This window comes from Muntiacus reevesi, chromosome 9 (assembly GCF_963930625.1).
Source record: "Muntiacus reevesi chromosome 9, mMunRee1.1, whole genome shotgun sequence".
Classification (NCBI taxonomy): domain Eukaryota; kingdom Metazoa; phylum Chordata; class Mammalia; order Artiodactyla; family Cervidae; genus Muntiacus; species Muntiacus reevesi.
Window position 1 is genome coordinate 30,742,926 of NC_089257.1, and position 144,179 is coordinate 30,887,104.

Genomic DNA, 144,179 nt, shown 5'->3' on the forward strand with positions numbered 1-144,179 from the left:
CATTACTATTGGAAGATAGATTTTAGTTTTTGGATAGTTTACCTAATATTAACTGGACTTTTGATAAGAAAATAGAGACTGTGAGTTCTACATTATTTTATTAGCTTCAAAAGTATCTCTGATTAAATACTTTTAGAAATTAATTTGAGATTTGGAGATTGCAGTATCTATTTAGAGCCATTTATTTGGAGGGAGAATTATCCTATCAATAATGATTCATTTATTCAGATTTTGTGAGAGGATAATGTTTTACTTCCCTTTATTGTGTCTTTTCCACACTTTATTTAAATTTATGATTATATTTAAATTGGTGGATATAAATGTTTATCTTCCAGCAGACCAGGTGAAATGGTTATGAGTGACTAGAGAATGACAAGAATGTTTGATGATCTGTTTCGCAGCTTTGGCTATTAAGTGATCTAGAAACTGATTTCAGTATATTTGAAACATGACATAGGGAAGTGTATATATAACATAATACCATCTAGATGACAGAGAAGAAGTGCTAGGAATAAATTTTCCTTCTGGGTTTAGAAATCTCAGAGTTCTTGACCTGTTTCTTCCAGATCTGATGCAGCCAATGAGAAGCTAATAAACTGCTTTTTTTTTTTTTTTTTTCTTGCAGTAGCAGCAGGATATAAGAAGGATGGGAACGAAGTGGGGGTTAAGGGAGTGAGAGGGAGGAGGGCAAGGGACGAAGAGTTATGCCTAAATGAAGTCATTAATTGGATGGCAAAAATAGCTAGGTCAGTCTAAACATCACTTTGTTTGATAGTGTTGCCTACTAATGTGTGTTAGCCCAAGACATACAGAAAAGTGAATTTATCACTTGGTATTGGTACCAGACTTAGTAGGCATGTGTTTGTATAGGTCACAATACCCTAATTCCCTTTGCTCCTAGTCTTTGAGAGCACTCACATTCAAAACCATAAATCTGTTGCTGAGAATTAAAGCTATCTGTCTTATTAAAGATTAAACTCACCTTTCCCTTCAGAGCAAGGGATTCTTTCACGTCCTCAGACGATTACCACTTGGGCAATTACTATATTTCACAGGGAATAATTCCCTCCTCTCACCTCACTCCCTCATCCTAATACAGAATGTTATTGTGGTAGGGTATTAAAACCAGTATGGAATTAAGCAACCAATTGAAGCCCTGGGAGTGAATGTCACTAATACAGGGCTGAATGATGTGTTTATGTTGGTTATTGCCGGTGTGCAATTCTTAGAGGAATGAAAAAAAAAATCATAAAATCTGTGCAGCAACAAAATTAGAACTCCTTGCTGCTGTCATATGCTCCTTGCTGATTTAGCTGCTGCTCATCCTCAGAGAAGAGGTGTTATTTCACTACTAGAATTCACATACTTCACAAGCTGCAAGGCAGTGTGACAAACAGTGGAGAAAGGGTTAGATTAGACAGATGAAGATGAAGTAATGTACAGTATTTTAAGGTGAGAATCGTCTTGTGTCACCAGAGTATATTTACGCACTCAAGGGACTAAATTGACTTTTTGGAGGGGAAAGCTTGCTTAGGAATTACCATTTCTTTTTTGTTTGTCCATGGTATCACTGTTGGAGATCAGTCTAGCATGGGATAAATCCTGCTGTCATTGCTAAAATAAGCTGAAAATAACATGCTGGAAACACTTTTTTTGTTGTTTGTTTCTGTTATGAAAAGCTGTAGTTATGTTATAAGCTTTGCAAGAGAGATTAGAAAGTCATTCAACTTTCAAAAATTTTACTGCATCCCCAAAGAATTTGAAAAAGAAATAGAAGATTCTAATATAAGTTCCAACCAAGTATAAACTGGTTCTGGATAAAGTGTTCAAAGCTTTCCTTTTTAGTTTCCTCTTTGAGTTTTCCCCCTCAGTTATTAGGCCTGTTGCTTTTAAACAGCAGAGATCGACATGTAAAATGCTTGCCACCCCCACTCACTTTTGCTTCAACAAAAGCCCAAATTGGGAATGCTTCTGCCATCCCAGGTTCACAGATTTCTCAGGGAAAGCTTTTTTTGTGTGTGATCCAGGTAGATGTCTTCCCATTTTATAAATCAGGTCATGCCAGTGCATACCCAGAAAGCTTCTATGATCACCTGCAATGTGAGACTATTAGGTTCAGTTATTATGGTAGGTTATTTTCTGCCTATTACTGAACAGCTGGGATTTTAGAAACAGCTGGATGATTAGTTGTGTATTTTTCTTTTTTTTTCACCCAGATGCTTTATTACTGTGTAGAAACAGCCCCAGTGTGGAATGAGCTGGGAGTATAATAGCAAAAATCTTGCTTTGATGCCACTGTTGTTATTAGGAACATAATGAAGAAAATTAAGGGCAAACAGTTTTGACTGTTGTTTACTTTAAAAGCTTGTTAGAGGCAATGCACTCATTTCCATTTCTGGACAAAGCAACTGATTTACCAACTTTTTAAATGGCTCTGGCGATAGTCCTCAGGCTACTGAAGCTCTGCTTTGGCTGTTACATTTACTTGCTTAAGGGGAAATGTCTAAACAGGAGGAGACATCACCTGAGTTTTCCATTCACTGTTGGCAAGGGGAGCTGACAGAGCAGGCAGGCTCCGGTCCTCTCACTCACCAGGGTCTATTTTTAGGTTGGTCCCTTTGTGACTAACTTCAGCCCTGACTAGAGGGGTTGAAATTCGAAGACAACGCAACGTTTTATTATGAACATTTGCAGGTTTATAAAACTGTTTCGAATTGTGAAAGGGACACATTTAATTCAGGCACTGTTTGTTGGTTCCTCATCCAGGGCTAAAATTAGAATAACTTCTTTTCTTTCACCAATTATTTTTTTTCAAAAGAGGTTTGTTAAGCTCGCATTAAGTGACTGGGCTGTGCTTGCATTCCAGTCTCTAAATGGACTAACGCTTCAGAGAATCACAGTCTACGAAGAAAGATTTTTGAATGATGGAAAGATTTATTCTTCTAAATAACAGGATCCTTGCTTATTATTACTATTACCCCCTCTCTTCCCGCTAGAATCTATATGCGTGACTGGGTCTGGTTTCTCTTTAGAAAATAAATTGCCAGGTATCATATTTTATTAATACTTTTTATAAATTATATCTAGTGTCTGTAAAGTGCTTCCATTTCTGTAATAGCTTCTGTTTAAACTGCATAGTAAATGGGACCAGATTCAACTTGCCAATTTTTCAGGATTCTTGCTCATACAATAATATTTTTCAGTGCTTTCAAACTGTAACCACCTCTACAAAGAGTATTTACTTCTTTTAATTCCCAGAATTTATATTTCTTCTATTTGATAACATGTGATTATTATAACTCAGGAGGAGAAAGACAAAGATTTGACAGAAATAGTAAACATCTATGAAACGGTAAACAATAATTGTATTTTTTAAATTCCAAAGTAGATTTTTTTTCTAGGACCATGGTTCTTTTGTTGCACAAAAAACACTTGTTAAGCACATCTGTATCTTCTTTTTTCCTTGGAAATAATATGAGTGTCACTGCTGGTGCATTTTCAAATTTTGACTTGAGTAAAGACCTGAGTTCTTTGAATAAATATAAAAAAGATTGTGCTTCTTGTGGACTAGCTACCTAGACAAGCCAGATGAGACTGCGTCAATTACATATCTAAGTCAGGGCAGTTGAGGCCGCTGTTCGGAATTTTTCTGAGATGCCTTCTGTCTGCATTGCTTAGATCATATAAGTGTTTGCTCAAATGTCTATTTGCTTTCAAGATGCTGTCTTGATTTCTTTCTCTTGGAATTAAGGCTGTCACTTTTGAAATCCGGTTGTAGTAACATGTTTAGCTTTCTATATCTAGCTTTAACTTCTTCAGAACAACTCAAACTTTTATGAGATTTATCTTCAGGAACATCATTTTTTATTTTCTGAGTGTTTCAGAACATACCGTAGAGACCCTGGATTTTAGTCTTCATTCAAGTCAAACAACCATTATCTTTAATTGAAGCTGCTTCTGATTTGAAGCCAAAACAACCGGTTGGGTCAGTGAAAGGAAGAAAAAAAAAAAGCCAAGTTGATGTCTGGCAATTGTGAAGTCACTGATTCAATTCTGCCTCTTAAAAGTCATTAGTATGAAATGCATCCTAGATTCTTTTTAAATTTGGGGAGTTTTCAAGTACACCCTTCACAATTTTTCCTGAAAGTATTTGCAAACTTTTAAAAGGTATAGTTTAGCCTAAATTAACAAATACATAGCTAATATTTGATGATTTTTAGCCAAATAGCTGAGTTGCTCATTATTTACTGTGAAGAAGGAGAGGACTCTTACAATTTATTTTAAACACATTAGGTATTGGAAATGAAAATACATATATTTATTTATAATTTCTGAAAGAGACGGAAGGTAACAGCAAAATGTTTTTTCTGGTTCATTCAGAAGTCCTTAAACAGAAGCCAATTGCACTGAAAATATATCAGATTTATCTATACCTAACTAGAGAATGTAAATTAGAAATGTGATATTACATTAAGTGGATTGTATTTCTGAAATTTTAAAATAAATTCATATTATATAACATTACCTATATTTAGGGCCTTTGAAAACACACACTAAATAGTCTTAATGGGTGTGTGTGAAAGTTCTCAGAATAGAGTTTGACAATTTAAAAGCCTATTTCCCTGGAAGAGCTATATGTTTGCAGAAGAAAAGTTGCTTTATGTACACATTTGAATATAAATATATGACTCTAATTTTAACTTTTATTTTAGATCTTTATCTTAAATTTGGTTTCATTTTTTCAGGTATCAACTGGCTGGTTTCTGTGACATTAAATGATCATTAATTATTTGTTTCTATTAGAATAAAACTTTATCTTAAAAATAAGAGGGACTAATAATTTGTACAGATTGACCCCTAGAGAATTAGTACATAAAACAAACATTTCTTTTTTCACTGCTCATGTAGAGCCATTTCTCAGTAATTGTGTTTTTCTGCTTTTAAAAAATTTCAGACTCACATTATTTAACGAAGTATTTATTGCAATCTACTCATGCTCTTTATCAAAACCTGACTATTTGCCATAGGAGAAATAAACCTCTTGGCCCCCATAGAGTAGTTTTAAAAGCATCTTGTAGTGAAACTCTCACCAGAAAGATGGTTCCACGGTAGATATTCAAGGACAGTATTATAGGCAGCTCTAAGGTCATTTAATGGAAAGTACAACTTAAGTGATTCAGTTTCGCTTAAAAAAAAAAAAAAAAAGAAGCCTATATTCTTATCAAGTTGACTGTTACCATAGCTCCAATGTTTTAAATCAGTGGATGGTCAAGTGGAAAATTGGGGGTGAGGTATAGATAGTTTTGCTATTAAATGAAATAACATTTTAATTTTAGTTCCATTCTTACCTCTGAAAACAAATTCTAATTATAGGAGATGCTTAGTTTTCTAACTGGCAGATAACAAGAGCAAGAAGTTCAAGTAAGATTAATCAGAGTAAGCAGAATTTGCTTTTTGTGGTGTTTATGCTTCTGGCTATAATACAAACTGATTATCTTATAATATGTATCATTTGCATGTTAATATCATCATATTTTAATAACTTCCAGGGGAAGTTATAATTAATAATTTCCAGGGAAGCCTAGGTGGTAAATTTAGGCTGTGTGCATTGCAGCCAACTACCATTTAGCAGATGCATAGACACAGTCATAGAGTTTGCCACTGTCCACATCACTATTAGTACTGTAAACATATTTGTGCTGAAAGCTTATTTTTCATTTCTTCCTTAGGCTCTCAGAGAAGAGTGTTTGATTTTTATTTAATTTAAAAAAATTTTTATTGTTTTAGGAGAATGTATTGACTCTGTCCGTGAAATGGAGATCATGTGGCAATAGAGTGTGGGAGAAGTGGCTGTGTGTTTTTCATAGTCTTGGCCACTTAGGTTGTCTGTTCATTTCCAAATCAAAACTTACATGTTTTTCCTTGATTGGATAAAGTGGTTGATGTCTGCTTCTTATCCGTGTGAAGTGGTTTAAAAGAAAGTCATACACAGCCGAGAAAAGAGTCATCATTTGTGTTCATACTAGTAGAAGATAAACTTCATGCTTAAGCCTGGCTTGTGCTACCACTTAATGACATGGGAAACTCAAGGGGGTGTGGTGTGCCCCATGCAGTCCAGCAAATTGTAAGAGGTTCTGGAATCATTTGAATTGTGCCTTTATGTTGATGAGGTTGACCAAAGTATTTATTCATTGCTTTTGTAGAGGCTATGCAGATGCTTTCATGTATTTTTTAAAAGTACTATTGAAATCTGTTTATTTCATGCTTAGATTTCAGAGTATAATATGATGATCACATGTAACCATGAGGGCATATGATCAATAACAAAAAGAACAGTAGTTACATAGTTAAGGCCTAGGGCGTTATTTAAAATATTTTTTTAAACTAAAATAATATAACCCTGTTATATTCTCAGTATATAGAATAGAGAAAAGGTGAGGGGGGTATTTTGTTATTCTAACTCTAACTCCTTTTTTCCTATACATTGTTATCCTACCTCATTATAATTATAATATAATTATAATCTGAGTTGTGTTTTTTCCTGATCATAATACCATTACCTTTTCCTTAGTGTCACTACATAGTTTTTTAGTATTCTTTTATATTTTGCATGATTTTGTGTGTGCACCATAATCTGTCAAATCATTGTGCATAGTTTTCTTGTTCATTTCAGTATGATGGCTGTTTTTTAGATTGCTTTATTTATTTCATTTTAAATAAAACTAATATCTTCCTGGATATAATATTTTTTTAAAAATGTTGATATTTTTTAAAACTAGCCTCACAATAGTAGTTGTTTTTAAATAAAGACATTTTAATTTTAAATTCTATGGCAGTCTTTTCCAATATAATATGTTAATAATGAATCTAGTGGGGTAAGAAATTTTGAAAATAATTTATTTGCTGTTCTCTGCAGTTTAGCAAACATTAATCATTTAACTATTATCAATAATGTAATGACTATATACTGACCTTAGCTTTGCCTATTCATATAGCAAATTGTTTTAGATAGTAAATATTGTTGAGCAGCTCATGACAAAGTGGTGCACATTAGTTCTCTGCTCTCCTTTTGTAAGCAGACTCCTGTACCTTTTCATTTGGTTTTTGGTGATCAAGATAGTTATATATTTACCCCCTAGTATCCACGAGAGAGACTCATATCAGACACCAAATCCAAGAATTCTTAAGTCTCTTATATAAAATGGTGTAGTATTTGCATATAATCTACACACGCCCTCTTACATACTTTAAATCATTCCTTGATTACTTATAATACCTAATACAATGTAAATGTTGTGGACAGAGTTGTACATACAATATAAGTGCCATGTTAATAGTTGCCAGCATGTGGCAAATTCAAGCTTTGCTTTTTTGGAATTTCCTAGATTTTTTTTTCCCCCCAAATATTTTTGACCCATGATTGGTTGAATCCAAGGATGTGGAACCCATGGATATGGAGGCCCAGCTTTATCTCTTTCTCTCTGTTTATTACCTGAAGGGCTTGCCTTCAGCTTTCCAATCTCTCTTAACCCTACCATCACTCAAGCCTTTCATCTGTCCTTAAAACAACATACTCTCCTGAACTCCTGGTCTCTGTGGTTTGTGAATGATTTCGTGGTAATGTCATCATGGGATATTTAATAACAGGGGATGGGTTTTATCTCCAGCTTCATTTCTCTCTTTCTCTTCTCTTTTTTCTTCTTTTCATTCAATTCCTTTCTTCTCTCTCTTTCTTTCTCCATTGAATATCTAGCTTTTGAGATGAAAACAGTTTGAAAACTGTTGAGATTCAAGCCAACAGTCTGTCTCTGTAAGAGAATTAGGCTATGTAGACTATTGAATTTTACAGAGATTAAATGTTATATTCTTATGGTACTTGTCTCTGGAAATAATACAGGTTATTCCTGGGAATATTAATTCCTGCTCTTGAGGAATAATCTCTGTTTGCTGAACTTCTTGGACTCAGTATTTTAATGAAAAAAACTAGGGGTGAGGAAGAGGAATGGATAATTTTTTTTTTCTTCTTTTCCTTGGCAGTTAAAAGCACATTTTTAGCTACTTTTTCCAGGACTCCTAAATGGATTTATGAAAATTTTGAAAACCGCTGATTTTAAGCTCTGAGCTCATAACGCTTGTTTCTTATTATCTTCTTATCTTTGGAAATACTGGTTTTGAAGAATTGAGCTGTTTCCACTTATTCCTGGAGCCCCCTCTTGCTTTAGGAAGAAATAGTAGAAATAAGCAAGTTGTTTTTTTTTTAAAGTTTGAAACAACTTAGAGTATCCTGTGGACAGCTTGCTTACTACATTTCTTCTATTGTACCTTTCTTTTCGGAGAGAGAAGTCTTGGTATCTTAAACCATAACTATGGGGTTTAAGGGTCAGTTGTTCCAATAAAAAGGCAGTAAAGCCAGGAACCAAATCTCAGTTTCTAGAACAAACAAGTAAACAAAGAAATTAGAATATTTTAATTCACTAAGTGAAACAGTGAGATTGTGAATAATGCTTACATTTTTGAATATTTACTAGTTGTGTTTGGGGATAATTTCTGTGCACTGGCGTGGTTGTACCAGTTGTTTAAATGCTGAAATGTTATTTGTACTGATTGGTACCCAGCAGACTCTCTGGAGCTTACCAAGTGCCCCAAAGTCTTGGCTCCTCCCTTTAAATCTCTTCAAGATCCATGAATTAAACTCCTGGCAATTCAGGGGCCCTCTAAAACTCAGCCCCACTGCTAAGGCTATGATTTATCTTCATTGTTCATGCTTTAACAGTTCTAAGTATATTTTAAATATTATTCCTGATATGAGACCAGTCTTCAGATGATCCTGTAGTTCTAGCATTTCTAGATTTTGTTTCTAGTTCTGACACCAACTTTAGCTTCAGGTATTGTAGATCTACTTCTCCTATGCCTTAGTCTATCCATTTGCACCAGGGTCTGAGGAAACCAGACACATAGAAAGGATGGACAAATACCAGTTGGAATTTGTCTAGTGATCAGAGGTTTTAATTATACCTTGGTTTACATGTTAGTATGTAGATCAATTAGCATTTTCTGTGTATCTGGCCAAAACCTAGTGGCTTAAAACAACAGACAGTTATTAGGCATGATTTTGTAGGTCGACAATTTGGATTAGGTTCTGCTGGTTGGTTTTTATTTTGGTCTTACCAGAGATCCCACATATGAGTAGTTAGCTGAGTGGACTGCTTCTGGCTGATTGATCCCAGATGGCCTCAAACACATATTTTAAATTAATGGGGGTGATCAATCCATATGCCTCCAGCATTTATTAGTAGCAGGACAGTCTGTGCTTCTTCACATGGCAGCTGGGTTCCAAAAGCAGCAAAAGAGGGCAAACATGAGGTAAGCACTTCTCAAACCTCTGCTTACATCTTCTTTGCCAACATCCCATTAGCCAAACAAGATACATGGCCAAGCCCAGATTCAAGGGAGTGGAGAAACAGAGTTCTCTTTGTGATTAGAGAAGTTATAAAATATTTGTGGCCATTTTTCTGTTGATGACAACATGACAAAATTTCTTCTGATAGAGAATCTATCCCACATGGGAATTCCCTGGTGGTCCAGCTGTTAGGATTCCGTGCTTTCTCTCTGGGTTGTTGGTTCAATCCCTGGTTGGGGAACTAAGATCCCGCAAGCTATGTGGCACGGCCGCCCGCACCCCCCCAAAAGAAACAACAACAACAACAATTTATCCCAGAACAAAGAGATGTCCCTGTCTATAGAGAGAATGCATGGGAAAAAGAATATTTTAATTTAGCTCACTTTTAAAACTCTCTTCTGCCTAGTGTACTTTGGGACATTTATGGACTCTGGATCATATGTGCTTGTGAAGGAAGTAGTTATTTTTTATCTCTTACTTTTTAAAAAAATTTCTTTCCGAGAAAATTATAAGCTTCAAGAGAAAAAGAATTGACTGCTTCTTTTGGTATTCTTTCCCAGTCTAGTAGCCTACACATAACATTATTGTCTAATCCATAGTCTCCACTGACTAGACATAGACAAGAATTTCAAGTTAAGTGTAATTATCATTTTATTATGTTTACTTGTGGCTCAGTGCTTTTTAGCAGTTGTTTAAAAGAATTATTTGAAAAATTAATTTTCGCATTAGCTTGAGCTACTTATTTGTGCCTTGAATTTTGAGCCAAGAACACTGGTTTCTACTGTGAATGTAAAGTTTATTTCTTGTGAAATCCAATAAGGAGTGTCCAACTTTGGATCTGTTCTACATGCAGCACACGTGAATTTCAATTCTGTCAGTTGCCAATGAAACATCTGGTATTAAAATGTGTTCAATTTGATATTTGTTGAGTGAAGCATTAATCTTGCAATAAGTTTCCAAGTGATTTCAGAGTATTCTTTCTGGCTATTTACTGATACCAGTAATAGTTCTGTTAAGCTTGGTACTTTTCTTGCCACATTATAGTAGATGTCTAGCAGCCACAAAACAAGGAAGCTAATATTTTTTCTAATGTACCTGTGAGAAAATGACTTAAAAATGACTATGTTTTTTCCCCCTTCCTATGGTATTAAGATGCTTTTCCAAATGTGTTTGATAGTCTTTCTATCAACAAATCATATAATGTTACAGAGACTTTGGAAAGTACTGTTGGTGGAAGAGATAAATCCATGTATTTGCAAAAGTTCTCATCACTACCCATAGTCATATAATAATCAGTTCAGTTCAGTTGCTCAGTGGTGTTCACTCTTTGTGACCCCATGGACTACAGCATGAGGAAGATCACAAAAATTATAAGTGTATATTTAATGAAAGAAGATAGTAGTAGTCCAATGATTAAAAAATTTCCTAAATTTATGTTGTTTCATTTTATAACATTTATCTTGCTTTTCATAAAAGGAACACATACTGTTTTTATAGGTCATTTTTTGTGTGTGCTCTTTGCCCAGTGATATGATGGCTAATATTTCAAAGTCAAAGAAAAACTATTCAGGATCCAGAGGTGGCAGGGACCAGGATCAAAAGATCTGGAAGAACTTTCAATTTGGCATATTTGTCAAAAATGGCTGGACAGACTTAGACTTCTGTATCCTTTAACATGCTGCTGGTACTTTCAGACATCTTTTAATATCACTGTAAAATGTGAAAAGTCACAATCCAAAAGCAAGAGTGGAGTAAGAAGCTGTTTTATTGGACCACATATTGCTGCAGTGCAGTCATCAATGCTGACTGTCCAATTCATGTCCATGCCTCAGTCTTTTCCCTCCTGATGGAGGAAACCATTGAATTTTGATCCTCTCACTTATCCAATAGTTGTGAAAGTGCTGAACCAATCAATAAGTGAAGCACTCAGGAAATAGTCCCCACCATGAAAATCCAACTCATTAATTCTGTTATGGCAAATGTTAAATGCTTGCTAACTTATCTTGGAAAATATGGCAAAATTAAACCCATATCTATTTTTTCTGTTATTTTTAAAAAATCATCTCTATTGAGGTATATATAACTTTTGTAAAATAAGTAGTGCCTACTTAAAAGAAGTCAATGAATTTTGACAAATGTATATACTCGTGAATCCACCACTACAATCAAGATGCAGACATCTGATCCTTGACTCCAGCACCAAGAAAATATGCATTTTGTCACTATAGATTAGTTTTGCAGTTTCTAGAATTTTGTAGAAATGGAATCATACACTACAGACTCTTGTTTTTGGCTACTTTTACTTAGCCTCATGTTTTTGATTCATCCATGTTGTTGCATGTATTAGTCAGCAGTTGGTTTCTTTTTATTGCTGAGTACAATTTCATTGTATGGACGTACCACATTTTGTTTAATCCATTCACCTCTTGAAGGATGTTTAGGTTTTTTAAACTGTGTTTTGTTGACTTTTTTCCACCAAGTCTTGTTCTTAGTGTCATCTGCTAATAGTTTCATGTCCTTAAACCTAAATTTATTCCTTTGTTATTTACTCTACTAATTGGATTTATATTTTACACACTATAAGAAACCAATCTATGATTTAAAAATTATATAATATGTAAGTGGAATTGCTTAATATTTTTAAAAAATTAGTTCTTAATGATTTCTTTCCTGAATGAATTTGCTTCTAATCAAGAAGGTATAGTCATTTTTTCCAGAGGTCACTTTTATCTCTGGGCCCTTTCTGTCACTTTGCTGGCAGCAATGGTGAGGATTTCCCTAGAAATAATATGCTGACATGTAAGTAGACCAGCAGTCTGCTGACAGATCCCTTCCTTGCTTCAAAGAAACAGTATATGACAATTAGAGTGATTTCAGTTATAAAAGTTGATAAATGAAATGTAGTGTTTTCTATATTCCCCACTTGAAATACAAATACAAACTCTGAGCTTTCCATAAGTTTTTTTTCTTTTTTTAAAGTAACAGCCTTCTTCTGGAAATTACACTCATAGAGGGAACTGTAGCCTCTCCACTAAGAATTTAAATTTTTAAATTCACATTTTAATTCCTATTCTCTCTTTCTTTCCAGTTCTCTTTCTTCTGTATTTTCCATCTGCACTTATAGTTCTCTCTTTTTCTTCCTTTTTCCCTTTAGCCACAGATTCTCCAAGGAAGGACTGAGCTCCACAAGAGAAACTCTGCTTTGTTTTGACCATTTGAAATTTTGCTTTCCTAATTCAGAATTCTCAAAGATGTTGCCAGAGTGAGCTCTGTATCTTATACCCTGGCAAAGCTCCTAGAACTGGTCGCAGTGGGATTTCTGTTTTAGAAACTGCCTTAAGATCTTTGTAGCATCATTCAGTTTGCTTTCCTAAAAGAATTTCAGCCAAATTCATTTCCTTGAAATGTTTTGCCAAAGTACATGACCGCTTCATCAGTGTACAGATTATGTATATAAAATGCAAATGTGTGTATGTATATACTTGAATATATATATACACTCACACAGCTCTAAACATATTATATCTAAACCACTAATTAAGCCACTGAAGCACCTTCCTCTTAAACCCCCAAAGCACTTTCTTTTCCCCACTCAGTTGCTTTGACAGCACTGACTATAAGGCTCCTGGGACTCTCATGACATTTCATGTTCAAATAATCATGTATTTTTTACCTTAGTCATAATGATATATTAGGCAGTTGTACTTCTTTTTTAAAAATTTTAATTTATTTTACTGAAGTATAGTTGATTTGCAGTGTTGTGTTCAAATGGAATATAATTGCTTTATGATATTGCATTAGTTTCTTCCATACAACAGGCAGCTGCACTTCTGATTCCAACGGCAGATCAGAACCGTGGTGAATCAGTTGGTTAAGTGGATGCAGGGGTGAATGGAGTGGTGGGAGAGGTATGGGAAAGATGTTCTTATAGGTTGAGGTGGATCGTCTATGAGCATTAATAAAAGAAAATTGCCAGTTTTAATTTGATTTACAACCATGTTAGCAATGGCTCTTACAGCAGGGAGAAAATACATCAGACTTTCCATGTGAACATTTAAGGGTCTTATAAAATTGTTATAATTTGACAAGTGTCACTGATTTTAAAATTTAAGAAGACCACTCATAGTGTATGGTATAATCGTTCATTAATCCAGTCGTCAGCTAATATTTAGTAAGCATTTACTATATGAAGACTCCTGTGCTGAGTCAGTGGCATGGATGAAACATACTCTTCTTCTTTGGTATTAAAAAAAGATGTATTCAGAAGTAGCACCACAACACTTGACTTTCTTCAAAAGGTCACATCTGACATCCATTTAAATCTTTGTTTTTCTCATCTTCTGCAAGTCTTTCTTTATTATTAATAGGCTGTGGCTTAAGTTTCAATGAGGCATACACTTGAATTCAGTATATATTCAGATCAAACTCTTTGTCATTAATTCGTTAATTTATCATTCAAAAAACTCTTAGTGAGTATCTATAGGCGCTCATTATTAGCCAACAAATATTTGATGTTCTGGAGATGCACAGAGATCAATAAGATACTCATTCTTACCCGTGAGCTTACAGTCATGTGAGAGAGACAGATTTGGGAACAAATCATGTTGGTCACTGTGACATGTAAATGGGAGTATATATTCAGTGCTGTGGAAATCTTAAATTCTTCATTGACTTTGTTGACTTGGCATTTCTTTTATACCAGATCTTTATGAAAACTAATGGGGGGAGGAAAACTGATTTTGTCAGCTAAACACAGTCTGCTGCTTTAGGAACATTTCTGTTCAGAGGAAAGCACAAACCTTGCTATTTTTATTTTAGGCTGTTGCATATATGTATTTGGATTTAATAATTTTAAAATTTTGTAGATTTAATATTTTTAAAATTTTGTAGCTTATTTTTGAAATAATGGTCCTATTGAAAAGAAGCATTTTATATTTCATGTTTAGAGAGATGATGGGAGAAATTGATTGGAATTAAGTGAAAACAGGGATATTCTCACATATGAGGAAATATTTTCTTTGCAGAAGATTCTAAAATTGGATATTGACATTTATAATTTTGGGGGAGGTCATCTTTTTCCATGATTTCTTCATGTCTCTCTAACTTGATATTTTGTTAGCTGATTATTATATTGCTTCTAGAGATATAACTTTGGTTGTCTCTCAGCATCTATTAGCATCTGTCTCTCGCAACAGTAGAATTTCACTTTACGGCCTTTTGCTCTTCTAAGTAATTGAATTAAATGAGAAGGCATCTAATCAATTGCTGTGTCTTATCTCCCTTCTCTCTTTCTCTCTTTCTCAAACCCACACCCACACACACATGCACAAAATATAATATGAGCTTCAGTCAAGTAATAGTAATACAATTCTTCTCGTAGGAAATATCTAGGTAAATGGATCAATTAAGCCTTTGTTTTTAAGTTGCTGCCCTTGGCTTCTGGGTGATGGCTTTAATACAAGGTATTGTCTGTTTGAGTCTCAAATGGAACAGAGGTTGATACATTGTAGACTGTGGCTGACTGCTCTAATGAGAAGGCTGACCTCATATTTCATGATCGTAGCATGAATTTGTCTCTGAATTAAATCAGAAAAATGGCCTCAGTTCCTCTTTCTGAAGAACAGTATGTAATACTAATCTTACCTTGCCTTCCTCCTCCATGGTTTCCCACCTTTGGGTCTTGTGGAAGAGGTAAGAGGGCAGAAGACAGTCAGTGAAATCAGAACACGCCACAAGATAACACACAGAAAGTGACTAAATGCTCAGTATTTGTTTATTGTTGTGATTATTATTCTCATTACTCCACTTTCTTGTACATGAACATCTCATGATTATAGAATTGACTAATTTAAGTATCGATACCATTCCTCATAATCATAAGCAATAGAAAAATTTTCATTTAATATATCAATTGACAAATGTAAGAAAGATAACATAGAATTTCCATATTTTTGTGGTATATCTGATATAAATGGTGCTGAAGCATATTCAGGTCTGTGTTAGTTTTCTATTGCCACAGATTTGTGTCTTGAAACACCACAAATTTATTATCTTATAATTATGGAGATCAGAGTTTCTAAAATCAAGAAATCAGCAGAGTTGCATTCCTTCTAAAGGCTCCAGTGGAGGACCTACTTGCTTGCCTCTTTCAGCTTTTAGGGGCTTCCCACATCCCTAGGCTCCTGGCCCTCTTCCATCTTCACAGCCAGCAGTTGCATCACTCCAGCCTCCACTTCACATCTTCTCTGACTCTGACCCTTTCAACTCACGCTTACATGGATCCTTGTGATTGCATTGAGTCCATCTGGATAATCTCCCATCTCAAAATCTTTTACAGCATCACATCCACAAAGTTTCTCACACATTCTGGGAATCAGGATGTGAATATATTGGGGGTTCATGATTGTCCCTGAGAGGCCTTCCCTGGTGGCTCAGGTGGTAAAGAATCTGCCTGCAATGCAGGAGACCCAAGTTCAGTCCATGGGTCGGGAAGATCCCCTGGAGAATGGACTGGCAACCCACTCTAGTATTGCCTGGAAAATTCCATGGACAGAGGAGCCTGGTGGGCTACAATCTGTGGAGTTGCAAAGAACCAGACATGACTGAGCGACTGACACTTCACACGCATTTTGCCTGATGGAAGTTCTGATGGAAACCATGACCATTACTTGTTGAGTGGAATCACAGGACTTCAGATCTAAAAGTGACATTAGATCAGTCATTTTAGAGATGAGGTAACTAAAACTTTGGAGAAGGCTATGGCAACCCACTCCAGTACTCTCACCTGGAAAATCCCATGGACGGAGGAGCCTGGTAGGCTGCAGTCCATGGGGTCGCTAAGAGTCGGACACGACAAAGCGGCTTCACATTCACTTTTCCTTTCATGCACTGGAGAAGGAAATGGCAACCCACTCCAGTGTTCTTGCCTGGAGAATCCCGGGGACAGGGGAGTCTGGTGGGCAGCCGTCTATGGGGTCACACAGAGTCGGACACGACTGAGGCGACTTAGCAGCAGCAGTAGCAGCAGCAGCAACTAAAACTTAGTAGATAAGGATTAAACTACCTGGGGCTAAACCTAGGTCTTATATCTCTAATCAGATGACTTTTCCAGTTTGTATGCAGCATTTCTTAGCACTGTGCCCATTGTCCAATTAATTACTTTTTTTAAATTAAGAAGCCATATTATAAAATTCCAAATAATATTTTTTTAGACTGAATTTGAAGCCACTTTCAAATCTGAAGGCAGTTTATCCTCTAGGACTTAACAAAAGAGCTGGCTATTTCAAAATTAGTGTAGTGACTTGTTTCTTAAAGGAAAAAATACTTAAGGCACTCCCAAGAAGCTTATAAAATTTATAACTGTGGTTCAAGCTGAAATTTTGAAACTCAGACTTCTTCCTCTTTAGAGGGGAAAAATATGATCTTTGTGAATGATTCTCCCCATTCAGATCACAATTAGGAAGCTTCCATATAACAAAAGGTAAACAATTGATTTTTATGAAAAGTGGGCCTGATTAGAGCAGTGCTATTGCTTGTTTTGATAGACTATTTAATGGACTGTTGAGAAAACTCCCAGTACCATTTAATTTCCTATGTTTCATCTGTGTAATGTGTCAGGATGCTATAGTCAATCAGAACAGTGTGTTCTTATGTACAACATATATGGTTTTTATGGAGCTCACCCAAGGATAAATTAGAAACTGGCTTGCTGCCTCTATTTCATTTTTCTATTTTACTCTTTTTGAAGTTTGAATTTTTACAGTCTACAGAGGATACATTTAGTCATTTTGATGCTATTTTATTTTCTGGGCAGGATTTTAGAAGATGACCTGAAAGATAGACAATTGATCTTGTCATTTGTATTCAGTAGACATTACCTAACCAAATAAGCAAGGGTGTATTGAGCATCTCCTATGTTCAGATAACCATGCTGGGGATATCAAGATGAATTAGACATAATTCTTTATAATGGGATAGCCATCAACTTCAGATTCAACCTAAGTTCCTATTTTCTATCTGTTGTTTAGACACTAAGTTGTGTCTGACTCTTGCGACCTCATGATCTGTAGCCCACCAGGCTTCTCTGTCCAGGGGATTTCTCAGGCAAGAATTCTGGAGTAGGTTACCATTTCCTGCTCTGGGGTATCTTCCCAACTCAGAGATCGAACCCACGTCTCTTGCTTGGCGGGCAGATTCTTTACCACTGATCCACCACAGCCCTTAGTAAAAGTCAGACTGTGAGCAAAGACTTCTTTGAACTTCCAGAAGTGGGAAAATGAGACCTATCTCCCAGGGGGGTTTGCAAGGATTAAATTGTGGTAATGCATGTGAAAACACCAAATACAGTACCTTGGGCAGAGCAAGTGATTTACCAAATGTTAGTTTCCATCTTCAAAGAGCTCACAGCCTAGTAGGAAAGATAAACTATCTATAAATAACTGTAATATAAGGCAGAAGTGAGAAGTGGCACGAGAGAGGTCCAGCCAGATAAGTTGCTGTTGGAGGTCAGACATGAATTTTGTTATGGGGATGAGAGAAGGTTTCTTGGAGTATTTTCATGGCATCTAAGCTAGCCCTTAAAAAGGGAAGAAAATTTAGACATGTCAAGATACAGGCCCTGTGATTTGTGCTTTTATCTCCTGGTTGATCTTCTACTAGCTTGCTTTCTGTGCATTATCCGGTGCTTGGGTTTTCTCTGATTTCTGGCTGTGCTCGTATATCATTCAGGATTAATATATTTTCCTGCAATGGCCCGCTGTCTGGTCTCATGCTTTTACACTTTTTAGAATTATATGTCATGTAAATAAAATAATTTTATCTGTTTCTAGGAGTCATTTTTTCCCCTGAAATAATTTCTGATAGCAAGATGGATCCAATTAGAGTAATTTCATGTTGTTGGTTGGCAAAGATCTATGCTAGTTTTGGGGGAAGCCCTTGAAGGGAATTATTCATGACCCTTGCAATTCAAGTTTCCTTTCAGAGAAAAAGCAAAGGTTAGATTTGTTTTTCTTTTCGGTGTGTGATTCAGGATATCCTTGCTATTGTTGCCCACACAACATGTATGATGCTGCGTCGTAGTCCCTCATTATAGCAGTGCAACCTCCATTGACCTCTGCACTTCACTGAAGACCTGATTTAGAAAATTGCATAAGCCGTGGATCAGCTGTTTGGAGTTACTCCTTTCTAGTGACTTACAAATTTGTACTAGATTAAGAGTCCCAGATGTGGCTTTTCCTTCTTATTTACCTCCAAAGTCATTTAGCCTTTACCAAATTGATTCAAGAGAGCTCGCATACCTTTACTCTTGTGAATGTTTGAGTGATCATATTTTCTGAATCAAAAGTTGCAATATATTATATAGAATCCAATTTAAGGGCCAATTTTATCATATGTGTGTGTGTGTGTGTGTCTGTGTGTGTGTGTGTGTGTGTGTGTGTGTGTTGTGTGCATAGCTCAAACCTGGTTTGTTGCTATACTTTTTTTTTTTACTATTAAGTGGACCCTTTTCAGATGTCAGTTAAAAAAAATTAACTTCCTTTAAATTGCAACACTGAATTTTGGCCCCAAAGTGGATAACTTTGATTAGAATATAAGGTATTAAGAGTTCTTAATTATTAATAGCTGTTAATAATAATCATGATATAAGAGGATGTATTTAGATTTGGGGGACTGTTCAGATAAGTGACTGTATGGTTGTTTATTCCTGGTTTGTAACAAGGCATATCTGAGGGCTGTATTCATTTTGATTTGGGATCAAACAATTGTTTGCTGATGGGCTTGGCCTTCCTTTCTTTTTTTTTATCCAGATGTCAATATTTATTTTTTTATTTCTACCTGTTTATTGCTACCAACCCATCTCCCTCCAACCCCTCATGCGAGCATGCTCTGGTCATGTGACCCCATGGACTGCAGCCCACCAGGCTCTTTTGTCCGTGGAATTTTCCAGGCAAGAATACTGGAGTGAGTTGCCATTTCCTTCTCCCTTGGCCTTCCTTTCTTGACTGGAGATCCTCTGCCTTTAAAAAGAATCACAGTCTCTGAGATCTTAGTGGTAAGGATTCAAAGGGGCAACATCTGCCTCCCCAGATGGGAGCCTGTCATATTTTGTTTTTCTCTTCACATTTGGGATCCAACAAGTAGGGTTTTGTGGAGAGAGAAGGGACTCTACCTTTAATCCTAACATCAGGTGTTGCTTAACTGAGTGAGCAGATTAGTGGTGTCTGGGTTATAGAGTAGGTTTTTCTGAAGGACCTGGCTGCTCTCAACTAATGGTTGAAATTTTGCCTTTGGCTAACCATCCAGAAGGTAAAAGTAAAAATCAGTGAAAGATTGGGGCTTTGTGAAATTTTAGAACCCACTTCAAGTGTCTTTTGGGAGAGACGGAAATTTGGAAACTTGCTAAGAAAATGTGTGAAGCCACATAACCAGGTTGTGACATGTTCGAGGGTGGAAGACTTGAGTGATGAGTACAAGGGCTGGAAGTGGTTTTCTTCATCCTTTTATCACCCTGCTTCCTCATTCAGGTGTTGTTTCACCCTGTCTCAAGTTCTGCTTTCCTTAAATATACAGATTTGGGTGGTACAGAATCGTTAGTCCATTTGAGTATTGGGTAGTACCCTACATTTGACTAGCTTTCTGATTACAGTTTTCAGGGAGCAATGATGATTTTATTGTGAACCTGCAAAGATACTCATAAAGATAAGGACAGAGTTCAGTATTTGTGAGTCATCTTGAGCAGTAAGATCACTCTGAGAACTAATTCTAAAGCATGGAGCAGAGAACATCAAAATCTTTTATTATTATGTTTTTAAGATGTGGTTACTTTTTTGACATGGTTCAGTTTCCAACTCTAGATCTTTATCTGTGCTTTGATTCCAGACAAATATATAGGAGCTTGTGAATACAGTTTTATATAGCAAAAATTCACTTTGATACGGGTTATTCTGGAGCCTTGGCCAAGATTTTCATTTTTCTATTATTTTAAGCTTTCAGATATACCAAAAGGACTTCACTATACCTTTGTCTTTGAATAATATAGATCCAAAGATGAAGTAGGCTCTCATGTGTTGCAGAGTTTTGTGGGCTGCAGGAAAGTAGTTTTTAGCAGTTTTCCCAAAGGGGCTCATAAACAGTTAATAATCATTTTTTGAAAGAGTAAGTTAAAGAGAAACTAGTTTCTTTGTGATGGTACTTTTTAGAGCCTACACCATGCTAATGCATATAGTGAATTTCCAAAAGGTTCATGTATCCACTTTCATGTTTTTAAACATAACTGTCCCCCTTTCTGTCTCTTCTTTTCAGATAATCTCATTGGATTTTTTTGTTCCACAGAGCAGAATTTGGTCTACACTGTTTGTAGAATCTAGAAAAGAAAATTTTTGAAAATTTGTATTAAAATTCTGTAACATCTCTCTTGGGTCTGGCCATCTGCAAGCCTAGATAAGTGCTTCTAAAACTTTAATGTCATGCAAATTTGTTCAATAGCCTGTTAATATGCAGAATTTGATTCAGTTGGTCTCAATGGGGGCAGTGATTTTTGCATTTCTAACAAGCTCCCAGGTGATGCTAATGTTACTGCTCTCTGAAACACACTTTGAGTGATTCAGGGCATTCCCAGGTGAAAAAAGTTGAAATGGTCTTTGCTACCTGGGGCTTCGGAGGTGAGCTGTTTAGAAAGGCATTTCCTCTATGGGATTGGAAGTTTGAACTAGGTAGTTATTGTGCAAGTCAGATAATGCACTTATATATGACTTACATGCTCTTTATTTTGTCTTATAATTTTTTTTTCTGGCTATGAGGGGATATACACATTCATAGATTTACAACGAAGTAGCAAGTAGCTCTGTGCTTTGACACTTGTTGCGTGTGTCCAAAGTACTCTATGGCATATTTGAGAAGTCCAGAGTGGGAGAGTTTGGGTCTCTGTTCTGTAAATAATAACTTTGAATGGTAAAGACACATCTAGAGTTCTTAGTTAGACCTACTCATGTAAACCCCATCCCATTTCGACACTTGTGCACCCTGCCTGGAACAGAGTTTATTGAGTCTCTGTATGAAAGCTTATCAGCAATTCAGAAAGGGTTATCATGATTTAATCTTAAGATGGAAGTAGCAAATAAGGTTCATCTCTTCGACTTACTCCGTTCTTTTCTTCTTCAACAGATGTCTATAGAGATTCCGAGACTATAGTCTGAGCTTGATGGAAAAGAGTGACACAATTGATTAGTGATGTATATTATGCTGGGCATGGGAAGGAAAATACCCTCACAGTAGTGGAGCTGATAAGGCATTGGGTTACTGTGGTCTGGTTAGCATTCACTGTCAAATACTTAAATACTGGTTAAAGCTATTATAAAAATGATTTGCCTCAAATGCCATTTTATTATTATTTTTCTAAGTACTAAAATTGATTTTTAGGCTTTGTATTCAAGCCTAAAACTGGGCTGTATTCAAGCCCAAAAAAACTGGGCTGAGATTCCAGCAAAATATCTAGATTGTGCTAAAAATAAATGCAATGTTGTTCCTTTAGTTCCCTTCTCAGTGCTTAGATTGACTTCTCCTCAAATTCCTTGCTAACAAATTCTTTGTAGTAGAGGGCCTGTTACAGTAAGTTATTTCAGATTTATTTGTAATTAGAAACTCCTATTTGCAAACAAGTGATGGAGTCACTAAAAGTTTTCAGTAGATTAGACATTTATTTTGCAGTTTTGATTACAAACACTTTATTCATGATTGTGACAAAGTTTATCTTTAGTCTACTCCTTAGTCATGTCAAAAGTTTTAAATTAATTGAATCTGAATCACAGTTTTATTCCTAGAATAATATATTATTTTATTATATTATTATATCTAATATATATTATATAATAAAGCACTAATAATAATAACAATCAAGATGCTTCTTTCATGTATTACTCTCAGTTTGTTGAAGCAGAAGAGATTCAACATAATATAGACGTCCACTGTGGGGAGAAAAAACAGATGCAAAATTATCTAGTGATTTATTCAACTATAAACTACAATTTTTAGAGTGACATAAAATATCCTGGGTACTTGTGCATTTTCTAAGACATATGTTCTTGTGTTGGTGGTAGTGTATATTATTGTTTTACTTTGTTTAGTTTTCTTGTTCCCCATATAAATCCAAATAAGAGCTTTTCTGACTTGGTAGTAGAAAGTCAGGATAGAGAGCTGGATGAGCTGTCTCCAATTTCTGAGTTGTATATAACCTGTTGGGCTACTCTGTGTCCACCTCTTTGAAAGTTTAGATGGCTGGCTCTGGCTGCTCTAAGAAGGTATGTATCATAGCTCTATAATATAAGAATGCAAAATTTATCATAGTTGTACTACTGTAAATTCAGTGCCTGTTGCTGTATGATTATCACACTGCTTTTGAAGAAAATAAAAAAAGCTAATTCAAATGTGTGTACAGAATATTGTTTTCTCATTTATATATTGCAAAAGATGAGAATGTAGGTTACCAGGCAGAAAAAATAGGGAAATTTATTTCATGTAACTTTATACAAAGCTTCCCTGATGGCTCAGATGGTAAAACATCTGCCTGCAATGCAGGAGACCAGGGTTCGATCCCTGGGTTGGGAAGATCCCCTGGAGAAGGAAATGGCAACCCACTCCAGTACTCTTGTCTGTAAAATCCCACAGACAGAGGAGCCTGGTAGGTTACAGTCCATGGGGATGCAAAGAGTCAGACATGACTGAGCAGCTTCATGTGGTCAGTGCATAGGGAAGAAGAGACCATTGCATGACGGATAATTTTCTTGGAGATCAGGACCATGTCTTTCATATTTCTCTTTCTGAATACCCCCCCACACGGGGCTCTCTGCAGAGCAAGTGTATTAATTGTGGAATCCCCAATCATGTCTGTTTTTCTTCAGGCTGTAAGGAGGCATAAAATCTGACAAAAGCCATAAGCAAAGTCTAGAACATAAAACAGTTCAAAGGACTATCTCAAAAAAAAAAAATTATATATGGGGAGGAGAGGGAGAAGAAAGAATCAAAAGCTTCAACTCAGTCAAAACAAGTTTCACATCAATTATTGAAATAAAGTGCTGGTTATTTGAGTTTGCTCAAATTTTTAAATCTTTTAAAATGTAAATACAATTCCATTCTTCTTTAATTTGTCAGATACAGATACATAATTTCCTTGACTATGTTTTCTCAGCAGCACTGAGAATGAAAGTTAAGACAGATGTATTATTCACATTTAGAAATCAGCTTTCAGTTATCCAGAAGCCATTACCACTCGTGAACAAGAGGGGAGTGATTTGCTTTAAAGAGAAGTAAAAATTTAAGTATCATTATATGATACTTTATATAAACAGGAAAATGTTTTCACAATACAACCTGATGCCAGGCAGTTTATCATGCACATGTAATTGGTGCCTGTGGTCAGCCCATAATATGATAGCCTTCTGTTTGTTGCAAGAGTATGATGGGAAAGTAGCGTTAGAGTATGGAACTGTAGCCATAATCTTAATTGAGTTTGTTAAAGTGCTAGTTTAAAAAAATGCTGTAGATTTGAAGCAGTGCCATTGTGTTAATTGAAACACAAAACTCAGTCATGTAAAAATCTTTTACCAAGGTCAGAGAAGGACTTGAACAAGTTAAAGTATGCTATGAATCCTCAGCAAGGATTATGTATTTTGCTCTACACACAAAATAAAGATAATGGATATTGTGAGTAAGTGTCATAAGATAGAGTCCTGGTCATTTACGATGGACCTAAATTCATCTAATGTAGATTTTTCTTCTTGGTTAGCCATTCAACTCCATTTTCTAGGGTGAGAAGTAAGGGTTTTAGGAGACATCATTAATTTGTTCCAACTCAGTGAGTGGATCCACATTCTGAATTCTGTGCTTGGATTAAGCTTCTCCTAATGTGTGGTCCTCAACTTCCTAAAAATAGTTTATGTATATTAGTGCTTATAATGCCAGACTCTGTCAAGCACTTTATGTACCTTACATCATTTTATTCTCAGAACAATATAATGAGGAATATATTATCATTACTGCATTTAAATAATATCATAGACTGAGGTTCAGAACTTAAGTTTATATGGGTGGGAAATGGTGAAGATGAGATATGACCCCAGTTATCTGGGCCTTCAGGGTCTTTTCTCCTAAGTGGTATGTTATACTTCCTCCAGTGTATTAATATGAAGCTAGTAAAAAAATTAGATGTTCTAAATGGAAACAAAAGTCTTCATTTCAACTGCATTGGGATTCAGTTCTTTCATAAAGTAATACATGGGACATAAAATAGAAAATATTGCATCTATTAGTATATTAGAGTAGACAATTTTTCAATTACTCTCAGTCCTGAAATCTATGAATTAGTAAAAACAGTTTAGTTGAAACTATTTCCTCTTAGAGCACATTTCAAAACACTTTTCACATAGAAAAGCAAATTCAGCTCCAAATTCAATTCATATCCAAATTTATCTTTTAAGAGCAATACCTAATTTTCTCTCCAAATGAGCTTATATAGAGTATATACTCAAAAGGAACAGACGCTGTCTTTTAAAAAATTTTCGTTATTTTCTCCTGAAGTCCTAAAAATGACTAAATTTGTGGGGTTTTTTCCCTCCATTTTCTTTTTCTTATGTAAGCAGAAGTCCTTGGTGGGCAAAGGGGGCCTAATTAATTTGGGAAAACATGCTGCAGCACATTTCCTGAGATGCTATCATAAGTAATTAAAACAAAATTGCTCTTGTCAAAATAAATGAATAAATTTGATGAGATATTTTCCTTTATTTTACAGATTTGTTCCACTTTATCACTAATTCATAAAATCCACAAAGGCTCTCTAGTCATCAGTGTGATTGGTTAAATTCTATTGTTGTTGCCCTGTTATGAATGGGAAGTAAAAGTCAGAAGTGTATACCAGGCTAAGTGAATGGAGTGAGAGCACATTCTTACAAATGAGAATATACAAGCCCATGGACCATCCCAGGCCAAGGCAGGAGTCGTCAACGATGTTCAACATTTGTGGGAACACACTGACTGTAATATTCTTCCCTGGTAGCTCAATCAGTAAAGAATCCGCCTGCAATGCTGGCGACCGGGGTTCGATCTCTCGGTTGGGAAGATCCCCTGGAGAAGGAAATGGCAACCCACTCCAGTATTCTCGCTTGAAAAATCCCATGGACAGGGGAGCCTGGCAGGCTGCAGTCTGTGGGATTGCAAGAGGCAGACATGACTTTGCAACTAAACCACTAACTGTAATGGAGGCTTCCCAGGTAGCGTGGTAGTAAAGAATCTGGCTGCCAATGCAAGAGGTACAAGAGATACAAATTCAACCCCTGGGTCAGGGAGATCCCCTGGTGCAGGAAATGGCAACCCATTCCAGTATTCTCGCTTGAAAAATTACATGGACAGAGGAGCTTGGCGGGCCACAGTTTATGAGGTTGCAAAGAGTAGATTGCAACTCAGTACACATAACAATGACTGTAATAGCGATTTTTCAACATAAGGGACATTCAGAAAGTACTGAAAATAATACTTTCATAATTGGGAGACAAAACTAAGTTATGTCATATAATATAAACTATAGAAATTAAAACTTAATCCTATGTTCTATTCTTGAGTATTGAGAGGTGTTAGAATACCATGGTGAGTGTTGAGTAAAGAAATATCATATTGCATGTGACATATCAGATTTGCACCTGTCAAAGAGGGCTTAGGTTAAGAATGATTGAGAAACACAGAAGTGATTCATCCAAAAATGATGTTCATGTTCCTGGATATGTAAAGCAAAGAAGGTAATTTTGGGAGAGGTCACACGGTAGCTTGGGTTTCTCTTAGACAGAGGAGCTGATGGGCTATAGTCCATGGGGTCACAAAGCGTGTGACAGGACTGAGCCACTAAGCATGGATGCATAAATACTGTAGCTAGAATTCCTGATTTAAGCCACTCAAAAAAAAGTTCTCAGTTTGTTGAGTACCTACTGTTTTCAAGACAGTTTTAGATAGTTTGAAAAAATAAAAGTGTAGTCGTTCAGTTGTGTCTGACTCTCTATGACTCCATGGACTGTAGCCCTCCAGGCTCTTTTGTCCATGAAATTCTCCAGGCAAGAATACTAGAGTGGGTAGCCATTCCTTTCTCCAGGGGATCTTCCCAATCCAGGGATCAAACCCAAGTCTCTTTCATTGCTGGCAAGTTCTTTACTGTCTCAGCCGCCAGGGAAGCCCCTTAGATAGTATGGGGGTACCAAAATGAAACATTCATGAGCCTACCTTATAGGATCTTGTATCCTCATATGGGAGAAAACAGATTTGAATAATTATAATAGCATAAAGCAATACATGTTGTGGGAGGTTAGAATAAGAAGAGTTTACCTCTGGCTTTGGGGATCAGGGTGGCACTAGGCTGGACCATGAGTAATTGTTAGGTTTTAGATATATGGACATATAACTATAGGCTGAGGGAATTATAAAAATCCAGAGGTGCAGAATCACTCCTAAGTTTGTGGGACATTATATTCTTTCTTTCATCTGAAGAATAGTTACAAGATAGAGTATAAAGTAGAATACAGGCTTAGAACATGAACCTGGAGGATCTTAGACCCAGGATAGGAATTCTAATTTGTAAGAGAGCTGGCAGGGAGAAGGGAGAGGTTGTTATTGAACAGACGAGGGACATTATAACTTTAGTACTTCAAAAAGAACAATTGGACAGTGAAATAAAATGCAGGAATTTAGAGTTGGGGAGAGTGGGGAAAAGCTATGACAATAGTTCAGGCAAAAAGCATTGAAGTTCTGAAATAAAGTAGTGAGATAAGAATGATGAGGTCGTGGGGTAGATGGGAGAGAGATCAGGAAACAAAATTGATAAGATTTTACATATGATTTATTGGGCCTGCTGGGTGAGGAATCGCATAGAATTTCAGATTCAAATCAGAATTATTAGGAGCACATTCAGGCTACTGGCTAGAGGAGGAAACTGGGGAAATATAATGTGTGAGGAGGAAGGAAGATGGTGAATGTCTTTTGAACATACTGAATTTGAGGTACGCGGGGATATTTGGTGGCTCAAACGGTAAAGAATCTGCTTGTAACGCAGGAGGTTCTATCCCTGGTTTGGGAAGATCTGCTAGAGAAGGAAATGGCAACCCACTCCAGTATTCTTGCCTAGAGAATTCCATGGACAGAGGATTCTGGCAGGCTACAGTTCATGGGACACGACTGAGTAACTAACGTTCACTTTGACTTTGGGTTTCCCAGGTGACCCAGCAGTTAAGAACCCTCCTGCCAATGCAGTAGACCTAAGAGATGCAGGTTTGATCCCTGGGTGGGGAAGATTCCCTGGAAGAGGAAATGGCAACTCACTTCAGTACTCTTGCCTGGAGAATCCCATGGACAGAGGAGTTGCAAAGAGTCAGACATGACTGAAATGACTTAGCACACAGTACTAGCATGATTGCAGCCCGTCAGGCTCCTCTGTCCATGGGATTATCCTGGCAAGAATACTGGAGTGGGTTGCACTCCCTTCTCCAGGGGATCTTTCCAACTCAGTGAATTGAATCTCCTGCATTGTCAGTCAGATTCTTTACCGCTGAGCCACCAGGGGAAGCCCTTCCTAGGTTTATACTCATCCATAAGAGGGCTGATAGCACCTATTCTACCTTCCCTGCAGGCTGGTTGGAAAGTTGAAGTCACATGATAGATGGCCATATGTGGCCTAAACTGTGAAGCAAAGATAAGGAGAGGTTGCTTTTATGCTTTCTAAGACTTTTAATCACAATTTGTTTTTTGCAGAGGTCATACATGTTAATGGTTAAAAATCCAAAACGCAAAAATATATACTAAAAGTATAAGGTTTTTTCCTCATCTATTCCAATTTAATTCCAATTCAGTTTCCCAGAGCTATCTACCATTAACATTCGGTGTGTGTTCCTTCAGGTTGTGCATGCAGGCATATGAGTTTGTGTTGTATGAGTGTGATTATGTGTATTTGTATGCATATGTGTGTGTATCATATTAAGCATTTGTTCTAAAATTTTCCTCACTAATATATTTTCTCCATTCCATGTTAGTGCCGCATGTCCACTTTATATTTTACATGGCTCCATACTATTCCGTAATATGAATGCTTTGTGATGTCTTTCACCAGTCTTCTATTAATGGATGTTTTGGATATTTCTGTTTTCTCATTATTATAAATAGTGCTCCAGCAAACATTCTTGCATGTAAGCTTTGAGAACGTGTTCAAACATTTCTGTTGGAAAGATTCTGAGGACTGGAATGGGTAGTCAAAGACTCTACCCAGTTAAAGTTTGATGAGTACTGTCAAATTATCCTCCAAAAGTGTTAGAATGATTTATTCACACTAAAAAAGTGTAAGAGTATATTTCCCTTTATAACTTCTCTAACACTAGATATCAATCTTTTAAAATTTTGCCTGTGTGAAAACTGAAAATCTTTTTTACACATTATTTTAATTCGCTTGAATCCCTTTTCACATCTATTAGTACTCTGTAGTTTTCTCACTGGGTGTTAGGAAAGAGACTTTGTCTTTATTTTTTTCTAGGGTTGCTGTCATTTTCATTGTTTGTTGATTGGGTACTTGGGAGCCCAATCAGCACGGAAACAGATCTTTGAATCTGGTGGCAATAACAAGTGATGCTATTTAGCAATAATAATTCCCTAGATAATAGTAGTGATTTCTGGCTGGTAGTTCCTTATGATGTTGTGTTAAAGTCTAGGTTCCACAATTTTTCTGGTGGAAAACCTTGGACAATAATAGCCTTAGCTTTTGAATATCAGTTTACTCATCTTTATTTTTGGAGAAGGCAGTGGCAACCCATTCCAGTACTCTTGCCTGGGAAATCCCATGGATGGAGGAGCCTGGTAGGCTGCAGTCCATGGGGTTGCGAAGAGTCAGACACGGCTGAGAGACTTCACTTTCACTTTTTGCTTTCATGCATTGGAGAAGGAAATGGCAACTCACTCCAGTGTTCTTTCCTTGAGAATCCCAGGGATGGGGGAGCCTGGTGGGCTGCCATCTATGGGGTCGCACAGAGTCGGACGCGACTGAAGTGACTTAGCAGCAGAAGCATCTTTGATTATTTTTCAACCATGCCACTTGGTATGTGGGATCTTAGTTCCTCCACCAAGGATTGAACCTGTGCCCCGTGTAGTGGAAGCACAGGGTCCTAACCACTGGACTGCCAGGGAATTTCCTCATCTTTAAAATAAAGATGATGCTCTAACCCTTGCAGAATTGTGAATAGTAAACTTCAACAACATAGAGCATCATATAAGTTTCTTATTAAATGTGTCAAGGCCATTAAGAATGACTGTCAAGCTGAAGGATGCTTTATGTTGAAATTATTTGAAATGGAACTTGAGACTTTCTATCAATGCCTTCATTGTGGCTTGCCGTGTTCCCTCTTACTTTCACCAACCTTCATGAATACAGGCCCAGTATAGTGATATCTCATGAATTCAGAGGCAATATTCTAGAATCATTTATCTCTGCTCATCACAAAGTCAAATGACCCTGGAATGATATGGCCAAAAAGATACAGGAAGTGCAAACAATTCACAAACCAGTAAACATCTGGAAGAATAGGTTCTTTGAAAAGAGGCTTGTGTTTCAAGGGGTCGCTAATCTTCCAAGCTAAACATAATTTATTTTCAAGTACAGAAACTCGTCCATCAGTTCTCGGGATGACTTGTTTCGGTTATCAGTCACAAGAAATCAGTCATTTTGATCTGGGTTCCTCATAGCCAATACAGTATTTTAGAAACCCCATCAAGTGATGTCTTTAAACTCTTTAGGTTTAAGCTTATAATGTGAGCATTAGGAAACATGAGAAAAACAAACATGGTGAAAACCCTGTATCATATACTGTGACTTAAGCAATTATTTATTCCATCAAGTCATAATTTTGAACACCCTGCTAGGTGGTAGGTGCACTGTTGAGTATTAGTAGTCTGAAGATAAAGAAGGCCACTCACTTTAGACCTAAGGAATAAGAAGACAAGTGATTAAACATAGTTGATAAGTGATAAAATAGAGGTGTTAAATATCATGGGAGCGCATGAAGCTTCCTGGAAGTTATGATAGTGATTTAGGTTTAATGGGCAGGCAGTTCACCAAGGAGCGAAGAAGGCAGTGGAGGGGTTCGGATGAAGGGCATAACTGATAAAAAGGCATGAGGAAGCCCAGCATGTTCAGGGAAAATTTTGAGATGCCTGGATTATAAGGCACATAAAGGTGGATAACAGAAATGAGAGAAGTGTTTTGAAGATAACTCTGTAATTAATCTCATCTCTGCTTCTCTTTCCAAACCACAATCATCATAGTTCAGATACTATTCTCTCCAAAAGACAATGTTATATAGAAGAGCATAAATAGTTTACTCCAAAAGCTGACACTATCTCAGTGAATATAAACTACTCTTTCCTTTTAACTTTCCTACAGTCAGTATTGATTTTAGTTTGGACCTATTTTCTTCTTCACTAGTGCCTAATGTCTGACTTGATAATTTGCTCAGGTCAAATGGTTGGTATGAGATGTGGAAGAGCAAATAAAAACAGCAAAAATACAGGATGAAGATTCAAGCTTCACATTTCATTCAGTGAGAATGGAGTGACTTTTTGGAATATTGTGTTGAGATGGCATTTTGGAATCATGCAGAATAAGTGGGGATGGACTCTAGTGATTAATTATGAAATTCTGCCTTGGACAAGGAAGGAGGGAAGGCCCTCCTGTGCTATTCTTTTCAACACTTCCCATCCCACCGCTTGCTCCCCACCAGGCTCCAGTAGATTTATGAGTCAGTGATTTTATGCCAGGTATATGCTGGAGACAATGACAGTGGTACACCATTGCCCATAAATTTAAGCATAAAATATTTACTGTAGCAATCAAAGCTTTCTAATTCCTGGCCCTTGTATACATTTCTGTCTCTTGTGTCATTTCTCATGTTAGCAACTATATTAGTTTTATCCTTCCCAAACCTATGAAAAGTCTTCTATCCTTCTATATGAACCCTATTTGCTACTTAATTTGGTGACCATCTCCAATCACCTAAATTGATCACTGATTCATATCTCCTATAAAGTTTACTGTCTGTATTATTATCATAGGATACAGTTTGATTGCCCTTTTAATGTTTATTTGTACATTTATTTCCCCTATCCCTAGTCCTCACTGTAAGTTCCTTGGGATCTTGAAATCCATGCAGCATGCATTTTGTATTTTGCCTTATTGTTGATCATAGTACTGACACATAGAAATGCTCAGGAGGTATTTGTTGATGAATGAATGCATGAATAATTTTTCATACTTTTGTTTCTTTTCATTATACATAAAATTTTAAGTTATGTCTGCTTCATTGACATCTTATATATTTTTTCTGTGTGGATAAAAGTTTTTTTTCTAAAAATTAAAATACCGGGGATATTTTTCTCAGAAAAAGTAATACTACTTTTTACTCATGATGTGAGAATTCCTGTCATATGATGATAATGAACTGAGTTATTCCTCCCTCATTTTAAAAGTTAGATTCTAATTAACCCAATTCATCTATTTGATCTTTTAAGAGCCTGATTTAATTTTAAAATATGCATTATATTTACTTTAAGATACTGGGTATATTTTAAATTTTAATATTTGTCTTCATTAATTCAACTATTTTTCAAAATCTTGATTTTCCCGGCAGCCTGTTAACAAAGAGAAATGTATTTCTGAAGGGATAATTCCAGCAGAGTTTTTAGGTTTTATGAACAGAAGTTCACAAAAAGGGAAGTTTTCTGAGCATAATCTGCCTCCTAGCAATTATTGATATTGTTGTCCATCTTCCTATATATATTTTCTATTTGGAGGAAATTTATCTTTCAATATTTAATACTTATCCCAGGTCACCATCACTATTATGATGATCATTTGGGTTTAAGCAATGTTTAACATTTTAATCCCACTACCTGTGCTCATTCTTCTAAGCCAGAGTCATTTATTCTCTTTTATTTTCCATTCTTGTCATTATGTCCATCATTAAAGAGAACTCTATTTCCTTCAAATGTAACTTTTCAATTACATTCTAAATCTGTTCCCATTTATATGCACTGTTTGGTCATCATAATAGAAACAATTATCCTTTACTTTTTACTCTAAGATATTACTACATATAATGTTGTAAAAATCCCAAACCTTACCATTTTATGGGGAAAAAAATCAGGCTTTTAGTAAGTATGTTTTGATTTATATAATAAAATAGGGATACATTGAAATTGTATATCCTGCTTTCAGCTTAGTCTCTTGTTTGCTCATTGTTTGTTGTTTAGTCACTAAGTCATGTTTAACTCCTTTGTGACCGCTTAAACTGTAGCCCGTCAGGCTCCTTCTGTCCACGGGATTTCCCCAAGCAAGAATATTGGAGTGGATTGCCATTTCCTACTTCAGGTGATCTTCCTGACCAAGAATTGAACCCGCATCTCCTGCATTGCAGCTGGATTCTTATGGTCTTATAATTAGATTAGAGTCCCTTTGAGGGCAGGGATGATGTTTTCATATTTTGTATAACTTTTCTCTGCCCATGCTGAGATGAAGTCCAAATAAATGCCAAATAAGCACTTATGAAATTGAGAATCACAAGTACTGAGGCCCTGAGATGATAGAACAGACTATGGGCTTCAACTCCTCCATTGTATGGGTGAGAAATCTGTCATTCTCATATTCTTCCCAAATATCCACAGCTTTCTGCTGAATGTAGAAACATGCCAGAATTAATTTTTTAATATGCCAACTTTATTTTTGGTGATGTTATATTGCATTTTTTTTCTAATTAAAGTGTTAGAAACAAAACACACCTCTCTTGGTGTTTAAGTTGAATTTGAATTCAGTTCTTTTTCACTCAGTTCTCTATTGACGCAAATATATTCCTGAATCTTTCTATCTCAACCCTACCACTACCACTTTAATTCCAGCTAGTAACTCCTCTTGCCTGTCAGCATTAATTTTAAATCCCCTACACTCAAAACACAATATTGTGATCTCCTATTATCTATCAAGGAAAGTTTTCAGAAAGCATAGTTCCTGGCAATCAATATCATGCCAAAACGTATTTTTTTTTCCTGTTTTTATTGAAGTTTAGTGGACTTGAAATATTATTTTAGTTTCAACATAACAATTTGATATTTTTATAGATTACATATGAAGTTATTATAAAATCTATGTGTAAGGCTTGAAACCATAAAACTTGTAGAAGAAAATATAGGCAGTATACCCTTTGACATCGGTTTTAGTAATATTTTTTGGATCTGTCTCCTTAGGCAAAGGAAACAAAAACAAAAATAAATAAATGGGACCTAATCAAACTTAAAAGTTTTGCACTGCAAAAGAAACCCTCAACAAAACGAAAAGGCAACCTATTGAATGGGAGAGGATATTTGCCAAACGGGGATATATCAGATAAGGGTTTAATATTAAAAATATATAAAGAACTCATATTAGTGTAAAAAAAAAAAAACAGTTTGATTAAAATATGGGCAGAGGGCCTGAATAGGCATTTCTCCAAAGAAGATATACAGATGGCTAACAGACATAGGAAAAGTTGCCCAACACCACTAATCATTAGACAAATGCAAATTAAAACTATGATGAGATATTACCTCATACCAGTCAAAATGGCTATCATCAAAAAGAAAAGAATAGCAAGTGTTGACCAGAATACTTGTTTTATGAGGCCTTTTCTTAAACCTGATGGCTGATCTCTAGGTTTGATATATCTCCAAGTTGTACATTTAGTCCCAACTCCTCCTTGGAGAGGTGAAGCATCTGCGATCATGTAAGAGAGAGAAGAGATCTTATCACCATCATAGAAGTAGTGAAGAGAAGGGGTCTGATTCTAGTGTCTTTGAGTCTGCCCCTTTCCTTTCCAGGCTATCATGGCTGTTTCTCAGGAATGACCCCCAGAGAGCATATCTGAGTCACACTGGTTACTTGGAATGTTGAAAAAGATATTTGAGAATCATCTATCATAACATTTCCAGAACTTGCCATCTTTACACTTTTCTCCATTGGAATAACTAAATCCATCAAATACTCATTTTATTCAATTGTAAAATGGGGCTGATACTAATCTATTGGGATTTTGTGAGGTTTAAAACTACACCTACACATGTCTAGACACAGCAAGTTGGTGTTCAAATAAGCTTCGGTGATTATTACGTATAAATTAGACTGCCACAAAATTTCATATGCTTTTGACTTGAAGGTCCTGGAGGTAAGATTGAAGAGATTTATAGGCTAGAGACAAAATAAAAGCTTTCTCCGGAGCTGCCATTCATTTATTCTTCAAATATTTATAGAATATTCATCATGTGGTTGCCACTGTAGGGCCCTAGGGATATACCTGTGACCAAAATTGAGATAGTTTTTGCTTTTACAGGACTCATATCCCAGTATAGTAGCTAAGCACAGAACAGACAAATTGGGGTATAAATAAAATGGATGCAACTGTAAAGTTCAAAAACACTAAGGTAACAAACATAAGGAACAGAGCTAAAAACTAACAGAAGGGACCTACTTTAAATCAAGTTTTCAGGGAAAGCCTTTATGTAAGCCTATTTCTAAAGGATGGGTAAGAACTACTCATGAGCTAGGTTGGGCAGCAGCATTCCAGACAGAGAGTAATGTGCAGGGGTCCTGAGGTAGAAAAGAGCTTGGAATATCCAAGGAACTGCCCAGAGACCAGGGGACTGCAGTGTGGTGAACAAGGGCAAGAGAGGCAAGGAGTTAGATGGGAGAAAGGCAGTGAGTTGGCCAGGTGGGATTTTGTTGTTCCTGATAAGGAGTTTGTTTTTCACTCTGCAAGTTTCATGGAAAGGCATTGGATGATTTCTAAACACCCTGACCTAATAAAGTGTGATATACAAGAGAATTTCTGTTCCGTGTTTCACAATACCTTCATATCCCTCCCCATTCTCTTCCTTTTGTCTCTGTTGACATCTTTTTTCTTCTTTGCTGGGAAGAATAGCTTCTTGAATAAAAGTTCTTCTCACAGGTTGCTTACAGAATATATCCCTGTATGACACAAAGAGAATGTTAAAATGTCCATCCAAGAGATATTTTAAAGTATTTTTCATTGTGAAATTATATTCATTTTTTTAACAATTTACAACTATCTACCTTATAATGCACATTTTCAGATTTAACTAAGATTTATTCCCTTGAGCAAAGAGGTATTTTGTTTCAGCATGTATTTTTTTTTCTTGCCTGTTGTAAATGTGACTCACTTCAGATGAGAGTTCTTTAAAAATGGCATTCAATGTGTTGGGCCATCCAGGCTTATGTTCTTAGATCCTCACAGACTTTTTCTATATTTTTCTTTTTCACTATATAGAGAAATATGGGCCTCTTCTCATGTGCTAAGTGATCATTTGGAAGTTGTTGACTATGCTGAGAAGGATCCAGTTAGTATCTGTTCTTAGCAAGAAAAAGAACCATTGGGTTAAGCAAGTGGGGTCCCCTGTATTGCCAAACATTCTTTAAAATGTTAAACTTTTCATAGGGTGAAGATGAACTGCACACGGCAGGTATATGAACTGAAATACTGTACTTAAGTATTTATTAAAAGACGGAGTCTCTATGCTAGCCTAGATTTATATTAAGAAAACATGATTAAAGTTGTCTGAGAAGTTAGAAATACTGCTGAATATTTGGAGGGGTCATTCTCAATTAAATTATAGAATGATCAGAGACAAGACATATGTTTGTGGTGTAATAGAGAAGAAATCATAGTCAGTGCTAACTTTGTCACCGAAGAGTTTATGGTTAAAAAAGAAAAACAACTCTGGAATGTGAAACACATTGCGATCAAGAACATAGATTTTGCCATCAGGTATCTGGAGAATTCTGTCTCTGCACCAGTTAACTGTGGCAGACAACTTCATTGGTCCCTTCAGATCCACTCTCTGCTCTTCTCCATTCTACTGCTTGCTCCAGGAGGCTAATCTAAATGGAATACATGGATAGGCCCTCTATTGTTTGATTTCTAGTTAGTTCAGCCACTGGTAGCCCTAGCAGGAGATCAGGAGGAAAGAAGAGAATGAAGATGGTATATATGTTCCTCTAGTTCTGTCCTCAAAGAGTTGCCTAAGGATAGCTGTGCCTTTCAAATATAGATTGCATCTCCTCTTAGGTGACCTTTTCTACGTGATTCTCTCCTTACAAGTTCATGTAACTATTTCCTCTCCTTCCCTTTTTAGGCCTAAATTACCAACTCCAGGAGACTGCAGTATCCCTAATTTGTTTAGAAACCCTGCCTGTACCTTTGTAAATTGTCCCTGTATTAACTCCTCTTTAATTATCCAAAGTTGGCTGTGCCATCTGTTTTCTAAAGGGACTCTGATGCACTGTCTGTATAATCTTTACAAGTGATTTTAGACTGTGCTTCAGTATCCTTATCTATAAAGTGGAGGTCAAGTCATTTCTCTTCTCATAGACCATTGTATATGTAAAATCAGGAAGTGGATTAGAATCATTGTATTCCAATACTACATTCTGAAGCTCTAAAGATTCTGCCTCAATTGCCTTCCATATGCTTTCCTCAGCAATAACTTTTACTTACTCAGTTATACTAAAAGTCTGAACAATTTTACTTGAAGCAAGGACTCCATGACTAAAACAGCTTGAACACGGCTGTCCTTAGATGATTGTAGGCTCTTTCCAGTTCTAAAAATCCACTACTTTTTTTTTTTTTTCTGGTGATTATTTTATGGAGAGAAACTACCATTTTTTGCATCACAGCCTCTGATTAGGGCTGGAAATTCAGTAGGCTGTAAGCTGTCTAGTCTCATGATTTACTATCTGGGCAGAGGGAAGAGTCCAGTTAATTCCCCAGGATCATATTCTCTTTTACAAAATGTTTTCATGGCTTAGGATAGAAAGCCGTGGGGGGCAATAAATAGAGAGTGAGTAGGAAATCAGAAAGCTCCTGCAGTGGTTTCATTGTGGCCTCCTTGGCACTCAGAGCCTCAGGCAGTAATTGCTTGGCTGTGTTCTGAGCACTGAACCCAACCTATAGTGGCTGTTAAACTTTGTAAGTTGTACAAGGCCAGGCATACTTTTGGAACACTCCATCCCTTGGTGTGTTGCTTTAAACCCCATCATTAACATTTTTGACTTCCTTTTCTGTGTAAAGGAGTAGAGGAAAGGTGTGAGCAATTTTCTTGGGAGTACTGTAAACTCGGCATGTCCAGAGATTTATTGCAGCAGTGACTGGGATGATGAAGTGCTCCGAAGCACTGCCAACACTTCCTGTCAAAGAAAAGCTCTAGAAAACTATTGATGACAATGAGATAGATTTGCTCTTCACAGCCATGTTAGTGCCTGTTTGTTCTTTTATTTAACATGTATTCAGCAAATATATCTGAGGACCTCCCAGGCGTGTGTTAGATATTGTGTAAGATGAAATGAATTTGATAAGGCCGCTGGGCTCAAGAAGCCTAAGTCTGGGACGTATTCAGATACCTGAGGTAGGACTGGCTGGCTAGAGGCAGCTTCCTAATCATCTTGTCCCCTAGAGCAGGGGTCCCCAACTCCTGTGAGGATCCAAGCTGCACAGAAGGAGGTGAGCAGTGGGTGAGCAAAGCTTAATCTGTCATTCCCTATCACTCCCGATTGGTCCCTGTTGTTCTCCATTGCTTGCATTGCTGCCTGAACCATCACATCTTTTCTCCATCCTCCTGGAGTGTGTGGAAAAATTGTCTTCCAAGGAAACAGTCACTGATGCAGAGAAGGTTGGAAACTGCTGCCCCATGGACTACAGCCCACAAAGCTCCTCTGTTCATGGGATTATCCTGGCAAGAATACTGGAGTGGGTTGCCATTTCTTCCTCCAGGGGGTCTTCCCAACCCAGAGATTTAACCAGTGTCTCCTGCACCTCCTGTATTGGCAGGGGGATTCTTTACCACTACACTACCTAGGAAGCCCTTCAGTACGCCCCTGGTTATATCTTAGGGCAGGGGTTTACCCTCGTGTGCCTTCTTTTTCCTGTACCTTTCATTGCTACAGTCCAGTTTATTTCACTTCAGGCAGCTTTGTTGTCACAATACACACATATCCTTTTTAGTGATTTTTCCTCAGCTGTCCATACCAAGACATCTTCTCTGGTCTTTCCCCCTTCTCCTTCCATTTGTGAGCCGATGAAAGACCCTAGTCCTAGACAAGTGTATATAAGGAAAGGAAAGTCAGTAAAATTAGTTAGAAGGAATCATAACTGCAACCACTTGGGCTCTTGTAAATCACCATCAGAACTTTGGCAAATTTATTTTCTGATTCTCTTACCTTCCTGAGCATGGACATTCAAGATGTTAAAACAAAAAGTGAAATATATATTTTTGATTTATTTATTAGGAATTTTCACTACAATTTTGGAGGTGGCACTCACCAAAAAGGGGAAGAAACATATCCAGATGATTATGAGCAAGATTTCATGAAGGAAATGGCATTTGAACTTGATTCTCTGGGATATATTGGTTTGGCCAAAAAGTTTGTTCGGGTTCTTCCGTACAGAAAAATCCAAATGAACTTTTTGGCCATCCAAAATAGTTATAGGAAAATGAAAGTATAGGTTGTGGGAGGCATATCAGCAAAAAGGCAAAACACAAAAAACCCACAATTATAGACTGAAAACTCAGAGCTTGTCTTGGTTCCCACTGTACTTTGACCAGCTTTAGTTAGGCAATCCATTTCCTTGACTGAAATCACTTGTTTGCATGTCTGTATGTCTAAGCTTCTTTAAGAAAATGGGGAGTCTCTTTCATGCTTGTATTTTCAGTGTTTAACACAATGTCAGGCACATAGGTACTCAGTAAGTGGTGAAGAATGAAGTATAAATGGCAAAGTGTATATTGAGGACAGGAAGTTACCTAGTTTGACAGGAGCAAGGATTTGTGAGAAAAGAAGTGAGATCTTATGTTAGAAAGGTATATTAGAACAGATGATGGGGGTTTTATGTACCAAGGCATTAAATAGACTGTGGGGAGCCACAGAAGGTTGTGGAGTGAGGTCAAAGCACAGAGCAATTAGTCTTCAGGAAGGTGAATATGGTGGCACTGAACAATATAGATTGGTGAAAGGAATAGGGAGACAGGAAATGTGGAGAACAGAGATGGTGAATACAGCAGAGCACGTGTCAGAGTGATCCAAAGGATATGAAAAAGTTACTTGATTGTTTAATCCCCTAAACAACTTGCTTCAGTCTTTTTCTCCCTCCAGAGTACTGTCAGTCCCCTCAGGCCTGAATCCTAGTCTGACACTTAGTGGTCACATGACCTTGATAAGTTACTTAAGTTCTTAAGCTCATTTCTCATGTGAATTTGCTATGTAGATCAATGAGGAAAAAAACACAAACTATGAAATATCTGGCATTGTGCTTGATAAATGGGAAATAGTCAATACATGATAATTATTAGTATTATTACCATTATTATTTGTGAAGACTTCAGGTAATAGTTTAATGCTGTAGGAGGGAATGAATCTTCTGTATGAGTTTTTTCCTTGTGCATTATAAGTAAAAAAATTATGATTCACAAGATTTGATTGATTTGATGAAAATGATTCCTTCCCTTTTGCCTGTTAGCAAAAGAAGAATAAGCTTTCAAGTAATTGGTACTCATGAAGGAATTATAGGTGACAGGGTGTCATGGAAAATTCTAGTCCAAAATTTGTCTCAGAGGAGCAATGTGACCTTGGGCAAGTCTCTTCATCAATCTGTATCTCCATTTTTCTAGCTAGAAAAATGAAGGGATTGGATTAAATGATCTTTAAGGTCCTTCCCAACTAAATATTAAATGATTTTTCAAGTTGCTCATTAAATTTTCAAGCTCCATCAAACAGCTCATTATGCCTACTTGCTCATTTGATGCCTTTGTATATATTTCACCCCATTTTTCAGTCTGGATTTCCATTTGGTACATTTTCCTTGATGCTACAGTTTTTAGAACAGTGTTTTCTATAGATATAGTTGTGTGAGTATGTATGAAGTTGTGTGCATGTGTTTTAGCTCATATTGCCTAGGTCTAGGGCTCAAATTGTATGTGAGATGATTGCTTTATCAGTTTTCTCAAACTGATTTGAGAAATATCTATTAACTTTCAGCTTGGAGGCTGTAAGGTGGGCAGCATCGCTTTTGCTTGAATTTATTTGCATCTATAAATTTACACGAGAGGGAAGAGCTTATAGAGAAGAGATTTGGCCTGGCTCCTCTTTCTTTAAGGCTGAAAGATATTGAAATATGGCTGATGGATTAGGATGACCTTGATAAAGGCCAAATTATGGGAAAGAGTGATGAAGTGCTTGAAAGGCAACTCATCCTGCAGGCCTAGAAAATCAAGGGAGCCTTTCTTTCATCAGTGGGTTAAGCTTTGGAGGAGAAGGAGTCCTGATTCCATGCCCAGGAATGAATATTCCATGCCCTTAATATCTTGGATATGCCTTGGGGAAAGCATTTGTATATGTTTGAACTGAAAGAACTCCTCTACTAAAACATGGAAACTCTTAGGCCTCAGGCAGCTTTTCTTTAACACTCTTGACTAAGTGTAGCTGAAAGCTAGCAACGTTATTCCTCTACCACACATCATGGAACCATCTTTGGGAAATCTGTGGAACTCTCTCTTAAAAGCATTGTGAGAATATATGCAGCACCACTACGATGAGGGATGGAAGCCCAGCCTCTTCACCAGACACTCAGTGACAGTGATGGTAATTAAAACTAACAAGGAGATCTGTAGGGGGCCAGCAAATATCAATGCTAATTTCAGTGGATATCAAGTTTAATATTATCAGCTGTGTTCTCTTTGGACAGGAAGCAGCAGAGAAGCAATGGCCCTTGGACCCATGAGCATGCCTGAAGATCCTTAGAGATCTTTGGGTGAGGATACTTGTAGAATGTTTTAGAATTACTACTCAAAGAGTAAGTTAGAATGCAGTGCAACTGAAAATACTGTATAAAATATGTGACTACTTCATTCGACTACAGACCCATATTATATTAATATACATGCACTCACCAAGCATAGAGAAATGTTTTGAGAGTGAGGTATACTTATTAATGTAAAATAGAAACAGGGCAATCAGTCAATCCTAAAGGAATTCAACCCTGAATATTCATTGGAAAGGCTGATGCTGAAGATTAAGCTCCAATACTTTGACCACCTGGTATGAATAGCCGAGTCATTGGAAAATACTCTGATGCTGGGAATGATTTAGGGCTGGAGGAGAAGTGGGTGACAGAGGATGAGATGGTTGAATAGCATCATCGACTCAATGGACATGAGTTTGAGCAAACTCCAGGAGATTGTGAAGGACAGGGAAGCCTGGCATGGCATGCTGCAGTCCGTTTGGCCGCGAAGGTCTGACATGATTTAGCGACTGAAAAACAACAAATCTGGAATTACTAATGGTTAATATGAGGCCACAAGGGATAGATCCCCTTTTAGTATACTAACAGGCCAGATTTTTAGAATAGACTTTTGAGTAAGGCTGAGCAAATTACCTTACAGATTTGTCCAAGTGGCTAGCCTATCTGTATCAGGTGATACCCCAAATCCCTGTATACTTTTTATCTTTTATCGTGTATCAATGGTCATCTAAAAATCTTTATGAGTTGGAAGTATATGTAATATTATTTTTAAATGGACTTGAACAAGTGCTCAGTAAAGACCTAGAGTTTGCCCAAAGTCACCTTGGGATTAATGGTGGAATGTGGACTCAAATTTGATCTTCAGACTCTAAGCACTATGTTTTTGATCTCATCATCTTCCAGCCTGAAGCCTGGAAGTACAGGTGAAAAGTGTGGAGCGAAGTCTCTTTTCTCATTGGAAAAGGGGCAGTAATTTTAGACACATTGTTGAAACTAGAGTTAAGTCTTTAAAAGAAATCCCCTTTTTTCGTCATCCTGGAAGTCTGGTTTTGTGTGTGTGTGTGTTGGGATGGGCAAGGGATTCTGGGATTGTTTCTATGATTAACTCACTGTATTTTACAAGTAGCTCTGGCAAGCATGGTGGGATAATGATAATTTGTCCCATGTTGATTTCAGTCACAAAGGAGAATTAATGAAAGTCTGGGTCATTTGGTTTTCTTCTGAAGCTTGGAAATTTAATTATCTTATTTTTTCCCTTTCTGTTTTAATCCAAGTAATCCAAGTAGTTTATTATTAATTTTCCAATGTATTTACTTTTTTCTCTTTGCAACATTTTTGGGTTACATATGAATTTAACCATCAGACTGGAATCAAATTATGGCTGAATTTGGATGTTCTCTGCCCAATTCCTGAGAAACAATATTTGGATCAACATCTTTGACAATAAGAAATGTAGAATTTCTCTCTCTCTCTCTCTCTCTCTCACACACACACACACACACACACATACACACACACACACACACCTGTGTCTTCTTAAATTTCACTTATTTTAATGAGTCTTTTTGTGGTTAAGGGAGTATATGCTTGTTTGACTTCCTGTTGAAAATAAATACCCCAGAGAAGGAAAATGCATGGATTTTCTATCAGTCTTGTATTCCACGGGACTTGGCTTTTTGAATTAGTGATAATTTTAGGAGATTTTGAAGAATCAGACATAAAAAAACACATTTCCCTGGGCGGGGGTGGGGGAGTTAGATCCAGAATATAGGTAATACCTCAGGCAAGAGTCAGCATGGCAGATGAAAGTCAGCATGGCAGTGTGTGTTGAAGTCCAGAAAAACTGGGTTTAAATTGTAATGCTATATTACATACTGAATATTATACTTTGAATGATAGAATTAAATAATCTGAGCCTTCATTCTCTGTAAAGTGAGACTGATAGTATTTCTCCTCCCAACTTCAAAGAACTTTTCTGGAGTCAAGTAAAAGAAATGAATCTGAAATTGCTTTATAAAAGCTTGTATCATTTAGGATTCTTTGGATATAAGCAGCAGACTCTAACTTAAGTTAAAATATATATATATATTGTAAGGCCTTCATGTAAGGCACGGGCTCCCCAGGGTGGTGTTGGTGATAAAGAACCTGCCTGCCAATGCAAGAGACCTAAAAGACATGGGTTCGATCACTGGGTCAGGCAGATTCCCTGGAGGAGAGCATAGCAACCTACTCCAGCATTCCTGCTTGAGAATCCCATGGAAAGAGGAACTTGGAGGGCTACAGTCCATAGGGTTGCAAAGAGTCAGACACGACTGAGGCGGCTTAGCATGCACACAAAAGAGAAGTCACTAAGTGAAAAGACACAACTGGGGTACTAGGAGCAGCAGCACAGTACCCCTGGTGCTGGACCAGGGACCTAAACTACAGCAACTAATGGGTGGTCCTGCCAGGATACTTTCACCAGGATGAATCAGTTCTTTCTCTCTTTGAGTTCTTCTGCTCAAGATTTAGAATCTCTGGAGAGAGAGAGGGCAAGACCAAACATCCCCATCTTGGAATAGAAGCCTTCTACCTTGATTAGCTGGAGCAAGGCACCTTGATTAACAGACCATGAAGTCTGCCAACACTGAAGGACAGAAAATGCTATCAGGAAAAAGCCGGGAATAGAGGCTGGGTGGCAAAACCACTATAGTCACTGTCATGGCTATACAAGTATTTGTTCCAGTGGGAGGGCAGGATGCTGAGAGGATGCAATGATGACAGTAGGGCAAAGAGGTGGAAGGGGAGCTCTGGTTAGCTGAGGCCTCTCCTATAGGGGTGCTCACTTTGGTGAAAAGGAGGGTGAGTGGTTAAGGAAATAGAGGTGGGAGGACACTTTCACGTATACCGTTTGTTTGTGCCCAAGTGGATTTCATATAACATTACAAGGTAAACATAGACATCATCAGTTCAAGTTTTGGAGTTGGTTTTCCTAGTTTTTCAAAAGTGGAAAAGTGTATCTTGCATGCATCCTAGGGTTGTAGGAAGCAAAATGTCTGAGAGGACTCAGAAGGGGTATTTGGAATGGCTTGGCCCCTGCCACATGTCAGACAGAAATGCTTCTATTTATATCTTTTATGAATTGGGTTTTCATGTGTGAATCTCTTTAGGGTAGGGTAAAAAAAAAGAGTTCACTGCTAAAAATAGCACCAGAAAACCAGTGTGTGCCAAAGGAAAATATGAAGAATGTTTTTGAATAACCCGTTTAGGCTCTTCAAACTGTCTCAGTCTCTATTGACAGCTGGGCAGCTGGGTACACAAATACAATATTGCTTTATTGTTTGATTCATATCAATATTACCTCAGCATTGTTCATACAATTTATTTTGCAATAGCCAGAAAGAGCTGCAGTCTGCAGAAAATGTTTACCTGCCAAGAGGGTTTATTGAAATAAGCCTGAATTGTGCTTGATCTGTTTGGTCAACAGGGAAATTAATAGGTTCAGACAGATTGGACTTCTTTGTTGAAAAAAATCTTCTTGCTTAGCATGTACCCAGGAAAGTTGGAGCTCAGCTGCCTTGGAATTCTCAGTCCTCCTTGAAATCTGGGAATTTTTTTTGCTCATTTATTTGTGCTCAATAGCCATTAGCACTTTGCAGAGTGAATGTATCTGTCTGGTGAACTAAGGTGAGTTTGATAAGTATGTACTGGAGGGGAGGATGGCTGACTTCAGGAAATGCATATTCTTAGCTTTGCCCCCAAGCAAAACAAATTGTGTGAATATTCTTAGATTGCTCAAAATAAACTGAGCAGAGAATTTCATGTAAGGTCAATCCAGTGACTCAAACAATGATACCTTAGACATACAACAACCTACCATTTGGCTTTCAAGATGTTACATAACATACTTTTGAATTGTACATTTCATTTACTTTAATTATATAACTACATCCTCAGGATCAGAGTGGAAGTAATGTTATATCTGTATATCTCCTTGACTATTATATCTACCTATCATAGCTGTCTACTATCTACCTACCTCTTTCCCAAATATACTACTATAATTGTTTTAGTCTGTTAGCCTTACAGAATTCTTTCTTTGAATTTTAACTAAGAATATCAAAATACAGTATATGGAGATGCCTCTGGAAGGGGGTTAAAAAAGTCTGTGCCTTATGATTTCTACTTCCTTGTTAGAAGTTGTCTAGTGGAGAAGAGGAGAGACCAAACAAATTAACAGAGGAGGATAATGAAAAAGGGAAGACTAGGAAAATTTTAGGATGAAGATTGTAGGATATAGAATACTACTTATATTAGATATTTTTCTTTTTTAGATATGTTAAATCTGAAATACATGCTCATTTTTGAAAATGTTGAAAATATTAAAAAACTTGAAAATATTAAAGGAGCAGAAAAACATAGCATGACTCCCACCAACCTCAACACAACTGATGGCATTTCTGTATATTTCTTTCCAGACTTTAATCTCTTTTTTCTTTATTTCACATAGTTGTGTTTATTCAACATATGCAGTTTTGTTGTTTGCTTTGTCCAGTAAATAATATAACATGGAGTCAGTGTCTTTGTGAATAAATATTTGTTTAGTATTTTAGATTATCTTGAAATCTAGATTTTTCAGTACTGAAGTTAATAGGTTAAATATATATGCATTTTTATTCTTAACCTCTAGAAGATTCTGCTAATTTACATTTCCATTTTATATTTCAATTTATACTCATTTGCAAGTTCTAAAGCCCCCAGTGGGACTTCGTGTCCTACTGCGTAGCATAATTGACTTTCATCAACACTGAATTGATCATTTTTATTTAATTTGTGAATTTAACATAAATTGATAAAAATTTATGCTTTACTTTTCAGTTTTGCATTTTTTTGATTATTTGTAATGCTTTTTTGCTTTTTGTGTGCTTATTGGCCATCAGTATTTTACTTTTGTGAATTATCTAAGCATATGTTTGCATCTTTTAATTCTCATATTTTAATATTTAAATTAATATATTTTAATTTTTTATGGATTATAAAGATTTTTACACTTTGTTAAATTAATTATATATATATTTTCAAAGTTTGTCACAGGTTTTTAAATTTTATTGTTAAAGCTTTATCATTATTTTTGTTTTTTAAGACTGATTTTATTGAAAAATAGTTGATTTATAATGTTGTAATGTGCTTTTTAATGCATGAGCATTTTAAGTTGCTGTGTGTTCACATGCATCTACTTATTCCTTTATGCTTTCTGCCTTTAATTTTATTCTTAAGAAGGTTTTCATCATTCCTGAATCAGATAATTCCCCATGTTGTCTTGTGTGTTTCATGCTTTATATTCAACCCTTTGATCTCTCGGGAACTTATCTGGGTGTAAGGCCATGATGCAGGGATTTGCTTTGATTTATTCCCCTCTGATCTCCTTGTCCTAGCCCTTAAGGCCTCACATGACCTGGCCCCCGCCTATCTCACTAAACTCCATCATCTCTGTCATGGTCTGGGTACAGGTTGGAAAATAATTTCCAGACATGAGACAGAATGAGAGGGAAATAAAGTTTATTAGAGTGGGAGATGCTGTTAGAACAGTGAGCCAGCTCAAGGGAGAACTGATGTTGAATAGGGGTCTTTAGTTCATTTTTATACCCAGGGTACAAGGAGTGGGATAGGAGTCTTGCGGGTCATTTGCTGATTGGATGAGGCATGTATACTGGGTGGGGGAAGAGTAGGCAAATACCTTCTCCCTATGGGGTAGGAGGGGAGACGGGTTATACTGGTCCATAAATAGTTACAACATGGGGGAGGGAAGGATGATAAGGGTCTAGTTTTTCTGTTCCTGCATTCCAAGACCCTTCTTGGTTTCATCTGCTCTTATGTCCTTGGGTCACCACATTCCTCCCTCTATTTTTAGGGCCAATTCTTTGGCCCCTTTTGATGCCCTACTTGATACCTCTACCTATTTCTCTTCTCAGGCATTTGGGAACCCAGTTTCAGGGGAAAAGGGGCGATGACCACTCTGGCTTCTTCAGGCTATACAGGGGTGTCATGGGGCTCTGGGTTTCCTTTGCCTGCTCTCTATCATGGTGCATTTATGGAGGGAGATGAGAGTCCATGGAATGATAAGGTGGCTTGTTTCAGCATTGTCTGGGTGTTGGCCAGGAAATATTCTTGTCAGATTATCACTTGGAGATTTGTTGTATTCTAGAAGAAACAAACTTAACAAGAAATTTAAAGATACCTGGCCCAAATATTAATAGAAGTAGAAAAGCTTCTGAGAAGATAGCCAGGAGAACCAGGACTAGACATTGGTTTGTGACCTTTGTGTCCCTCTAGGTACAAGAAGATGCAAGAATTTGGGCTCATTAAATCTTTACCTGAAAACATCTGACTATCTGAAGGCTAGTTCTTCTGTTTTTTTGTTTTTGTTTTTTTTCCCCCAGAGCACAGAGTGCCTTATTTCTGATCTGCACCCTAAACTCCTTTCAGGGAGTATTGAAGGTCAGCAGCTTTCAGTGGTCATGATGTAATCTTTGTAGAGGCAGCTGGCAAGCGCCAGCTTCCGATCAGCAGGGTCCCTTCACAGCCACATATCTGACCATGCTTTGGGGGCATTTCATGGCTGTTGTGTCCCATGGTGCTGGGAAGGCTCATTCCCAGGTCTAACGAAGATTCCATTGACAGGCCACTCGTGCTGTTACTAAACCAGACCTTGCAAGTAGCAAAAGTCTCTGGACCACCTGTCTTACTAGCCTCTTGGTCCAGGAAAATATTCCCTTTTGTTGCTTCTTCCCATATCTAGAGTTACATTATTACAATCACTGATTCCATATGGAACTGCATATCAGCATTTTATCACAGGCTCAGTCACACATTTAGTAATGTAGGAAACAATCTTCTGAAACAAGCAACATAGACAATAATATAGCTAGCAGTTATTAGTAAGGTCACAAGCAAGAATTTAAGTCAAGAATTTTCATTAGAGAAATAGCCCAGTATACCCAGGTCATCTGACTTAGTTAAATGATTATAGCCAGGTGTTAATCTCCTGGTCCTACATCATGGAGCATCTGACCTTTACCCAAAGATTGGTAACTGAGATAAGTTTTAGAAACAGACTTAGAGTGTCCTCTTTAATAACTTAATTAAATCTTTTAGCATTATAACATGACAACAAGGAACTATCTCAGAAGTGAGTCTTAGTAAACAGTAGACCTTAATTAACAAAACTAGAAACTTAGTTTAACAATTAACAAAACTTAATATTCAGTGAAACATAATTTTTTCATTATGAGGGCATTAACCCTGTAGCCAGGGAAGGCTTTAACCCATCAAAAAAAAAAAAAAAAAAAAATGAGGTTTGTCAGGGAGCTGGGAAAATCCAAGTGGCTGTCTTTGGATTTCCCATAGCCATGACTCTTTGATTTACAGCTATCATTCACCCATTTTTAATTCCCTGATTTAGAAGTAGACTTTTGCCACGTTTTAAGGACATCAGGATAGCAAAAGTCTAACCATGAGAGCTTACTTTTTATAGAAGCAGAATGAGCTGTGTCTACATGTACCATAATCTTAAATAATGTTTATTTACTTTACCAAAGTAACAAAGGATTTTAAAAAACAAATATAAATCATTTAAAGGCCAAGAAATTCATGATCTGTTATCAAAAGCTTTATTCTAAGAACGCTTTGTTCTCTTAACATAGAGGGTAGACTAAATTCCAGTCTGGTACCAGTTTACCAGATAGCAAACAAACAAAATTTGTTTATCAGTTAATTTTAGAAAAATCTTTTCCATAAATCTTGAACTAGCAGTATTTTTCTAGAGGCATGAGAGTGAAACCATAGAAGGCATGTTTAAAATCTAATTAGATTGCAGTTGACAAAGTAGCCTGGTCATTGCTGTGACTTGTAACACTTTAACATGATAACTAGAATTATAACTGACAACATTTTACCAGAACATATCAGATTTTCATGAATTTCACATAATTTCTAAGATATCTATATTAGTAACATCAACCATACAATTTAACCTGAGAAGATTCATCACTCCTCTAACAATATTTCCCATGTAATTTAACATGTTAAATGAACTCAGGTAGTTAAATAGCTCTTTGGGATGTCTCAGGGGTCCTCTGAAGCATCTGAAAGTTATCTAGAAGTCATTATTTAGGGAGTTTTGTTGATAAATATCAAAAGGGTTTATAACACTCAGTCAGATAGAATCATATAGGTCACTGTGAAACAATATATTCACTTAGCCAAAGTAACAAAGAAGATTTCAAAGGTAAACATTAGAACAGATCACTTCAGAGGTAAAGAAACTTAAAGTCCATTATCAAAGGCAGTTCAACATCTCAAGAAAACTTGTATTTATACACAAAACTCTTCAGTTGGGGTGCACTTTCCATCAAACCTTCTTATTACTTTTTGTACCCATTACTTTGTTCTCCCATCATGAAAGAGCCACCTTTCAGTTCAGTTCCGTTCAGCCGCTCAGTCGTGTCCAACTCTTTGCAACCCCATGAATTGCAGCACACCAGGTCTCCCTGTCCATCACCAACTCCCGAGGTCTACTCAAACCCATATCCATCGAGTCAATGATGCCATCCAACCATCTCATCCTCTGTCGTCCCCTTCTCCTCCTGACCCCAATCCCCCCAGCATCAGGGTCTTTTCCAATGAGTCAACTCTTCACATGAGGTGGCCAAAGTACTGGAGTTTCAGCTTCAACATCAGTCCTTCCAGTGAACACCTAGGACTGATCTTTAGGATGGACTGGTTGGATCTCCTTGCAGTCCAAGGGACTCTCAAGAGTCTTTTCCAATACCATAGTTCAAAAGCATCAATTTTTCGGTGCTCAGCGTTCTTCACAGTCCAACTCTCACATCCATACATGACCACTGGAAAAACCATAGCCTTGACCAGATAGACCTTTGTTGACAAAGTAATGTCTCTGCTTTTTAATATGCTCTCTAGGTTGGTCATAACTTTCCTTCCAAGGAGTAAGTGTCTTTTAATTTCATGGCTGCAATCACCATCTGTAGTGATTTTGGAACCCAGAAAAATAAAGTCAGTCACTGTTTCCACTGTTTCCCCATCTATTTCCCATGAAGTGATGGGACCAGATGCCATGATCTTAGTTTTCCGAATGTTGAGCTTGAAGCCAACTTTTTCACTCTTCTCTTTCACTTTCATCAAGAGGCTTTTTAGTTCCTCTTCACTTTCTGCCATAAGGTTGGTGTCATCTGCATATCTGAGATTATTGATACTTCTTCCGGCAATCTTGATTCCAGCTTGTGCTTCTTCCAGCCCAGCATTTCTCATGATGCACTCTGCATATAAGTTAAATAAGCAGGGTGACAATATACAGCCTTGACGTACTCCTTTTCCTATTTGGAACCAATCTGTTGTTCCATGTCCAGTTCTAACTGTTGCTTCCTGACCTGCATACAGGTTTCTCAAGAGGCAGATCAGGTGGTCTGGTATTCCCATTTCTTAAAGAATTTTCCAAAATTTATTGTGATCCACACAGTCAAAGCCTTTGGCATAATCAATAAAGCAAAAATAGATGCTTTTCTGGACCTCTCTTGCTTTTTCGATGATCCAGCAGATGTTAGCAATTTGATCTCTGGTTCCTCTGCCTTTTCTAAAACCAGCTTGAACATCTGGAAGTTCACGGTTCACATATTGCTGAAGCCTGGCTTGGAGAATTTTGAGCATTATTTTACTAGCGTGTGAGATGAGTGCAATTGTGTCATAGTTTGAGCATTCTTTGGGATTGCCTTTCTTAGGGATTGGAATGAAAACTGACCTTTTCCCATCCTGGGCCACTGCTGGGTTTTCCAAATTTGCTAGCATATTGAGTGCAGCACTTTCACAGCATCATCTTTCAGGATTTGAAATAACTCAAATGGAATTTCGTCACCTCCACGAAACATCCACTTCGTAGTGATGCTCTTCAAGGCCCACTTAACTTCACATTCCCGGATGACTGGCTCTAGGTGAGGGATCACACCATTGTGATTATCTGGGTCATGAAGATCTTTTTTGTACAGTTCTTCTGTGTATTCTCGTCACCTCTTCTTAATATCTTCTGCTTCTGTTAGGTCCATACCATTTCTGTCCTTTATCGCCCATCTTTGTGTGAAATGTTCCCTTGGTATCTCTAATTTTCTTGAAGAGATCTCTAGTCTTTCCCATTCTGTTGTTTTCCTCTATTTCTTTGCATTGATCACTGAGGAAGGCTTTCTTATCTCTCCTAGCTATTCTCTGGAACTCTGCATTCAAATGGGAATATCTTTCCTTTTCTTCTTTGCTTTTCTCTTCTTTTCATTTCACAGCTTTTTGTGAGGCCTCCTCAGACAACCATGTTGCTTTTCTGCATTTCTTTTCCACGGGGTTGGTCTTGATCCGTGTCTCCTGTACAATGTCACGGACCTCCGTCCATAATTCATCAGGCTCTCTGTCTATCAGATCTAGTCCCTTAAATCTATTTCTCACTTCCACTGTATAGTCATAAGGGATTTGATTTAGGTCATACCTGAATGGTCTAGTGGTTTTCCCTACTTTCTTCAATTTAAGTCTGAATTTGGCAATAAGGAGTTCATGATCTGAGCCACAGTCAGCTCCCAGTCTTGTTTTTGCTGACTATATAGAGCTTCTCCATCTTTGGCTGCAAAGAATATAATCAGTCTGATTTTGGTGTTGACAATCTGGTGGTGTCCATGTGTAGTGTTCTCTTGTGTTGTTGGAAGAGGGTGTTTGCTATGACCAGTGCGTTCTCTTGGCAAAACTCTATTAGCCTTTGCCCTGCTTCATTCCATACTCCAAGGCCAGTTTTGCCTGTTACTCCAGGTGTTTCTTGACTTCCTTCTTTTGCATTCCAGTCCCCTATAATAAAAAGGACATCTTTTTTCGGTGTTAGATCTAAAAGGTCTTGCAGGTCTTCATAGAACCGTTCAACTTCAGCTTCTTCAGTGTTACTGGTTGGGGCAAGGCTTGGATTACTGTGATATTGAATGGTTTTCATTGGAAACGAACAGAGATCATTCTGTCATTTTTGAGATAGTACCCAAGTACTGCATTTTGGACTCTTTTGTTGACCATGATGGCTACTACATTTCTTCTAAGGGATTCCTGCCCACAGTAGTAGATTTAGTAGTCATCTGAGTTAAATTCACCCATTCCAGTCCATTTTAGTTCGCTGATTCCTAGAATGTCGACATTCACTCTTGCCATCTCCTGTTTGACCACTTCCAATTTGCCTTGATTCATGGACCTAACATTCCAGGTTCCTATGCAATATTGCTCTTTACAGTATCGGACCTTGCTTCTATCACCAGTCCCATCCACAACTGGGTATTGTTCTTGCTTTGGCTCCATCCCTTCATTCTTTCTGGAGTTATTTCTCCACTGATCTCCAGTAGCATATTGGGCACCTACCGACCTGGGAGGTTCTTCTTTCAGTATCCTATCATTTTGCCTTTTCATACTGTTCATGGGGTTCTCAAGGCAAGAATACTGAAGTAGTTTGCCATTCCCTTCTCCAGTGGACCACATTCTGTCAGACCTCTCCACTATAAGTCAGACCTATTTCCTTTTCCTTTCATAAAATGTAATTTCATTTTTCATACCTTCTTTACTGAAAACACACATCCTACTTTCCTTAAGCAACCAAGAATAGACCTTTATATTAGCATTCTATAGATTGGTGAACATAAATACCAGTGATAATTTAAAAAAAATATTCTAGAGATCATCTCAGGATGGCACCAAACATTATTCATTAATAGTCCAAAATCTCTTTAGTTTCTGGGTAAGGGGAAGTTAGTGTTAAGTAGCAAATGTTTCAGAATCTTATTTTATTTGGAAATGACCTAGCTATTCAATAAACTTCTGTCACTTAGTTTAGCACAACACTAGAAATTCAGGTCACCAAAATCTAGAGAGACTGTTTTAGACAGACTTTTCTAAAGTATAATTATTCTTAATAATTTATCTTAAAGCTCTTGTCTCATTTATATTTTTCTTTTTTTTTTAAAGTTTCTTCACTTGAGTTACTTTCCTTGCTGACAAACTTGTACCAGATACAACAATATAACAATATCTAGGTTATAGTAAACCTAGGCACAATGAAAATATTATGCTTAATGTTAATGTCTCTTAGACATGTCTATATTAGATTAGCAAACAAACATTAATACTAGATATTTACTATTGATTATATCCCAGTTCATGTGAATCTGATATTCATTTAGGTTAATTTCTCTTGTATTTAGAATTGTCTGATTTGTAAGCACTTACTTTTCTTTAGGTCAATTAAATTAGAACTCATTTACAACTTCAACAATATTATCAAAAAGACTTAATGACATACACTGAGACATATATAAATTCAGACAGACAGAGATTTCATAGTTTTCCACTTGAGATTTAAAATGTCTCTTTGAATCACCCCCCCCCCCCTTTTTTTTTGGCTTGGAGTTCTAATTTGCCCAAGGCCGAGGTCTCAGACAAAGTGGGCTGTGTGTTTCAAGGACATGGAAAGGGTTAATTTCAAGTTTTCCCCTAGACAGGCCTTTAAACAAGCTAGTTGTTTTTTAATTGCATATACAAAAAGAACTGGTTTTGCAGTTTCCAAGAAAAAAAATTCATTTTAACCAGTTTTCTCTGGAGTCTAAAGAATATTATGGCCACCCTGTATCAAAAAGTCATCTTTCCTTTCTGTAGTTGTAGTTTTATAGCAAAAATATAGACCAAATAGTGCTCAAATTGACTCTGGTATCAGGGGCAGATCAGCTGATAAAAATCTTAGATTGTCCCTCTGGTGGGAAGGGAGTCTTTGTCCCATCAGAAGAATCTGAAGGGTTAAGGGAATTTGCAGGAATGGGGAAGCTTAGTCCTTCCCCACCATGAAAAACTGGAGTAGTTAGAAGGGAATTCTTTAGGATGTTCAGGAGAGAGGGAAACTTTGTTCCCTCTCCACTTGAGAGAGAAGCATATTTAGAAGGGGATTCTTCAGAATGTTCGGAGAGTTTTTGATCCTTCAGGCTTTGAATATCGGAGAAAGACTTGGACCAAAGGGGACCTCAGAATCCTTTCCTAGCGATCATGTGGATATGAAAGGTTGAGTAGGGGTCATCTAGGAAATCTGACGGAGTGAGACAGAGGGGGACAGGAGATAGGGAAGCAACAGAACATAAGGAAATTCTGAGTCTTCTCCCTGCTTTTGGCAAAAATTAGTGTGCCATTCAGAGGCCATTTTTTTGGGTCCCACAGTTTGTATTGTGGCCAGGCCTTTTGCAGGGTCAAAATTTTCCAGTTTCTGAAAATGCAGCCAAGGGGTGAGTCTGAGAGAGACTCCTGAGACATTTTGTTGCAGGAAGGGGGACCCCTTCCAGGACCCGAAACTGGGCTCTTGTCTAACACTCAGAAATGAATTGTCCGAGGAGAGGCATGTGCTGACAGAGCAAGAGATTTTATTGGGAAAGGGCACCCGGGTGGAGAGCAGGAGGGTAAGGGAACCCAGGAGAACTGCTCTGTCACATGGCTGGCGGTCTGGGTTTTATGGTGATGGGATTAGTTTCCGGGTTGTCTTTAGCCAGTCATCTGACTCAGAGTCCTTCCTGGTGGTACACCCTAGTTCATCCAAGATGGATGCCAGAGAGAAGGACTCTGGGAGGTGGGCAGATATGTGGTGTCTCCTTTTGACCTTTCCCAAACTCTTCTGGTTGGTGGAGTCTTATTAGCTCCGTGTTCCTTACCAGGACCTTCTGTCCTAAAACAACTCATGCAGATGGTTGCTATGGGGCCTGGCAGGGTGGGCGGTTTCAATCAGTGTGCTTCCCCTAATGATATCAGAGCCCATCCTTAGCCTGTGTGCTGGAGAATGGGGGTACCGAGAGTCATCAACTGGCAAAAAGTCGTCCCTTTTTGGTCTCAGTGGTGTCTCTGCGCAACTAATGGCACAAAATGGCCAACCGTCCCAGCAGTCGCGCCGACAGTGAGAGGTGACCCCTGAGAACTGTGCGGCTCAGGCACCTGTGACCCGGGCAGAGAAAGATGGAGATTCCTGGGAGCAGCCGGGCGACTCAGCTTTTGGCGATTCCCTGAAACGTGGAAGGCACTCTTGGGAGGGCTCAGAGGCAACATCTAGGCTCCTGTAAGTCAACCAAGAGCGAAAGGGAACGAAGTGAAAGTGACAGGGAAGAGGTCTGAGGAATCCGCCTTACTATTCTGTCGGGGAGGTGGTGGCAGGGATGATGGCATCTGGTTTGTTTCACCCACTCTGGGCCTGACACGGCGCACGGAAGTTGTCTTGCTGGGAGCGGATGCCCTTGTGGAATGATGCGTTCCATGTTCCCTTTATCCTCACACGGATGTCTTCATGTGGCAGGCGCCCTGATGGCTTTTAAGTGCCTGACCTGTTCCCGCACAATATTGTTGGCCTAATCCTCAGAGGGAAAGGAGAGAAAGCAGAGCCCCTCACCTGTCCGGGCGGCAGCTGCTGGGGCGCAGTGAGCAGTGGGGCCTTTGGAACACCCCAGAGGGAAAGCCGGGCCAGACCGCCTCAGTTGCTTCCACAGCACTTGCCTGTTCGCATAGGGTCCCTGTGAAAAAGGACAAGTGAGGAGATGGGGGAAGAGACCCCAAGTTCCCTGTATGGGCCACCAAAGATGTCGTGGTCTGGGCGCGGGTTGGAAAAGAATTTCCAGACATAAGACAGAATGAGAGGGAAATAAAATTTATTAGAGTGGGAGACACTGTTAGAACAGTCAGCCAGCTCAAGGGAGAACCGACGTTGAATAGGGCTCCTTTTATACCCAGGGGACAAGGCGTGGGATGGGGTCTTGCGGGTCATTTGCTGGTTGGATGAGGCATGTATACTGGGTGGGGAAGAGTAGGACAAATACCTTCTCCCTATTGGGTAGGAGGGGAGACAGGTTATACTGGTCCATTAATAGTTACCACATGGGGGAGGGAAGGATGATAAGGGTCTGGTTTTTCTGTTCCTGCGTTCCAAGACCCTCCTTGGTTTCACCTGCTCTTTTGCCCCTGGGTCACCACAATCTCCACTCTTCCCTGGTCACTTGTCTCCATCCGCTCTGTCCTTTTTACTCTTCCTTTACACCCCAAGTTGGTTCCTCCTTCAGTTTTGATCCGTTTGCTTCGAAAGCCCCTCCTGAGATCACTATATGGCTTTTTCCTCATCTGTTCAAAAAGCCCTACTGACCCCTATGCCTTTTTAAAAATGAGTTTTTATTGGAGTTATATAGTTATATGGTTGCTTTACAGTCTTGTGGTAGTTTCTACTGTAGAGCAAAATAAATCTGTTATATATATCCCCCCCCCCCTTTTTTAATTTCCTTCCTATTTACGTCACTACAGAGCCCTGAGTAGAGTTCTTGTGCCATACAGGTTCTCATTATTAGTTATTTATTTTATACATAGTATCAACAATGTAGGGCTTCCCTGGCAGCTCAGCTGGTAAAGACTCTGCCTGCAAAGCGGGAGACCTGGGTTCAATCGTTGGGTTAGGAAGATCCCCTGGTGAAGGGAAAGGCTACCCACTTCAGTATCCTGGCCTGGAGAATTCTGTAGACTGTGTAGTCCATGGGGTCGCAAAGAGTCGGAAATGACTGAGCGACTTTCACTTGACCACTTGACTTGACTTGATCAATAACGTGTATATGTCAATCCCAATGTCTCAGTTCATTCCATTCCCTCCTTTCCCCCTTGGTATTCATATGTTTGATCTCTACATCTGTGTCTCTATTTCTGCTTTGCAGATAAGATCATCTATACCATTTTTTCTAGATTCCACATATACAATATTTATTTTTATCAAAAAATATACAAACAATAAAACGCTGGACAGGATGTGGGAAAAAAAGGAATCCTTTTGCACTGTTGGTAGGAATGTAAATTGTTACAAACACTATGGAGAACAGTATGGAGATTCTTTAAAAAACTAAAAACAGAACTACCATATGACCCAGAAATCCATCTACGGGGCATATATTCAGAGAGAAACATAATTCAAAAAGATACATGCACCCCAATGTTCATTGACCACTCTGTCTTAAAGACTGCTCCCCTATCACTACTAGGCTTCCCTTGTGGCTCAGCTGGTAAAGTATCTGCCTGCAATGCGGGAGACCTGATTTGATCCCTGGGCTGGGAAGATCCCCTGGAGAAGGGAAAGGCTACCCACTCCAGTATTCTGACCTAGAGAATTCCATAGACTATAGTTCATGGGGTTGTAAAGAGTCAGACACAACTGAACGACTTTCACTTTCACTTTCTATTGCTACTGGGCCTGTGACTTTATTGTATTTTCTCCCCAGGACTTAGTCATGCCCAAAATTACTTGTCTGTTTGCTTTCTGAAATGAAAATATCTCCTGACATATTAATAAACAGGAAATGTCACAGCCATTAGCGATTTCTGGCCTTCAAATGTGAATGAAAGTGAAACTGTTAATAGCTCAGTCCGACTCCTTGCGACCCCATTGAATGTAGCCTGCCAGGCTCTTCTGTCCATGGGATTTTCCAGGCAAGAATTGTGAATGAGGGCTCCCAAAACTGATCCATTCAGTGGATGCTGCCACCCCCTGTGGTGGTTGCTGAGGTGCAGGGGGAATACAAGAAGCAGGATGAACAAAGAAATGGGATTGGCCCCAGATAAGTGAGGTGCATATGAAAGGAATGAATTCAGTGAGCCCAGAGGCTTGCATCTTTCCATACATAGAATGCTAAATTCCTTCACTTGGTAATTGATCTTTTGACTTCAGACTGCCTGCTCCCTTTGTTGCAAACTTGTGTACACCTTGACTTACCCCCTGCCTCCTTGGAGCAGTTTTCTCAGAGCTGCTGAGATGCTGTCTCCCTGGCTTGAAGTTCTAAACATTCCCACCAAATAAAATAACTCTCTACTTTTAGGTTGTGGCTATATATTTTAGTGGACAGTTTGTATACTTGTTAATTGTCTCCCACATAGAATGTAAGCTCTATGTAAGCCTTGCCTCTGCCTCACTTCCATTTCCCCAACATTTAGAATTAGATTGGGCTGGTATGCCCTACCTATTCAATTAACATTTTCCTTGGTCAAATGAATGAATAGATTTGGCATGTGTTATTAGCAACTATCATAATATAAAAATTATGACATTAGCAGCTAACATTTACTGAGTGCTTATTCTGTGATACTCAAACTGCTAAGTGCTTTACAAGTGTTATTTCACATAATCCACCAAATGTGCATGCTTGATAAATTGCTTTTTTTCAGTAGTGTCTGACTCTGTGCAACCCTTTGGACTGTAGCCTGCCAGGCTCCTCTGTCCATGAGATTCTCCAGGCAAGAATACTAGAGTGGGTCCTCCTCCAGGGGATCTTCCTGACCCAGGGATTGAACCTGTGTCTTTTAATCCTGATTGCATTGGCAGTCAGGTTCTTTACCAGTAGCGCCACCTGGAGAGCCCAATCCACCAAATAGAATTTACTTGTTGAGGACATATTGTGCTTTATTACTGCAAATAGCACTTAATAATAGTGGGTGCTATTATATCACCCACTTAGAGGTAAGAAAACCAGAGGCACTGAGAGTTTAAGTAAATGCAAGGGAGTATGTTGAAGCTTTTTATGTTGCCTATTTCTCTGCCCAGTTCCTCTGGGGAAATTTTAAAATTTTGTTTTTATTAGTTTATTCTGCCAGATGAACTCCTGGATCTTTCTTTTAGTCTATTTTACTGCTTTTTGGATAATCTTACTGGACTTTTGATTACAATTGCATGAAATCTCTTCATTAATTTGGAAAGAGGATAACGTTTCAAAATGAAGTCACTCTCTTTTAGGAACATTGTCTCTATCTCTATTATGTTATGCTGCTGCTGTTAAGTCGCTTCAGTCGTGTCCGACTCTGTGCAACCTCATAGACGGCAGCCCACCAGGCTCCCCCGTCCCTGGGATTCTCCAGGCAAGAACACTGGAGTGGGTTGCCATTTCCTTCTCCAATGCATGAAAGTGAAAAGTGAAAGTGAAGTCCTTCGGCCTACCAGGCTCCTCCATCCATGGGATTTTCCAGGCAAGAGTACTGGAGTGGGTTGCCATTGCCTTCTCCATTATGTTATGACCTTTAGGAAAAGAAAGTTTGGGATTTTTTTTTTTAACAGATCCTCCTTATTTAAAATTAAGTTTATAATTAGCCATTTATATTTTTGGTCACTCTTACAAATAGCATGTTTTACGTCACATTTTGAGTTATTTATTGTAAATTCTCGTCATTAAATGATTGTGCAAAGCCCTGTATTTGAAAGGACTGGGTATTTGTTTGAGTCATTGTGTGCTATGTTGGCATATTGGGAGAAAAATACTCACTGCCCTGACAGATGGGTAAAAACAAATATTAAAGTCAGAAAACTACCAATAGAATGACTGTTAAAAGTATGGGATTAGAGCAGGGCAGACCTGGGCTCAAGCCCTAGCTTTTGACTCTGAATATGTTACCTAGCCTCTCTAAACTTACTTTCATCTGTAAAGTAAGTGCAGTGATACCTTCCACCCACAAGACTGTTGTAATACTCTGTCAGAGGTTTAGCATGCTGAAAGATACACACTAAATGTTTACTAAGCATTGACTTATTGTTAACAGGGCTACCAGTTCTTAAGTGATTTCCAAAGCTTTTCCTCCAGATTAATTAAACTATGAAGGGCTCAGCATATTATGAAGTTTCACATTACCTGGTGGAAGATGATGCAGAGAAGCCTCATAAAAAAATCAGTGTTTCTAGATTCACTTTTACTGTGATGTCTTTGCTTGGAAAAATGAATGGAGATATAAGACTTCGTTTGCATTTTAAGCTCCTTCTGTGTTTATGACCATAAATATGTAGATACACATACATCATTCAACTATTTTTTTTGCTAAAATGTTGCATGGCAGAATTTTTTCATCTCATAAAATTTCTGTTGCTCCCTAGTGACCACTCACCTCTTCATGATGATTATCCACGTCTCCTTATGCTAACTCTGAGAAAGGTACCCAGTGCTACTCCACCCAAAAAAAGAAATAAGTAAGAAAGAGTGGGATATCAAAAAGTTTTCCTATTTAATTTGAATCTGACCCTGTTTCAACTCACTGGGTATGTCTTGGTTCTTTTCAAACCTCTATTACTGTGACCATAAGCACTTGCCTGTTGGTGGGGAGGGCTGTCTTGGGGTTTAGAATAAGGTTTACTTAGTCGGAACCAAAACTCCTTCCTCTGGTTTTGATCTTTTTTGTTGTAGCTTTCATTAGAATATTATTCTATTTTCTATATTAAATGGGTCAGTCTACCCTTTTCTCTGAATAAATAATATGTAGTGGCCATAATTTACTCTTGGAATGTTGAAGTCATTGCTATGCCTGGAAAGGTCCTCTCCAATATATACTATATATACATATATATTTGCTCCTCCAAGGGCTCATTTTTATTTTTTAAATTATTTATTTTAATTGGAGGCTAATTACTTTACCATATTGTAGTGGTTTTTGCCATACATGGACATGAATCAGCCATGGGAGTACATGTGTCCCCCATCCTGAACCCCCTCCCACCTCCCTCCCCATCCCATCCCTCCCCAAAGCGGTTGTCCCACTGCACCGGCTTTGAGTGCCCTGTTTCATGCATGGAACTTGGACTGCTGATCTATTTTACATATGGTAGTATGCATGTTTCAATGCTGTTCTCTCAAATCATCCCATCCTCACCTTCTCCCACAGAGTCCAAAAGTCTGTTCTTTATATCTGTGTCTCTTTCGCTGTCTCACATATAGGGTCATCGTTACCATCTTTCTAAATTCCATGTGATGGTGATCTAGTCGCTAAGTCATATCTGACTTTTGCAACCCCAAGGACTGTAACCTGCCAGGCTCCTCTGTCCTTGGGATTCTCCAGGCAAGAATACTGGAGTGGGTTGCCATTTCCTTCTTCAGGGAAATTCCATATATATGTGTTAATATACTGTATTGCTGTTTTTCTTTCTGACTTACTTCACTCTGTATAATAGGCTCCAGTTTCATCTACCTCATTAGAACTGATTCAAATGTGTTCTTTTTAACAGCTGAGTAATACTCCATTGTGTATGTGTACCAGAGATTTCTTATCCTTTCGTCTGCTGATGGGCATCTAGGTTGCTTCCATGTCCTGGCTATTATAAACAGTGCTGCGATGAACACTGGGGTGCACGTGTCTCTTTCAGATCTGGTTTCCTCGGTGTGTATGCCCAGCAGTGGGATTGCTGGGTCATATGGCAGTTCTATTTCCAGTTTTTTAAGGAATCTCCACACTGTTCTCCATAGTGGCTGTACTAGTTTGTATTCCCACCAACAGTGTAAGAGGGTTCCCTTTTCTCCACACCCTCTCCAGCATTTATTGTTTGTAGACTTTTGTAGCAGTCAATCTGACAGGCATGAGATGGTACCTCATTGTGGTTTTGATTTGCATTTCCCTGATAATGAGTGATGTTGAGCATCTTTTCATGTGTTTGTTAGCCATCTGTATGTCTTCTTTGGAGAAATGTCTGTTTAGTTCTTTGGTCCATTTTTTGATTTGGTCGTTTATTTTTCTGGTGTTGAGCTACATGAGCTGCTTGTATATTTTTGAGATTAATTCTTTGTCAGTTGCTTCATTTGCTATTATTTTCTCCCATTCTGAAGGCTGTCTTTTCACCTTGCTTATGGTTTCCTTCATTGTGCAAAAACTTTTAAGTTTCCCATTTGTTTATTTTTGCTTTTATTTCCAATATTCTGGGAGGTGGGTCCCATTTGTTTATTTTTGCTTTTATTTCCAATATTCTGGGAGGTGGGTCATAGAGCATCCTGCTGTGCCTTTTTGTTATGCAGACACAACTCAGACTCAGAGAAGCTGATAGGGTAGGACTGTACTATTTGTGATGACAAGTCCTTGGAGAGCCCTGCATTGAGGTGAAGTAGATTCTAGTAAATGGATGATCAGCTTAGCCCTGAGGAACAGAGTCAGACAGCCCTTGACAAAAATTCTGTCACTAGCACTTATCAGCTCTGTTATCTTAAGTAACTGAACCTTCCTAAGCTTTAATTTCTACAGCTACTATTTGGGAAAGAATAGTACTAACCCATGTGCTTGCCCTAGGGATTAAACAAGACCTTGCATGTAAATGTAAGTGCTTAGCACAGCACCTGACACTTGCAAAGTCAAAGACATCATGACACTGACAATTATCATACACATTCAGGTCAGGCACAGGGAAGGAAATAATCAGGGTCTGATGAAGAGATATAGTTTGGTAGTAAAATGTGCTCTGTAGTAGGACCATTTTCCTCAAACAGAGATGAATCTCTCCAAATTGTGAATCTACAGTGTGTGGAAAAGGCAAGGTGACTTTCAGCCTCCCTATATTTTGATAGCTTTGCTTATGAGTGGTGACTGGTAAATGTTTTCTAGAATTTGCTTTCACACTGACATTTGATGGTTTCTTAATAATTTTCCATTTCTTCATCGTGTTAAATCATAAACTATAGCTATTTTGTTGGTCCGTGGCAGGCCTATCTGTGATGTTGAGTAATTGCTTGGCACATAGGAAAGATTGCCTTCTATATTTAAACATGTTTATCAATCATGCCTTCCAGACACCATCTGCCCAAGGAGGGACACAAGAAGTGGAGGTCCAGAGAAGGATGACTTTGGGAGGAAGCCTTTCCCAGGAGCATAGAACAGAACCCGTCTGGCTCTAATGATTGTTCAAGGTGGATAAGGAGAGGGGAAGGGAATGTGCACTCAGATAAAACCCTTACTTGCTTATTAATCGAACAAGGCAGGTGCCAGGCTGCTTTGAATTCTGTTGGCAGGCTGCAAAATATGCCATTTTCCATGCTAATAAATCCTTCAACACAGGAGACATCTCTAGCAATCTTTACAGCAACCAATAAAGGAAAAATTCAATTAATATGAACCCTGAGGTTAACTTTAAAAATCTCATAGCCTGTTCTCCTATAGGGCAGAAGGCCGAAAGGAACGATAAGAAAAGGAAAGGAAAGGGAAAATGGAGCCCACTGTTATTGGGGGTTAATTCAAGAGCACATTGGCAAGATTTAGTCCAGATCCCTCTGCCTGGCCTTCAAGGTCACTTTTATGTCCATAGCACCCTACCTTGGCCACTGCCTCTGAAGTCTTGGTACCAAAGGCATCTGGGCCCTGAGAGTGATACTGGAGGAGGACAGAAGCTTACCTTCCATTTATTTTGTGACAGTTTCCACATTAATCCTCAGAGATTTTCTCATTTCTATTTATTAGCTAAGATTCAAAGAAAGTTTGGGGAACTTGCTCGAGGAATACAGGTGGTGAATGATTAAAGTGGGACTTAATTCTACTAACAACATTCACTATTTGCTTTCATGTCTTCTCCCTCCTGATTATCTGAAGGTTCCTTGAGGGCAAGGTTGATTATATAGCATTTTCAGTTTACTCTTTAATATTAATAATAATATATGGTCTACTCGGAAAACCTGGTAACAATGAAAAGCCAAAGAGAGTTAAGCACTTAAACTTGAATGGATTTTCATTAATAATTTGATTTGCATGCTTTCATTCATTCATCTGTGCGTGCATGTATGTGTAAGTGCTTGTACATAATGACACCATTTAGAAACCTGCATAATGGCTAAGAGTGAATAGAATAAATTCACACAAATCTGGACTGGAGTCTGAATCCTTTACTGTTGTATTACACTGGATAAATTTCATCACATTTTTGACCCTCAGTTTTCTCATCTGGGGAAAATAAAAGCCTTTCTAAATTTCCATTTCCTCATTTCTAAAGTGGGCATAATAACACCTACCTAATAAGTCCTTTCTGAGAATTAAACCACATTGTTTATGTTAAAGCACATAACATGGGGCTCATTTGATTAGTTATTGTTATAAAAACAGCACCAAAGATTACTGTGATTATTATAATTATTTACCAGGAATATTTTCTTTGTCAACAGATTTTCTTCCACAGTATCATTTCTTAAGCTTTGCTCCATTATGGTCCTGCGAAGAAGCTTTTTAAGACATTTCCCTTACAAATTTCTCCCCCTATATGATTTTAATACCACAGATGTACTGTATATCTGTTTATGTACTGTATATACACTTGTGTTTTATACATACAAAGAACAACAAGATTTTTTTCAGCCCTGCAAAGCAGCAGTTTTAAGCCCCACTGGAAATGCATACGTAGCTCTGTGCTGTGTGCTATGCTAAGCCACTCTGTTGTGTCCGACTCTTTGCAACACTTTGGACTGTAGCCCACCAGGTTCCTCTGTCCGAGGGATTTTCCAGTCAAGAATACTGGGGTGAGTTGCCGTTTCCTCCTCCAGGGGATCTTCCCGACCAGGGATCGAACTCTCATCTCTTGCATCTCCTGTATTGGTAGGCGAATCTTTATCACTGGGCCACCTGGGAAGCCCCTTATCATAGCACATCACATTCTATTACATTGATAAATTGTAATTCAGATCTTTAAGATGGTTAATAAATATTTTGGTTATTTTGAATGTGTTCATATTTTTAGTTGCATTATAATGAATACATTGTACATACATAGATCCTTGTATATACGAACATATCTTTCTGTGTATGTCTATATTTTTTCTCAGAATAAATACCTCACAATGAAATATCTTGACCAAAAGTTAAGGATTGCTAAAGTAATTTTGATATATTTTGTTGAGTGACTCTTCAGAAATCTTGATGCTATACTGTACCTTGAGTAGCAGTGTATGAATGCGCCTACCTTGCTAAATCGAACTAAATTGGGTATTAAAATGTAAAAGTCTTAAGGTTTAGTTTTGGGTCAGTTTTGCATTCCTACTACACCTAGGGCTGAGCCTAACTCCATGGCGTGTGGCACATGGCCCAACAGCTTCAGCTCCAGGCTTTCCCTTCAGCCTTTCTTTGCCTACCTCCTACATAATCCTCCATATCCCAGCATAATGAATGCTATGCAACTCTGAACAAATCTATATGTTTCTTTTCTTTCCTGTTCTTGTATATTTCACTCAGTAGTGGGTTGTCAACAAGGGTGAGGTTAAGTCAGACACTAAGAATTCTAACTGCTTCAATATAAGTATCCATGTTTCTGCACAATGGTGGAGAAGTTTTTAGTTTGGACTCTAATTCAGAAGCACTTCTTCCAGCTCTACTGAAAGTACATTAAGAGGTACAAACTAGGAAGACTATATAGATATAAAAATAAATTTGGGGAAAAGGATCTGGTTTGTTTTTTTTTGCGGGAAAGTATGTGGTTTGTTTACGGGCTTCTCTGGTGGCTCAGATGGTAAAGAATCTGCCTGCAAGGCAGGAGACCCAGGTTTGATCTGTGGGTCGAAAAATTTCCTAGAGAAGTGAATGGCTACCCACTCCAGTATTTTTGCCTATAGAATTGCATGGACAGAGCAGCCTGGCATTCTACAGTCTATGGAGTCGCAAAGAGTCAGACATGACTGAGCTGCTAACACACACTTACGGTTTGTTTATACATCAAATATTTATTGAGAACCTACTATGTGCCAAACACATTAAAGTTTTAGTTTCTGCAAGTATGACAGTGAAAAGACAAATGGTGTCACAGTCACAGAGATGGAAAGTATCTGGCAATAGTAGGAACAATCCCAGTTCAAGAAAGGAATATCACCTTAGTCTGGCAAACCAAAAGAACCATATGCAACAGAAAACGTGGAAAATGCAAGAAGAGAAGTCAAAACAGTGCTGAAACATTGGCCTGCTAAGGATTTTCATCAATTCCTTAGAGAGGAGAGAAGTGAAACTTCTTGGAATCACACTGTTAATCTTTCAGTTTGTTTTATTAGTTTTCCTAGTTCAGCTCTTGAGTGAAATGTAGGTCATTCTCATTTCACAGGGAGAGCTCACTCATTCTTAGAGAAACCTTTTGTGAATTTTATAAAGCTCTAAATTAAAGGCATTTTTTTTTTTGAGTTGAGGACTAACTTGAGAATCTGACTTTGAAAATTCTTGTGCTTCATGGGCCAGTTCAGGAAAGTATTTTCCCATGTATACATGGCTTTAGGAAGGCTTATTTAAGATTGAGGTTGTTATGTGTTGTATTTGCATATTCTTTGAATATCCTTGTATTTTGCCCGGGCTTGGTCTATCCATCACTGCTCACAAGACTATCCTCAGCCTCCCATTCTGATTCAGCAATAACTTAGAAAACACATGTCATAATCCTGATTTCCCAGTTCACAACTGATATTTTACTTCTCTCTTTTCTGCAGTAGACTATGACTGTGAGTTTCCTGAAGCATGAACTGTGTTTTACTTTCTTTACCACAAACACATGGCGTAGCCTAATCGCAGCATAGCTGTTCAATGTAGATCTGTTGTGGCAAAGAAGGAAGGAGGTAATGAGGGAAAGGAGAAAGAGCAGTAGTTCTGACTACATGTCCAGTCCAGTGTCTAATCCTTTGATACTTCTAGTTCTGTCTTGGTTTGATAACTCTGAGAAGTTGCTAGATCACAAATCACTACTTGCTAAGGCAGAAGAAGGAATGAAAAGATTTTAGAAATCTTTTCCATATTCTATTTGCTCACTTATTTCCTTTCAAAAAAATCAACATTTATTGAACACTTATTATGTACTAGGCACTAGACCCTAGATGCTATGATACCACCATCTCTGCTTAACTCATAGTAATTCTGTAAGATATTATCATCTTTGTTTTACCAAAGAAAAATTGGAGGTTTATAGAAAAGAAATAGGTAGCTTAAGTGCACATGGCTATTAAGTATTAGGGTAGAAATATAACAGCTGTCCTACTTTGAAAGTTCACTTAGACACTAAATGTGAGGCTCTATTTCTTTTCCCATAGACATTCCATTCAATCAGTGTTTCATGAGCTTTGCTCATGAAAAACAAGGGCTTTGGGAGCATCATACAGGTGTATGACTTCTAGACAAGCAGCTTTAGGTCTTGTCTCACCTTGAGACCTTTTGGGTAGCTGTATATGACTTTTATTCTTTGTTCTCAGGAAAAATAGATATTTGAAGTAAGTATGTAGTCTGTGTGTCTAAGACAGAGAAATGAAGGAGGGAGAAAGAGAAGGAGAGAAAGAGAGAGATGGAGGATGGGACATCTCACTTTTCTCTCTGGGAACATTTACCTAAAATGAGCTGTAAAAACTCCTTTCCTACATTTCCTCCTGCTACATTTATAGTAAATATAATGGATTATGGCTCTGAATAAATGAGTCAACAGTAGGAGTCCAGCCGGCGCTAGATGACTGCAGTAGAAGACCTTCTGGCCCCTAAGGGGAAGGCAGCCTCACTGTGGGAGTGTCTGTGCTCCATGTATTGTCTTATTATCATTGGGAATAATTCTGTCCTCAACATTTTCCTGCCTTATAAGGTCACAGACATGGGGGTCAGATATTTTAAAACCCTGTGTTCTACTCAAAGGTACTGTATTTTTCCTTTACTACCAAATTCCTTTGTGGATAGATACATTCTCTCTTGTACTTTTAATGGAAATTCTGCAGGCAAATGTAATGGAACATATTTAGCCTGCTTTTGGTTGGTACCCAGTGTATTATTTCATCATTTATAAGGGTGGTAAAATTGACTTAACCTTTCTGCCTTTCCCAGAAGCTACCTTGTATATATATTGTGTGTAGTTCTTCCAACTGGGAATTCAATCAATGAAGAAACAGAATTCTAAAATAGAAGTTTATGGCTTTTCTTCTTCCACTCTGGTTTTATGTATAGTTCTTTGTATGCAGAGTCCACATTCAAATTTGAATTTCTCGTACAATTTACAAGGTCCTTTCTCATAGTAGGTTCTCATATGTTTTTAAAAAATAATTTAGAATGATGATTTATTAAAAAATTTAAATGATGTGGTAATTAGAGAAAATGTATATATCTATTAGAAGGAAGGATGCCATGAAAGGAATTGTTTCATTTTATAGTATGTGATGTTTATTTCCTCCAAATTGAAATGATTTGGGCTTCTATAGCTAGCTCTAAGTTTTCTAGAATTTTATATTATGTATGTTTTTGTATAACATACTTTTTCTGTAATTACATAGAATATTCTTTAAATGGAGAAAAAAAAAGGATTTGCTGTCCTGCAAAGATTTAGCATTATAGCAATGTTAAGCCCTGAGTTTTTCTTTTGTCAGTAGAGAAAAGGGTGGAGAGTTTTACATGATCCAGCATTTTAGTATGTTGGCAAAGTGCTGTGATAAACTCTCCTGTGTTACCTGTGATGACACTGAAGCCTTGATGGGTACTTTCCTTGGCAGATGATGATCACATTGGGTAATAGGAAATAGAGCCACAGATAAAATCCTGTTTTAAAAAAAAGTTTTAGAACTGGGCTAACTGAACAATTAATTCAATTCAGAAAAGTGCATGAAAACAGCATTAGGAATATGAGTCAATCAAGTGAAGCTGAAGAAGGTCAAAGTATGACACACAATATCTGTGAAAGTAGAATTCCTCAGGTATCAGGAAGCATTTTTGTCAGTGAAAGACTTTCTGGGCTGGAGTGTGGCAGAGAATCAAATGATTAGCTTCAAGTCCCTGTTTTACTCCTTGGAAGAAATGCTATGACAAAACTAGATGGGGTATTAAAAGGTAGAGACATCACTTTGCTGACAAAGGTCCGTATAGTCAAAGCTATCATTTTTCCAATAGTCATGTACAGTTGTGAGTGTTGGACCATAAAGAAGGCTGAGAGCCGAAGAATTGATACTTTCAAATTGTGGTGCTGGAGAAGATTCTTGAAAGTCTCTTGGACAGCAAGGAGATCAAACCAGTCAATCCTAAGGAAATCAACCCTGAATATTCATTGGAAGGACTAATGCTGAAGCTGACACTACAATATTTTGGCCACCTGATATAAAGAGCCGATTCATTGGCAAAGACCCTGATGTTGGGAAAGATTGAGGGCAGGAAGAGAAGGGGGCAACAGAGGATGAAATGGTTAGATGGTATCACCGACTCAATGAATATGAATTTGAACAAACACCAGGAGATAGTGAAGGACAGGGGAACCTGGAGTGCTGCAGTCCATGGGGTTGCAAAGAGTTGGACATGACTTAGTGAACGAAAAACAACAGGTAACATTATTTTGGTGATTGATTTGAGACTCATTCTCCCTGCATCTTTTCTTTAGTAAAATTGTATGTATTTAGAGTGTACAACATGATGATTTAACACATATGTGTACTGAAATGGTTACTACTATAGTCAAACTAATTAACATAGCCATCTCCTTATGTAGTTATCTTTTTATTTTTTGTTTATGAGAGCAATCTAATCTCAACAAATTTCTAGTATTTAATAGTTTATTTATCATGCTGTGCATTATAGCTCTAGATTTATTTATTGTACATAACTTTAACTTTGTAACTTTTTGCCAACATCTCACTGTGCCCCATCCCACCTCCATTACCAAGGTTCTACTTTTTGCTTCTACACATTTGACTTTTTTAGATGTCACATATAAGTGAGATTGCATGCTCCTGTTTTGATTCAGAGTATTCTGTGTGTGTCTGTGTGTGTATATGTGTGTGTGAGACCTACAGATATTCAGGATCAGAGGTGTTTTCATATTTCATTTTTATTCTGACAGCTAAGTTGATGTGACAGTGAAGACTGCTTTAGTGAGGATAACATATAAAACTCAACTCACAGCAAAGGAGCCTTGAAATGAATTAAGAAAATGTGTCATTGAAATAATTCAAGAAGGAAACCCGGAATTCTAACCTAGAGGGTTTCTGTTTTGAAGTGCAGAATTTTATGTTTATATATTTCTCAAGAAGAGTACCATTGTGTTTCACTATTTGACTGGAAATGAAGGCTCTTTAATTCTTCTTCACTTTCTGCCATAAGAGTGGTGTCATCTGCATATCTGAGGTTATTGATATTTCTCCCTGCAATCTTAACTCCAGCTTGTGCTTCCTCCAGCCTAGCTGTGCTCATATATGTGTATACATTTTTGCAAGCTACACATCCTAGTAGATAGCAAAGCAAGCATTTGAACTCTAGTTAGACAATTTCCAAACTCTGTCAAAATGGAGATTATTGAATTAAGGACAAATAATTTTAGACTACATCATTTAAGTGCTGAATTACATCATAGAGGCAAAAGACTGAGATAAAGGAATGTGTATTTGGACTGGGATATTGATTTGAATGTTTCACAGAAGAGATTGCTTTTGGCAGGGTCTAGAAGGATGGTGGAGAAGGCAATGGCAACACACTCCAGTACTCTCGCCTGGAGAGTCCTGTGGGCAAAGGAGCCTGGTGGGCTGCCGTCTATGGTGTCGCACAGAGTTGGACACGACTGAAGCGACTTAGCAGCAGCAGCAGCAGAAAGATAGTAAAATTTCATTAGGCAGAGGGACAGAACAGAAGATTAATAGGCAAAACTGAGTTTGGCCAAGTAAGTGGACAGTAAGGTGATTAACTGGGTAGTGAAATGTAAAGTACACCCTATGAAACAGTAACTTAACTAGGAATGAAACCCAGAAGGACTCTGTGAGGCCTTCTTAGCTCACCAGAGATTTATGACTCAGATAATGTTCCAACCACAAGTGAGATCTGATAGCCTCTTGGAACTGTGTGATTGAGATAATCATCTCTCAAAATAGAAGATTACCTTCTCCCTAGCACATAGAACTTCCTCTTTTCCCTATACAACCTTTGAGCAAAACCTGGAGAGTTGAGTGTTGGTCTCCCCAGGATGACCAGTTTCTTTGAAAAAGCTATAATTCCTTTTGCGCAACACTTATCTCTCAGTATTGGATTCTTGAGGGAGGAGCCACCAAACCTGAGTTCTGTAACAGAAAGAGTGAATTCAAATTACATCAAATGTAAAATCCAGATACAAAAAGTTTAGATTTGATTTAGTAGGCAGTAAGAAATAATGGGCATGGGACAACAGACTGGTTCCAAATAGGAAAAGGAGTATGTCAAGGCTGTATATTGTCACCCTGCTTATTTAACTTATATGCAAAGTACATCATGAGAAACACTGGACTGGAAGAAGGACAAGCTGGAATCAAGATTGCTGGGAGAAATATCAATAACCTCAGATATGCAGATGACACCACGTTTATGGCAGAAAGTGAAGAGGAACTAAAAAGCCTCTTGATGAAAGTAAAAGAGGAGAGTGAAAAGTTGGCTTAAAGCTCAACATTCAGAAAACTAGCATCATGGCATCCAGTTCCATCACCTCATGGGAAATAGATGGGGAAACAGTGGAAACAGTGGGTGACTTTATTTTTTGGGGCTCCAAAATCACTGCGGATGGTGATTGCAGCCCTGAAATTAGAAGATGCTTACTCCTTGGAAGAAAAGTTATGACCAAACTAGATAGCATATTAAAAAGCAGAGACATTACTTTGCCAACAAATGTCCATCTAGTCAAGGCTATGGTTTTTCCAGTGGTCATGAATGCATGTGAGAGTTGGACTCTTAAGAAAGTTGAGTGCTGAAAAATTGATGCTTTTAAACTGTGGTGTTGGAGAAGACTCTTGAGCATCCCTTGGACTGCAAGGAGATCCAACCAGTCCATCCTAAAGGAGATCAGTCCTGGGTGTTCATTGGAAGGACTGATGCTGAAGCTGAAACTTCAATACTTTGGCCACCTCATGCAAAGGGCTGGCTCATTGGAAAAGACCCTGATGATGGGAGAGATTGGGGGCAGGAGGAGAAGGGGACAACAGAGGATGAGATGGCTGGATGGCATCACCGACTTGATGGACATGAGTTTGAGTAAACCCAAGAGTTGGTGATGGACAGGGAGGCCTGGCGTGCTGTGATTCATGGTGTTGCAAAGAGTCGGACACGACTGAGCGACTGAACTGAACTGAAGGAATAATGGATTTACTTGAGTTTTCATGAAAGATTTATGCTGTTCATTTCCAATAATAATTTTATTTTAAAATAGGGCTTATAGATTTCAAGAACCTCACTATTAAAGCTTGATCTTTCAGCAGTTTGTAGGAAAGACTGAAATCAGGGAAACTAAACTAAGACCATTGAGGTAATCTAACAGTGACATGGTGAAGACCCAAGTGAGGGTGATGTCAGTTCAAACTCAGGGGAAGTTTATAGATGTCATATCGAAAGGACAAACAACAGATAAATCAGAGATGAATCAGTGATATTGAGCCTAATTTCTTAGGCAAATAGTTGGGTCAGTGAAAATGTTACAGAGATGAAGGAAAGCCTGATGAATCATATTTGAAAATATTGAGTTTTTAATGAAAGCAAGACATGTGAATGAAAATGTTCACTAGGTTTCAAGATAAGACATTTTAAGACTCAGCTCAGAGGATATAAGTGGAAGTATCATTTGGAAGGTCATAGGTAAGCTGGCTTTTCAGGGGCAGGACTGTAAACAGATAAGGAATAGGATAATGTATTAAGTCTTAGGGAACACCACAGTTTAGATGTAGAAGAAGAAAGTGGAGTGATTCACAGAGGAGCTGATTAAGATCAAGAGTAGGAATCAGATTGTATGTGGCATAGACACCAAGAGTGAGGAGTTTCTTTCTCTCTTTTTTAAAAATTTTTTTTAAATTAATTCATTTTTCTTTTCAAAAACAATGGGTTAAGTAGTGTCGTCAACTATAGCAGAAGCTTCTTGACAAAGAGGTTTGAAAAAATACCACTGGACTTTGGGATTCTGTACAAATGGATTGAATAATATATGAAAAATTTGAGAAAATTAGTATATTTTTCACTTCACAGGTGAAACAAAGACAATTGTAACAGTAGTGAGAAAGGGTAGTAGAGGTCATCCCAAGGAGTCTCTCCCCTCCTTCTTTCTCCCCACCCTCTCTGTGTGTGTGTACTTGTGTGTATATATACATAAACATATGCATATGTATGTTGATATGTATTTGTCTGTGGGTGTTTGTGTGCACATATATATACATGAAGATATTCATATGTATATCTACACACACACATAAACACTCATAGATGTACATATACCAAGGAGCAGTTAGGGCTATAGGAGAAGTTGGAGAAGAGAGGTAACTGGAAATGAGGTTAAGTAACAGTAGAAATAGCCAACATGCCCACTGGAGCATGGGACTCCTTTGGAGAATGCATTCCTAAGAAACTTTCATGCTCCAGAAGGCAATCTGTTAGATTCGTCTCTCTCTCTCTCTTTCTTTTTCACTGCATTTCCTGGGGTTAGAGACTTAGTGTTGTAATTCTAGGGGTCTCCTGCAGTGCTTTGTACATTTAATGCTCATTAAAAATTAGTGATCTACATGAATAAGTGAATCCTATTTATTTCAAATATTGCTCCAAAGGGATAATAAAAACACATTTTCTGAAAAAGAAGAAAACCTTAACTGGTGCTCACATTGTTTTATAAAAGAACACTGAGAAGTCGGAGAGTGCTTTTAATTTAATGAAAAGACCCATGAACAGGCCAGGACTTCTCTAGTTGAAACATTGGATTTATTTCTCATCAAGACAAGAAACTTTGAGACTCATGATTCCTCTAAGCTTCTTTCTTTCCAATGTGAATTAACACAGAAATGACTTAAAAATATGTGTACCAGTCTCTAAAATATCAGGGAAAAAGAGTTGGGGTGAGTTTACAGTTGCATTTGTCAGAGGCTTTTTGGTGCTTGATAATTTTATCTAATTAAATCTTTAAGAATTTGTGTGTGTGTGTGTGTGTTATATAATGAAATTTACCATTTAAGCCATTTTGAGTATACAATTCAATGGTATTAGATATATTTGCAGTGTTATACAAGCATCACCATTATTCATTTCCAGAACTTTTCCATCACCCCAAACAAAACCTCTGTACCCACTAAACAAGAACGCCCCATGCAACACTCCCTCCCTCTTTCAGCCCCTGTTCTACTCTCTGACTCTATGGATCTGCCCATTCTAGGTACCTCATAAAAGTGGAATTGTACAATATTTGTCCTTTTGTGTTTGACTTATTTCACTTTGTATAATATTTTCAAGTTTCACTCAAGCTGTAACTTGTATCAGAATTTCATTCCTTTTATGGCTGAATAATATCTATTGTCTGTGTATATTACATTTTGTTAATCTGTTCATCTGTTGATAGATACTTGGCTTGTTTCCAGCTTCTGTTTATTTGAATTACCTTGCTATGAACAATATTGTACAAGTATCTGAATCCCTGCTTTAAATTCTTTTGGGTATAAGTCTAGAAATGGAATTTCTGGAAGCAAATGCTTTTATATCTATTTTTTTCTGATAAAAAATTGAGACTCAAAAATATTAATTTTCTCAAAGTCATATATAAGTGACTGAGCTGGGATTCCAACCTGACCAGGTATGTCTGATTCTAAAACCCATATGCTCTTTTTTTAATATCATGTTGACTTATGAGTTTTAATATACTTTCACTCTGATATTATGAAAAGCTTTTATTTTCCCATAGGGCACTTCTGCTTTTCAAATAACCCAGAATATGAAAAATGATTTTATTAAAGTGGTAGCTATTGACGTTATCATCATTGTTTTTATCCTATTTAGAAAGTATCATGTATTCCAAAAGTAGAAAGGAAATATAAAACTATGAAGAGCAACATTCCAGGAATCTGTTCTTTTAAGTTTTATGTAAATAAAAATTTAGGCTAGATTTATTCCCAACTCATTCAGATTTCATATTGTACTTTCCTGAGGGAGATTGCTTGACATTACTATTTTTCTGTACATATATAAATAATTAAATAGGATTACTTTTTAATCCTATAATTTGCATTTCTTAGTATTAATCACTGAATTATTTATATGTAAGAAGAAACTTAGACACGGAAAACAAATGCTGGTGAATAAAATGGAAAAGGACAAAAATGAATATTGCCCAGGAGACCAGTCAAACATCAAAGTATATTATCACATACAATGATACCTGCTCTCATGAAATGCATTTTTTTTTCAAATACTCCTACAGTCTTCCAACAGTGACAGTAAGTTGATGGGTGTCATGCTTGTACAGTACATGTACTAATGCTTAGAACAGAAAATGACATTCACTCCTACTATTCTGAATTACAAGAAGTCAAATTTGGAAACCTGCCCCCCCCTCCCATAAAGTAAACTTTCTCTCTGCTAATCCTGGGCTTAATTTCCTTCCATAAACTGCTAGAAAAACATATATTTATTTTCTGAATAACAACCCTCGTGGATTATGTATTTTCAAAATACAGATTAGATGAACCTAATCCAGGAAAATCCAGAAGATATGAACATAATGGAAAATTGAATTTTGATTGTGGAATTAGTATCCTATTATACATTATTCTTTTGTAAAGTAAAATAATTCTGACCAACTTTTGAATGGTTGTAACATTTTTATTTTATTGTTCCTATTATTTCCCAATAGACATAGGAAATTTAAGTGTCTTTGGCCGTGCATCGTATCACAGTTGGAGCTCAGAAATTGATAAAGCATAAGGGAGACTTATCTCCAGTCACAGCAACTTTGTTATAAGTAAAAACAGTTACTGGTCAGTCTGAGATGCTTCAGGGACAGTTGTCAGTACTTTCACACATTGTCAATAACTTCACATTTTCTTTTTGGCTTGATTTCAAGGCTTCTTGTTCCATATGGAGTGATTGGTGATAATATATTTTATCTGAGTGTTTTTGCCTAAATTTTGAGCAGCCTCATTTTTGCAACCTTTCTGTAGAAACACTAAAGATAAAGATTATCCTCAATTTAGCTGTGATTCTCTCTCTTTCATATTGTACTCAGAGAGGATACCAGCTGATTCTATTTTATTTAAACATATTTCTCACATCCTGGGATAAAGTTTTCTGGAATCCTTAAGTACACTTATATGAAAAAAGCATTTTATCTCTCCCTATGGGATGTGTCAAGCATCTTCACATGAAATATGAAATATATTCCTCTGTTTTCTTACTTAATTTAACTTCCCTGCAATAGTGGCTTGCATCTTCTATATTTTATATATCATAATATTTCTAATGCTTTCTATAGATTTTAGCTCACAAAATTCTTTGTTATGTATATTATATAAAATGGGTTTTATTTATGATTACTGTCTTTAAATGTTTATCACAGGACTATAGTAGGTGCCAGTCCACTCTCCTCCTAATTAAATATACTTGCTGAGCATCAAGATGATCAAAGGAAGTCTGTTCTATGAGTTTTTTGGGGAATGTACACATGACAAGGTAAGACAAATGTACTGTATTTAGGTCATTAGCATCACCCTTACATTCACATATACTGGGTTCCTTCTGTGTCTTGGTACCAGACTAAGTTACTAGTATCATCTTTTTCATTATTCCTCTTGCCAACAAAGTTGGCAAGAAATTTGTTACTATCCTGATTTTACAAATTAGAAAAAATGAGGCTTAGAAAAATTCAGTAACTTGCTCAAAGATCACACAGCTAATTACAGAAACAGGATCTGAAACTATATAACTGTATCTTTTTTTACTTCAAAGAATGATGTTAACCATTAGATTCCTCTCCCTAAAGTTCTGATGGACATTGAAAAATGTAGAATGGTTGGTCAGGTTAGAGCCCAGTGATTAGTCTCAGGACTGAGACATAAACATTTCAGGTTAAAAACTTCTGTGTTTGCATAATATACCAAGAAGGAGGGAAATGTTCTCTGCTAGAACAGAGTCCACTATCAGTAGGGACATAAGCTGGATTTTGAGATTGGAGGAAGATCATTTTGAGTATCTCTTTTAGAGTCTTACTGGCTTTGTCTTTGACCTCATTCATCAGGAAACATCCCTCTCTTCATGAGAGAAACAACTGAGAAATGACAAGGACAAAGCAATTAGCTAACTTGAAACACCAGGGACAGAATCTGAAAGATGGAAACTTTTTTGTTTGGGGTCTCATATGAATCACAGAAATGTTGGGGAAACCCTTTCCTTTCTCATGGAGATAAGAATTGGTTGCCTTGGGGATGATGACTTCAGTATCAGAACCACAGGAGCCATGGGTTTAGAGCAGGGGATGAAAGAAGAAGTAATACCTCGAGGGGACACAAAGCTCCCAAGTCCTGACAAGGGGCAACTGGTACCATAAAGAGAGAAGCACCGAGGTTGCTAACTCCCAAGATGTGTCTCAGTCTGCCCGGGGCTGCTCTAACAAAACACCATGTACCAGCTGACTAACAGACAATAGAAGTTTCTTTCTTGTGGTTCTGGAGGCTGGAAGCCTGAATTTAGGGTAGTGGTATGGTTGAGGGACAGCTTCCAAGGGGCACAGTAGTAAAGAATCTTCTTCCAGTGCAGGAGGTGCAAGAGATGTGAGTTCGATCCCTGGCTTGGGAAGATCCCCTGGAGTAGGAAATGGCAACCTGCTCCAATATTCTTGCCTGGAAAATTCCATGGACTGATGAGACTGGCTACAGTCCCTGGAGTAGCAAAGAGTCGGACTTGACTGAATGACTGAGCACATGTGTGGGCACGTACGCATGCGTGCACACACACACACACACACACACACACGATTGAGTGAAGGCCTGATTCTGGCTTGCAGACTTCTCATTGTGTTCTCACATACTATAAGAGGCTAGGAATCTCAGTGAAACCTCTTTAATAAGAGCATTAATCCCATTCAAGAGGGCTCCACTCTCATGATCTAATACCCTCCCAAATGCCCCACTTCCTAATACTATCATATTGTGTGCTAAGATTTAACATATGAATTTTTGGAGGAATAGGCATTCAGACAAGGAATGCAGGAATAGCCAGGAGGAATGCAAAGAGAGACAACTTCATCTCCAAAGGTCTACTTTATTAAGTTGTCTTGGGGTCCTATCAGGGGAAAGCCTGGACTTGAAAGAATTTGAGTTTAAAGAGTATCCTGCTGGAAAAAAGACAGAAACTGCTTTTAATTCTCTCTTGTTATAGCCAGATTATAATCATACATTGCAAATGTTAATATTATTATCCTGGTACATAACTCTAATATCTCCTTTTCTGTTTGATATGCATTATTCATCTTAATTTAAGAGTTAAACTTTTCCTCAATTTTGATACTTGATGGATTGTCATTTAGTGGGTGGAATTCATTAATTTCTTCAGTATCTCTCCAAGTTTTGCTTTCAAATTAACCGGGTCTGTTCTGGAACAAATCAAGTCAGAAATACTCATTGTACACCTTTCTCTGATGCCCACTGGACTACCTAATGGATATTTCTTGCTTATTTTATGATTTGAGTTGAAGTCACTTTTCTGAGTACTATCTAGGTGCAGATGCTTTTTGTATTCTTCATGACTCTGTTTATTTATGTCTTCCAAAGCTGGGTGATTTTAGCGCATAGTCTTACTTTGCCAAATTTTCTATTCTTTCCTTCGCCACCATCCCCCACCCCCTGCCCCATTACATTAAGTAACAAGTTTGTTCTGAGTCTCCTGTATTTACATATTGCTATTACCATTACCGCTCTTAATCCTTCATATTTCCTCCTTCAGCTCACACATAACCACAGAATGATCAACTGTTCATTGTAAATGCTCACACAGCTGCATTTTCCTTGATTAACCACTTAGTAAACCTCATACATGGCACTGTAACTTCTATTTTGATTATAAAATCTTGTGCTTAAAATCTGAGACTTCTGAGACCCAGGTTTCAGCAATGTTTTGATAAAAATTTCTTCAGATCACTCAGGAAAGAAATGACTATGATGGGTTCCTTCAGTCCTGATACAAGTAGCTGAAAAGAGACAGTTTAAAACATGAGTGTGCATGAATGTACAAGGGAACAATGCCAGGAAGGGGGATTGTCTGATTAACTTTAGTTTTCAGCATTCCAAATCTTATATCTCTCTTAGTCAACTCAGGACCTCACTACAAAATACCATACACTGAGCAGATTAAATGACAGAAACTTATTTTCTCACAATTCTGGAGGCTACAAGTCCAAGAGCAAGGTCAAGATCAAGACCAAGATCATAGTCAGTTTCTGGCAAGAGTTCTCTTCCTGGCTCTGCTTCCACCAGATGGCTGTCCATCTTCCATGGGGGACGGAGGGAGAGAAAACTGTTTGATGTCTCTTCATAAGGACATTAATCTCATCCTGAGGGTTCCACCTCATGATATCATCTAAACCTGACTGTCTTCCAAAGGCTCCATCTCAATTGCCAGCATATTGAGGTGTAGGGTTTCAACACATGAATTTTGGAGGTACACAGTTGAATCTATAGCACCTCTTTGCAGTAGCAAATGACTCAAAATGATCAGTAAATATTCACTGAAGGACTGAAATGAGCCCAGGACTATGCTGGGTTTTATGGGCACTGTAAAGAAGGAAGAAAAGGTTAAAATTTTGATTTAGGTTTTTATAAATTTGGGTATCTTTTAGTATGAAAACATAGAGACAGAGACAGAGCTTCTTTTCCAGGATTTTTTTTAAATAGCAGCATGCTTTTTAGCATTATTGATTGAGAAAGGAAACTTTGAGTATCAGATGTATAAGAAAACATGATGGGAAAATATAAGAGTTCTTCATGTAAGACATTTTCTTTACCATTGTTTAGAATGATCAGAACATGGGCCAGAGCAACTTTGAGAAGTATACCCATCTTTCTTTTACTCTGTGCTCTTTAAGATATTTACATAGCTGTATAGTTAGGGTTAGAATGCCTGGAATTTAAATTCATATGTTCTTGTCTAGTTCATATAGGACCATTGTTTAATCCATAACAATACAAAATTGTTTAAGTGAAGAGTTAGAGTAACTTAACCAGAAAGGAAACATATTTAGTTATTTTATGTCTGTAATGTGTTAGGCACTATACCTGATTTCATTTTCAAAACCACTCCTACAAGGTATTAATAGCTATTTTTATCCCTATTTTACATACAAAGACACTTTTTGCATTCCTCACAACTGAGACCCAGGGAGATGAAGTAATTTTCCTTAAACCAGTTTTATAAAGAAGCACTTGTTCTGTTAAAGTGGTAGAAATAGAATTTTAGTCATACCCTGTTCTCTCTGAAGCTCATAATCTTTTTATCATATCATACTATTTCCCAGAAGTAACTACACTGAATTTGTATTTGGTAACTGAATATCTGTCCAACTCTGTTTGTTTTCTCCGCAAACTCTTCTGCATACTGATAACATTTAATTTCTTCCATCATTCCTCTTCTCCAGTGATCGTGCTTAAATAAGATATTTAAGCATGTTGAAAAGGCTCAAAACATCCCTTCATCATCCTACCAATTGATCTAGATCAATAATTCTGTGCAAAGAAATAAGAATGGTGTTTATTGTGATGTACTGCTTGAAGGACCATGTTCTACAAGAAACATAATAGATACTGTATGAAGATAAGGATCTGTGGTAAAATAATTTGGAAAATTCTGGTTTAAGCAGATTTGTCCTTTGTAAGATTTTCTACATCATTAAATACTAATGTGCAGTATAGATTTCCAAGACAGTAAAATAAGTGGCTGTGTTTTCCTAAATTATTTGACCACAAAACCCTAATCTTATTGAATAACTATTAGTCTTACAGAACTTAGAATTCTCTAGAGCATAGTTTGAAGCACCGGCTTCTGGTAATGAATGACCCCTCTTTCATCGAAGTGGCTTTTCCCATGGTCTCTAGGAGAGGGTGCATTTGTCTTGTGAGTTAATATTCAGAAGCCCAAAATGCATATGTGGATAAGCTAGTTCTCCTCTTTCAATTGGTAAAGCAGTTTGGGGAAGATGATAAACAAACCACACAAATGCATGCACTGCATTCCACTTGTCTGTGTAGTTTAGAGCAAGGTGACTTTAAGATTTAATTGCACTGATGGAGTGTGACTGTGGGTAGGGCGGGGGTGTGGGTGGGTGGCATTCATTTTCAGCCGCCATTATAAAAGTAGAACTTGCTTTTACTATCAGCACAATGTGTGCCTTTGTAAACAGGACACAATCTGGAACCCGATTCCTGTATTAAATGCACTTTTCTGTAGTTCATTTTTAGAATATTGAGCTTAGCTTCCTCATGCTGCTATAGAGTAGACTTAATTTGTACCTACAGAAGGCTATTCTCTTGGAGTCTGGGGTTACTATGGGAAAATCATAAATGAATTGGCATTGGTGGGGACAGAGAAAAACTTACTGTCACAGATCACTCTTTTGAGTTTCCAACCATCTGGAGGATGGCATATGGAAGAAGGAAGAGTTCAGAGAGGACCAGCATTTAAACCAGAACCCACTTAGTCTCCATTGGACTAGATTTGATCATAAAGAACTGTCTCCCTTATGACTAGTGGTCTCACACAACACTAGGTTATAAAATAGTAGATTCATACTTTACTATCTGTATGCCTATTTTCAAATTATTTAATTTTTCTAAATATTATATTAATCATCAGTAACATGAGGCTACTACTCACTTAAAGAATCTTTTGTTATTTTCAATATTATTAATCAAAATAAAACCACCCATGTTTTACCTTACTCATAACTGATTAAAAAAAAAGAGTGCCATTTTCCTTTTGATCTCGTGGTTTTAGATAGGTTTGGAGAAGAGAAACTTGGTAATTGGGACAAGAAGTATCCAGGGAGAAGTAGAGGGAATATATGCTGATTCTTTCCTATATTTGACACTGCTTTTGTTTTAAGAAAGTTAGTCAGTTTTACCTCCTAGACAAGAAAAGATACATGCATTTAATTTCCAGGAACCTTTGTTTAATACTCATTCTACATTTCCTCTACAGCCCTTGATAATGGTGAATACTTTCTCTTTCTTGAATTTCTTCCTTTGGCTTCCACAAGACTCTACCATCTTAGTTTTTGCCTAATCATGTGACTGCATTATTTCCTCTAACTTTAGAAAAAAAAAAATGTGTTCTGGTTATCCATTGCCACAAAATAAACTACCTCCAAACTTCTTGGCTTAAAATGAGAAATATCATTTTATTTTTATTCCCTATGGTTCTGGACGTTGATTGCTTAATTGGTGCGTCTCACTTACGTTCTCTCATGCAGGTGGAATCAGGAATGCAGGGCTGGAATCTTCTGAGGACTTATTCAGGCATGTCTGGCTCCTGAGAAGAGAGGAGGAGATTTGAATAGTTGGGGGTGGGGCCGCAGCAGCTAGGGATCTTTGGACATCTCGCTGTATCTGTGTAAGTCCTATTCATAGTCTTTTTAGTGTACAGCTTGCAGGGTAACCATGCTTACATGGTTTCAAAGATATATTTCTGAGAAAGAGAGAAAGCAATCATGTTTCATGATCTCACCTCCAAAGTCATGAATTAACACTTCTGAAACATTTTGCCCATAAAGAAGATGTGGTAAACATACACGATGGACTATTACTCAGTCATAAAAAGGAACAGAATTGGGTAATTTGTAGTGATGTGGATGGATGAACCTAGAGCCTCTTATACAGAGTGAAGTCAGAAAGAGAAAAACAAATATCATATGTTAATGCATATGTATATATATGCCAAAAAATGGTACTGATGAGCCTATTTTCAGGACAGGGATAGAGATTCAGACATAGAGAATGGACTAGCGGACACAGGGGCCGGATAAATTGAGAGAGTAGTGTTGATGTATATACACTGCCATGTACAAAATATATAACTAGTGGGCAGCTGCTATGTAACACAGGGAGCTCAGCCCAGTACTCTGGGAAGACCGAAAGGAGGTAGGATGGGGAACCTGGGAGGCAGGCTCAAGAGGGAAGCAATACATGTATACTTATAGCTGATTCATGTTGTTGTAGGGCAGAAACTAACATAATTATACTCCAATTTTAAAAGTCCAAAAAAAAAAAAAAAAAAAAAAAGACAGTTACAAGGGCTTGTGTAAGTTTGAGGGCAGGAGAAATAGACTCCACTATCAATAGGATGAGATAAGATTCTGAAAGACCATGTGGAACCAGAAATATTTTTGTGGCCACTTTGGGAAGATGAAATGTACCACAGTCTATTCTCTGGTGCCGTGAGATGTCGCTGGGGCAAGGCAGGCACGCAGATTTAGCGCGAGGCTCTGGTGCTGGGGGCAGAGGTCCCACTCCACCAGTGGTCAGCCTGCAGTGATCCTCACAGGAGAGAGAGCGGTGAGAGTGGATCCTGCCTTCTCCCAGGGCCCTCTGGTCTTGGGGCCAGTGTGTGAGCTGGCGGCCGGGGCTAGCCTGAGGGCTCTGCCCTGCAGAGCTCCAGAGCCCTTGCCATGGCCGCCACTGCAAGCCCAGACCTTGAAGATCTCCTAATGGTCTCCAGGGTCGCAGTCCGTGGAGACCTCTCAGCAACTGGACTATATAGCCACTGACATTAAGGTAAGAGCTTCAACCAGCCTCAGTCTTTCTGTTCAAGTTTCACAAAATGGTCCAGGTGAGATCAGTTGTCTATCCCTAGGAGGTGGCAGGAGGTCAAGTTAAGTCACAGGGACGTTGCACAGCATTATTTCAGGTTCAGCTCTTTGGTTGAGGATGCTCTCAAGAGAGGGGCAATTGTAAGCTGGGGATTAACCTGACTGGCATTTCCTACAACATGTATTCCTCATGCTGCTATTGTTGTTCAGTTGCTGAGTTGTGTCTGACTCTTTGCAACCTCATGGACTGCAGCCTAGCAGGCTTACATGTCCTTCACTGTCTCCCAGAGTTTGGTCAGATTCTTTATCACTGAGTTGGCACTGCTATCTATTCCTTCTCTCCAGTTTAAATGAAAAGTGTGAGGGTGGTCTGGGTTCTGGTGCCTGGTTCCCTCAATGACGGTGGCCGGCAGGGTCTGGGGACCTGGGCCTGTGGGCACCTCCAGCTGAAATCTCCCTCTTCAGCTGGGGCGGGACAGTGGAAGGAGGAGCTAGGCTGGGTGCTGGATGAACGTTTGCTCCTGGGTTGGTTTACCCATCCTCTCAGGGATCCCCTCCTCTTAGTCAGGACCCAGACCTCAGAGGGCAAAAGTTGAGCCTTGGGATCTAACATTTGCTTTGGTGACAGTTTCCAAGAAAATTGTGACCTGACCTCAGGAAGCAATGATCTGACACCAAGAAGTTTGCAACAATTAACCATGTCCTTCGTTTCCCTTTCCTATAAAAGCGTTTTGCTGAAAACTTCCAGAGTGTTCAGATTTTTAAGGCATGAGCTGGTCTTCTTGCATGACCCTGCAGTAAACCGTCGTCTGCTCCAAACTGATTTCTTGCTAATGTTTGCTTTCCCTATGTATTGAGCACACGGACTTGTGTTTGATAACAAACCTCTTCTATGTGCAAAATAGCCTCACTCTGTCCATAAAACCACCTCCTCTCAAAGTTTCATTCCTTTGTGACAATGGGCCAGGATCTTAGCATGTATGTCAGTTGGATCTAGGTATGGATGAGCAGTGTGGATCCTTGGGAATAGGTTCTTGAGTATCTTTCTTTTTGATCTAAGACCTGTAAAGGAAAGTGACAAGCTGTCTACCTCTCCCCGCCACACCCAGCATACATGATGGGAGAGACTAAGAAAAGCCACAATAAATAATCCTATTTTATTATTTTTTTTTAATTAAAAAAATTTTTTTTATTAGTTGGAGGCTAATTACTTCACAACATTTCAGTGGGTTTTGTCATACATTGACATGAATCAGCCATAGAGTTACACGTATTCCCCATCCCGATCCCCCCTCCCACCTCCCTCCCCACCCGATTCCTCTGGGTCCTCCCAGCCCAACAGGCCCGAGCACTTGTCTCATGCATCCCACCTGGGCTGGTGATCTGTTTCACCATAGATAATACACATGCTGTTCTTTTGAAACATCCCACCCTTACCTTCTCCCACAGAGTTCAAAAGTCTGTTCTGTACTTCTGTGTCTCTTTTTCTGTTTTGCATATAGGGTTATCGTTACCATCTTTCTAAATTCCATATATATGTGTTAGTATGCTGTAATGTTCTTTATCTTTCTGGCTTACTTCACTCTGTATAATGGGCTCCAGTTTCATCCATCTCATTAGAACTGATTCAAATGAATTCTTTTTAATGGCTGAGTAATATTCCATGGTGTATATGTACCACAGCTTCCTTATCCATTCGTCTGCTGATGGGCATCTAGGTTCCTTCCATGTCCTGGCTATTATAAACAGTGCTGCGATGAACATTGGGGTGCATGTGTCTCTTTCAGATCTGGTTTCCTCAGTGTGTATGCCCAGAAGTGGTATTGCTGGGTCATAGGGCAGTTCTATTTCCAGTTTTTTAAGAAATCTCCACACTGTTTTCCATAGTGGCTATACTAGTTTGCATTCCCACCAACAGTGTAAGAGGGTTCCCTTTTCTCCACACCCTCTCCAGCATTTATTGCTTGTAGACTTTTGGATAGCAGCCATCCTGACTGGCGTGTAATGGTACCTCATTGTGGTTTTGATTTGCATTTCTCTAATAATGAGTGATGTTGAGCATCTTTTCATGTGTTTGTTAGCCATCTGTATGTCTTCTTTGGAGAAATGTCTGTTTAGTTCTTTGGCCCATTTTTTGATTGGGTCATTTATTTTTCTGGAATTGAGCTTCAGGAGTTGCTTGTATAATTTTTAGATTAATCCTTTGTCTGTTTCTTCATTTGCTATTATTTTCTCCCAATCTGAGGGCTGTCTTTTCACCTTACTTATAGTTTCCTTTGTAGTGCAGAAGCTTTTAAGTTTCATTAGGTCCCATTTGTTTATTTTTGCTTTTATTTCCATTATTCTGGAAGGTGGGTCATAGAGAATCCTGCTGTGATTTATGTTAGAGAGTGTTTTGCCTATGTTCTCCTCTAGGAGTTTTATAGTTTCTGGTCTTACCTTTAGATCTTTAATCCATTTTGAGTTTATTTTTGTGTATGGTGTTAGAAAGTGTTCTAGTTTCATTCTTTTACAAGTGGTTGACCAGTTTTCCAAGCACCACTTGTTAAAGAGGTTGTCTTTTTTCCATTGCATATCTTTGCCTCCTTTGTAAAAGATAAGGTGTCCATAGGTTCGTGGATTTATCTCTGGGCTTTCTATTCTGTTCTATTGATCTATATTTCTGTCTTTGTGCCAGTACCATACTGTCTTAATGACTGTGGCTTTGTAGTAGAGTCTGAAGTCAGGCAGGTTGATTCCTCCAGTTCCATTCTTCTTTCTCAAGATTACTTTGGCTATTCGAGGTTTCTTGTATTTCCATACAAATTGTGAAATTATTTGTTCTTGTTCTGTGAAAAATACCGTTGGTAGCTTGATAGGGATTGCATTGAATCTATAGATTGCTTTGGGTAGAATAGCCATTTTGACAATATTGATTCTTCCAATCCATGAACACGGGATATTTCTCCATCTGTTTGTGTCCTCTTTGATTTCTTTCATCAGTGTTTTATAGTTTTCTGTGTGAAACTCTCGCTGTTTGCAGATGACATGATCCTCTACATAGAAAACCCTAAAGACTCTTCCAGAAAATTACTAGAGCTAATCAATAAATATAGTAAAGTTGCAGGATATAAAATTAACACACAGAAATCCCTTGCATTCCTATATACTAACAATGAAAAAACAGAAAGAGAAATTAAGGAAGCAATACCATTCACCATTGCAACAAAAAGAATAAAATAATGAGGAGTATATCTACCTAAAGAAATAATCCTATTTTAAAAGGGGGAAACAGGAAGCACAAAAGTCATTGGTTCATAGCACTGAAAAAAAATACCCCAGCATATATTGCCAATTCCCTGATGAAGGTTTAATCATACTGTCTGGGAATGATTTTTCATAGCTCTCGGCTTTGCCTTTCCCATAAAATGCAAACTGTGTTTGCAGCTCAGTAATTTTTTCAGTCTGTTTCCTGCTAGTAGAAGCTCTATTTGGTATTTTTATTTGGTACTTTTTTTTGGGTACTTTATTTGGTACATTTTTATGTTTTGGTCCTTTTCAGTTTAAGCTGAAACAATTCCTTAAAAAAAACTCTGTATTTTAAAAAGTTTTCGTATTTCATATTGGTTGGTATATAGTTGATTTACAGTGTTGTATTAGTTTGAAGATACAGCACAGTGATTCAGTTATACATATACATCTATCTATTCTTTTTCAGATTCTTTTCTCACATAGGTTATTACAGAGTACTGAGTAGTTCTGTTTGCTGCACAATAGGTTCTTATTGACTATCTTGTTTATATATAGAGGTGTGTATATAAATTTTACATTTTTTAATGTACCAATCTCTAATCCATCACATTAGACAAAAGCCACACCCATGGATCTCTTCAGGGCAAACTCTGGGTTACACTGAGCTTCCTTTGAAATTGTTATGGGACAATGCACTTCCAATTCTTAGAAGCCCTATTGTGTAAAAGAATCAGTGAGACATACCTTAATATTCCTATAGGTTTTTTGTCTGTTTGAGGTACCTCTTAACATGGGTTTTTGCAGTCATACTCCTCGCTTTATCTTTAGACCATGTTTCCTGATTGTAGGCTAGACTTTGTCTCTATCCTGAAGTCATTTCTTAATTGTAAAATGATTTTTCTTTCAGGGAGGCTGGGAATAAAAATGGTTTATATATTCAGTGAATTCTGACTCCTTTATATTTGACAATTCTTTTGTTAGTTTTTCTCTCTCCTCTTGCTCTTTCCTACAGGCAGCTAGAAGGCAGGCAGCGACTTCAGTGCTCTGTCTGGAAATCTCCTTACTTATATCATCTGGTTTACTACGTACATTTTTCTTTTTATCCAGATTAGAGTAGGCAATAGTGTTGTTAACACTGCCTTCAGGACTGCAGGACTTTTTATCAGGCAATTCATGGAGCCAAGATACCTGTCTCAAGATAGAGTACCAGGCTTTTATGACTTTTCTTGGAAACCATATATTCATGCATTCACCTGAATGCAATGAATCTTGTCTGATCTCGGGAGTTAAACAGGGTTCAGCCTGGTTAGTACTTGGCTGGGAGGCCGCCTGGGAACACCAGGTGCTGTAGGCCTACTTGGGGGCCTCTTCTGGTGGCCCATCTGGTAAAGAATCTGCCTGCAATGCAGGAGACCTGGGTTTGATCCCTGGGCCAGGAAGATCCCCTTGAGAAGGGAATGGCTACCCACTCCAGTATTTTTGCCTGGAGAATCCATGGACAGAGGAGCCTGGCAGGCTACAGTCCTTGGGGTCACAAAGAGTCAGACACAACCGAGCAACTAATGCTTTCACTATTTTTTTTCTTCTCTCACTTCAACTGATCACAAAGACCTACTCAATTTGAGGAGGAAGGGGAATAGTCTCTACTTCTTAATGAGGGGCAGTGGTAAGGATCATACAAGCATGTAGGAGCAGAAATATTTTTATGGCCACTTATGTAGAATATAGCCTAACACATTCAGAATATAATTGTTTCCAAAGATTCTGTTCTTATCCCTCTCCATTTTTCTTTTATTAATTTTTCTTTTGTGATGTATTCTATACTCATGGCTTCAAATAACATATTATGTATATGACTCCCCCAAATTAGCTTCATCATTCTAGTCATCACTATCACCCAATAGCTAAAACATTTAAAACACCTATAGTGATCCCGATACTGTATTAAGGGTTTCATGTGAACTCTCTTATTAATATATAGTGCCTACATGATGCTATGATATTGTTTTTGTTTTATAGAGCAGTTTTGGGCCCCTATGTACTTAACCACAGGCATATAGCTCTTAGGCAGAGCAATGTATATTTTATTTAGTTTCTCAAGTCTGATGGTCTAAAAATGACAAATCAATATATTGTACTTAAAAGTCTGGTTTCAGGACATTTAATTTTTGCTTTGTATTAGGCAGGGAAACACATACGTAGTTTTCTTTGCCCTGAAGAAAAGTATTAAAATTTGAACATTGTGCCTTTTAAGCAAAATCAATACAGTTGTTAGAATATTTTACCCTTTCCCCTCAAAAACACTACTAGAACCTCGACACTTACAAATTAGAAAACTTCAAGGTGATAATTTTGCTAAGTATTAAATATATAAGAAATTGGGGCCCAGGAATTAGGTGGCCTCTAGAAGCTGTGCATTCTGTTCTGGGAGAAATGAAACTAGAGCCCAGAAGGTTTGAGGGAAGGGTGTATGTAGAGCTGATTTTTAAAAAAAATTTAATTATATTGAAATATAGTTGGTTTACAATATTGTGTTAGTTTCAGGTGTTCAACAAAGTGATTCAGTTATACATGTATGTATATGTGTGTGTGTGTGTAGATATATTCTTTTTTAGATCCTTTTCTTATGTAGGTTATCACAGAATTTTTTTTGATTTATTTTTAATTGGAGGATAGCTGTGTAGCAGTGCTGTGTTGGCTTCTGCTTACCGCAGTGTGGACCAACCACAGGTGTGCCTATATCTCCCCCTCCTGAGCCTCCATCGCATCTCCCCGTCCCACCTCTCTGGGTAGTCCCAGAGCACCAGACTGAGATCCCTGTGCTGCAGCGACTTCTTTCTACTAGCTAGCTATTTTATACACGGCAGTGCATCTGCGCTCCCGACTAGGCTATTGCTTATCTCTCTCTCATGTAGTAGTGTGTATATGTTCATCCCAAGTTCCTGATTTATCCCTCCCTGCTACATTTTCCCTTTGGTAGCCATAAGCTTGCTTTTGATATCTGTAGATCTGTTTCTGTTTTACAAATAAATTCATTTGTATCATTAAAAATGAATACTTTTTATATGAATGTAAATGAATGAATAATATATGATATGAATGTATGAATATATGTATGAATGATATGAATGTATGAATATGAATATATCATATGAATAATAGATGTTATTTGTCTTTCTTTGTTTGACTTACTTCACTTGGCATGATAATTTCTAGGTCTATCCATGTTGCTAAAATTTTGCATTTCATTATTTTTTATGACAGTAATATTCCACTGTATATGTGTACCACATCTTTATCTGTTCCTCTTAGGTTGCTTCCTTGTCCTGATTATTATAAATAGTGCTTCAATGAACACTGAGGTGCATGAATCATTTCAATTTATGATTTTCCTGCAGATATATGCCTAGGAATGGGATTGCTGGATAATATGGCAGCTCCATTTTTAGTGTTTCAAGAAACCCCTATACTGTTCTCCGTAGTGACTGTACCAATTTACATTCCAACCAATAGTGTTGGAGAGTTCCCTTTTCTCCACACTCTCTCCAGCACTTATTATTTATAGACATTTTGATTATGGGGTGAGGTGATACTTCTTTGATTTGTATTTATCTGATAATTATTCCAGCAAATTTGTAAAATTCAACAGTGGCCAAAGGACTGGAAAGGTCAGTTTTCATTCCAATCTCAAAGAAAGGCAATGTCAAAGAATGTTCAAACTACTGCACAATTGCACACATCTCACATGCTAGCAAAGTAATACTCAAAATTCTCCAAGCCTGGCTTCCACAGTACGTGAACTGTGAACTTCCAGATATTCAAGCTGGATTTAGAAAAGGGAGGGAAACAAGAGATCAAATTGCCAATGTTCGTTGGATCATTGAAAAAGCAAGAGAGTTCCAGAAAAACATGTACTTCTGCTTCATTGACTAGGATGAGATGGTTGGATGACATCACCGACTCAATGGACATATATTTGAGTAAGCTCCAGGAGTTGGTGATGGACAGGGAAGCCTGGCGTGCTGCAGTCCATGGGGTCACAGAGTCGGACACGACTGAGAGACTGAACTGAACTGAATGGAAACATCTTTTTATGTGCTTTTTGGCCATCTGTATGTCTATTTGGAGAAATGTCTATTTAGATTTTCTGCCCATTTTTTGGTTGACTGTGAGGTGATTTTTGATTGTAGCTCTTTTACCTCCAAAGTCCACTTAATTAACCACCAAATCAGGTTATCCACTAGGCTTATCTCTCTGGTTCTGAGTCCTTTTCCAAGATTGTCCAACTGCTTCCTGGTTAAAATCACCTTTTTGAATCTTCTCTCTGGAAAAGAAGATGGAGAAAGAAGGAGGCCTACAGATTTAGCTGGTGTGTATTGAACAGACAGTAGTGGAAGCAACACCCTTCACCTTTAGCTGTGAACTTCAAAGAAGAGGCAACATGAGACTCACTCTGGGAGCTGAGCAGAGGATACTGTGTTTTCTAAATTAGAGAAGCAGGAGAGAAGTAGGTTCCAATGTCTCATAAAATGAAAGTATTCTGGGACAGATTATCAGGAATGGCAGTCAAGCATTTGACTAGGGAATTATTGAGCTGGCAAATGGGAGAGAATCTCAGCAAAACATTGCTTATTTGTAAGTGGCCAAAGTGGCTTAATTTGTGTTTAGCCATGGAGTAGAGGGGCTTCCTTGGAGGTTCAGATGGTAAAGAATTGGCCTGCAATGTAGGAGACATGGGTTTGATCCCTGGGTTGGGAAGATCCCTTGTGTGGAGAATCCCCATGGACAGAGGAGGCTGGCAGGCTACAAGTCCATGGGGTTGCAAAGAGTTGGACATGACTGAGTGACGAAGCACACACACAGATGCTATTACATTTCTCATCATCCCCTTATTGTCTCAAATACATTATCTTCTCCATCAGTTCAGTTCAGTCGCTCAGTCTTGTCCGACTCTTTGTGACCCCGTGAACCGCAGCACACCAGGCCTCCCTGTCCATCACCAACTCCTGGAGTTTACCCAAATTCATGTCCATTGAGTTCGTGATGCCATCCAACCATCTCATCCTTTGTCGTCCCCTTCTCCTCCTGCCTTCAATCTTTCCCAACATCAGGGTCTTTTCAAATGAGTCAGCTGTTTGCATCAGGTGCCCAAAATATTGGAGTTTCAGCTTCAACATCAGCCCTTCCAATGAACACCCAGGACTGATTTCCTTTAGGATGGACTGGTTTGCTCTCCTTGCAGTCCAAGGGATTCTGAAGGGTCTTTTCCAACACCACAGTTCAAAAGCATCAATTCTTTGGTGCTAAGCTTTCTTTATAGTCCAACTCTCACATCTACACATGACTACTGGAAAAACAACAGCCTTGACTAGATGGACCTTTGCTGACAAAGTAATGTCTCTGCTTTTTAATATGCTGTCTAGGTTGGTCATAACTTTCCTTCCAAGTAGTAAGCGTCTTTTAATTTCATGGCTGCAGTCACCATCTGCAGTGATTTTGGAGCCCCCCAAAATAAAGTCAGCCACTGTTTCCACTGTTTCCCTATCTATCTTCTCCATATAAAGATGAAAAAAAGTTACTTTCAAAATTGAGAAGCTGTTTAAAAGCAATTTGTGCTTCCCAGGTGGCACAGTGTTAAAGAATCTGCCTGCCAGTGTAGAAGATGCAAGAGACTTGGGTTCAATCCCTGGGTTGAGAAGATCCCTGAGAGTAGGAAATAGCAACCTGCTTCAGTATTGTTGCCTGGAAAATTCCATGAACAAAGAGTCTGGCAGTTTATAGTTCATGGGTTCATAGTCAGACATGACTGAGCACACAGCAGCAATTTATGTGAAAAGAGTGTGGCGTTTTCATTGACTAATACCTCAGTATGAATCTCCATTGTCCTAACTTTTTTTTACTGCTGAGGTGAAAATAGGTTGCCTTCAAAGATTCTGCAGTGAAAGAAGTGATAATTCCATGCTGCTCTGAATATGTACAACCACTGCTAAAGCATATACTGTCTTTTGATCAAGGGGTTCTCTTGGAGAGATCAAATTCTAAAGGAAATCAATCCTGAATATTCATTGGAATGACTGATGCTGAAGCTCCAATACTTTGGCTACCTAATGTGAAAAGCCTACTCATTAGAAAAGGCCCTGATGCTGGGAAAGACTGAAGGCAGGAGGAGAAGGGGATGGCAGAGTACTAGATGGTTGATTGGCATCACTGACTCAATGAACGTGAGTTTGAGCAGGCTCCACTATTCCATGGGATCACAAAGGGTCAGACATGACTGAAATAACAACAAATTTTGCCTAAATATATAATCTAACTAGGTGGCTATATGCATAATTTTATATATTTTGTAACCACAATGCCATATGTAACTAAATAAAACTTTATGTATAAAATTATAGATGCACACACACATATACAATATAGAAGGGTGGTATGATTTTTATGCATTTGATTGGCCATATGCATCTGAATATCTTCAGTGAGCAAAAATAGAACCAGTGATTAGAAGAACCAGGAAGAAAGGATCATTTAGTTAGGGTTGTTTTTTTTTTTAATTTCTTGGTGCATACCATATTTTTCCTTTAGACTTTTATTAATCATCTTATAGGAAAGCATAATCCCATGGGAATATAAAGAATCAGAGTTGTGCCTTTAGGAAGTGGTAGAATTGGGATGTAAGCCTAGGGATGACTGGCTCTCTTTCTCTGAAAGCATCCAATTTTAGGGGGTGGGTTAACTCTACCTGCTGAATTTTGACTCAGCAGAAAGATGGTAAGATAGAATAAGTGTAAACTTTGAAGTCTTTGGAAGTAGTTCCTTCAGACATCAGCTGCTATTGTTGGAGGGACACAAGCACTGAACGGGGTGGTGTGTATGAGGTGGAGTTGAATAGAAATCAAATCTCTATTCTAGTATGAAATTCTATTAGGTATTGCTGGAATTTTATAATAATTTCCTAAGCAGTTTCCATTCACCATCTCTAGTTCTTATAAGAGACCTGAGATCATGGTACAAAATGGCTTAAGTTTAAATTCCAGCTTCTCTACTTCCTAACCCTGAAGCCATTGGGATACTGTGCATACTCTCTTAACTTTGGACTTCTCAACTGTAAGAGAGGCAAAACAATAATTCAAATTTTTAAAGGTGAAATGGAGATTAACTAATGCAAGTAAAAACCTCATTACAGTATCTGGGCATATGTAAACACAGCAATTTTTGTCAATTTTTATTGTTTCTGGGTTATTTTACATAAAATATGCATCTCTAAATCAGAGCTCCACCATGTGATTTTCCTAAACATTAAGCTTTAGTATGTGCATGCTGAGTCGCTTCAGTCATGTCTGACTCTTTGCGACCCTATGGACTACAACCTGCCAGTATCCTCTGTCCATGGGATTCTCTAGGCAAGAATACAGGAGTGGGTTGCCGTGCCTTCCTTTGTGGGATCTTCCCAACCCAGAAATCGAATGCTGCATCTCTTATGTTTCCTGCATTTCCAGGTGGCTTCTTGATACTAGTGCCACCTGGAAAGTTCCAACATTTAGTGCCCCTCACTCCAAGTACTTAAGGAATAAAAAGGCAAGAAGCCTCAGCCTCACCTGCAGGATCTTCTAGATATGTCTTCAACTAGCAAAATCTCCCCTTTGCTTTCAAACCCATACAGTCCAGACCTACTCATTTTCCTTGTACCTGAATATGTATTAATACATGCCACTGGTTTTCCTGTTTAATATCCTTCTGTCACAATTCACTTATTCTAGAATGCCCCTCAATCAGACTTCCAAAATCTAAACCATTCTTTAAGAATGAGCACAAAAATTGTCATCACCATGACTTTTCTGTCATCCCCAACAAGAAGTGAATTCTTTTTCCTGTTGTAAAGTTATTATATGTACATATATGTAAGGTGAGATTTTATATATGTATATAGTAGAGTAAGTATATATTTGCCTTATATTTCCTCTTATACATAATTTAGAACAGAGTCATATCTTAATTATTGTTTTATCCTTAATATGCTTTATATGTTTGGCTCAATGGCTACATAAAAAGTATATCCCAACAAATCTGAATAAATGAGTGAGTGAAAGAAATGAAAATTATTTATTTTTTAGTCTAATTTCCAGTTACAACATTTGTATATGACTTCCAGCACTGAAATCAATAATAATCATGAATTTTCACACTTGTGTTGGTTCTTCCTTTCAGGCAAAAATCCAATATGTGAAGTTTAATAAATCAATGGATATTAAGTTCCTAATATGTGGTCAATTGACTCCTTTGGCCTCTTATGTTGACAATCAGTGGGCCTGACAATTCTAAGACTTCGAAGGTTGATTGTGTAAACAAATTGTGTTGTAAAACATTCACATATAACAGAAGATGCAATAGTAAATGTTGTGGCATGATGGACTCAAGACCCAGAAAGACTGGGTTTGAGTCCTGGTTCTACTACTTACTTGCTGTGGATCTTGGGCAAGACTCTGTCCCTCTCTGATTCTCATTTTTTCACTTGTAAAACAATAATGATGATAATAATAAGATAATAATAATGAAAGCAGCAATAATATCTATCTCATGTAGTCATGAAGAATTAGAAAGAAATGGTTATGGCAAAAAGAAGTTAGTCACCCCCAAATCTCTCTCTCGCCCCATCTTGAGGTCAGTGCAAATAGGTTGTGCAGTCTAAATAAAATTAATCACTGCCTTATTATCAAACACACTTTCAAGAACCCTGGCACCACTACAAGTTATACTCTGACTTAATTGCCAATCATTATTCCCACATATAGAAATGCTTGATAACTTCAATAGACAGATTATGTATATAGTATCAATCAAGATGTCTAGTGCATGATGAATGTTTAGTGAATCCTCAGTGTGTTTCTTTCCCTGGCAAGAATCCAGGTTTATACTAAGCATCATAGAACATTAAAGGGGGAGAGAATGCAATGATACCAGGGGGATACTATCCAGTGATGCAGAATGTTTTACTTGTTGCTCTCTAGAAACTTTTTGAAAGAGGAGAGTGAAAAAGTTGGCTTAAAACTCATCATTCAGAAAACAAAGATTGTCGCATCCGGTCCCATCACTTCTTGGCAAATAGAAGGGGAAACAGTGGAAACAGTGAAAGACTTTATTTTTGGGGGCTCCAAAATCACTGCAGATGGTGACTGCAGTCATGAAATTAAAAGACGCTTACTCCTTGGAAGGAAAATTATAACCAACCTAGACAGCATATTAAAAAGCAGAGACATTGCTTTGACAACAAAGGTCCATCTAGTCAAAGTTATGGTTTTTCCAGTGGTCATGTATGGATGTGAGAGTTGGACTACAAAGAAAGCTGAGTGATGAAGAACTGATGCTTTTGAACTGTGGTGTTGGAGAAGACTCTTGAAGAGTCCCTTGGACTGCAAGGCGATCCAACCAGTTCATCCTAAAGGAAATCAGCAGTCCTGAATGTTCATTGGAAGGGCTGATGTTAAAGCTGAAACTCCAATACTTTGGCCACCTGATGCGAAAAGCTGACTCTTTTGAAAAGACCCTGATGCTGGGAAAGATTGAAGGTGGGAAAGGAAGGGGAAAACAGAAGATGAGATGGTTGGATGGCATCTCCAACTCAATGGACATGAGTTTGGGTAAACTCCAGGAGTGGGTGATGGACAGAGAGGCTTGGCATTCTCCAGTCCATGGGGTTGCAAAGAGTCAGACACAACTGAGTGACTGAACTGAACTGAACTGAACTGAGAAACTTGAGGTCTCCAGATAGATGTCTCATTTGAGACACTCCACCAAAACTTCAACCTGAACAAGTCTTTTGCTTGTTTTCAAGCGAGAATTCTTGTCCAGATTTTCTTTGGTGATAGGTAGCTTTGCTATTAGAAAAAATAATACATGGAAAAATCACAAATAATACCCTCCCTCTTTTAAAGATGAAGAAACTGAAACACAGAAAACTGACCTTCTCATAGGCACATACATAATAAGAAACAATAAGCAGCACCGTTATTAAAGCTCATATCTGATTTGTGTAGAGCTCATATGTGATTTGTGTCTCTTGGTACTGGATCATAATCTCCTGGCCTCACCAAATCAGGGTTCCGAGAACAGACTCCCAATTACCTGAATGGGCATGTCTTCGCATGCAGATTTTCAACTCAGAGGCTGCTCTGCCATCTTGAAAGTGCTGAGGAACTAATACCCCTCAAGTTTCAACAAATGAGTGACAGAAGTTGGTATATAAATACCTGAACTCTCTTGTTCCTCACAAGAGGTAAGTCTGAGGTATATGTTCTATATTGTTTTTCTAGGATTTGCCTTCTGGAATTAAGTTGTGGTTATCCATCGGATTTACTTGATGATATGCCCCTTATATAATATAATCGTTTCTTTCTTTATATAATGTACCCTCTTTAAGAGCTTCTTACTTTCACTGGAATGCTTGTCTCAGGATCTGTGTCTGGGAAACACATTGTCTGCTGATTCACCATACAGCGTTGGGACTTGAGTTAACCATGATAGATATATCAATTGTACAAAGACAAATTGAGTGAAGGACTGGATGGAAGGTGGAAAGTGAACAGCTCCGTTATTTCCTATAGATCATAGAGGACTCTGCCATGTTGGTGTGGGTGGTGGTGGCTTAGCCACTAAGTCTAGTCCAATTCTTGCAACTGTATGGACTATAGCCTGCCAGGCTACTGTGTCCATGGAATTCTCCAGGCAAGAATATTGGAATGGGTTGACATTTCCTTCTTCAACCACCTTGGTATAAGATCTTTCTAACCTGTGCAACCTTCTTTGCTAGCATCCGATTTAGACTCCTATTGCAGTTTATGTTCACTTAAGGGTCATAATTCCACATCAATAGTCTAACTGTGTTCTGTCTTCCCTGGTTGGTCATGACAGCCATAAAACCAGTGGCCTTTCATTCAAGGAACCTATTGTACAGTGTTTGGCACAGAGAGTTGACTTTATTCCTGGGAGCTGAGTGAATCCCCTTCCTCGTGTGTTGGTGAAATGGGTCAGAAGCTCATCAAACTGGAGAAACAAGTGGAAAATAAGATGCCTACATGGGATCAGAGAGAAGAGTTTAGCTGTGAAGTTGTAAGAACTCAGAAACTACAAAAGAGTTTTGAGTACAGGAGCAACCTTATAAAGTTCTATTTAAGGAAGAAATGATTTGAAGCTGCACTTAAAATAGATCAGATCAAGCAAGCTGAAAGTCAAGGAGGCTGACAAGAGACCTCTTCTGTAATCTGACAGTGAGGGAATAGTTTGGGGGTTGTAAGAGGAAGTCTGTGTCCAGGAGAATGGACAGAAAGAGACAGGCAAGAAGAAAAATACTATGCACAAAATTTCGACAGGAATTGCTAAATGTTTGTAGGTTAAAATATACTGTTATAACTATGCAGTTCTTTCTTTCTTTCTTTCTTTTTTTTATAATACTTGATTCAAAAGTTTGGAGCCCCTGGATATATGATGTTTTTATTGACAAAGGCAAGGATATTGAGGGCAGGGACTGCTGTTGGAGGAGGTTAACAAGTTCAGGTTAGTGACTTTAAATCTGTGGTGACAGCAAATTCTTCAGGTAGGAATATGCTATTCAAATTCAGAGGAAACCAGGACTCCTTAGCTACTGAAAGCTCTACTGGTTACTGTTTTAGAAACATATAGGGACTTTCCTGGAAGTTCAGTGGACTCCTTGCTTCCATTTTAGGGGGCATGAGTTCAATCCCTGGTCAGGGAACTAAGATCCCACAAGCTGCAAGGCAAAGAGAAAAGAGAAGCCAAATCCCACAAGCCAAAAGAGAAAAAAAGAAACATATAGATGTGTCAGCTAATTTTAATGAGGAAAACAAATATATAAAAATGACTATATTAAAATATTTCTTATTTTCTTTTTATAGTATTCATTAAAAATTCAGTAGTGCTATTATCAGTTTATCCAAAAGTAAGCTTTCTCATAAAATACTAATGTTTAAAATCCATGAAAATCATTTAAAAGTTATTGTCAACATTCCCAATTTTTACTTATCATATGAGGTAGCAAGCATATCATTGTAAAGTCTAGGTTGAAGGGTGAGATAAATTTTATGCTTTCATTTGACTTTATTGTATATTAGGCACTCACTGTGTACATTACTTTGGGGAAACACAAAATAAATAACATTTGTGCTCTCAACAAATTATGATCTAAAGCAGTTTTTGTTGAGACCAAGTGAAAGTGGTCACATTGAAGTGTCGAGTGTGCATACACAATATTGATGGGCTTGTAGAGTCTTGTGGGAGTGGAGGTTAATGAGAAGAGTCATTTGTATCTGAGTAGGCTCATCTGAAAAGACTTTGCTGGAAAGGTGGCATTTGAGCTGGTCCTGGGATGGCTGGGCTGTCAGTAGTCAGGAGAGGATGTTGCAGGTGGTGGGTAAGCTGGATTGTCTCACTATAGTAAAAAGTTCCAAGATGTCTTTGAGCGGAGCAGTGGGCATACGGGCATGGAGTCTGAAGGCACTTCAAACATCGGTGAACATCAGAGCTTGCAGGCTGCAGCACTGCGATGACTCAGACCCCAGAGTTTCACAGCTTCCCCTAGCACGCACCCATTCTGTTTCAGAGCAACGCGTGAGTCATCACAGCGAACAGTTGGCCGTGTTGTCACCAGTACACCCCACAGCAATTACAGAATAGTTATGCCTGTTAGCAAAGGCAGATCAGTTGTGGGGGCTCAACATCCACTCCTATGGAAAGGAATGAGCCTGAAGTCTGTCTGCCCCTTGAGCCTTTCTTACCAGGGAGGTAGCAAACTTGAGAGATGAGAACTGATGTAAGAATATTAACAGGCCATCAGTGCTTCCCTTTATGGAATGTCCGGTGCCCTTTTCAAAGAGTGGAGACATGTTGAATCATTGAAGGAAGACTTTCACAGCCACCCTGCTGTCAGGAGTCCCAGTTTATGGGTACGGGACAAAGACTTAGGAAGTTGAATTAGCCTTCCCGTGGTCATACAGCCCCATTATCAGTTGGGATTTGAATCTAGCTGTTCCTGACTCAAATTTCATTCTTGTTAAACGTCACTGCTTCTCATGAGTAGCCAAAAGCCGTAAGTATTCTTGTTCGTGGGTCAGGAAGAAATTGCTCATATTGGCACAGTTCTTTAGTTTTGTTAGTGTGCCAAAATTATTGTCATAATAGTGAGTTAAAAGAGCTTCTCCTGAATGCCAGGTTTGTTTCTTATAATAACCCTGTCAGGCTGGGTTGCAGTTAACATTTAGAGCAAGCAGTGGACACGACCAAGTATGCAAGGCAATCCTATGAGGTTATTGGTGTCTTGAGTCCTAAACAGATACTCAGTCTACAAGTGGTTTTCAAATTTTTCAAAACAAGAAAGCTACTCTTTCAAATGAAATATTATGGAGATGCCCAATATGTGATGAAACCAAAGAGAATGAGTCTGCTGAGGCTGAGTTTGGGTTTTAGAAACTTGGAAACCCTGCCTATACAGATTTATCCTCCTCGACTTACTGAGTACTCCAAGGTGCCTCTGCAGAAATCTAGGGCTCCTAAGGCTGAAGTTATAGATATCATGGGGCTTCCCTGGTAGCGGTAAACAATCTGCCATCAACATAGGAGACCCGAGTTCTGTCCCTGGGAGGGAAAAATCCCCTGGAGAAGAGAATGGCTACCCACTTCAGTATTCTTGCCTGGAGAATCCTATGGACAGAGGAGCCTGGCAAGCTATGGTCCATGAATCTCAAAGAGGTAGACATGATTGAGCGATTAGGCGCACACACATATAGATATCATATCAGGAGTGAGAACCTCTGTCTCTTTCCTAAGGGGATATAAGGCATCATTATCTTGCGTTTTAATTATTATTACCAAGAAGACACAGATTCTGGTATCATATTGTACAGGCTGAGATTCTAGCTTTTTTTTTTTTTTTTTTTTTTTTTACGGATTCTAGCTCTTTGAACAGACTCTGTATGACTTCAATAACTTTAGATAATGAAATTTTTGCACCTTGTTTTATGCCCCTGAATTTGTTCCAGTGTCTCCTATTTTATAGTCTATGGGAACTTGAATAGAATATATATCCTCCTGCTGTGTGGAAATTGTATAAATCTTAGTTATGTTGAATTGGCTCATAGTGATCTTCAGGTGTACTATGTCCTTCTACTTTTTGATGTATTCATTCTATTAATTTTTGAGAGTTCAATATTATAACTCCAACTGAAAATCTAAATTTATCTACTTAAAAATTAATTGTATTGTAGAACTATGTGTAATTTTGTTCTGTATTTTCCAAGTATCCTGAAAATGCATTATCATGATTTCATAATTAAGAAAAAAAGAAAGAAAGAAAGTTAAAAAGAAAAGATTCTAGTTCTTTAACTTAAGTTGAAAAATAACCTCCCTCTGTGTTAGCCTTTTTAGCCCTAAAATGGGGATAACAATGGTAACTGCCACTTTGGACTGCTTTGATAATTAAATTAATACTTCATATAGAGGACTAAGGACAGTGAATGACACATAAAAAGTGCTTGATAAATACTAGATAATATCATGCATTAAAAAGTCTGCGAGGTCATTTTTTTGTCTTAGTAATTGTGACTCAGTGGACACACACATACATGCCTGTTGATCTGATCTAAAACATTATATTAAAAATGAATCTTAGTCTTTCCTATTCAGGAGCAACCATGCTTGAGTATGGAGAGGAGTATTTGCTGCCCCACTTTAGGATGGTCATTGAAAAATTATAATGTATCTATAGAGGACATGATAATAGTATACTATGGGATAATGAGCAGGCTTCGGGACTGGAGTGAAAAACGTTTGAAATAGAATGATTGAACTGGAGAGGAGAGCAGATACTTAATTGGGGTTATCATGAAGCTTAAGTGACACCACCAATAGGTGGAGACTAGAAGGAAGGCAGAAAATACTTGTTTAGTACCCATGATATGTTAATGGAGTACGGAATGGCACCTCACTCCAATATTCTTGTCTGGAAAATCCCATAGACAGAAGAGCCTGGTAGACTGCAGCCCATATGTTCTCAGAGAGTTGGACATGAGTGAGAGACTGAGCATAATGTGTTAGGCATATGCTTTCACTTATGGCACTTAACTTTTATATCTAATAAGATAAGAATTATTGTCCTTATTTTACACAGAAGGGAAGCTGGAGTTAAGGACCATCACCTGTTCAAGTCAATCGAAGAAGCTACGATTTCAACCTAGGTCCCCTGGACTGCAAATTCCTTGTTTTCTCTGCTGTATCCTTTTCTATGAGTTGGAAATATCCAATAAGAGATAGGCTGCATATATGTCTTATTGTGTACACAGAATGTTGTGGGTAGGTTTCTTCTCTTGATTCTAATCCTCAGTACATGTCAAGACATTTCAGTGTCAGTTTTCTTTTAAGTTACATTTCATTGTCCATATTGATTTTTCTTCTACTTTTCTTTCTTGTTTTATTTGAGGTTTTCATTTTCAGGAAATCTGTCAGATTGCCATTGAGTTCCACTTAGATGTCTGTATTATTTCATTGCAGGGCAAATTTCAAGACAGGGCAGTTACTAAGAGTTTTGTCTTTCTAGACACTGACTTCACAGATGAGAATGAAACATTTGATGATGGCTTTGACCATTAGGGCAGCTATAATATATTGGTGGAAGTCCTCCAGGCCTTCTAGCAGGGAACAAAGACTACAAAATAAGCCCAGAATTTTGCCAGCTTTTCTAAGTGACCCATTCTGTATTTGTTTCTTTGTTACCTGAATCTGCAACTTGCCAAAACACCAGGGGCTTTCTCCTTCCTTCTGACTTCAATTTTCTCATCTATATGGTGAAGTCAAACTAAACATCCTTGAAAATTAATCCCCATAGCATTATTTGTGATCTGAGGACTAAACTAAAATGAATTTCCTGTGTTTCCTTTCTTCCCTCTTTTCCTGTTTTCTTTTTTCTTTGGTTCATTTATGTATTGACTTGGCAACTTATTTGATAAGACTTTAGTTTAAATTTAGAGGCTTAATTTTTTAGTTGATAACCTCCAAGTGTGGAGTTCCTAAAACAAGCTGATGCTCTACAAAGAAAAGAGACAATTCTCACTTAAGCAAAACAGCAAAGTTACAGATTGCAGCTATCATCACTAATTAGCTGTCCCAGATGGAGATCTGCCCTGCCCCAAAGTAAGAGCTGGATGGCTTTCTACAGATAACTGGGACATAAATAACTTGCTCCATTGTCTGACTATAAGAACTATACTGTAGTTCTTCTCTTGTGAGAGATGTACAGTTGGTTCATTTTGAAACTGAGGAAAAGAGACTTGTTTTGTAATTAGTTTAAATAGCATTTTTAGGTATAAAAATGTGTAGGTAGTTTTTAGGCATATGAATACTATTGTAGAATGTTTAGATGATGTAAAAGACACAAATAAGAAGTCATCTGCCATTCTACTATTCAACTATGACTACTGTTAATATATTGGTATATATCTTTCCACTCCTACTTTGATACCTCTATATGAAGTATAAGTTTACACTGTTCATACTGTTTTGCAAGGTTTTTAACTTAACACTCATCATAAAATTTTCTATGTCATTAATATTCTTTCACCATGTCATTTTTGACTGAAGGGTAGTATTCTGCTATATGGATATTTCTTATTTTAACCACCTTTAATTTTTTATTTTTAAGTTGTTTTCATTTTTCACTGTTATAAGCAATGTTATAATTTTCTTATAGGTAAATCTTAGTGTATATTCACAATTGTTTCTTTGGGATAAAAATCTTAGTTCTAAAGTTGCTGGGACAAAAGATAGGCAATTTTTAAGAACAAATCTCTTCAAAAAACAAGGAACACATTACATCCTCATGGATTATGAAATGTTGACATTTTCCTTACACCCTGGCCAACACTATATTGTTGTTTGTAAAAATTTTGCCAATATGCTTGGTAAAATATATATATACACACATATATATATACACACACATATACATGCACACAAACATATATACAACACATATAAAAATACATATACATATATATTAAAATCTCTTTACTCATTTAAGGGGAAATTTTGTACATGCTTTTATTTTGTATTGGAAAATAGCCATACATACACATGTATCCATTCTCCCCCAAACTCTCGTCCCATCCAGGCTGTCACATAACATTGAGGAGTATAATCTTTGCTATGTTTATTAGCTTTTACAATTCTGTCCTAAATTGCCTCTTGCCCACCTTTTTATCTCTATAAACTCAGACAAAATATAGTGAAAATATTGTCTCCCAATTTGTTATTGCCTTTTAATTATACCTATTATATACTTAGCATAGTATTTAAGAGCACAGACTCTATATTCAAACTGTCTGGGTGCAAGTCTGGAACCCAGCCCTTTTGGCTATATGACCTCAAGTGAGTTCCTGAATGCCTCAGGTCACTTGCCTATAAAGTGGAGGTTATAATTGTATGTACCTTATATGGGTGTAGAATTAAATGGGATGACACTTGAAGAGTGCTTAACACAATCTCTGGAAAGTCATGAGTACCAATAATTATGAAAAAAAAATATTGCCATTAGCCATATTTGTGTTATTGGTTAGTCGATCAAACTTGCATCTCTTATGTCTCCTGCATTGGCACTCAGGTTCTTTACCGCTAACACCAGCTGGGACGTCCATTGGTTAGTCAGGAGGGTACAGAATGAGACAGAAACTTCACTTTATGACTTTCTTGGATTGACACAGAGATTGAAAATCTCAAGTGGTTGGGAGGATGGATGTGTATCGCCAGAAAGCTCAGCAAGCTGTACTTGTATCCTTCTTAGCCTTAAGTCAGTGTTAAAAATCAGTGAAGCATACCTGTACTGTGTGTGTTCAGTTGTGTCCAGATCTTTTGCAATCCCATGGACTGTGGCCCCACGCTCCTCTGTCCATGGGATTTCCCAGGTAAGAATACTGGAGTGGGTTGCCATTTCCTTTCTCCAGGGGATCTTCCTAATCCAGGGATTAAACCCGTGTCTCTTGGGTCTCCTGCATTGACAGGTGGATTCTTTATCAACTGGGCCACCTGGGAGACTATGTGTTACTGCAAAAGACCCCTGCTGCAGAAGAGCTCAGAAAGGCTGTGAGATGAGGTCCTAGAGAAGCAGATGAATCTAACAAGTTCTTGGACTTCTCTATGCTGCCAACTGTTGAAGCTTAATCAGTTTGCATGTTTTATGATAAAAGATGTTGGCCCTGAGTGGAGAGACAGTCAACCAAGATTTGAAAATTATTGTGACAGTTAAAAGAGAAAAGTGGATTAGCAACAAAACAATAAATGGTCTAAACAGTAAAAAGTCACTGATGCGAGATATCAAGTCAAGGCAGGGCAATTCGATAAAAGTGAGAATTAGCACAACTTAGAGTGTGTTGCATAGAGTGGCATTTGAGTTTTCAGAGCATTTTAAAGTTCCCGGAGATGATAATGATACACCAGTAGGATTGCTTTTAAAAAGCCATGAAGTCTGAATTGTCTTTAATCAGGTTTAGGGATTAGATCACAAAAATGATCAAAATGGTTGAATTGTTAGGCTGAATAAAAGGCTAATTTATTCCTAGGAATGCCTATTGGTATTTGAAACTTGATTTAATAGTATTGGTTCCTTATATTTGAATAGCACCTGTATCTGAAAAACTCAGGGTCATAGTAATGCTAGTTTATGCTTCCACTCTATGCAAGGAGACAGTAAGTTCTTATTTCTTAAATAAAGCTGTAGGAATGCAAAAATTATGTCATTTAGATTTAGATAATGGATGTATCCATGGTGTTACCAGCAAGAACACCCACAATATTGCTTTAAACATAAAGAATTTGGCAGTAGCAGGTATGCTGGCTGGCTTTCTAACAATAGAACCAAACTAGTGTGGCAATATTTTTTTCTGGGAATCTTTTTATTAATAGAGTTGCCAGTAAAGACATGCACATTTCTTACAATGTGTAATGTACAGAGCACAGGAAGAATGATTTTTTTAGCTGGCTGGAAGGCAGATGCTATGTGAGTACAAAAAAATCCAAACTAGCTAGTTTTAAAAAATAATTAAAGAGCTCTTGTAAATCAGCTAAAAACATGAGTTTTCCAATTAAAATATGCACTAAGAATATGAGCAGTCAAATCGTAAATGAAGCAACATAAATGAATATAGTCATATGAAAAGGTGAACAGTCTCATTAATAATAAAATTATTTTAATATAAAATAAATTCCTTTTATAACTTTAAAAATTGGCATTAAAATGATACAGTTACCTTTTGGCAGGATCGTGATGAAAATAATGTAAATTTTAGAAAGTAAACCATTTAAAGAGGGCAGCATGGTAATATTATGTGAAAGATCTCAAAATAGATATTCCTTTTAATTTAGCAATTTCATTTCTTGGAGTCTATTCTAATTTTTTTTTTAATTATAGTTTGTTAGGTTCACACAGAAACAATCTCAAAGACAAAAATTCAAGTACAGTCATTTATAAGATAGCCAATAAAGGATATATTAGCTATAGTGAGCTGCTGGAGCTTTATCCTGTGGGGAAATTCTTGGAAATTGTATAATATATGCCTCAGAACTATCTCACCTAAGGGGAGAGGGAGTTGTATTTATAATACACCAACTCTCAAAAGTCATTGGCGGAGAGCTGCTTCTAAGAAAGTTAATTCCCTAGATTTCCAGCCTGCTGTGGACTTGAGTTGAATGCCTTCCATAGTTCTATAGAGAGCACTTATCCATATAATGCAGAGGGTAATGGTTGGAAACAGGTTATATCCTCCTTAAGATATGGACAAGCCAGTGATGATGTCTGTTATATTAAGAAAACAACCAAATGATTTGCAAATATATAGATGCAAGTCTATTTATTATTTGTTGTCGTTCAGTCTCTAAGTCACGTCTGACTCTTTGTGACCCCATGGACTGCAGCATGCCAGGCCTCCCTGTCCTTCACTATATCTTGGAGTTTGCTTTTAAATTTATGCCCATTGAATTGGTGATGTTTTCTAACCATCTCATCCTCTGCTGCCCCGCCACCTTCTCCTTTTGCCTTCAGTCTTTCCCAGCATGAGGGCTTTTTCCTATGGTTGGTCCTTCTTTATGGCTTTCATATCCGTACATGACTACTGGAAAAACCATAGCTTTGACTATATGGGCCTTTGTTAGAAAAGTGAGGTCTCTGCTTTTTAATATGCTATCTAAGTTTGTCATAACTTTCCTTCCAAGGAGCAAGTGTCTTTTAATGTCATGGCTGCAGTCATTTTGGAGCCCACGAAAATAAAATCTGTCACTGTTATTTATTATATAGACATATACTTAATCACTAAAACATATGTTGTAGAGCAGTTATTGACATGACAGTACTTTATTCAGGGAAGTAGACAGGTTACGAAGCAGCATTTATTGAATGAGCATATTTTAGTTTGAAAAAAGGACCCATCATTTAAAAAAAATTTGGAAGGATATGAAGTAAGACATTAATAGTAACTTTCTCTGGTTACTGTGATAGTGAATGTCTTTTCCCCATCTTCCTCTTCCTTTTTAAAAAATAATTGTACTATGAAACATATATTGCTTCTACAATAACAAAAGAATAACTTGTAAATTCCGAATCGGGTCACGAATAAATTTAAAAAAATGATGAAAAGCCCTTCACTAAGTCCAGAAAATTAAATTTTAAAGGAATTAATTACTGTTTACTTTCTTGAACTCAGTTAAGATTATTTCCACAAACATAATTATTTTTTCCTTTGCAGTTTGGCTGGTCATGCCTGTCAATTAACAAATATGGTGCATGAAAACAGGCTGGATTTCATCTTGTGCACTTCAAAATCAGCATTGCTTATTTAATTTATTATGTTGACAATACAAAATTTGAATTCTACTTACAGATGTTCAAATCTGGGCACAGAGAATAACATTAAAAAGCAAAAGCACTTTGACAAGAAATAACTAAGAATAAAAGATAATGTTGAGGAGTGAAAAATCTCTCATTGTACTTCAAAAGATAGAGGTGCTGGACTGTAACATTCTTTCCTGGGAGGAATTTATACCTTTCCAATTTTGAGGTACTAATAAGTAAGTTCTTATTTGCTCTTTACTACTAAGACTAGTTTACGGCACATTTTTCCTTTTTCTCAGCCTGAGAGTGCTAGTCGAGATGCTAGTATAAATCTAATTAAATGTCAAATAAGTCAACTGTCTGTGCTGTGCTGAGCTTAATTGCTCAGCCATGTCTGACTTTTTGCGAACCAAGGACTGTAGCCTGCTATGCACATCTGTCCAAGGGGATTCTCCAGGCAAGAATTCTGGAGTGGGTTGCCATGCCCTCCTCCAGGGGATCTTCCCACCTCAGGGATCGAACCCAGGTCTCCAGCATTGCAGGCAGATTCTTTACCATCTGAGCCACCAGGGAAAACCAATTGTCTAGCATACTGCTATATACACAGTAGGTCCTCAAGTACACTTATCTAATAAGCTAATATTAGTTTTGGAGAAGGAAATGGCAGTCCACTCCAGTATTCTTGCCTGGAGAATCCTATGGACAGAGGAGCCTGGTGGGCTTCTGTCTGTAGGGTCGCACAGGGTCGGACATGACTGAAGCGACTTAGCATGCATGCATGCGGTGGAGAAGGAAATGGCAACCCACTCCAGTATTCTTGCCTGGAGAATCCCAGGGACTGAGGAGCCTGGTGGGCTGCCGTCTATGGGGTCGCACAGAGTTAGACACGACTGAAGTGACTTAGCTGAATATTAGTTTTGGCAAAAGTCTGCCATAAATAGGATTTACTGATTTGTTGGATGGTTCATGTTAGTCAAAATTACCAGTTCATTTTTTTTTTTTTTTTTTTCATGTGCACCAGTTCATTTTTGTGTCAAAGTTTTTTTTTTTTTTTTTCCCCAGAAAGAGAGTGGGAGATTGTTCTAATCTCTTTTAAGAGCTCATCAATAATGCACCAGATCAAAATTTAGAACAGGCTGTGTTACGATTGGCATATGGGGGATGAAGAAAATTAATTTTGTACAAGAGAACAACCAGACAACTCTCCCTCAATATTCCTTCTACTTCTGTCAAGGGAAGATTTGGGAGGTGGTGAGAACTGGTAAGAAGCAGATTTTTAAAACCTGCCTAAATTTTTTAACCACATAAAGAGCAAACTGCTATAAATAAAATGTATGTTTTCCATCTTCCTCCATATTTATAGTGAATAAGGTGTTCTTGATGTCAGCCTTTCAATTTTACTAAATTTATCCTCTCTCCTCCATTTTGGTGACTCTCTCCTGTTCAGGTTTTCTTCATCTCTCTGTGGTTATCCAAGTGGACCGTATCAAGTGCCCCAGTCATTCCCTAATTCAAATCTATTTTTCTTAATATCATTGTCAAGTTAATCTGGAACAGCACAATTCTTCAGCCTATTGTTTGGGTAGCATTTCACATTTCATTTCGTATTGAAATCATTTGCAATCATTGTGTTCGCTCTATATTTCAGATATCAAGGCTAAATTTATGGGTGTCTGTGTTCAGAATATTAAGGACAATATTGGAAGGACAATGCCAGTACTGCAAAAACCCACGTTAACGAAGTGTCCAGTATCCTTTGGGCAGTACCTTAAAACATCAGGGCAAGTGAGATGAGATCTTTAAGGAAAAGCCCCACTGTTTTGTAGACTTTCTCTGGCTTGACCTGAAGTTTCACTATCAGTTCAGTTCAGTCGCTCAGCCACGTCCGATTCTTTGTGACTCCAAAGAATCACAAAGACTTTGATGACCGCAGCACATCAGGCTTTCCTGTCCATCACAGTATGACCATGCTAACTGCAGAGAGCCCTCAGGTACTGGTAACAGACTAAGAATCTTGGGTTTTACTACCAATCTCTTCACAGTAACCACAAGAGCTTGGAAGATGAAAGAATTCATTCAGCAGTTCATTCATCCTCGTGCTCAGGACTGAGCAACTAAGCACAGCGCAGTGCTCCTTAGTGTTAGTCACTCAGTCCTGCCTGCCTCTTTGCAACCCCATGGACTGAGGCCCAGCAGGCTTTGTCCTTGGAAGTCTCCAGACCAGAATACGGGAATGGGTAGCCATGCCTTTCTCCAGGGGATCTTTCCAGCCCAGGGATCAAACTCAGGTCTCCAGCGTTGCAGGCAGGTTCTTTACCCTCTGAGCCACCAGGGAAGCTTACATGTCTACTGAGTATCTCCCTGTTCTGGGAATCTTGTTAGTATTTAATAGACTCTTAACAAAGATTAAACAGAGAGTTTAAAGCTTATTTGTCCTCTTCCTTCATTTTAGGAGGAGATCAATTTTGTGAACTTATTAAGATCATATAACAACTACTAAAATAATTTTTATTTATGGAGAACATAGAAAGTTCCTTCAATTCTCTGTCATAGGACTATTGTAATTTGTGATTATCTCTCCTTTAGAGCCCTGTGCACACATATTTAGTTGCTCAGTCACGTCTGACTCTTTGTGACCCCGTGGACTATAGCCTGCCAGGCTCCTCTGTCCATGGGATTCTCCAGGTAAGAACACTGGAGTGGGTAGCCGTTTCCCTTCTGCAGGAACTAGAACTCCTGCATAACTTACTGTTCCATTTCAACACTGAAAAAATTAAGGTTCATAGAGATAAACTAATTTGTTCAAGATTATGCAGCTAGTAAGAAGCCTAGTTAGAATTTAAATTAAAATGTTTGGGGATTCAACACTCTATTAGTCCACTGAGGTTGCTATAACAAAATAACATAAGCTGCAATGTAAGCAACAGGCATTATTTCTCATAGTCCTGGAGGCTGGAGAGTCCAATATCAAGGTATCGGTCAGTGTGGTTCCTAGTGAGGACCCTCTTCCTGACTTGCAAGCGACTGTTTTGTAATGTGTTCTGATACAGTGGGGCAGGGTGGAGGGGTTGGGGAGAGAATGAATCTGTGTCTCTTATAATAGCTTCGATCCTTTCATGAAAGCTCCTTCTTATAAATTACTGCCCAATGACTCCATCTCCAGACACTGTCACATTTAAGGTTACGGCATTAACGTGAATTTTGGGGACGCACAAATCAATCCATAGCAAATGCCATGTTGTTTCTATGAGGTTATGTTGCCTTCTACGAGGTTAAGTTGCAGGAAAGAACACTCCTGCTTTAATATTTTGCCAAAACTAGGCCCTGGATGAACTACCTGTGAGTCTAGGCCTACCTGTGAGTCTACCTGTGAACTACTTGTGAGTCAGATTCATCCCCTTTAATTAAGTCAACTCCTAAAGTCTTTAGTTAAGACCTAGGAATTTTCTTTAGCATACTTCTGTGAAAGAAGTTTTGATAAAGTCTGAATGAGCCCTTTTACTTTCAGTTCTCTGAAAGGTTGTTCTAATGCATTTTTTCTTCTTCTAGCTAGTTATAACAGGAATATCTGAATGCCAAACTCCTCTATTGGAGTTTTTGGTACAACTTTTGTATATGATAATAAAAGCCAAGATTTATACTGTTGAATAGAGACATTCGGCTGTTGCCCCCATACATCAAATGGACCAAGGGGGCATTTTCTATTACATAAAGACTAAGTTGGTTACAATTTCCATCTCTTCCAAACAAAGATACAGGTCATAGATAATTTAGATTTTTTTAAAGCTCCTGATGAGAGAATCATGAGTCTAATCTATTCCCAAAATATTGATCATGAATCTAAGTAAGGGACTCAGTTTTTTAAAAGAAAAGTCACTTTTCCTCCCCAGATTTCCTTTGGAGGGCTTAGATTTCCCATTAATTTGTTTTAATTGTGAAAACACTTCTTTCTCTTAGGGCGTATGAAGATTATCTATCAGTACAGATAACATGAAGTGACAGTTCATTTGCAATTGAAACGTTTTTACCCACAAATTCTTGTAGCTTATGGCAGTGTGTATACACACACACACACACACACACACACACACATATATATATATTTACTTTCTAGTGGCATTTTAATTTATTTATTTTTGGCTGTGTTGGATCTTCATTGCTTTGCACAGGCTTTCTCCATCTGAGCTGAGCAGGGGCTGCTCTTCGTTGCGGTGCACCGGCTTCTCCTTGTGGTGGCTTCTCCTTGTGGTAGCCTCTCCTGTGGTCCAGCACAGGCTCTCGGCACACAGGCTTCAATAGCTGCAGGTCGCGGGCTCAGTAGTTGTGGCTCTCGGGCTCTAGAGTACTGGGTCAGTGCTGGTGCATGGGCTTATTTGCTCCACAGCATGTGGAATCTTCCCAGACCTGGGATCGTACCTGTGTCCCCTGAATTGGCAGATGGATTCTAATCCACTGTGCCATCAGGGAAGTCCTAGTGACTCTATTATTTTTATATTTTTTTAAAAAAATTTAGTTTCCATTGGAGTGTAGTTGATTAACAATGTTGTGTTGTACAGCAAAGCGATTCAGTTATACATATACATGTATCTATTCTTTTTCAAATTCTTTTCCCATTTAGATTATTATAAAATATTGAGCAGAGTACTATACAGTAGGTCCTTGTTGGTTATCTAGTTTAAATATAGCAATGTGTATATGTCAATTCCAAGCTCACATACATTAAAGTAAAGAAGCACATATTAAAATAAGTTTAAGGAAGCATCCCTTCCCCCCAAATTCTATTTTATTTGTCAGGGCACCTAGGATCCAATTGGGAAAAACTGTTACCTGTCTATGGATGTGCTAAGTCAGGCTTAAAAATTTATTTATTTTTTTTTTCAGAAAAATCAATTTATGTTGGGTAACATTCTGGAATCCATCATCAAAAGTCTAAATTTTCCAGGCCTTGAATGAGATAATGTTATACAGAATCCCACTGCTTATATAATATTATATTTGAGAATGCTGTCTTCTTGACCTGAAAAGATGAGTAGTATAAATTTTCACATGTGAGAATGTGGAGCCATTCAGGATTGTTAGAGTTAATGCATTGTTGGAAATAGTTGTCTTTGTTTTTGTGCCAATTTTAATTGCCTATTTGAGCAGAAATGCACTTTGAGTTATTTTTAGTCCTGTATGTCGGATTCAGAATTCAATGGATTTACTTTTCACCAACACAAATAAAAAGCCTGTAGTAGTGGCAGCAAGTAGAGGGTGCAACACTCTATTTTTAACCCTATAGATTCCTCAAAATGATTCATGGGGCTGATTTAAGAGCAACCAGTCAAGGAAACACAGTCTATGAAAGTACACTCCAGGGAAACACATTCCACTTCTTTAAGAAATCATCAGAACCCGGCACTGGTAAAATTTTAGCTTGATAAATGTTTTCATTGTTGTTAAATCTGGGGGGAGTTAAATACCTTTTTTGGAAAATGGCTATTGTCATTTTGCTAATCTCAATATTTCTTTGTATGATAAAGGCTTCCCCTCCTGTGGATGTCATAGTCTTTGCCTGTCAGATAGGTTTAGACAGTTGTGGGCTGCAGTTAAACACTGCCACCCTGCAGGATATTTTTTAGTACTTCATTTATATAATTCTCTTTTGTTTAAAAAAAAAAAAAGAAAATAACTTGTCAGAGCAGGTCTCTCCCAACTGCTTCAATTCAACATTTATGCTTCAAGGAATTCTATTTTGTTATTATTGTTGTGTTTGTTTGTTTTTGTTAAAAAAAAAAAAGCTTAGCTGCAAATCTTGGGCACCTGGGAAGTTACTATGAGCATGATTCAGTAATGTAGTTGAGTGGCTATACCATCACTATGCCATTGGCAAAGGTTGGATTTGATTACACATACGGAACAAATACCAAACGTTGTTGGAAATTTTTCTTCTGGAGTGGTACCATGAGGAGTTCCATGAACTTGCTCTCACACGAGACAACCACAACTGGTGAAAATTATTTTAAAGCAGCCACTTATTCAAGAAAATTTTTGTAGGGACAGTCATAGTCTGTGGCACTTGAGCCATGGCATGCTTCCTCTCACACATTCCCCCAGCTAAGATTGATGGCAGCTTCACTGGGAACAGATATGACCAAGGAGATGAGGCTAAGAGGTTGGAGACTCCCTTATTCCACCCAGTTCTTGTTCATAAGGCAGAGGTTCTAACCCATGGGGCAGGCTGACGATGCTAGAGCCCTGAGCACCTTTACCCAGCTTGCTTATAGAGCAGAGGTTCCACACTGGGAGAATCAATACAGAGGCTACTTTCTCCACCTAAAACTCTGTGGTAAAGCACAAAAGTCACTTAGGAGTAGGTGGCCATTGTTCCTGTTCCTAGCTCCAGAGCAATGGCTCAGAGATTTTGCCCAGTTTGAGACAAAGACTGTAAGAATAGACATCTAACTCTAAAACTCTCCCTGAAAGAGCTGACTTTATTTGGAACAGAAATTTGGGAAATACGGTGAAGGACAGGGAAGCCTGGCATGCTGCACTCCATGGGGTCACAAAGAGTCAGACACAACTGAGTGAGTTAACAACAAAGCCTAAAGCTACTCTAGAAAACAATGGATATTTTGATGATAAACGGTTAGAAAGTGGATGGTTTCACAAAAACAAAAAGCTAAACTGTGGTCCAACTAATTTATCAGAGAGAACTGAGAAGAGTTATAACTGCCTCAAAAACTGTGGCTGAAAAATGCTCCAAATTTAATCAGATTAGACTGTAGACCAAGTTATACCCAGGGCATTGTTGAAAGCTATAAAGTAATCGTTTGGCAACTAGCAGGGCCAAAGAGGTGGATAGGATGCCACTGGAGACAAACAGCTTCACAGAGAGAGGTCAGGAAAAGAGACAGTCAAAGAAGACTGTGATAAAACCACTGTTAACCTAGGACAACTGTACTCATGCTCAAGGCTGTGCTCTCTGAGCAGTGACAGGGAGTCTTCAAACTGTGGAGGAAATAGACATCACTCAATTAGCTAGGTCGTTATTTCCCTGGTGGCTCAGACAATAAAGTGTCTGCCTACAATGCAGGAGACCTGGGTTCGATCCCTGGGTCGGGCAGATCTCCTGGAGAAGGAAATGGCAACCCACTCCAGTACTCTTGCCTGGAAAATCCTATGGACAGAGGAGCCTGGTAGGCTACAGTCCATGGGGGTCATGAAGAGTCAGACACAACTGAATGACTTCACTTTCAATTAACTAGTTCAGTCAATTCATTAAATAAGAAATAAGAAAATAACAAATCCTGGAAGCATTTGCTTGTGTATGGGGATATATTCAGTTTGTGCAATATTACTTAAAATGTCCAATTGTTAACCAAAAATTATAAGACATGTAATGAAATAGGAATAAGAACAAAAGAAAACAAAAAGTAAAATGGCAGATGTAATTCCAACTATATCAATAACAACAATAATAGTGAATGGATTAAATAATACAATCATAAAAGCAAAGATGGTTAGACTTTGAAAAAATGATCAAATCATATCCTAGATAAGAGATATGTATCTGAAATAAAGAAATTTTACATCTCAATAGTAAAAGGATAATCCAATAAGAAATGAGCAAATAACATTTGTTCAGAGAAGATATTCAAGTGGCCAACAAGCACATGAAAAAATGCTCGACATCATTAATCATTGGGGAAATTCCAATCAAAAGCACAATAGGATATCATTTGACGTCCAGTGGGGTGACTATAATAAAAAAGATGGACAATAAGAAATGTTGGTGAAAATGTGGAGAAATTGTAACCCTTATACACTGCTGCTAGTCAGAATGTAAAGTAGTGTATTGACTTTGGAAAACAGTGCAGTGATTCTTTAAAAGGTTAAATATACAGTTGCCATATTACAATTCATATACATGATAGAGGCAATTTCATATATTTGATAGGCATAAGAAATTATGTGTATAGCAGCATTATTCATAATCAACTCATTTGTCAAGTCAGTGACTGGATGAGCAAACTGTGGTATATATGAACAATAGACAAATAATACAGCAATAAAACAAGGAAAGGAAGGAATGCTGCGAAATGGGTGAAATGGCAACAGTATTCCAAGAAATCATTCATGAAAGATCACATATTGCGTGATTCGGTTTGTATGAAATGTCTAGAGCAGGCAAGTGCTGTGCTGTGCTGAGTCGCTTCAGTTGTGTCTGACTCTTTGTGATCCTATGGACAGTAGCCCCACCAGGGAATTCTCCAGGCAAGAATACTGGGGTGGGTTGCCATGACTTCCTCCGAGGGATCTTCCCCACCCAGGGATGGAACCTGCATCTCCTGCTGCACTGCGCTTGCTTTGCAAGCAGATTCTTTTCCACTGAGCCACTTGGGAAGCCCAGAACAGGCAAGTATACAGACAATAAGAAGTAGATTATTGTTTCCCCAGACCTGAGGGGATTGAAAGTAATGGGAATGATCTCTAATTTGTCCAAATTTCTTTTCTGAAATTTTGAAAGCGTAAAATTGATTGTGTCTATGGTCGCACAACAGTGAATATTCTGAAAACCATTGAATACCTTAAGTGGGTGAATTGTATTGTATGTGAAATATATTTCAACAAAGCATACCATTTTATGGATTGGTTGGCCAAAAACTTCATTAAGGTTTTCCTATGACATCGCCTGAATGAACTTTTTGACCAACTCCGTATCTATATGTTTTGTATCACCTTTTGGTTTAAATTCACTTTCATACCCACAGATTTCCATAGAATAAAAAATTATATCTTATAAAGTATTTTATCCCCTTAGCCTAATTCCCAATAAACTATTTTTATTTTTTCTTTGTTTTAGTTGCTGATTCCAAAATTCTGCATGATAAAAAATTTAGTTTATAATTACTGATTTATTCCTCAAAGATGAATATGTTGAAGCTAAAATTCCCTAGTAGAACACATTAATTTCACATCTTTTATTAGCACTTCGAGGAAAGGGCTTAAATAATTTGTTAATTAAGTCAGTTGTTTAGTTTGTATAAAAGGCACATTTCATAATTGTTTCTTAATAATGATGGCAAGGTTATATTACTATAAACTTTACTTTCAAGATGTGGTATATTATTTTTATGGAGTTCTTCTCTCTCTTTCTCACTCTCTCTGTCTCACACACATGCACACACCCCATACATGTTGTTGGTAGCAATATTAGAACCCTAATATTTGAAGTCAGAATTGTCAAGATTCTTGAGCCCCAACTTTGTGGAATATTAGCTCAGTAGTTGGCCATTCAAGTAAGAGAGGTATAAGATTCCAGTTTCTAGATGAAATTCAATTTAGAAATACATTTGGAGAACAGGTCCAATTGCGTTACAGTAATTAAATCTGTTAAATGTTTGAAAAATGGCTTTGTACCATATGTATATCAAAGTTCCATTCAACCTACATGATAGACAAGCAATAGAAGTTTGAACTCCATCAGAAATATCATCAAGATTTGAGATATCAGCAACCTCATTTTTCAGAATGATAAGAGATTATTTCAGCTCAAGAATTATCTCTTAACATGAAATATTTGCAGTGTCACAAGTCCATATAGAGCCATTGGGAATGTCAGCATAGAAGGGATGTATTATTTCCATCAAAGGAAAGAAAGGAAAATTATACTTGTTAATAATGCTGTAATGGCTTGGAAGTTTCCTGTGCCTAGATTTTCTTTTCCTTTAGCTTTGTATTTTCTCTGAAAATCACCAGACTATGTGAAGTTTCTGTAAATAATAGTAGACAACTCAGGAACAATATGCAAATAATAGAAACTCTGTTAGCATATTCTTGAAACTAAGATATATCTTTTAAATATAGTGAACAACACTTGGGCAAAAGCAAATAAAACTGAAAATTACATCATGTAACAATTTCTTTTTGAAAAATGAGCTGACAAAACTTGTTTTTGTTTGTGTCTTATTCTTGTAACTACTGAGGTCCTACTAAGAGGCTAGCAAATTTTGATTTATAAGAACCTAGGGCAATCCCATTGATCATTCAGACCACATTTATATCTGTCACTTATAAAGATTACTGTCAATCAAAATGCATTTAAGGAATGAATTTTACATTAATACACATTAGAGTGTCATAAGTAAAATTGAAACACTGTTTGAATATATAGTCTCCAACTTAGTTATTTTCCACCAAATACCCACTTCTAAACACAGCTTTAATATTGCTAGCTTTTATTTCTTGATCCCTCTTTGAGTATAATGAGTTACATTGTAATGACTCCTGCTTAGCCTTGCTAATGTAGAGCACATAGTATTTAAAATCAGTCAGCAGTGATTTCACACTGGCAACAGAAGTGGTCCATTCTTCATGCTTGCCTTTTTTGACTTTGAAGATTGAAGACTGAAGACATTTAGTTTTGTTTTAGAGTCAAATAGAAAATGTAATGCTCAAGGCAGTAAGACAAAAAAGGGGAAATCAGTATTGGTTGTTTTGCAGAACATTTAGAATCATGGTAAAAGAATTAACCCAAATTGATTACTGCATCTATCATGAATATTTCTGAATGAGGCTTTAGGTATACCAGGAGTAATTTTTTATGCATTTCATTTATTTTCAATTGAAGGATAATTATAATGTTGTGTTCATTTCTGCCGTACATCAACATGGAACAGACATAGGTATACATATGTCCCCTTCCTCTTGAGACTCCCTCCCGCCTCCCACCCTACCCACCTCCTCTAGGTTGTCACAGATCCCTGAATCATGCAGCAATAGTTATAATTGAAACTCTGCACCAGCTCTTCAGAATAGTGACATCTATGGAAACTGCCTGTGCCACATGTGCAAAATACTTACAGCTGTATGGTGTCTTTTCTGATGATTTATACCTACAAAACTATCAGTTCAGTTCAGTGACTCAGTCGTGTCTGACTCTGTTATCCCACAGACAGCAGCACAACAGGCTTCCCTGTCCTTCACCAGCTCCTGGAACTTGCTCAAACTCATGTCCATTAAGTTGGTGATGCCATCCAAACATCTCATCCTCTGTTGTCCCCTTCTCTTGCCTTCAATCTTTCCCAGCATCAGGGTCTTTTCAAATGAGTTAGTTCTCATCAGGTGGCCAAAGTACCAAAGTATTGAGCTTCAGTTTCAACATCAGTCCTTCCAATGAGCATCCAGGACTGATTTCCTCTAGGATTGACTGGTTTGATCTCCTGACAGTGCAAGGGACTCTCAAGAGTCCAACATCACAGTTCAAAACATCACAGTTCAAAAGCATCAATCCTTCAGCACTGTTTTCTTTATGGTCCAACTCTCACATCCATACATGACTAATGGAAAAACCATAACTTTGACTAGATGGAACTTTGTTGTCAAAGTAATGTCTCTGCTTTTTAATATGCTGCCTAGGTTGGTCATAGTTTTTCTTCTAAGGAGCAGGAGTCTTTTGATATCATGGCTAAGAAGTTACCATCTGTTGTGATTGTGGAGCCCAAGAAAGAAAGTCTGTCATTGTTTCCATTGTTTCCCCATCTGTCTGTCATGAAGTGATGGGACCAGGTGCTACGATCTTCATTTTTTGACTGTTGAGTTTTAAGTCAGCTTTTTCACTCTCCTCTTTCACTTTCATCAAGAGACTCTTTAGTTCCTTTTCACATTCTGCCATAAGGGTGGTGTCATCTGCATATCTGAGATTATTGATATTTCTTCCATCAATCTTGATTCCAGGATGGGCTTCATCCAGCCTGGCATTTTGCTTGGTGTACTCTGCATATAAGTTAAATAAGCAGAGTAACAATATACAGCCTTGATGTACTTCTTTCCCAGTTTGGAATCAGGCCATTGTTCCAAAGCAACAGTTCTAACTGTTGCTTCTTGATCTGCATACAGATTTCTCAGGAGGCAGGTAAGGTGGTCTGATATTCCCATCTCTTTAAGAATTTTCCACAGTGTGTTGTGATCCACACAATCAAAGCCTTTGGCATAGTCAATGAAGCAGATGTTTTTCTGGAACTCTTTTGCTTTTTCGATGATCCAGTGGATGTTGGTAATTTGATTTCTGGTTCCTCTGCCTTTTCTAAATCAAGCTTGAACATTGAAAGTTCTTAGTTCACGGATTGTTCAAGCCTCGCTTGAAGAATTTTGAGCATTACTTTGCTACTGTGTGAGATGAGGGCAATTGTGTGGTAGTTGGAGTATTCTTTGGCATTGCCTTTCTTTGAGATTGAAATGAAAACTGACCCTTTCCAGTCCTGTGGCCACTGCTGAGTTTTCCAAATTTGCTGGCATATTGAATGCAACACTTTCACAGCATCATCCTTTAGGACTTGAAATAGCTCAACTGGAATTTCATTGAAATGCTAGGCTGGATGAAGCACAAGCTGGAATCAAGAATGTTGGGAGAAATATCAATAACCTCAGATATGCAGATGACACCAGCCTTATGGCAGAAAGTGAAGAAGAACTAAAAAGCCTCTTGATGAAAATGAAAGAGGAGAGTGTAAAAGTTGGCTTAAAGCTCAACATTCAAAAAACTAAGATCATGGCATCCAACCCCATCACCTTATGTCAAATAGATGCAGAAACAGTGTCAGACTTTATTTTTCTGGGCTCCAAAATCACTGCAGATGGTGACGGCAGCCATGAAATTAAAAGATGCTTACTCCTTGGGAGGAAAGTTATGACCAATCTAGACAGCATATTGAAAAGCAGAGACATTACTTTGCTAACAAAGGTCAGTCTAGTCAAGGCTATGGTTTTTCCAGTTGTCATGTATGGATGTAAGAGTTAGACTATAAAGAAAGCTGAGTGTTGAAGAATTGATACTTTTGAACAGTGGTTTTGGAGAAGACCCTTGAGAGTCTGCAAGGAGATCCAACCAGTCCATCCTAAAGGAAATCAGTCCTGAGTGTTCATTGGAAGGACTGATGCTGAAGCTGAAACTCCAATATATTGGTCACCTCATGTGAAGAGCTGACTCATTGGAAAAGACCCTGATGCTGGGAAAGATTGAAGGTGGGAAAGGAGGGGGATGACAGAAGATGAGAGGGTGGATGGCATCACCGACTCAATGGACATGAGTTTGGGTAAACTCCAGGAGTTGGTGATGGACAGGGAGGCCTGGCGTTCTCCAGTCCATGAATTCGCGAAGAGTCAGACATGACTGAGTGACTGAACTGAACTGAACTAGAATTCCATCACCTCTACTAACTTTGTTCATAGTGATGCTTCCTTCCTAAGGCCCACCTTACTTCGCATTCCAAGATTCTGGCTCTAGGTGAGTGACGACACCATTGTGGTTACCTGGGTCTTTAAGATCTTTTTTGTATAACTCAAGATTATACATTCTATTATGTAATTAACAATACTTATTACCTTTCCAGTTTATTTACAAAGCATAACTGCTTGTATAAACAAATGTTCTACAAACTGTTGTATATTAAAAATGATATTATAGGCAATTTCAGTGTCATTCTTTAAGCTTAGCAAACTTCTATAATGAAAACCATCAACTGTTCTTTCCTGCAGTAAAATTTGAGATTCTCAAAATGAAATATTTGAGTTTTGTATAGCTAGCTAACACCTTTTATGTTTTAATTTTAGTTATTTGGCTCAAAATATAAAGAATTCATTAAAATTAATTTGTCATTTACATGTGGATCATTAAAAATGAGACCAAAGAGCACCTATCTGAATGAAGTTTCTGAAGTAAAATGTGCTTACACAGAAACCAGAACATAATCTGTTATTTTTGCAAAGGAACATATATTCTATTTTCTTTTTTCCTTCTTTGAAATTTGTCTTGCAGACAAAGGGAAACTAATATTTATTGAATGCCTTCTTTATGCCAGTATTTCATAAGACACCCCAGAAAAACTTGATTATCAATCACATCCACTTTACTTAATAGTTACCAACATCTAAATGAGATTAAGTAAAAGCTAAATTGAATCTCCCAAAATTTCACATAAGATTAAATGGTTCTCACTACCATCAACCTATGTTTAAAATTACTTAATGGGTAAAAATTGAGACTACAAACCATGCGAAAAGGAGAAGGTGGTATTTTATAGGAAAATCATATTTGAACAAAAATCCTAGTAGAATTTCTAAAATGTAAACTTATTTAAATTTAAAATGTGAAGAATGGAAAATAAATTAATTAAAAGCAGTAAAAAAAGTGAAGAATGAATTACATAGTATATGACACGGTTGAAGATAGATTGATTATACCTTAAGAAAATGATGAAAAATGAAGTGACATAAATAAATGAAAATTATAAATTAATTGTTGAAAAATATTTAGCACTTATTACCTTCAAATTTATTTTTAAAAATTATTAAAACATTGTTCAAAATGAAGATTGAAAAAGTAAAATATGTTGAACAGGAGTTCTAGGAGAAGACAATAGAGAATGAAAGAGAAAATATGGGCAAAGACATCAGCTAATATTCTAAAACTATAAATACTTAGCCTCATAAATTACAATAATTTTTCACCAGTTACATTTTAGACACACTTCAAACACACTTAACAGCACTGAAGAAAAAAAAATCAAATAGTCCTGCAATTGCAGACCTTGCATTTCAGTGAGTGGAGGCAGAAAATAAATATATTTTAAGAAGTAACATATATTGTTATCTTCATTGGTGGTAAGTTCTCCAGAAAAAAAGAGTGATTGTAAGTGAAAGAGGTGTATGTACTATTAAAACTATAACTTTGGGTAATGTGATTAGGCAAGGTGTCAATACTGAGGTGACATTTAAGCAAACACATTTGTCTTGAAGTATTTTCTGATCTCCTCTTTGATTTCTTCGTTGACCCATTTGTTTTGTGTGTGTGTGACAAGTTGTATAGTCTCTGTATATTTGTATATTCATTTTTCTTTCTGTAATTAATTTCATTTTTATACTATTGTTGTCAAAAAGATTATTGATATAATTTCTGTCCTCTTAAATTAGTTGAGGCCTGTTTTATGGTCTAGCATGTGATGTATCCTATAGGATATTTCCTGAGCACTTGAGAAGAAAGTGTATTTTGCTCTTTGGGGATGGAAAGTCCTGTAGGTATCTGTTATGTCCAACTAGTCTAATGTGTCATTTAAAATCACTGTTTCTTTATTGATTTTCTGTCTGGACTATCTGTCCATTGATGGAAATGGGATGTTAGTGTTCCCCAGTAATTTTATATTATTGTCAATTTCTCTATGTCTGTTAGCATTCGCTTTATATATTTAGATGCTCCTATATTGGGTGCATATACCTTAATGAATTCTTTATCTGGTAAATTATTTATTTTTGTTTCATTAGTTTTTTTTTTTTCAGAAGGTGTCTTTTGTTCTGTCAATTGAAACAAATACTTGTTTTTTTTTTTTTTTAATTTTGCTTAACTCTCTCTGTCTCTATGAAATTAGGTAAAACAATGACATTTTGTGGTCTTGAAGGGATATTCTTGTGCAGAATCGTTCTTATACAGTCTGTCTGTGCTCAGTGGCTTTAGTGGGAAAGCTAGATATGATGTGGGCATGATTCATCTTTCCCCAGGATATCCTGGCAGCTAACACCTTGGTAGTAGGTGGGGCTAGAGATAGAGGGGCTAGAGCCAGAGCTAGGTGTGACCCGGGGCTTCTCCCTGCTCAGTGGCTTGCAGTGCTGTAGTGGGGGCAGGTCCCAGTTTGTTGGAGCAGAACAAATTGCATCAGGTCTGAGCTGGCTCCAGGACCTCTAACTGTGCACTTTCCCTCTCAGAGCACTGGCATCCTTGCCCCAGGGCTGTGACGGCTCTGGCCCCAGTCATAGTCCCAGACTGCTTCAGATGTGCTGCCTCTATAAGTGCTAGTGATGGCTGCCCCTGCCTTCATCAGATGCCATTCCAGGTCTGCACTGACTTTCTCCCTCACAACGAAGCACTGCCCTTGGCCTCAGCATCCCTTTCCTTAGTGTGGAGCTACATTGTGAAGTATCAGGGGCTTGAGTGGGTTTTCAGCTTGGGCTGAGACGCATGCTGGGGTGGCTGTAGGAAACTTGTCACAGTCCAGTGCAGTTTCGATCTGCTTTCTCTACCTTGTTTCAAGAATAATCAAGTATATGTGTGCTCTCCATGAGTAGAGTCTAGGTTTCTTATGGCATTCCTATAAGTCCCACTGGTTTTCCAAACAGCTAAGGGCACTTGTTTTCCCATTTTTGGACCCAGGGCTAGGGCAGTCAGTTCAGTTCAGTTCAGTTGCTCAGTCGTGTCCAACTTTCATGACCCCATGGACTGTAGTACACCAGGCCTCCCTGTCCATCACCAACTCCCAGAGTTTACTCAAACTCATGTCCACTGAGTCGGTGATGCCATCCAATCATCTCATCCTCTGTCATCCCCTTCTCCACCTGCCTTCAATCTTTCTCAGCATCAGGGTCTTTTCCAATGAGTCAGTTCTTCACATCAAGTGGCCAAAGATTTGGAGTTTCAGCTTCATAATTTGCCCTTCCAATGAATATTCAGGACTAATTTCCTTTAGGATGGACTGGATGGATATCCTTGCAATCCAAGGGACTCTCAAAACTCTTCTCCAACACCATAGTTCAAAAGCATCAATTTTTTGGTGCTCAGCTTTCTTAAGAGTTCAACTCTCACATCCATTCATGACTACTGGAAAAGCCACAGATTGGACTAGATGAACTTCGTTGTCAAAGTAATGTCTCTGTTTTTTAATGTGCTGTCTAGGTCATAACTTTTCTTCTAAGGGGCAAACATCTTTTAAATTCATGGCTGCAGTCACCATCTGCAGTGATTTTGGAGTGCCAAAAAATAAAGTCAGCCACTGTTTCCCCTGTTTCCCCATCTATTTGACATGAAGTGATGGGCTGAATGCCATGAACTTAGTTTTCTGAATTTGAGTTTTAAGACAGCTTTTCACTCTCCTCTTTCACTTTCATCAAGAGGCTCTTTAGTTCCTCTTCACTTTCTACCATAAGGGTAGTGTCATCTGCATATCTTAGGTTATTGGTATTTCTCCCAGCAATCTTGATTCCAGCTTGTGCTTCATCCAGCCCAGTGTTTCTCATGATGTACTCTGCATATAAGTTAAATAAGCAGGGTGACAATATACAGCCTTGACATACTCCTTTTATGACTTGGAACCTGTCTGTTGTTTCATATACAGTTCTAACTGTTGCTTCCTGACCTGCATACAGATTTCTGGGGAGGTGGCTCAGGTGGTCTGGTATTTCTGTCTCTTGAGTAATTTTCCACATTTTGTTGTAATCTGCAAAGTCAAAGGCTTTGGCATAGTCAATAAAGCCGAAGTAGATTTTTTCTGGAACTTTCTTGCTTTTTTGATGACCCAATGGAAGTTGGCAATTTGATCTCTGTCTTTTCTCAAACTAGCTTGAACATCTCGAAGTTTGTGGCTCACGTACTGTTAAAGCCTGGCTTGGAGAATTTTGAGCATCACTTTGAGTGAGCATCACACACTTTGAGTGTGTGAGATGAGTACAATTGTGCGGTAATTTGAGCATTCTTTGGCATTGCCTTTCTTTGGGATTGGATTGAAAACTGACCTTTTCCAGTCCTGTGGCCACTGCTGAGTTTTCCAAATTTTCTGGCATATTGAGTGCAGCACTTTCACAGGATCATCCTTTAGGATTTGAAATAGCTCAACTGGAATTCCATCACCTCCACTAGCTTTGTTCGTAGTGATGCTCTCCAAGGCCCACTTGACTTCACATTCCAGAATGTCTGGCTCTAGGTGAGTGATCACACCATTGTGATTATCTGGGTTGTGAAGATCTTTTTTGTATAGTTCATCTGTGTATTCTTGCCACCTTTTCTTAATACCATCTGCTTCTGTTAGATCCATACCATTTGTTTCCTTTACCGAACCCAACTTTGCAGGAAATGTTCCCTTGGTATCTCTAATTTTCTTGAAGAGATATCTGGTCTTTCCCTTTCTATGTTTTCCTCTATTTCTTTGCATTGATCACTGAGGAAGGCTTTCTTATCTCTCCTGGCTATTCTTTGGAACTCCGCATTCAAATGGGTATATCTTTCCTTTTCTCCTTTGCCTTTCATTTCTTTTCTTTTCATAACTATTTGTAAGGCCTCCTCAGACAACCATTTTGCCTTTTTGCATTTGTTTTTCTTGGGGATGGTCTTGATCACTGCCTCCTGTACAGTGTCACAAACCTCTGTCCATAGTGAATCAGGCACTCTGTCTCTCAGATCTAATCCCTTGAATCTCGTTGTCACTTGCACTGTATAATTGTAAGGGATTTGATTTATACCATACCTGAATGGTCTAGTGTTTTTCACTACTTTCTTTAATTTTGGTTGAATTTGGCAATAAGGAGTTCATGATTTGAGCCACAGTCAGCTATCAGTCTTGTTTTTGCTGACTGTGTAGAGCTTCTCCATCTTTGACTGCAAAGAATATAATCAGTCTGATTTCGGTATTGATCGTTTGGTAATGTCCATGTATAGAGTCTTCTCTTGTGTTGTTGGAAGAGGGTATTTGCTATTACCAGTGTGTTCTCTTGGCAAAAGTCTATCAGTCTTTGCCCTGCTTCATTCTGTAATTAAAGGCCAAATTTGCCAGTTACTCCAGGTATTTCTTGACTTCCTACTTTTGCCTTCCAGTCCCTTATGATGGAAAGGACATCTCTTTTGGGTGTTAGTTCTAGAGAGTCTTGTAGGTCTTCATAGAACCATTCAATTTCAGCTTCTTCAGCATTATTGGTTGAGATGTAGACTTGGATTATTGTGATACTGAATGATTTGCCTTGGAAATGAACAGAGATCATTCTGTCATTTTTAAGATTGCACCTAAGTACTGCATTTAGGACTCTTGTTGATTATGAGAGCTACTCCATTTCTCTTAAGGGATTCTTGCCCACAGTAGTACATATAATGCTCATCTGAGTTAAAATCAACCATTCCAGTCCATTTTAATTCGCTGATTCCTAGAATGTCCATGTTCACTCTTGCCATCTTCTGTTTGACCTCTTCCAATTTGCCTTGATTCAAGGACCTAACATTCCAGGTTCCTATGCAATATTGTTCTTTACAGCATCAGACTTTACTTCCATCACCAGTCACATCCACAATTAGGTGTTGATTTTGCTTTGGCTCCATCCTTGAATTCTTTCTGTAGTTAATTTTTCACTGCTCCAGTAGCATATTGGGCACCTACTGACCTGGGGAGTTCATCTTTCAGTGTCATCTCTTTTTGCTTTTTCATACTATTCATAGGGTTCTCAATGCAAGAATACTGACATGGTTTGCCATTCCCTTCTCCAGTGGACCATGTTTTGTCAGAACTCTCCACAATGACCTGTCTGTCTTAGGTGGCCCTACATGGCATGGCTCACAGTTTCATTGAGTTAGACAAGGCTGTGGTCCATGTGGTCAGATTGGTTAGTTTTCTCTGATTGTGGTTTTCAGTCTGTCTGCCTTCTGATGGAGAAGGATAAGAGGGTTATAGAAGCTTCCTGATGGGAGAGACTGGCTGAGGGGGAAACTGTGTCTCGTTTGATGGGCAGGGCCATACTCAGTAAATCTTTAATTCAATTTTCTGTTGATGTGCAGGGCTGTGTTCCCTCCCTGTTATTTAACTTAAGGCCAAACTATGGTGGAGTTAATGAAGATAATGGCGACCTCCTTCAAAAGGTCCCATGCATGCACCGCTACACTCAATGCCCCCAACCCTGCAGCAGGCCACTGCGAACCAACGCCTCTGCCAGAGACTCCTGGAGACTCCTGGGCAAGTCTGAGTCAGTCTCTTGTGGGGTCACTGCTCCTTTCTCCTGGGTCCTGGTGCACACAAGGTTCTGTTTCTGCCCTCCAAGAGTCTGTTTTCCCAGTCCTGTGTAAGTTCTGGCTGCTCTATGGTGGGGTTAATTGCGACCTTCTCCATGAGGGCTTATGCCATACCCAGGTCTGCTGCACCCAGAGCTGCCGCCTCTGCAGCATCCTGCTACTGACCTGTACCCCCTCAGGGCACTCAATATGTGGCTCAAATTGCTCAGTCCCAGGAAGGTCCTCTTTTTCTTTTGTGTACCCTCCCAGCAGTACAGGTCCTGACCCAATCACTTCTCTTCCCTTCCTACCCACTTCCATGAGTATCTTTTTCATAGCCTTGGTTGTATAAGAGTCTTTGCCAGTCTCTAGTTCATTTTCAGTGTGATGTATCACATGTAGATGTATTTTTGATGTGTTTGTGGGTAGAGGTGAGTTACACATCCTCCTACTCTGCCATCTTGATCTGAATCCTCAATTCAGTATTTTAAAATGCCTAATATAGGTTTGGTTTTTGTAACTGGACTCTAACTGATACACTCTAAATATGCAATACAGACCTATCACAGTATGAAACAACTATACTCTTTTTCATTGTTCTTAAAATTTGTCTTCAATTTTCCTACATTTGCTATTCACCAACAGACAGTTTGCATAAAGGGCACACGGCATTCTACACAAGTTGTATAAAAGCTGTTGGAGTATTTTGGGCCATAACGGAGTAACTATGTTGAAATAAGTAGAAACTTAAATTGAACTTTTACCTTTTTTTCTTCTTGTAAATTGTAGCATATGAACTGTCTTAACATAGGATAGGGCTCACATTTTCCCACTGACACACTAGGTATTTTTGAACAGTTCTCAAGAATTGAAATGCTACATGGTTTTATATTTAAATGTAGACTTCTGTGGGGGAAGGCATTGCTCCCTGCTGTAGAACTAAGCAACTGTTTTATTTCTCTGAGGATGATTAAACGTCCTTTCATTTAACCAAATCAGATGTTCTTTTCTATGCAAGTTTCAGGGAAAGTGTTCTTAAAGTTTCTATTAATCTACCTTCCCAAGTAATATGTCCCATTAAATCCTGATAATGAGGGAATTGTTCCTACTGAAAATGTTATCTCTCTGGATGATATACAAGTATGTAAATTATACTAATGACTGTTTTGGGCCCTTGTAGAAATATTGCATTAAACAAACAAAATCTCACAGTCTAGAGGGAATGTCTAAGGCTGAACAAGAGAGAAATTTGTAATAGATTTCCAAGTTAATTATAGATAGGACCTCACTAAAATCCTCCAGGTAGTGATCTAAACTGCTTTTAGCATCCTTTTATTACTCAGGATAATCTTACTTTTAATATTATAAAAATTGATCATGACTGAAAGAATTAATCCACTAAATTGTTTTTTCTCTTTCTGACATCAAATTTACCATTTCTTGTAGCTCTCAATGAATTAGCCCAATTAATTCAATGTTTTGTCATATAAACTCAGCCAAAAATCTAGATTTTGCTAATTTGACACATTCTATATATCATTTTCGAAAAGGAATTATGATCCTGTTTTAAATATCTCTGTGGCCTTCATCATCTTAAGTACATGGACGATAGTCTTTTTCTCACAGTCCTTACCCCTTATCTAAAGTTGGATACTTTAGATTCCCAGACATTGAAAACTACTTGGTTATAAGGATACAATTTAGTCACATTGGTTATAGCAGGTAGCTTCAGTTGCCTATTCAGCCATCATTCACACCATTTTCCTTGCTAACCACACCTGATTTTTATATATTTCTGGCAACAAAGTTGTCCACTGAAAACAGGTATATGAGGCAACACTTACAAGAATGTGAGCCCTGGAGATGTGGCAGTGATTTTGTGAGCATGAAGAGAACAAATCAACATGATGAGGGACGAAATTAACATGATGAGGCTTGTTGTGAATGGGAGAGTAGAAAGAAAAGGGGCTTTGACTTTGATGGTATTTCAGAGCCAATTATGGAATTCTTCTACCTTCAGAGCTTTTAGTATCTAAGGTAATTAATGGCTAATATTTAAACTGCTTTTCACTGGATCTTCTATGTTATAATCAACTCCTATAGATTTTGTAATTAATGGTCTGTCATCCACTGGTCACAGGGCTTAAATTAGGTTCCTGGACCCAATTCCAACATGTGTATGTGAAGGCATCCCCACATCAATGAACAATTCAGTCCCCACTATTCAACAAAATCATGACACTGTCTAGCTGGAGAGCTTCAGATCCCACAGATTAAGGGCTCAGTCCCACAAGACTATTACCCTGTTCCACTCCCCTCTTCAGATGTCAGCCATAAGTCCAGGTAGTCACTTGTACATCTGACACAGGCTGTTGATCAGAGATTCCCACCTCTTCCTTAGGCTCAACTGATTTTCTAGAGGAGCTCAGAAAACTCAGAGAAAATATATAGAGAGATATGTATATCCATATGTATACTTTTATGTGTAAGTTGGAAGCAGCCTGATGGAAGAGATGCATAGGGCCAGGCATGGGGAACGGATGAGGACTTTCCACACTCTGTTATTGGCATGCTGCTCCTCCAGCAACCCCATGTGTTCACCAAACCAGAAGCTCTCTGAACCCCATTCTCTGGGGATATTATGGAGGCTTCATTAATAGGCATGATTGATTACATCCTTGACTATTGGCGGCTGGTCAGCCTCCATCCTTTCTCTCCTCCCATGAGGTCAAGGTTTCCAATTCTCTAATCACTTGTTTTGCTCCAGCTCTCATTTGTAGGTGCTTCCCCAATGGTCACTTTATTTACCTAAGAAAATATGTATTTATCACTCTTAACATAGGAAATTCCCTGGATTTTGGAAGCTGTGAGCCAGGAACTGTGGAAAAAGACCAAATATATATGAGAAATATATGTTGGTCATCTGAATTACCAAATATGTGTTTCTTATAAATTACAACTTTGCAGGGCCAGAGTGTTCAAGTTGTTCACATCTTCTTTATGGTCCATACTTAAAAATCATTTTATAAATCGTTTAATAAATCCTCCAATCATCAATCTTAACATTTGTATTTTACTTCCTGCCCAGTAGAGAATGTCCTCCCCTGACAAATTTTCACCACTAGTAATAAGAAGGGCTCTGGACCAAGCTCTCCTTTTACTCTTTCTATTTCCTGACCAAACCTGATGCTTCTTCATGTGGCCCTTTATGATGTGCATACCTTCTCTTCTTAAACTGTAAGTAATAAACTCGTCTTTCAGTGTTATTGACCTCTGCAATTGAGACAGTGGTGCAATGGGCAGGGTGACTTGCTGTTTAATGAAGGTGCCCCTAGCTTGCTCTTGGTTTATTAATTGGATTCACCAGAAAATGCTCCTTGGGAAGGCATGGCTGATGCTTGTGCTTTAGTTGTAATGGCTTTATCTGTGCCATTTGTTGCATTAGTGTTCCAACCTAAATTGTGAGAGAATCTCTAAGGTATATGCCTCTATGATATACCTGGTTTAATTTAGATTTATAGAAGGACTAGGCACCTTCTGGGATATATAACTGGCTCCACTGGTACTGTTTGTTGCTTTAACCTGTGCCCGGGAAGGGGTGCTTAGGTTGATTGGCTAAACTGCAAGGCAAAAGGTCCTTGAAAGGAGTGAGGAGAGGCTTCTTCCAGAAGGACTGTGTTGGAGGCAAGTCTGATTCACTGACTCAATAACACTGAAATCAGTGGAAGAGTCAGATTAAGTTCTTTTCTCTGAGAAAGGGGCAAAAAAATTTGATAGTCATAAATTGCATGGAGAAAAATATGTGGAGTAAGGGACAGTGAGTGTTCTGAGGAAAGAAGTACTGCTGTAAATGGTGCTTTAAAAAGGTGCAACAACCATGTAAGTGAATGAAGTAAAGACAGGAGCTATACATTTATCTGGAAGAACATTCCAGGTCGAGGAATTAGCAGATGCAAAGTTCTGAAGATGTTTAGTTTGGCTGGGATCATGCAATGAGGGGGCAAGCCAGAGAAGAGGTAACTGATTGGTACAAGAATTAAGTGATAAATACAGAACACAGCACAGTGGTACGTAGGTAGTAAGCAATGAATAACTATTATTTATCCATTCCATTTTATTGCAATTCAGAATACACACAATCTTGGTATGTTTTTTAATCTACAACTTTGTTCCTTGGTTCACATTTTCTGTACAAGGTAGCTCATTATGGCCTAGAAACACAGTTGTCTTCAGTTCAATTCAGTTGCTCAGTCATGTCTGACTCTTTGCGACCTGATGAATCACAGCACGCCAGGCCTCTCTGTCCATCACCAACTCCCGGAGTTTACTCAAACTCATGTCCATCGAGTCGGTGATGCCATCCAGCCATCTCATCCTCTGTCGTCCCCTTCTCCTCCTGCCCCCAATCCCTCCCAGCATTAGGGTCTTTTCCAATGAGTCAGCTCTTTGCATGAGGTGGCCAAAGTATTGGAGTTTCAGCTTCAGCTTCAGTCCTTCCAATGAAGACCCAGGACTGATCTCCTTTAGGATGGACTGGTTGGATCTCCTTGCAGTCCAAGGGACTCTCAAGAGTCTTCTCCAACACCACAGTTCAAAAGCATCAATTTTTCGGCGCTCAGCTTTCTTCACAGTTGTCTTAGATTCAACTTTTTATAACTTTTTCCCCATGTCAATCATATGATAATCCTGACATTCACACTTAATGGCTGAGCTTTTAATCTCACCAATGACATTTATGGCACTCATGAAAAATGAAAAGCCCTGAAGTCTGCAGAATTTTCTATTGATTTCTCTTATTTATGAACCAGAGTGGTATATGTAATTTTGACATCCCAAAGCTATTATTATATTATGCCTAAAATTGTTGACCAAAAGTAATGTGAAATATGGAAAGTTATCAAAGACATGTTAATTGAAAAGGGCAGGTTGCAGAACCATAGGTAGAGTATCCATTACTTTAAAAACAAGTGATGTGTGTTTAGACATTCAAGAGGGATGCTAAAATGGTTTTGTCTTGAATGTTAACTGAGTTCTCAGAAATAAGGAGAATAGACGTTAAATTGTAAATACAACCACATCTTCATTGAAATGCTTGACTATCAATGTAGGATATGCATCAGGAGTGAAAAAAAAAAATTCCTCCCAGGATTAGCTTTTTGCCCATATCAAGGCTAGATTGTGTAATAGGCTCTCAGAGAGCTAAGAATTCTTGAGAGCAGTCAGAATGTGACTATTTTGGGAGAGACTTGTAAGTGTATGGAGTGATTCCTGCATCTCTTTGAGAAGGAGTGATAAATAGGCTTTCCTAACCTTGAAGCCAGGTGGAGGGCTCTTCAGCAGAATCATTTAGGTAGCCTAGCTTGTGTCCTCTGGGGTTTTATGGCTGTAAAGCCTGGCATGTGACTCCTGCCTGAAGTGATCTGTAGCAACAAAGAAAGAAATATTCCTGCACTTGCTGAGTTTGGTGGGAAATGGATGTGTAATTATGTAGACCCTAAAGGAAGCAAGAGGAGGGGCTTGTCCAAAGACACAGAATATGTGAATAGACCACAGAACAATGGGGCATTTGAAGCTGGGAAACAAGCAAAGATGTCATTCACATCTAGGAAACTGCAGTCAGAAATTCCTGATGAGGATCTTGGAGGATCCCTGGAATGTCTCAGTATAAAGCTTGCAATTGATCACATCTGAGAGCCCTGATACAGACAGTAGCCATATCAGTCAAGTAAAGTCTTTCCTGACCTTAACTTCTTCTCCCTTCCCTGCTTTACTTCTTGTGGAGCCAGAAAAGTCCTGGTGGATAAGGAGGTAGAATTGAGGAACAAGATAAGCAAATAATGAAGAGGCCATTATGCCCTCAACTCCTTCCCCACAGCCACTTTCTTAACCCGTGGCGGGTTCCAAGCAGGAGCAAAGGAGACGCTTTAGTGTATTAAAGAGGTACTGGGTTTTATAACACGTTAAAGGATGCTTTTAGAAAGGTAAGATTATGCTCTCATGCAAATGCAAAATGAACTTGTGCCTAAGATTATATTTAATTTATAAGTTAATGGGGGAAATAGTATAAGCAGGTGCACGTTTTGTTATTGTTTTTATCAATCACTAAGTCATGTCTGACTTTTTGTGATCCCATGGACTGTAGCCAACCAGACTCATCTATCCATGGGATTTCCCAGGCAAGAATACTGGAGTACATTGCCATTTCCTTCTACAGAGGATCTTCCTGACCCAGGGACTGAACCTATGTCCCTGATAGCTCAGTTGGTAAAGAATCTGCCTGTAATGCAGGAGATCCTCGTTGGATTCCCAGGTGAGAAAGATATGCTGGAGAAGGGATAGGGTACCCACTCCAGTATTCTTGGGCTTCCCTTGTGGCTCAGCTGGTAAAGAATCTACCTGCAATGTGGGAGACCTGGGTTCAATCCCTGGGTTAGGAAGATCCCTGGAGAAGGGAAAGGCTACCCACTCCAGTATTCTGGCCTGGAGAATTCCATGGACTATACAGTCCATGGGGTCACAAAGAGTCAGACATGACTGGAGACTTTCACTTTCACTTTTTCACTCCTACATTGGCAGGTGGATTCTTTATTGCTGAGCCGCTAGGGAAGCCCAGGTGCAAGTCTTAAGAATATATGTAACAAATGTTTCAGTGTAAAGCATCTGTCTTTGCCAGGTTAGTGTGCACACAGTAAGGGTCAGATGAAAGCTAAGGACACTGAGTACAGTAAAAATTCAGAGCAAGAAAATAGTACATGGGGGCTGACAAGTCTGGTCAGACTCTGGAAGTACATATTAGGAGCAGAGAATGACCTTACGATAAGCAGAGGGAAGACAGGGAGTGGTTCTTACCAAAAACACTTAAAATAGAGTCTGGAGATCATGCTTCCTGGGGCTGAAGAATCATTTAACTGAAATGGGCTGAAGATTTTAGGAGTAACATGAGAGAATATTAACAGTGTAGGTGAGACAGATGACATCTGCTTTGCTCAGCATTTTAGCTCTAGCCCCAGGCTGGGGTGCTTGATATTTAATATAGGATTAATAATTTTTTTTGCATGAATGACTGTTTACATTATTATAAAGTGAAAAAGGCCATGAAGCTTTGGATCAGCAAAATGAGCTGGATATTTTAGAAACGTGATGAGTAGCGGTAGAGGTGTTGGAGTAAGAAAGATCAGGCATAGTGACTTCCCAGGTGATCCAGTGGTTAGTTCAACTTAGTCCAACTAAGACTCCAAGTTTCCAATGCAGAGGACTTGGATTTGTTCCCTAGATGGGGAACTAAGATCCCACATGCTGGGGTGGCTGAAAAGTAAATAAAGAAAAAAAAAAAACAAAAAAACAAAAAATAGAAAACCAAGATCAGCTATAAAATGCTGAGAGCCTGAAATGAGGGTGGGGGCTTTTGGAAAAGTAAAGGAAGAAGTAGGTGTGAACTCTATTATAATGACAGGATTTGTGGGCAGGGTGTGTATATATGAGGGACTTCCCTATAACTCAGATGGTAAGGAATCTGCCTGCAATGCAGGGGACCCAGGTTCGATCCCTGGGTCAGGAAGATCTCCTGGAGAAGGAAATGGTAATCCACTCCAGTATTCTTGCCTGGAGAATCCCATGGACAGAGGAGCCTGGCAGGCTACAGTCCATGGGGGTCGCAAAGAATTGGACACGACTGTATGTGTATATACTAATATATGAAGAGGGCCAAGGGAATAGAGAGAAAAAATATTAAAGGTTATTTCCATATATTTAGTTAATATTGAGGAATCTGTGCTTAGAGCAACATTTCCATTAAATTTGCCAATGTTTAGACATGGAAGACCTTTGTTTTTTTTTTCTGTAGACATACAAATATGGTCATAGGACATCCCAAAGCAAAATTTGAAAGTCGGGGAAATACATTTTCCTTCCTTTCCACACACTATCACCATTTTATTCTTGACCTCTTCCCTTGCATTTGAATGGGCCCTTCTGCCCTCTTCCTGAACTTCTCTCTGTAAACTGGAAAAGTAACACCTGCTCTTTGGACAAAAAGCTATGACCAACTTAGACAGCATATTAAAAAGCACAGACATTGCTTTGCCCACAAAGGTCTGTCTTCTAGTCAAAGTTATAGTTTTCCTGGTGGCCATGTATGGATGTGAGAGTTGGACTATAAAGAAAACTGAGCCCAAAGAATGGATGCTTTTGAACTGTGGTGTTGCAGAAGACTCTTCAGAGCCCCTTGGACTGCAAGGAGATCCAACCAGTCCATCCTAAAGGGAATCAGTCCTGAATGTTCATTGGAAGGACTGATGCTGAAGCTGAAACTCCAATACTTTCGCCACCTGTTGCAAAGAAACGACTCATTGGAAAAGATACTGATGCTGGGAAAGAGTGAAGACGGGAGGAGAAGGGGACAACAGAGGATGGGATGGTTGCATGGCATCACCGACGTGATGGACATGAGTTTGAGTAAACTATGGGAGTTGGTGATGGACAGGGAATCCTGGCATGCTGCAGTCCATAGGGTCCCAAAGAGTCAGATGTGACTGAACTGAACTGACCTAAACTTAGTCTAGATTCCTCCAAAAAGCAGAGCCCAAACACAGGCTTCCGTAATGGTTATTTATTTTAGGGAGTGGCCCTAAAGATTAGGACTAGGGTAAGGGGAAGAGTGACAGAGTGAAGTAGGATAGAAAGCCCCTTTAAGGAGGTCCTATTACCTGGTATCTGCTCTGGACAGCAGGGCCTTGATCTTGCTGGAGACATTTTGAGTTATGTAGAACGCCTGTCAGAATTGTCTGTCTGTGAGCCAGAAGAAAAAAGTATTTATCCATAGGCTCCTTTGGCCCCTGGATCAAGACTTGCCTCAGAGTGTATTAACTCTTTCTCACTGAGTTTTGCACATCAGAATAGGTGAGAGGGATCCTTCAGGCAGTGGAAGTTGTCAGTTTAAAGAAGTTCCAAGATAAAAATCAGAAATTATGTGCCACAGTTGAGGCATCATGAAATCAGATTAACCTAACCTACTCATAACTGAGTGCTATGAGTGCCCAGAGTGCCCTAGCAAGAATAGCTAGAGTGAAAATGTGGGTGAGAAGGGTGTGAGCTGGGTAAAAGATGTGTCTGGTACAGTTCATGCCTTGAACTTGTGCCCTTAATTCAACAAGTTATCCTAATTAAATCATCATACAGCATTCAAAGTTGGTGACAACACTTAAAAAGATATCCTATACAAAATTAGGATAACCTGCTCTATGGATATCAGTTTTGTCCTTAGCCATCCCAAAACTTGCTTAATGAGTCTATGAACAGAGAATCCAGGTAACAGGTGGAGGCAATGCTTGAGTATACCATTATGGCTTCTTTTTCTTCAAGGATATCTAACTACAGCTTCTCCTTGATGGCCAGGATGCCAGTATCAGAGATCAATGCTAATTGATATGTCACTGTTCCTCAAGGAAACTAACCAGTCCTTTGGTGACAGATTAATTATATCAGACCCTTTCCATGTTGAAGGAGGCCAAAATTCACTGCTGTGGGAATTAATGCCTGCTCTGAATGGTTTCACCTTCCATGCCTATAGATCTGCCATCTTTGCCACCATATATGACCTTTAAAATGCCATATTATGAGACAAGTCTTTGGTAAGTAGCTCAAATTATAGATGACTTTGCCTCGGCTGCGAAATTTATGCTGATTTATTTTGGCCAGTGAGCTAGTGGAATTCAGGGGGCTTCCACGTGGTACTTGCTACCACAATGTTTCTTATTTTTATTTCAGGGAACCACTGTGAAAATTCTGCCAGTTGTTAAGAACACTAATACCAATTATGTACTCAGGAACTGGGGAAGTAACCACAGGGTGAGTCCATGGATTCTTAAGAGCCACTGTGAGATGGACTTGGGCCAGGATTTGATTTATAATTTGGCCTCCATAAAGCACCTGATAGAACCAAAGTTCATGTTTATGTTTCTGTTTCCGGATATTAGTAAAAGTTCAGACCCTGCGAAGATCTGTGTATTTTCCCTTCGCAGGGTATAGATATTATGATAAATATATGTGAATCCCTTTGTGGGAGAAATGGGAGAATGTTTATTCTGTACTTGACTTGGTTCCAGACTCTCTTCTCCAGAGAACATGACCTCTACTGCAATCAATGGACTCTGGCGTGAGAATTTACTCAGATATGGGATGTAAGTGAGAAATACTGACTTTTCATTTGTAGCAACTGACTTCAGCCTTTGACTTGTCAATTCTTGACTTTATTTGATTAAACAAGTACACTTAGACTTTGTGCCTCTTTTTTCATCCTAAGAACACCATGGTCTTATCCCTTCTACCATGGCCCCTCTGTTTATGAACTGACTGAGTTTGAGTTAATAGTTGCGTAAACTGCTTTCTGCTTATGGTCGCCTCTGATGTTCATTCATTCAACTGACAGTACTGATGGAATGTGGACTGTGTGCCAGCCACTGTTCCAGACATTGAGGGCTGTCAGGAACCAAAGAATGAAGTCCTGTTCTCACAGAGCTTACATTATAGTTGGACATTCACATTGTCCAACAATCACTAAGTATACTTAGAATTTGTTAGCGTGACTATAATTTGGTGGCAATAGTAAACATTTTAAATGCTGTTTAAGTATCAAATAGAGTGCTGAGAACTCACAATTTATAAATAGTAAAGAACTGCTGTAAGTTGTGAAGGTATAAGTTGTATTTAGTTATGTACTTCCTATTTTTTCCTTTTTCACTTCTTGTAGACATTAGAACCATCTTTATGGTAACTGATATGCACAGATGTTGAAAATCCTAGACCATATCTATAGTGTTTATAATACATATGTAGTATTATGTTGTTAAAAGGCAAAAAGAAGTGTATTTTTAAATTTTAGTGCTGGGAGTTAAGCTGTGGTAGAAGGATGTTGAATCTACAAACCACAGCCTCGAGTATTGCCTGGAAAATATGCTTGGTTGACCTAGAAATTTAGGTTGGCACATTTGCATGTATAATATATAAGAAGAGATTAATGTATTATGCATACAGTAAATATCTACTCAGTAATATTAAAGATGAGTTAAATATGTATCATACCAAAGTAGTGATGCTTAACTAGGAGAATGGACAGAATTAATTGAGGGTCTTAAATACCTTAAAAGCCTGTAATATGAATTCCAACCATACTGGAACTGGAGGTTCTGATATTCTGTAGTTTTGTGGTAGAGTCTGGGCATCTGTATTTGTTAGTAGCTCCACAGGTGATTGGGATGCACAACAAGCATGTATAAACAGTGTGTAAAAGGTACAGAAAGTCTGGTTTTAATTCAGTGCAAAAGAACTCTCTTACAACTATTTTATCTGTTAAAAATAACATAAGTCAGCATAAGTAGGATATCAAGATAAAATGGAGAAAGTTAGTATTAATATTCAGACATATGCTTATATACATACTATTATTGGCCAAAGTAAACTGTGCTAAGCAATTTCTTTTTATTTTCATCATGAACCAAATGTTTCCATCTCATATAATATTGTTTATATTAGTGTAAGTCTAAGACATCCCCATATTTCCTTCTAGACTACTTTTGCTATAACCTCTTCAGCAAAGGCAATACAACCAATTAAGTTCAGGTTACTTATACTTCTCATCTTTACCATCCACCTGTATTCTCATTAATTTTTTAATTCATGTATATAAATGGGTGTGGTTGTGATGCCTATTCTTGGACATTATCTTTTTCTCTTGTTTTCTTTCTTTGTGGAGATATCTCCACTGGAAAGTCACCATGAATCTCTCACCTGATGAATGCCATGTTGTTCTGTCCAAATCTCCCCCATTAGAACCAAGTCATTAATTTTTTTTTTTTTTTTCACCTGCAAGGATGTTGACTGCCCACAGGCCACAGCTGAGTCACACTGCAAGGATGGCCTGTATCTGAAGGAGTGGCCTTGCCCACGTTATGTCATCTCCTGGGCACAGCTTCCATCCATTGACTAGTCAATATAGGAGACAAAGGCCTGTCCCTCTTGCTTTAACACAGCCCTGCAAGGCCTCTCCTCCAGAGGTCTTGGAGGATCTGCAGGGGCCTTGGTTGCAATTACGTTGCAGTTCAACTTCTCCCTCTGCCCAGTCCTGCTTCTGTCAACCCCCACCAGTGTTGAACCCCAGGGAATTCCCCAATAAACCTCCTGCAGTTAAATCTCTATCTCCAAGTTTCTATCCAGGGGACCAGACCTAAGAGAGACATCTTCTGTGATTTGTGAATATACAAGATGGAGGCCTGCATGCATTTCTCAGCGCTCTGAGGGTTTTTCTTGTAGATCTCTTATTTTCCGTGAGTGTATGCTTAGGCCAGGTCATGGCCTTGTCACTGAAGGACCCTGGCCTTCCAAGAGAGAACTGTGGTGTATTGCCACCTGAGACAGGGTGGAGTCACTTGCTCCATATCTAAAGTCATTTTCTTTGATCAGCCTTATATATAATAATCATCTTTTGATCTCCATCTAATTGTTTCATCTATCTTCTAGTTAGGAACTCAGGCATGGTAAGACATCTATGTGACTTATTGAGCCATCTTAAACTCCATTGAATATTACCTCATTGGGTTATCATGACAATTAAATGAAATATGTTTAAATTGCTTAGCACAGCATCTGTGCATGCATGCTAAGTTGCTTCAGTTGTGTCTGACTCTTTGCGAGCCTATGGACTGTAACCCACCAAGCTCCTCTGTCCATGGGATTCTCCAGGTAAGAATTTGGGAGTGGGTTGCCTTGCCCTCCTCCAGGCGATCTTCCTGACCCAGGGATCGAATGCACATTTCTTATGTTTCCTGCATTGATGGGTGGGTTCTTTACCACTCGTGACATCTGGAAAGACCCCAGCATAACATCTAGTATTAAGTAAGTACTTGAAAAGTGTTGCTTTTAATTATTTAAAATAATGTGACTCAACATTATGTGTATTTTTAAATGTATTCAATTTATCCAGATTCAGATCCCTCTGAGTAGTTTTTGGAAGTTTTGATACTGGTATGAAAAATGAAGATCAAGGGGAATTTATGTATTAAATTTTGGTTTTTGGTCAATAACCATCAAACCGACCTATATCTACCACCTCGAAGTTCAGTTGCCTATTTGTGATCTTCAAAGTTTGCACAAAGATGGTTTTAGTTCTCCTCCCCTCTCTCTGATTAGTAGCATGTATGTTTATAAATCTTTCTAGGCAACAGAAGAAGCATCCAAATGACAATTCTCTGAGTCTTGGACTCTCATTCTTTCATTCAACTAGCGTTCATTGGTCACTTACTCTGCACTAAGCTTTGAGTTAATAAAGCTCACATGTGCTATTTTATTTAACCTCCCAGGAAGAGAACTCCCGTGCGATCATCATTTCCTAGTAGCTTAATTGAAATTTCTTTTCTAGAGGACTTTATAAAGCATTGCACATCTTGACACAATTTAAAAACGATTATGTGCAAAGGTAGGAAAACGAGTTGCATTTATTTTCAGTGAACATCCTTCTGCTTAGAATTAAATAACAGAAATGATGCCAAGAGTGAACTGTGAAGAGGGCCATTTTAAAGACTTATCCATGTTTAGATATATGAATCATCACATGAACATAAGATGATTTGGGTTTTGGGGTCATGCAGACTTTGGTGGTAGTGGTGGTTTAGTCACTAAGTTGTATCCAACTGTTTGCAGGCCCACGGATGGTAGCCAGACAGGTCCTCTGTCCATGGGATTTCCCAGGCAATAATAGTGGAATGGGTTGCTATTTCCTTCTCCAGAGGACCTTCTCAACCCAGGAATCGAACCCGCATCTCCTGCATTGCAGGCAATCTTCTGCACTGCAGGTGGATTCATCACCAACTGAGAGACCAGGGAAGCCCCCATGCAGACCTTAGATGAAATCAAACACTAACTAAATAAATTATATTAGCCATTTCAGTCCTTGAAGATCATTATATAAATGAAACAAAATAACACAAGAATTACTACAGTGAATTTTCTGGAAAGGAGTACTCCTTCAATAAAAGGTAATGGTGCTACTAGTAATAGTACTAGTAATAATGGTCATACTATTAAGTCAGCAAAATAAAATCCAGTTATGGCAGATGCCATTCAACAGCTATCACCTTCCATTTCCTTAACAGAACCCTCATTTTTTACAAGTGCTAGACAGTTCTAGAACTTAGGGAAGTTGGTCTTTCCTACCCCACCAACTCATGAAGATAAGTCATAATTAGTCTGAAGAAGACATTAAGATCTCATTCCCCTTGAGCTGTTTCGTGTATGACTGTCTCAAGCTCTCTAGGACAGAAGGAAATTTTCTGAGGAGCTTTTGGGAAATGTTTTTCATTCCTGATGAAAAGGAGAAAGGTGCACAGGAATATCTCTTGTCATTACAGTCTCAGCCCCTTCCTCCTTTCTTGCTTCTTTACTCCTGGCTGGGTGATGCTCAGAATGCTACAGTGACTCTGAGGTGACAGGCATAAGGAAGAGCATCTACCCTTTCGAGGAAGCCAGAGCAGAAAAACTGCAAAAGCAAAACCTCTTGAAGGTACCTAAGCTATGTTTTGTTGAATATTCTACTACTTGAAATCACAGTTGGCATTCACAAAATAGTCATCAATAGTCACCTGTTGGCATGCTTCTTCATCTGTTGGCAATAATGATTATGATAAGGAGAGAAATTAGTTCAAGATAGTCATCACAGGATGTTGCAGTGATCATTGATATTGCAATGGCCATCTTCCTTATTAAGGTAAGTCTGAAGAACTACTGAAGCACTTTCTGCCAGTTCTGTCTTTGGTGGGGAAAGTAGCACAGCTGTATTCTGGAGTTTTCCCAGTGTACTCTGTACTTCTGGAGGATCACACGTGGTCTCTTAAGTAATTTTGCATCTGTAGGTCATATCTGCCTGGAGTTGAAGAGGACTCCATGCAGGGCACGTCCCGGTTTACTCTGGAGTAGGAATCAGAGGTACTGAAGTCCAAGCATTATCTCCCTTCCCTGCCTTCTCCTCTCCTGGTTAATCTCTGCTGAGACTGGCTTGGTGACACTGAGCACTGAGAGTGCTCTCTGATGGCTGGGACTGTCTTACAACAGGGGGCTAGAACACAAATATTGGTGTCCCACTAGTTTTTCAGCACTCCTCATCACAGGGCAGGGCCAGGCACCAACACAGCTACTGAATGGGGGCCTTCTTTTCCTTCATCTTCTTTCCTCCAGCTTAAACTTCTGGGGCTGCAGAGAACAGTGATCTAAGGTCCGCAGGGAAACTATGAAATAACAGTATTGGAGAGTTTATAGGAATTCTCTGCTTATTGAGACCACAAGTCATAGAATGACTATCAATTAATTGGGGAGGTTGTTGGGAGGGTGAATGTGGTTTACCACAATACATTATGGCTCAGACGGGGACATCACTTAGCTAGTGACAGCTCTGTCAAACAAAATCACATCAATGATTCATAAAAAGCAACAAATGACTTGGAAATAATTGGAAGACTTGATGGATAATGCATTTCACATAGAAAACAGTTCACTTTCAGCAGAAAAGGAAATGTATATTAACTTTTTGAGTCACACATTTATTTGTATGTTTACTATATTACTGTCATGGTTGGTATTTATTTGAAGCATCACTTTTGCTTGCAGTTAAGTGCTTCTAACTGAGGGATCTCGATGGAGAGAAGGAAGAGCTGTTTCATCCAGGAATCAATATAAAGAGTTGACTCTGCAGTGGAAGTTTTAGTCTGGCAACAGAGAAATAAAAGACAAATTCTACCAACATTGGTAAACTCCAGCATCTTTTGAAAATCTCCTTTTCACTACTCTCCTGTTGTGCCTATGTCAGGGTTATTTGAAATTGTCTCTTGCTCAGTCCAACGTGCATGAGAAGACACAGAACCACATTTTTTATTAAATGTGAAGCCCAGACTTTGGTACATTTCAGCTGTGAAAAAAAGAGACAGGGAAATAGCCCATGTTTCACTCACTCTTTAATGAAAGACTTTCCATCACAAGTATTTCCTTGTGAGTAGGCTGTACCTATAATACTGAGAGTAACAAGCTCAGTTTTCACTTTTTGGGAAAACATTATAGGCAGGTCCATGGATCTTTAACATCACTCCACAGTTTTTCAAAAAATAACCTCTCTGATGTTAATTATACTTTTATAAAGGCTAATTATCATATTGAAGATAAATATGGAAATGATGAAATTAAAATAAGTAAATTTCTTTAAGGCCATTCCTTTAAATAGGTACTGTGAAGTGTCAGTTTTCATTTTTTATTCCGTTGAGTCCTAGTTATCCTTCATGGCTTCTTAAAGGGCACTGTGCAATGGGAAATTCCACTGGGTGAGTCGGCAAGACTTCTATGTCAGACATTGAATCTTTACTTCTTCTCTTTTTGTATGTTGGGGTTCCACAGGAGGTTAAGCAATATTTTTCTTAATAATCAAATACAAGGGACTTCCCTGGTGGTTCATGGCTGAAACTCTGAACTCCCAATGTAGGACCCTGCATTCCATCCCTGGTCATTGACTAGATCCTACATCCCTCAAGGAAGAGTTCACATTAACAACTAAAGATCCTGCATGGTGCAACTAACACCTAGCACAACCAAATAACTAAATAAATAAAAATTAGAAAATAATCAAATATATA